The sequence below is a fragment of the Falco biarmicus genome, chromosome 19 (genome assembly GCF_023638135.1).
Source record: "Falco biarmicus isolate bFalBia1 chromosome 19, bFalBia1.pri, whole genome shotgun sequence".
Lineage (NCBI taxonomy): Eukaryota > Metazoa > Chordata > Aves > Falconiformes > Falconidae > Falco > Falco biarmicus.
The window spans coordinates 272789-405366 of NC_079306.1; the positions used below are offsets into that span (position 1 = coordinate 272789).

General features: G+C 62.4%; 13 protein-coding genes across 33 annotated transcripts; 7 read left to right on the top strand and 6 right to left on the bottom strand.

Annotated features, from left to right (window-relative positions):
• Positions 1–542: 542 nt before the first annotated feature.
• Positions 543–6094, bottom strand: NEUROD4 (neuronal differentiation 4). The gene is made up of 2 exons (XM_056322663.1): positions 5924–6094; positions 543–3181 (listed from the first exon to the last, which is right to left on the bottom strand). Exon 2 carries the CDS (start codon positions 3170–3172, stop codon positions 2177–2179), a length of 996 nt encoding a protein of 331 aa, XP_056178638.1. The 5' UTR covers positions 3173–3181; positions 5924–6094; the 3' UTR covers positions 543–2176.
• A 14474-nt stretch (positions 6095–20568) lies between these two features.
• Positions 20569–27772, bottom strand: TESPA1 (thymocyte expressed, positive selection associated 1). 4 transcript variants are annotated; one of them, XM_056322507.1, is made up of 12 exons: positions 27669–27772; positions 26822–26961; positions 25062–25258; positions 24937–24979; positions 24286–24335; positions 24044–24097; positions 23730–23766; positions 23546–23629; positions 23237–23445; positions 21873–22984; positions 21246–21339; positions 20569–21130 (listed from the first exon to the last, which is right to left on the bottom strand). In XM_056322507.1, the coding sequence occupies exons 3-12, from the start codon at positions 25225–25227 to the stop codon at positions 21018–21020; spliced, it is 1962 nt and encodes a 653-aa protein (XP_056178482.1). In that variant the 5' UTR covers positions 25228–25258; positions 26822–26961; positions 27669–27772; the 3' UTR covers positions 20569–21017. The 4 variants fall into 4 exon arrangements, with proteins under 4 accessions (XP_056178482.1, XP_056178485.1, XP_056178484.1 ...); XM_056322510.1 differs by having other exon boundaries at positions 22674–22984; positions 27669–27765; XM_056322509.1 differs by lacking the exons at positions 23730–23766; positions 25062–25258; positions 26822–26961; positions 27669–27772 and adding an exon at positions 23835–23875 and having other exon boundaries at positions 24937–24955.
• Positions 27773–31170: 3398 nt separating this feature from the next.
• PPP1R1A (protein phosphatase 1 regulatory inhibitor subunit 1A) lies at positions 31171–36833 on the top strand. Its single transcript, XM_056322661.1, has 7 exons — positions 31171–31300; positions 34415–34475; positions 35371–35408; positions 35511–35574; positions 35822–36010; positions 36125–36219; positions 36538–36833. Exons 1-6 carry the CDS (start codon positions 31220–31222, stop codon positions 36217–36219), a joined length of 528 nt encoding a protein of 175 aa, XP_056178636.1. The 5' UTR covers positions 31171–31219; the 3' UTR covers positions 36538–36833.
• Positions 36834–37419: 586 nt separating this feature from the next.
• PDE1B (phosphodiesterase 1B) lies at positions 37420–49548 on the bottom strand. The gene is made up of 16 exons (XM_056322655.1): positions 49425–49548; positions 48930–49065; positions 43053–43166; positions 42783–42968; positions 42083–42149; positions 41474–41590; positions 41227–41367; positions 40660–40760; positions 40142–40267; positions 39951–40052; positions 39755–39875; positions 39593–39674; positions 39361–39487; positions 39095–39231; positions 38769–38882; positions 37420–38691 (listed from the first exon to the last, which is right to left on the bottom strand). Exons 2-15 carry the CDS (start codon positions 49058–49060, stop codon positions 38785–38787), a joined length of 1650 nt encoding a protein of 549 aa, XP_056178630.1. The 5' UTR covers positions 49061–49065; positions 49425–49548; the 3' UTR covers positions 37420–38691; positions 38769–38784.
• Positions 49549–52044: 2496 nt separating this feature from the next.
• Positions 52045–61323, bottom strand: NCKAP1L (NCK associated protein 1 like). 7 transcript variants are annotated; one of them, XM_056322443.1, is made up of 31 exons: positions 61135–61323; positions 60842–60952; positions 60418–60510; positions 60251–60307; positions 60024–60166; positions 59835–59925; positions 59611–59748; positions 59468–59516; positions 59178–59334; positions 58895–58951; positions 58465–58561; positions 58117–58226; positions 57790–57922; positions 57597–57678; positions 57243–57301; positions 56937–57082; positions 56480–56612; positions 56152–56271; positions 55745–55884; positions 55447–55578; positions 55119–55337; positions 54869–54999; positions 54687–54784; positions 54338–54431; positions 54132–54214; positions 53940–54020; positions 53650–53743; positions 53370–53486; positions 53009–53118; positions 52824–52913; positions 52045–52329 (listed from the first exon to the last, which is right to left on the bottom strand). In XM_056322443.1, exons 1-31 carry the CDS (start codon positions 61234–61236, stop codon positions 52204–52206), a joined length of 3393 nt encoding a protein of 1130 aa, XP_056178418.1. In that variant the 5' UTR covers positions 61237–61323; the 3' UTR covers positions 52045–52203. The 7 variants fall into 7 exon arrangements, with proteins under 7 accessions (XP_056178418.1, XP_056178419.1, XP_056178422.1 ...); XM_056322444.1 differs by having other exon boundaries at positions 60857–60952; positions 61135–61320; XM_056322447.1 differs by having other exon boundaries at positions 60857–60914; positions 61135–61317.
• A 3660-nt stretch (positions 61324–64983) lies between these two features.
• On the top strand, positions 64984–66083 carry GTSF1 (gametocyte specific factor 1). The gene is made up of 5 exons (XM_056322354.1): positions 64984–65141; positions 65258–65384; positions 65468–65557; positions 65647–65722; positions 65833–66083. The coding sequence occupies exons 1-5, from the start codon at positions 65049–65051 to the stop codon at positions 65921–65923; spliced, it is 477 nt and encodes a 158-aa protein (XP_056178329.1). The 5' UTR covers positions 64984–65048; the 3' UTR covers positions 65924–66083.
• A 6991-nt stretch (positions 66084–73074) lies between these two features.
• On the top strand, positions 73075–85830 carry ITGA5 (integrin subunit alpha 5). The gene is given in 33 exon segments (XM_056322353.1): positions 73075–73329; positions 74342–74469; positions 74932–75044; positions 75155–75281; positions 75686–75747; positions 76015–76060; positions 76283–76408; positions 76900–76944; positions 77042–77085; positions 77283–77339; positions 77483–77535; positions 77650–77858; positions 78262–78453; positions 78891–78936; positions 79005–79112; positions 79562–79617; positions 79731–79882; positions 79963–80100; positions 80521–80588; positions 80668–80818; positions 81141–81233; positions 81313–81392; positions 81807–81887; positions 81974–82079; positions 82337–82489; positions 82972–83079; positions 83380–83460; positions 83462–83494; positions 84006–84050; positions 84052–84108; positions 84466–84522; positions 84524–84589; positions 84892–85830. Coding segments are annotated over 33 exon segments (3474 nt in total). The 5' UTR covers positions 73075–73135; the 3' UTR covers positions 85291–85830.
• Positions 85831–86761: 931 nt separating this feature from the next.
• ZNF385A (zinc finger protein 385A) lies at positions 86762–93133 on the top strand. The gene is given in 9 exon segments (XM_056322481.1): positions 86762–86876; positions 87128–87236; positions 88110–88208; positions 88685–88832; positions 88907–89076; positions 89078–89129; positions 89532–89698; positions 90145–90236; positions 90678–93133. Coding segments are annotated over 9 exon segments (1647 nt in total). The 5' UTR covers positions 86762–86796; the 3' UTR covers positions 91408–93133.
• Positions 93134–93428: 295 nt separating this feature from the next.
• COPZ1 (COPI coat complex subunit zeta 1) lies at positions 93429–96604 on the bottom strand. Of its 2 annotated transcripts, XM_056322483.1 has the most exons (9): positions 96414–96604; positions 95399–95467; positions 94999–95085; positions 94797–94883; positions 94431–94486; positions 94070–94147; positions 93920–93971; positions 93768–93806; positions 93429–93520 (listed from the first exon to the last, which is right to left on the bottom strand). In XM_056322483.1, the coding sequence occupies exons 1-9, from the start codon at positions 96429–96431 to the stop codon at positions 93473–93475; spliced, it is 534 nt and encodes a 177-aa protein (XP_056178458.1). In that variant the 5' UTR covers positions 96432–96604; the 3' UTR covers positions 93429–93472. The 2 variants fall into 2 exon arrangements, with proteins under 2 accessions (XP_056178458.1, XP_056178457.1); XM_056322482.1 differs by lacking the exon at positions 96414–96604 and having other exon boundaries at positions 95399–95503.
• A 2462-nt stretch (positions 96605–99066) lies between these two features.
• Positions 99067–100813, top strand: NFE2 (nuclear factor, erythroid 2). Its single transcript, XM_056322567.1, has 4 exons — positions 99067–99081; positions 99421–99537; positions 99904–99954; positions 100019–100813. The coding sequence occupies exons 1-4, from the start codon at positions 99067–99069 to the stop codon at positions 100544–100546; spliced, it is 711 nt and encodes a 236-aa protein (XP_056178542.1). The 3' UTR covers positions 100547–100813.
• A 627-nt stretch (positions 100814–101440) lies between these two features.
• HNRNPA1 (heterogeneous nuclear ribonucleoprotein A1) lies at positions 101441–107347 on the bottom strand. Of its 7 annotated transcripts, none has more exons than XR_008819046.1 (12): positions 107188–107346; positions 105565–105681; positions 105186–105332; positions 104846–105056; positions 104669–104761; positions 104468–104590; positions 104136–104207; positions 103770–103943; positions 103065–103187; positions 102918–102980; positions 101625–101668; positions 101441–101524 (listed from the first exon to the last, which is right to left on the bottom strand). XR_008819046.1 is itself a non-coding variant. In XM_056322271.1 (12 exons), the coding sequence occupies exons 1-12, from the start codon at positions 107200–107202 to the stop codon at positions 101460–101462; spliced, it is 1254 nt and encodes a 417-aa protein (XP_056178246.1). In that variant the 5' UTR covers positions 107203–107347; the 3' UTR covers positions 101441–101459. The 7 variants fall into 7 exon arrangements, 6 of the variants coding, with proteins under 6 accessions (XP_056178246.1, XP_056178242.1, XP_056178243.1 ...); XM_056322271.1 differs by having other exon boundaries at positions 103028–103187; positions 104468–104560; positions 107188–107347; XM_056322267.1 differs by having other exon boundaries at positions 101441–101668.
• A 253-nt stretch (positions 107348–107600) lies between these two features.
• CBX5 (chromobox 5) lies at positions 107601–111285 on the top strand. Of its 4 annotated transcripts, none has more exons than XM_056322275.1 (5): positions 107601–107815; positions 109556–109711; positions 109791–109977; positions 110423–110520; positions 110630–111285. In XM_056322275.1, exons 2-5 carry the CDS (start codon positions 109575–109577, stop codon positions 110778–110780), a joined length of 573 nt encoding a protein of 190 aa, XP_056178250.1. In that variant the 5' UTR covers positions 107601–107815; positions 109556–109574; the 3' UTR covers positions 110781–111285. The 4 variants fall into 4 exon arrangements, with proteins under 4 accessions (XP_056178250.1, XP_056178248.1, XP_056178247.1 ...); XM_056322273.1 differs by having other exon boundaries at positions 107602–107810; XM_056322272.1 differs by having other exon boundaries at positions 107604–107801.
• A 495-nt stretch (positions 111286–111780) lies between these two features.
• SMUG1 (single-strand-selective monofunctional uracil-DNA glycosylase 1) lies at positions 111781–114853 on the top strand. 2 transcript variants are annotated; one of them, XM_056322436.1, is made up of 3 exons: positions 111781–112238; positions 112956–113264; positions 113573–114853. In XM_056322436.1, exons 1-3 carry the CDS (start codon positions 111984–111986, stop codon positions 114113–114115), a joined length of 1107 nt encoding a protein of 368 aa, XP_056178411.1. In that variant the 5' UTR covers positions 111781–111983; the 3' UTR covers positions 114116–114853. The 2 variants fall into 2 exon arrangements, with proteins under 2 accessions (XP_056178411.1, XP_056178412.1); XM_056322437.1 differs by lacking the exon at positions 111781–112238 and having other exon boundaries at positions 113121–113403.
• Positions 114854–132578: the final 17725 nt, after the last annotated feature.

The window sequence follows — 132578 nt, forward strand, 5'->3', positions numbered from 1 at the left end:
CTCGCTCACAAGAGTCTGCACATGCAGAGCTGTGCAGGACAATGCATCAGTGTGTGCATGTGTGGTGTGTTGGTGTGCACATAAGCAAAGGGCTGCCTGCATGTGTCTGTGCATGTGCGTGTGATATTTGTGTGTACACACCTGTATGGGCACACCCAAGCAGGTGCACGTGTGTGTTTGCACATGTGTGTGAGTGTGTGTTCATGACGTGCACCCCATGAACGCTGGTCACAGATGGGCAGAGCCAGCAGCAGCTCCATGTTAAACACACCAACCCTTGCTCCACTGCCAAGCCCCCCACCCCCCCCATGCCTCTGGAGATGACCTTCCCAGGGAGTCCCATGGCCAGTGCTGGTCCTATGGCCAGCACTAGCCCCCAGCAGCAGCCCCTGGAGCCCAGCCCTAAGGTCAGGGATACCGGCTGGACCTCAGCACAGGGGGGGTGAGATCCTCTGGTTCCCCCCAGGCAGACCTTCACCACCACCACCACCACCACACTGAAGCCCACAGCAAAGGAGAAAGGAGACCACAGCCCTGGGGTGATGCTGCTTGAAACAAGACCACAACTTTATTTGAGCTAAAAACCCGATTCTGCTTTCTTTACAAAAGGATAAACATTTGCTCTCAGTACAAAAGGGAAGAAGCCCCAGGACCAGGGGCTGAGCAAAGACCTCAAGTCATCTCCAGATTCCCAGCTCTATTACAAAACACCTCTGCAAAACAGGGAGGTTTGGCCAGCTGGGCTCGCAAGACCAGTGGGACATCAAAAATAGTTGCCTGGATTTTCTTGAAAACAAAACTAGTTGCATAGCCTTCAAAAGTTATTGCTCGTATAGAAATACAAGGGATGAGTTGGGAGCTGCCGGGCACAATCAGCTTCCAATATCTGAGAAATGGCCATGTTAAATATGCAGTTCAACATTAAATATGTAACCCCTTGGTTAAATACTTGGTTTCATCACCAGAAAATAGACCATGAGGGCAGGAAGAAAATAAATTAAATAAATAATGGCTAATAAATAATCCTGGAGCAACAAGCACTGCAAAAACCACACGTCTCCACAAAGCTAACTCCAACTAAGCACTTGGAAGTCAACTGGAAAACAAGGAGGTTATTTAGCACACTCCACATTTCATGTAAAATGGAAGGAAATAAATTAGACCCCCACACACACAGAGTAAATAATAAATAAACCAGGAAATTAAGACACACTTCTTTTGGCAGGATGCGTCCAGGGCATGGATCATGATAACACTACAAACCATGAGAAGACATGGCTCTAGTCAGGAGCAAGGGCTCAGCTGAGAGCTCCTCTTCCAGCTAGGGTATTTGCACTCTGAAAGATCAGCAGTCCCTAAACAAGGTTTCAGGTTCTGTGTGCTGATAATCTCATGCTGGTTGTAGGTCAAAGGCAAGGTCTGAGGCTCAGAAGAGGACAGGCAGCAGGGCTCAGCACAGGAGGAGAGCAGCAGAGGGACCATCACAGAGAAGCTCTGAGCCTGGCTGGACCATGCCATCCCTGGATGATACGGTGGCAGCAAAGATAAGGTTCTCCATTGGGTGGGAAGCTTCAAAGAGGAGCAACTGTGTTGGTCTTCTGCAAGCAGTCCAGGTCATTCCCACCTCTGCCAGTCCACCTGGCCATGGCTGGACTGGGAAAACCATGACTCCATCAGAGCATGTGGAAGGGGAACTGGTCATCCCAAGGGGCAGGAGGGGCTTGTGTCCCCCTGATGCGAGACAGAGGTGTGCCCACACCCTATCAGCCCAAGAAGGGAGGAAAAGGAGCCCTAATGTCTTGGCAATGGACGATCCAAGTGCTGGAGTGCATTCAGGCAGAAAGTCCTGCAGGGTGAAGCCACCTTCATGAGCATCTCTGGGGGAGCGGGACTGGGAGGCAACACCTCAGCTTTCAACAGTGCCTGCTCAGCGTTCAGCTGTCAGGAAGGGTTCACGTGGCTCTTGTGGACAGCTTGGAGATCAGCAAGCGGCAGACCTGTTGGGAGAGGACAGGAAGGCCAGCTGAACCTTCCACAGTGATGTCCTGCAGAGATGCTTAAAAGCCTATCACCCCGTAGCAGCAGTACCATCGCTCCAGTTGTGTCCATTCTAGAAACAGCTCCATGACATGGCTGAACGTCTCTCTGCATCAAGAATTTGGGTCTAACTGCTTTGCTATTCATTGAAGATGGCGTTGAGCTGAGGCCCACCTACATGGTGTGAGTAGGACTCATAGCTCATGTCTATGGGGATCTCATAGCGGGGCACTGTGTTTTGGAAGTGAGAGGCATGTCCATGTGCTCCAGCCAGGCTGACTGAGGGGTAGTGGGCCATGAAGGTGTACGATTTATCCAGGTCTGGAGACCCATCTTGCTTCAAGGAGAAGTTCCCACTGATGCTCAGGGGTGGTGTCAAAGGACCCTCATAGGGGGGAGTGGTGCAGTCAGAGGGATGGTTTCCAAAGGAAGCATCCACCAAGCTCTTGAAAGTCGGAGGCTTTAAATGCAGCAGATGTGTTTCCATGGTCCCATACGGTGGGCTTGGGAGCCCCGGCGACTGGTAACTGAAGGAGTGGCTGGATATGGCCGATTCACACACTGGGGACTTCTCTTCGTGCTTCTCCAGGAACAAGGTCTGTGGTCCCAGCTGCAGACAGCCAGCCACCAGGTTGCTGGTGGGCTGGGACAAGCCCTTGCAGAGCATGTCCACAAAGCTCTTCCCTTCAGGAGTCTGCCCTGTCTCGAGCACCTCAGACAGAGCCCAGATGTAGTTCCTTGCAAGCCTCAAAGTCTCAATCTTGGACAATTTCTGAGTCTTGGAGTAGCAGGGCATCACCCTCCTCAGGTTGTCAAGAGCATCATTTAGACCATGCATCCGTGTGCGCTCCCGGGCATTGGCCTTCACCCGCCGGGCCCTGAACCGCTCCAGCCTCGCCTTGGTCATTTTCTTCTTCTTTGGTCCTCTTCTTTTCGGCTTTTCCCCGTCATCCTCTTCCTCCTCTTCTTCCTCAATGCTGTCGTGCTCTTCATTCAAGCCAGACATCAATCCAAAAGAACCTTGCCTGCCATCCTCTTCCTTCAGCTCATCTTTGGAGCTCAACGTTTCGTCCATCCAGGCTTGGGTGCTCACAAGCTCCGCCATCTCTTTGGGCTTGGTGTACGTCTTGGTCATCTCTGATGTCTGCAACAAAGGGATATGGAGACAATAACAAATTCCAGCAGAACAGTCCCTCAACATGTTGAGGGCTTTAGGAGCTGAGCTCAAAACCATCTTCCAGAGACATCAACTCTTTCTGTCCACTAATAGTACCTACACAACCTATTTCTCCATCACTATTTATTTATCTATCTACAATAATTTCTGGTGATGTTTTGGGTGAGGGACTGAAGCCTCTCCCTGGGGCCCAGCAGCTCTTTTCCAGGGCTCAGGGCTTCCAACAATTCAATTTTGGTGTCAGTCCCACTCATGAGTCACTCCCTTCATGGCTTCAACCCTGATTGTCATGTTGCGGGTTGCAAGAGAGAGCTTGAAAGTAAAGGTCCTCTGCTGAGCTGTCTCCAGAGCTTTTCCTGCCTGAGCTCTTCTAACCTGAGCACATTTTTCTGAACCTTCATTTCCCTCTGCCTTAACGAACACAGTCACACTGCACAAACCGGCCTGGGTTTCATGTTAATCAGCCCCCCAAATCCTGTCATCGTGCCTGACTCATTTAATAAAGCTTAGCATCTAAGCAGCTTTGCTGAAAGTGTGCTGCCCAAGCCTGGTTCCACTGTGCCTGTCCACCCCACGTGGAAAATCCCACTTTTAATATGCATGATGGGGTTTGCAGGCTGGATTAGGGTGTTAATTGCTACACACAGCCATCATATCCCCAGAGGACCATGTAGCCCCAATTAACTCTTCAGCAGAGTAATAGGAGTCTGTCAGATGCTAGGAAATCTGGTGGGTGAAGGACCATCTTTGGGACGAATGGCTGAGCCAGGATGGAGCTGGTCCAAATACCTTCTGCCAGCGTCCTAGTGGGACTACAGGGCTGCACCCACTTTGCGTGGTGATAGCAGTCCAGAAACGGCTGCAGATCTGCTCCAGAAGCCCTCCAGGCTGCAGTCTGGGGGTTCCTTTCACTCCACCCTTGGGGAACTACCCCAAATGCAGCATCCCTGCCTGCAGCTCCCACCCTTCACTGGTCCTGTACACCCGAATCCACCCCAGGAGAAAATCTCAAGGTTTGGTGCTCTGCTCAAGAGGCAAGCCCAGTGTCTTCCCCCTTTCCCTACACTTTACATCACAGTATTTCCAGGGAGTTTCAGCAGGCTGTCTCTTTGGAAATGCAGTTTGAATTTTTAGGGATTTTGCTTGCTTTCTCCAGAATGTTGATTTTTTTTTTTTTTTGGGGGGGGGGGGGGGGTGGGCAGGGGGAGCAGACAAAGAGGGCAATCGTCTGATTAAGTCACTCTGGCAGTTTCCCAAGTGGGAACCCACTGGGAAATGGGAAGCTTGTCCAGTCCTTTCGATATCTTTCCTTTTCCACATTGTCTGGAAAAAAACCCACAAGGAACCCATTGCAGGAAAAAGCCTTCTGTAGTCAAAAAATTAACTTTACTATGAGCTGAGCCATCCCTACTTGAGAAGGAGATGCTTTCCCTTTGTGCCACTAGTCACTGAGGTGACATCCCATCCTGAACATCCTGGGTTTGTTTCCTTCTCCTTTCCCGTAGGACCAGGAACTTGGTTTCAACCCTCCACTGGTTTCCTTCCAGGGAACTTGATCCCCCAAATGAGGACAGTTGATTCAGGGCAAAGACTGACTCCAGCCCTGTGCAGCCCCTGATGCAAAGACCCTGACCCTGGACAGAGCCACCCAGAGCAGAAGAAACACAGAGGGCTGGGGAAGAGAATGCAGGAAAGGCTGGCATGAGAGCCAGGAACAAAATGGGCAGCTGGGGCCAGGAATTCATCATGGAGAGGGGCAGGAGGGACAAGACACCCTCAAGCAGACCATGAAAATTAGGATTTATTTAAGACTGTATCCTGCCTGGGAACACAGCAGGATGTGGCCCAGCTGCACATGGACCTTTGTGGGCTCTGGCTGCAGGACAGATTAAAAGCCCTACAGCTGGTCTGTGAGCTCCAGCGCAGCCAACAGAATGGCTATGGACGCACCGGTGCCAGCTGAGTACTGAACCCGGGGCTGCCCAGAGCTCCCAGTCCCACTCATGGTCCCAGTCCCAGTACCCCCCCGAGCCAGCTGGGGCAGGGGAGAGGGGATGCACTGACATTTTTTCAGAGGAAGGAACCTGCCTAAGGACTGCTCTGCAACATCCGCACAGACCTGGAAAGGAGGAGGAAGGTGAGGGGTGCTGGTGTCCTCCCTGCAGGTGTCCTGGCCCTGGGCAGGACTCGCCGGGGAAGGGTCTGTGCTGGCAGAGCAGAGGCCGCGTGAGCCGGGCCCCCCTCCCCGGGCTGCCCATTCCGGGAGTGGAGAAACAAAAGCCGGGGACCGAGGCAGGTCCTTCATCACCTCCCTCACCTGCATCACCTCCACCCCAGCGAAAGGCCGGCTACGACGTGGTCGGAGGCGGCTGGACCCTTTGGCAGCCAGCGCCCGGCTCCAAGGCGGGGCAGAGCCCCCAGCTCGGGGGTCCCCCCACCCCCGACAGCTGCGGGGAGCCGGGGGGAGCGGCTGGAGCTCGACGCCGCCGGCGCCGTCCCCGCTTTCTCTTGCACCACTGGCCGCTCTCCTCGGAAGGAGCCCCTCCGGGACGGGATCCCGCTGCTCCGCTGTCGGGGCAGAGCCTCCCGCGCCATCCCGGAGGATCCCCCGGGCAACCGGGGGCACCGAGCGGCCGCGGAGCCCCGTCGGAGAGACCGACTCGTCACTGCGGGTCCCCCGCACCCCCTGGGGCGCCGGTCTGCCCTTACCTGGACACCGGAGCGCGTTCCCGCTGTCACTTGCCCGGGCGCATGGTGCCGGCAGCCCCGGGGGGGCGGGCAGCTCCCGCGGCAGCGGCACCGGCGGCGGCACCGCGGGCAGCTCCGCTGTCGGGCGGTTTTGAGAGCTCGGCGCTGCCGGCGGCTCCCGCCCGGCCGCGGCTCCCGCCTGGCTCCTCCCACAGGGGGGTGGCTGAGGCCGGCTCCTCCCGTCCCATCGCCCCACTGGAGCCTCAACAGCTACCCCGGGCATCCCTGGGTGGTTGCCCCTAGACGAGCATTCTCTGGTAGGTGCGTTGGCCAGGGTCCCCTGGGATGGGAACCCTTGAGTGAGCATCCCTGGACCCGCACCCTGGGATAAGCATCCTGAGACGAACACCTTAGGATGGGCATCCCTGAATGAACAACCCTAGATGGGCACCACTGGATCAGCGTTCACGGATGGGCACTCCTAAAGGGCACCCCTGGGTGAGCACCCCTGGATGAGCACCCCAGCTTGCCCAGCACCAGGACAGACCCTGCCACACAGCTCCCTCCATGGGGGTCTCCATCCAACAGGACACAGCCAAGCCTGATGTGATAGTGACACGGGGCTGCCAGGGTCTCAGAATTGGGTGTCACCACCTGCCACCCCCTTGGCTGGGCACTGCAGAGTGGGTGCTGGGGAAAGCTGGGGGCCCGGCCTTGGGGCAACGCTGGCTCTGACCCAGGTGCTGGGGGTGGGCGCAGGGCCCACAGCTCCCTCACAGCTGTGATGAGAGAGCAAAGGGGGAGTAATTAGTGACTGGTACAGCCAGAAGGGGCCCAGCTGAGCTCTCTACTGCTCAGACAAGGGAAGTGGCCCCAGGCTCCACAGCCCCCAGCCAGGGAGAGGGGGTGATGGAAAAAGACCCCCCATTAATTAAGGAATGGGCATTACAGGTCGCCTTGCTCTGCCACTCAGAGCCAGGGCTCGGCCTCTCCAACTGCAGGAGCTGCAGCCGCTCAGCATGAGAAGAGGCTGGGCTGGGCCCCTTTGCAGCAGCAGGGCTGGAAGCGGAGAACAATGATGGCACCCCAAAAGTCATCCCCCCCGCCCACCTCCATCCCTGCCTGGACTCTGGTCCCAAGAGTTCAGCATTGCTGCGTGGGAGCCTCCCTGCACGCGCCAGCCCGCAGGACCCTTCACATTAATTTGAAGCGCTTGCAATCATGTCTTTGGCAGCCTGGGATTACAGGGAATACTAATTAATTCATTAGTGGATTCATGGCTTACTTCCCACCGTGGGACAGGCAGGGCAGGCAGGAACAGATTGCGGCCAATAAATCTGCCTGTTGCCACACTGCCCGGCTCTGTGACGGCTTCGTCCCTTCCCTGACAGATGGCTCCAACAGGTCTGGGCACCCGCACAAAGGGGACGATGGGTGCCTGGGGAAGGGGGAGACACAGTGAAACCTCCCCCAGGGCCAGCAGTGGGCCCCGGATGCCGGGAGCAGGAGTGACCCTTGGGAGCGAGTGGGGTGACAGCGGGCGCATTGTCTGCCTGCCCTGCTGCCTTTCAGCGCCCAGCCACGTGCCACTCGCTAATCCCATTGTGTGGGGGCTTTGCATCTGTTGGGGTTACGGCAGCTCTGGCCCCCCGGGTCCGCTCTTGCAAGATGTTCAACCTGCCTGTTCCCACCTCCGCCGCCAGCCCTGGGGATGGGCAACGCAGCCCCAGGATGGGGACCTCGATGAGCACTGGGGGGGCTGTGGCTGGAGTGGAGGCACAGCCCCCCCACCCCATGCTGGGTGGGCACTGGGGGGCTCAGAGACGGACAGGAGGGAATGCAGCTGGGCATCACCATTTACCAGCTGGGCTCAGCCCCACATCCAGCCCCCAGCAAATCAGGGCTGTGCTGGTGATCCCCAAACCCCAAACTGTGCCCCCTCCAGGAGCCTCCCACTTTCCCCAAGAGCCCATCCACACCCATGTGTCTTTCCCTCATGTTCCCCCTTCCTCAATGCCCCCTGTGTAACCCTCTCATTCCCCACATGTCTTTCCACACACACACACACCCAAGTGCCCTCCATCCCCTATTTCACCCTCCCACCTCTCAGGGGTCATCGCTTCAGGTCCCCCATCCCCTGCAGGTCCCCCATATCTCATCCTGTCCTGCCCATCACCTTCCCAGCACCCCACATCTCTCCCCTGCTCTCCAATTCCTGAACCCCAGTGGCTCTGACACCAGCTTGTCACCCCACACCCATCTCAGCTCAGGGGGGCATGGCTTGGGTCCCCATGACCCTGCATATTCCCACCCATGCCTGCTTGTCCTGAGCCTCAGTTTCCCTCTCTACTGTGGGGCTCTGAGCATGAGGAACACACTGCACTGTCCCCATGACACCTAGAGATGTGGCAGGTCCCAAGCTTGTCCACGTTACCCTGCTCTGTTGGTCACATGCAAGATGTCCCTCACCTCGTGGCCCTTCCCTGGTGCTCTGCAAGAAAATCTCCCTTGAAAGCATCCTCCTCAGATGCTCCACATCCTACAGCTGCAACCATGAGGGGCACAGTGCAATCCCAGCCGGGCTGGAGCAGTGTGGGGCACCTGGAGAAGGTCCTCTCAATGGCTGCAGGACTTGCCAAAAGGAGCTACATTTGGGGTGCTCCACCTTGATGCTGCTCCACCTCAACGACACTCCACCTTGGGATGTTCTGCCTTGATGATGCCCCACGCTGGGATGCTCCGCTTCATAGAATCACAAAATTATTTAGATTGGAAAAGAACTTTAAGAAAATCAAGTCCAACTGTTAACCTAGGACTGCCAAGTCCAGCATTAAACCATGTCCCCAAGTACTGCATCTACATTTTTTCTAAACACTTCCAGGTATGGGTTAAACACCTCAGGGATGGAATGATGCTCCACCTCAAAAATGCTCTACCCTGGGGTGCTCTACCTCGATGATGCTCCACCTGAAAAGGGGATGAAGCCACCACTCAGATGCTCCAGGCAGGGCACAAACCTGCACATACAAGGGGCAGAATTTAAGGATGATGAGAAGTGGGGGAAGCTCACCCCACACCATCCCTGTGTCCCATCAGCATCCTGAGCCACCGCCCCAGTGTTACTTGCCATCCCCTAATCCCCTTGCCAGCCCCTGGCCTCAGAGGGGCCGTGGCCTGGAAGGGAGGGTAATTGCCAGAGTAAATATTGTGAAAACCGATTGCCGCCCCAGCGCTGGCCGCCTACCGCCCCAGCGCCCGGGCTGGCATTCCTGGGCCTGTGTGAAAACGTAATTACCGCGTATTAACGGGGTCTAATTTAATCCTGGCAGCTGCGCCTGGGACGACTGATTTGCATGACACTGGGGAATGCAATTAAAGAGAAATCAGGGGCTGGGGGGCCCGGCGGGGCGGCAGGGAGTTGGTGGGGCTGCAGCCAGCACTCAATGACCCGTGTTTGTCAGTTTGAGTGATGGTGGCACCCGGGAGAGGTGGCGAGAGGGTTATGACAAAGGGATGCTGTCCCTGGGGTCCCCAGGCAGCTCAGTTTTGGGAGTCTCCCCAGTCCCATGGGCACCATCACGGTGGCTCAGCCATGGGGCCCAGTTGGCTGCAGAGGATGTTTCACCACCCTGATGTCTGTTGGCACTGGAGAAGGGACATGTCAGGGGTTTGGGACACTGTGGGGACCAGCTGCGTCCCCAGCCCTTGCTGCAGCACTGCTGCCTCCCAAAACCCTCAGGTGTGGAGCGTGGAGTACAGGGCACGCAGTGTGTCCCAATGCCTCGAGGTGCTCTGGAAATATACGGGGCTGAGCCTCACAAGGCTCCCTGCCTCAGTTTCCCCTGCCCAGCCCAGGGCTGCTCCCCCAGTGAGGAGGCAGGCGTGAGTGGGATGTTGACGTGCCCAGATGCACCGGGAGGCACAAAGGGGCTCAAGCACCCCTAGCAAGCGGCCACAACCCTTCTGTCCCCCAGGACCAAGCCCCTTGCTCAGCACAGAGCCATTCCCAGTGCCACTGCTGGCTCGCTGGGCTGAGGGTGCAGCCGGGAGAGCCCAGATTCACTTCCAGTTGCCTCTGGCCCCATGGATCTGGCAGGGATGTTCAGGCATCCTCCTGAGAGCAGGGCTGGACACAACCCAGAGCCAGGAGACACTGGGGACAGTCCCTAGTTAGGAAAGGCATTTCCATCGCATGCAGGGGACAGTGTGTGACATCCCAGCTGTGGCATCACCTGCTGCATGAGCCCAGGTGAAACTAGGACATCCCCACGGCTTGGTGGGGACCCTGCCGCCAGAGCTCTCTGGAAAGGAGAGGGGTGCAGTGCCCAGCACCTTCTCCAGAAAAGGGTTTATCAGGGCGGGGAAAGAACCTTTTCCCCAACCCTGCTGGGGCAGAAACCCCCCAGGCTCAGCCCTGAGAGGATCTTTTCCTGCCGGGAGCAGGGCCACACTGGCAGATCCTAGCAGGGTGACCCAGCTGGGCCAGGGGTGCATAAACTGGGCTGCTGAGGAGCAGGATCCAGCCACCACGTACCAGTCCCCCTGCCCCATGCATGCACGTGCCAGGCAGGGTCCTCGGGGTGTCCCATGTTGAAGGCAGCCAGTGTGGCACGGTGACTCCTGCACAGAGGTGCCCTGAGGGGCACCATCAAACTAGGGGTGCAGGCGAAGCACTCCGACCCACTGCTGAAGTGTAGGTGTCTGGGATGAGCAGCTGGCCCTGCTTTGCATCTCAGTGAAGACCCCCATATTGGCATAATTCAGTGGAGGGGCTGCTGGGCCTGCACAGGCTCAGACAACATCTGCTCATGCACTGGAGGCTGCTCATGGGCTGGGTGTCCTGGTCCAGCTCTGTTCCATCGCTCCTTGACAGTTCCACAGGGGTCTCCATCCCCAGGCAGCCCTTTGCCCTCCCAGCCTGCCTGTGAGCAGGACCATCCATTTTCCCTTGCTCCTCTGTTTGCTCCAAAACTCCCTGGAATGCTCGTTCCAGTACCCAGCCCCATAATTTTGCTAATGAGCTATTTTTCTCTATGAGTGCCACAGAATAGCCCCGAACAGGCCAGGGCCGTGAGCAGGAGCTGCACAGCTCCCAAGAGGAAGAGCCATGAGCTGTCCCAGGTCGCTGCAGCCATGATGGCACACACAGCCCTGGGGCCACCTTGTCACCCCACTGTTCAGGAGGACTGTCACTCCCCAGGGAAGGCTGCAGCCCCACCACATACATGTGCAATGGTGCAGAGCCACAAACGGAGCTGGGCAAGCGTCAGCTGAGCATCCCCGGGCGGGAGCTGACATCTGCTGGTAAGAAACTTCAGCAGCCGACAGCCCTGTGGGATGCCCCGCATCCCACTTTGGGTTCTTGCCTGGGCAGCATCTGGGCATCACCGCAAATCTAGGAGAAGCGAGAGCTTGTCCACGCAGAGAACCTCGAGCAGGAGGGCTTGTGCAAACCTGTGTGTCCTCCACCATGTAGGGTCGGAGGCAGCACAGCCCCGGGGATGCTGGGTGGATCTGAGGATGCCAGGACATGGGGTACAGAGCAACCCTGGGGATGCTGGCTGGATCTGGGGAGCCAGGACATGGGGTACAGAACAGCCCTAGGGTCACAGGACTCTGCGATGGGCACTGCCCTGTGCACCACCCAGCCCTGGGTGCCCCCCACAGCAGCCCCAAGGCTCCCCACCACTGCAGTCACGTCTACCACTTAAACCTTCAGGGTGGGAACAAGAGGACCCTATCTAGGCATCAGCAAGGTGGTTCCCGCCTCTTGGGACTGGATTCATCCCTGCAAAGGGCTTATTGGGGTCTGCCCAGAGCCTGCCTCAAGTCCCCAGAGGTTTGTCTCCAGTTCCTCTGCTCCAGCCAGTCCCCCTGCAGGAGGAGGAGGAGGAAGAGGGGGAAGATATCTTGGCTCAGGCGGTGACACTGCTGTCTGGATGTCGACCACGGGCCCCAGATGTTGAGCTGCGGGCACGGCTTTGCCAGGAGCCGCCATCTCTGCCCGTTTGGCAACCTCCTCGCCCAGCTGCTGCCACCTCTCCTCCGGCTCCACAGCCGGGGCTGCAGTCCCCCCAGAGCATCCCTGGACTGTCCCCAGGGACCAACGGTGGCAAGAAGCCACTGCGGCACCTGGTCCAGCTTGGCCCTGACCCAGACATGTAGATTTGCTGGCATCCCCAGAAGGGCTTGCATGGACCTGCGCCAGCTCAGGAAGAGCATCCCTAGGGATGAGGAGCCCATGAATCTCTACAGCCACCAGGATCCAGCCGAGGCGGTGACACTGCTGGAGGAGCAACAGAGAGGGACGTTTGCCAGGGTCAGAAGAGAGCATACCCAAGGATGCCCAGCCTCCCCGGGGAGAAAGCGTTGCTCTTTGCAGGAAACATGGATTTTCCAAGAGTTTACAAGTAAATCCATTAATTAGTTTATGAGCTAAAATTAATTAGAAATGGGTCCTCTAAGGCCTGCTGCTCCGTGTCGGGTCGTTAGGTCCATCTGACAGTAATAGCAGTAAATTGAGTTAACTGAAATAATCGTGGTGACGTCTCCCAGACAGCTGGGTCAGCTCCAGGCGCAGCACAGCTCTGAGCTCCAAATTCAAACTGCACATGGAGGCTGCAGCCATGGGTGCTCCTGAGGGAACCAGAGCAGGAGGTGATGTCCTGGGATGCTGCAGTGTCTCTGCCTGCTCCTCAAGAGGACCGAGAGCCCAAGACCCTCTGTGAGCTGTGTCCCAGCACCACATCCATACCCATCTCCTGCCTAGAGATGCTTCAGATCCAGAAAAAAAGATTTCCTGAAGCCTCAGAGCTGTCAGATGGAGGTTGGCCCCCAGGTCCAGTGCCCCCCACTCCAGTTACTGGGGACCCTGCAGTCTTTTGCGGTCACCAGCTCCCAGGTGGTGACATCCATCCAGGTGAGCATCCTCACTTGGGGGTTTTAATGCTCCGCCAAAACCAGATCCCTTTTTAAGGTCAGTTCTCAAGGTTTAGGGACAAGGCCACACCTCACTTTGTGTGATAGGCAAACACGAGTGAGCTTTTCACGCTGGATTACACCACCCGGCACAAACCCAGGAGGGCTCTGTCAGCCGGAGTCTAATTTAAGCTCCACTCCATCCCCAGCAAATCCATCGCTAATAACACACTAACCCACCTCAGGGAACAATTACAGGGAGAGGAGCTGTCAGGAATAACTTGTGCCGTCTCCCGGGGGACATCCCACTCTGTGGAGAGTGGCAGCGCCACCGTGTCCCAGCTCTCAGCGTACCCACATGGAGTCTTTTCCTGGAGAAAAAAAAAAATTAAAAAATAGCTGGGTTTTTTTAGATGAGATTTATCTCACCTGGGGTGGGAAGCCAGAGGTGGCCACTGCAGTTGTCACCGCATACATTTATCCACCCCCTACAGTTCCCTTGGCCAGCTCAGAGGGGTACTTTGCCATCTGAGCGCTCTTATATGCTTGCACGATGCACCTTTCACCTGTGAAACCGTGCAAACAAAATTCCTTTATTTACTCAAAAAGCTGCATATAAATGTCAGGAGGGAGGTGGTGGTGAGATGTGCACAGCAGCAGCCCTGTACCCAGCTGGAGGAATAGCTGCAGCCAAGGGGAGGAGGAGGTGGAGACAGCTCCTCTGTGGGGACAAGGCATTTGCCTGCTGCAGGAGGTGCTGTGTATGCTCCGAGAAGGAATTTTCTGGGGGGAAAATCATTCATTTAGGGCATCCCACCACTGTTAAAGAAATGAGATGAGCTGGTCACGGGTGACTAGGTTTTGTCAGTCCTCCAAGGGGAAGGAAAGCCATAAGACTCTTCTCACTGGTCTCCCAAGCTGGAAACCAGTAAGCACTGGTTCAGCAACATGCCCTGGTTGCACATGGCTTTGGGGGCACAACTAAAAGCTGTACCCCGCAGACCTGTAACCTTCTCGGAACCATTCCAGGCTTATCCCAAATGGAGCCGTGTCTCTCAGGAGCATCCCATGACTCTGAAAAGACATGGAGCTTCTCCCTCCCCCATCCCCAAGAAGATCAACCTGCTTCCCACGGAGCTGCCAGCATCATCCGCATTGCCATGGCAACCAGGCAGCCCTCCCCCCCCCCCCCAGCCCCGCCACAGGCAGGGTTTGACAGAGCTGGGGGGCGGTGTCAGAGCTGCAAATCCAACACCCCGGCCCCCGCAGGACCTCTATGCATGGGGGTGGGACAAGCACAGCGGTGTTTTGGACCCAGGGCCATGGCCAGGGTGGTCCACAGCTGGTGACAAGGAGCCCCTGGGTGGGAGGATCCCCCCTGCCCCAGAGCTGGTGATTGCCTCCTCAGTGATGAGCAAAGGGAAAGGGGGGAAATCTGCTAGCCCCAAGGACAGAAGATGCTGGATGTGGCAGGTGTGGACAGCTTGTCCCCAGCCACCCAGTGTCACGTGTGTCCCAGCCCTACTCCCAACCAGAGCACCAGGACATGCCAGCACATGATTGTCCCTGCACTGGTGGTGGGTAACTGTAGAGGAATGAAGGCATTGGGTTGATTGACATTGATAATGTGCAGCTGTGGCCTTGCCTCAGAGGCAGTGGGTTGGTTGACATGGACGATGTGCAGGTGTAGCTGGTTCCTGCTAAGTGGTTACATAGCCCTGAGGAGGGTGGGAGAGGTGGCTGGGTGGAGGAGCAGGAGAAGGAAAAACCTGGGCCTAGCAGAGACAAGGAGCAGCCTTGCCTTGCAGAGGCAAGGCAACCATGCTGAGGACCCTGAAAGAAGCCCATGCTGTTAAGTGGGAGATATCAGGTGGGAAGGGTCCCAGGAGCTAATGAACTCCACTAATGAAGGACAGAGTGCCTGGCACCCAAGCCCTGCATGGGAAATGAGAGCCTAGGGACAGAGAAGTCTTGTGGGTTGGGGTCTTGGGATCTGTCTTTGCAGGGCAGACTCAAAGGCACAGCTGGATGTAGCTGAAGCCCTGCAGCTGGAGGGGTCCTGGCAGGTCTGGGAAGCAGTGGGGTGGTCTCTATGCTGGATAAGGACTGAAGACCAAGACTGTAGGGGCACAGCTGGGCCCAGTTTCAGTCCCTCATGGGCACAGGTTGCAGGTAAACAGCAGGCAGGACAAGGCAGGCAGCAGTTAAGGTGTTGCTTTATTGGAAGCTTTGGTCTGGAGTGATGCGTGTATGCGCTGTGAGAAGAGCTGTGGGATGAGCTGGGAGTCAACGAGATCCAGTGTCAGGGAGCTGCAAGATGCTTGTGCAGAGCCAGGAATGCTTGGAGGGAGAAGGGGGATGCATCCTGCTCCCTGCGGAGCACACTGGCACCCAGATCCAGTCCTGGGAGGGAGCCCAAATCACACCGTGGTAGGGGGCAGCTGGTGCTGGGTGCTCCACTGCTCCAAAACTTGCTCTGAGTTGGTCCTCCCAGCCTAGTGCTGGCTCCTGATGAGCCACTGTGAGATGCAGGGATTGGAGGTCCCTACTGTGGGATCAGGGGTGGTCTAGTGGGGTGATGGGGAGGTTTGGGTGCTCAGGGCAGGAGCAGAGAAGGAGCCAGGCATGGTCCTGGGCAGCCATAGGAGGTGGGGGGGGCTCCCAGCACCCCCAGACGATCATCCCCCCCACCCAACCCTGATCCCTGGAGCTGCATCCCTGTCAGCGACAGGCCAACCCATGTACCCAGGCTCCCCCAGGAAGGAAGGGACTTACTGTGCTGGCTGCACACTGGTCACCTGAAAGAGAAAAAGCACTGAAGTAGTGAGACCTGGCCCACTCCCTCCATCCCACCCTCATAGGAGCACCCAGCAGACCCCCCAGCACCCACCCCCCACTATGTCCCCCACTGGCATCCACCTCAGCGAGGTGGGCAGGAGCTGGAGACACCCCTTGAGGCAGCAGCATTGCTGTCCCTGCTGACCATGGCGGAGCCCTCCTGTTCCCCACTGCTCACCCAATGATGTTGGAAGTCAAATCGCTCAACAGCCTGTCCAGCACACCAACAAGATGGCTCAGTGCTCCTTCATCAGCCCTCTGGGCTGTCTCAACACCTGGAAGATGAAATGGAGATACCAGAGCACCCTGATGTGCCACTGACAGGGTGTTCCTCATTCGGTTCGTAGTGCCTCTCACCCACCCAACCAAAAGCGGTGGCCCTGATGCCTGGCATGTCTTGAGCCTTGTGCTGACACCCTGGCTGAGGCCACCGTCCCCTTCCCTGGCCCCGAGGGAGCTGCCTCATGCTGCAGGGACTGCAGTGAGCTGGGGCTGCTCAGACCCCACCTGTGCTGTGTGGTTCTGACCCACACACTTCCCTGCCTGCCTTGGAGGGAAGAGACGGATGCAGGAGCATCCTCACCTGGTAGGAACAGCCCCACCTTCAGAACAGGAGAAAAAAATACAAATATTTGCCATTCCCTGGAGGACTCAGGGGTCTTTGGGTGGGTGCCAAACCTCTGCCTTGCTGCCCAGCAGCCAGACCCCTTGGGTGAGCAGGATTCACACGTGGGACCCCTAACTCACTGGAGCTTGCAGAAGATGTCTCATCAAGAGGAGCTGCAGGAGGAAGAGAGAAAAGGCACCACCCAGCTCTGCAGGGTGCTGGGACCTCCCATGGCACACAGTACACCCCCCACCCTGCACCCAGCCTCTTGACATGCATGCCTGCATGAGGAGGCCTGAGCCCCTCCTCCTGCACCCCACCAGGGACCACCCCAGTGCCACCCTGCATCCCCCCGGGGACCTGCCTGACTCACAGCCAGTGGCCAGGCTGCAGGCAAGCCCGGCCAGCAGCAGAACGACCCAGAGCTTCATCATCCCAGAGGATTTCAGACAATAGCCGCCACCAGGAGCCACCCAGGGATGAGCGAGGGCTGGGATGTGTCCCTTATGAAGGCAACAGGCACCCTGCGGCATGCACGGGATTTTCTGAGTGTGGGAAGATGCTCGTGCCAGGGGTAGGATTAGCCCGGATTAGCCCTGCAGCCCCTTGGGCAATGCAGCGAGCCCCACTGCCAGCACCCAAAGCAGCTCCAGCCCGGTTGCCAGGGCTCCCAGCCCTCCATGCACGGAGCAGTTCCTTAGTCCTCAAATTCCCAGCAGCTCCTGTAGCTCCATGGCTCCTACCTCGTGTCATCCCACTGCACTCCATACCACCCCAGTATGGTCCGGCTCACCCACAAGCCCCCCATGCCCTCCCACACACCCTATACTCTCCAAGCACCCCCTCCCCAGCTCACTCCATAGCCCCCTGCTGACTCCTCAGCCCCTGTATTCTCCTTGACCAGCAGCCCCTCAGCCGCTGACCTTCCTGCTCATGACGGAGCATGTTTTCAGCTCCAGCGCTTTATTTCTCACCACTTGACAGATAATGGGCAGCAAGGGAATGTGTGGGACAGTGCAGGCTTGGTGAGGTGGAGGGGTGTGTGAAGCCAGCCCGGCTCCAGGCCTGGCAGGGAGAGGGGATGCACAGGGGAGGTGATGGTGGGGTTGGTCACACTGATAACATTCAGGTTCTGGAACACAGAGGTGACACGAGGGGAGCGCAGCTCCACTTGGGAATTGGGGAAGAGCTGTGCTTGTCAAGTGGCAGCAGGACACGGATGCTGCCAGAGCATCCTTGTGGTCCAGCCTGGCTCCAGCTCCTCATTTCAGGCATGAGTGGAGCAGAGCATCTCTCCCCTTTTGGAGATACAGGTTGAGCTCGTAACATCTTCACTGATTAAAGGGATTAGCTGAGCTAAAGGGGGCTGGTGCTCTGAGGCCGAGGGCATGGGCTGGAGCACAGGAGGGACCACCATGAGCTGCCTAAGAGGAGGAGCCACAGTTCTGCAGGGAGAGGCTGCTGTGAACTGCAAAAAACCTGGAGGAATAATCTCCCCAGCACTGCTTAGCAAACAAACACTGTCCGGGGCACAGGTGAGGTGGGGAGGGAGGGAGCCCCATGTCATGTCTTTCCAGACACACAAGGCAGGGGAGAAGCGTGGTGCCGACAGCCCTGCGTCAGCATCGCACCATGGCTGGGGAGGATGGAGCAGCCAAGCGTGACCCGCTGTGGTGCCCGCACTGACAGCATTGACAGCACAGCCAGGAGTTCAGCTGCACGGTTTCAGACCTCCAGGCTGAAAACACAGGAAAAAGGTTTAGGTAACATTTTAGGGAAAGCTTTATGGAGGCACTAGGGGAGGGTACCCAGGGGTGCCCCAGCGGGCTGGGTCCTGGATAGGGTTAGATAAGGTTGGATGGGCTGACGGTTGGTACCCAGATATAGGATATTGTCCATGCTTACAGCTCCTGGCCTCTTCCCTGCACCCCAACAAACAGCTCATACTCCTGATGGGAAGGTGCTCCCACGGCTTGACCGCATCATTCCTCCAGCCTTTGGGCAAGTAAATGTGCCCAGCTCTTTTTGCACCAGGCTGTGGGTTGTTCATCCCCGCATTTAAATGCTCTGCACAGTCTCAGGTCTTTATTTTTGATCTAAAACCTGCAAAATCACATTGTCCCTGCTCATGTGGGGTCTCGGGAATTGCACGGCCTCTTTGCAACAGCCCAGAGCTCAGAGAAGAGGGTGCTTATCCATTTGTACCCATAAATCACCATCCCTGGTCCCAAGCAGAGCCTTTGCTGCCTCTTGGCTGCAGACACAGGGAATAAATCCTCGGTATTTTCCAAGCACTTCTCCTGCCCAGTGCCCAAGGGAGGGTTTGTGCCATGTACCCTGCTTGTTTCTTGTATCTCTAAGCACCCTGTTTGTTCATTCACTCCTGGTGGGAAGAGAGGGGAGAGGAGAACCTCAGAGCACCCAGCTCTGCCCTGGGGTGGGATTTCAGGTACCTGGATGCAGGATGCAGGGCCAATCCCCCCGCAGGGGTGCAGGGCAAGCATGAGTCACAGCTGGGATCCTGGCTGGGGGAAGTAATACCCAGATACCCGGGGTGGGGAGGCCAGGGAGCCCATGTACTCACAAAACTTCATTTTGCTGCTGTGCCATTTTGAAGGTACTCGATCCCACCAGATTAATTCCTCACAGCCCTCAAAGCCCCCGGCTCCAGTCTCAGATGCACTGAGGCTTCAACTTGTGCATGAAATGTGAGGAAACTGTTGCTCTTGTTTCCCCAGGTTCAGCAGTGAAGCTGAATGAAGATGTCACACTGCATCCCCAGCCACATCCTGGGCTACTTGTTCCCAGTGATTCCTCCATTCAGTGCACTGGTTTTCAGCCAGGTCCCAGTCTCGTTCCTGGTCGGGATGGGGCTGGCCTTGGGTGTCTCCAGGGATGGGTAACCTGCCCCTGAGCTCCTGCCGTGCTCCAATCCACCAAGGCTTTCTCAGGAGGCTTCTGACAGCCCGATCCAGGACCTGCCTGGCAAATCCGGGGACAGAGGAGGTTTTTTTTCTTGGATGAGCCAGGACACTGGGATGGCATCTGCAGGTCACTGCCACATCTTGCAGGAGTATCCAGGTTTGGGGGTCCCACACAGACCCCACTGCAGGAACTGAGGGGGTGAGTAAAGCGCAGTCCTGGGCAGCCTGAGCCAGCATGGAGCCACCTCAGCAGGTTGGGACCATCCTACCCCATGAGACCCACAGCACAGCTGGCATGGGCTGTGGGAGCCAGCCTTCCTGCCAGAGGGGCTGTGGGGCTAATCCAGGATAATCCCATCTTTGGCTGCTCTCCACAGGGAAGCCCTGGGGTTTGTTTGTCCACCAGGACTTCTCTTTTCCAGTAACTCCAGTGCAGATGCCCTGGGGTTGGTGCCATCCTTGCACCAGACAGAAGAGGCTCGTGGACCCTTGCTGTGGTGGGCAGCTGGGGTGGGGAGCGTGAAAGCCTGGGGAGGAGCAGGATTGTGGTGGCTCCTTCCTGAGGTCATGGGGCTCTGACCTGGTGTACCTTGTGACCTGTCCCCATCCCCTTGGTAGATCTGGAAAGGCAGAAGCGGAGCTGGACCCTGAATTTGTGGCTCAGGGAGACTGTGGGGTGAGCCCCATGGGAAGCTGCTGGGGTGCCCAGCCAGCACCCACCATCCTCCGCTGTCCAGCTCAGGGCCATGCCCATGCTTGGTGCTCATGTCACCTGGGGCAAAAGCCACCAGCAAAGCTGCCTGTGCCCAGCCCAAGATAGCAGCAGCAGCACCACCAGCAGCAGCAGCACAGGAGGGGTTAAGGAACAGGCAGCACTGACCCAGCACCATCTCAGTGCGGTTTCCTTCAGATGCCCAGATCTCTAAGAGGGGGAGAACAGCAAGCCAGAAAGATAAGGTGGCAGGAAGATGAAGAACAGGCTTGGAGCTATGAAATACCCCAACATAGAAACAAAAGGGAGGCTCAGCCAGGGCGGGAGAAGACAGCGGGGCCAAAGCACCCCAAGCAGCACCCGCTGCCCCAGTCCTACCCCTGGGCTTGCACCCCAGCTGGCACAAGTGTCTGTGGGGGTCCCTACAGGTCCCCAGCCCTGCCATGAGCCCTTGAATAGGGATGGGAGGGTACCCATGTGGGGTCTGCAGGGCAGGAACACCCCAACCTTGATGGTGGCTCCTCTGCCCCCAAGGAAGACTGTGGGCTGAGCGGAGCCCCCCAGCTCAGACACCTTTGAGGCACCAAGAGGCCACTCAGCTCAGAGGGGGTGGGCAGGGCTCTATGCCTTCCTCCAGCAGCTCCAGGCAGAGACACAGACACCATCATCCCTTTGGGAACTTTATTTCCAGCGTGCTGCTTGCTCTGCCCAGCAAACCCCTCTCCTAGTGTTACAGGTGCTGCAGCACAGGTGACCGACAGTGGCCAAAGTGCAAGTGATGTCCCCAGGAGCCAGGGCCAGGGGTGACATCCCCAGTGTTGTCCCACTGCAGCCATGGCCCCAGAGCCAGCGGGCTGGAGAGAAGCAGGGGAACACGTGTGGCCCTGGGGCAAAAGTCCTGAGTTACAAGTTTGTCTGTGCCAAACACCCACACGTGCACCCACACGTGCACCCATACACACACATGCACTTACATGTGCGCGCGCACACACACACACACGTGTACACACAGTGCTCAGCCCTTGGCTGAGCGTGGTCTCTGTGTCCAGAACGTGGCAGCATGGTACAGTCCATCCTGCCGATGCTGGGGCAAGCCCAGGTCCCTCTGCGGTGGCCTCAGGCCATCTGGTCAGTGCTGTGGAGCTGAGCGATGGGCGTCTGGCCAGGCACTGGCTCCTCCACAAAGCCACTGCTGTCGGACTGGCCACTGCTGGCATGCAGCATGAAGCCTGGAGCAGGGGGACACAGGACATGGGGACACGCGCTGGCACCAGGCACCCACTGGGCTGGCAGCCCCACTGTCCCCAGTGCCCCTCAGGAGGGTGGGGAACCCCCACAACTTACCTTTTTGGATCCTGATGGAGGGATGGAGGGACTGGACAGCTTCATTGCAAGCATCACAGTCGTCATCATTATCTTCCTCACTGGCGCTCAGCACCTGCAGGCAGGAAACGGCAGGGCGGGGTGAGGAGCTGCACCAGGTGAATGTGTCGGTGCACACGTGTGCATGAGGAGCTGTACTGGGCGAGTGTGTCAGTGCACACATGCATGAGGAGCTGCACCAGGTGAGTGTGTCAGTGCACACATGTGCATGTGCAAAAGTGCGTCAGTGCATGTGTGCGCCCATGCATCCTCCTGTGTGTGTGCAAGGATGCTTGTACATATGTGCAATGATGCTTGTGCATATGTGCAAGCCCACACAGGCAAGCATGTGCGTGCAGGAGCTGGCCATCATGCCCATGACCCCAGCTCCCCCTTGCAAGAGGCTCCATTTGATGCTCTAAATCATTCAAACCTTAAAAGCCTGAGAATGCTCTGGAGACATTTCCTGCTCCAACTCCTTCCCACCCCGCGCCAGCTCACCCAGCATCACCCGCCAGCTGAAGGGACTCCCTGTACTGCTGCCCTCTGCTCCCAGCCCTCTCCAGCCCCCAACCCTTCTGCACCCATCACCTGGGCATCACCCCTCACCTCCTCCATCTCAAAGGAGTCCACCAGCTCCTGCCAGCTGCGACAGTGGAGCAAGGGGCCCTTCCCAGTGGGCTGCAGCCCCAGTGAATCACCCTGCTGCCGCCCAGGATCCCTCGGAGTACCCCCCTGGAATCGGCCCCTGCTCCACTGAGTCCAGTGGCCTCCAGCTCTTGGTGTGCCTGAGCCAGGGGAATGTACCCCAGTGGGGTCCAGGGGGTCTGGGTGGCACCCATGGGACCCTGCCATCCTCATGGAGGAGGTCCTCCAGGAGCCAAAACCAAAGCTGGAGTCCCCCTCAGATCTCAGCCCCTCTGAGCACTCGGGGGTCACCCACATCTGGCTGGCAGGGGGAGTCAGGGGACCCAGCGTCGTGGACAAGGTGGCATTCACCCATGGGGCAGCAGCATCCAGCCTGTGGTCCTCCATGGTGACCTGTGCTGCTCCCGCCAGGCACAGAGCATCCCCAGCCCCCTGAACCACTGCTGCAGGGCTGCCAACACTCCCCTGGCCATGGGGACAGGACCGCTCCAGGTGTCCCCACACAGCACCCACCAGCGCCCCTGTTGGGGCTGGCTGTGGGAATGGCTCCTGCTCTGCTCCGCAGCATGCTGGGGCATCCACACCACCTTGATGGGAACACACAGGGACACCCTGCACCAGCCATGGTGGTGGCAGCATTGGGGGACCACCCTTTGCTCCCCACTCGTGCTGCACCATCCCTGTGCGCCCACCCCTTCCCCAGCCCTTGAGGACATGGGCTGGGTCGAACCAAAACCTCTCCTCCCGCACCCGCTCCAGCACCTCCTGCACCACCTTCCCCATGGCACTGGGCTGGCTAGTGGGCACGGTGGGCACCCGGCCAGTCCCACGCGGGCTGTCCTCATCCCGCGGGGACATGTAGAGGCACATGGTGGACACAGCCTTCTTCAGACGCTCCACGGGCGAAAGGGTGCTGGGCTTGTTAGGGGTGATGCAGATGTCGGGGACATCTGGATAAGCCCAGGAGAGGTGGGAGGGGGAGATGCGCTGCACAGGGGTCCGTGAGACATAGGAGTAGAGGCAGAAGAAAGCATCTGCTGTGGCAGCCAGAGCCTGGACCTGCTGGAAGCGACCTGGGGGGGATGGGAGGAAATGGGGGGATTGGGGGTGGCTGTGGGCTGAGGGATGCCCGGTGAGGCTGGGAGATGGGGCAAGGGGCTGCAGCAGGGGTGGGGTGGGCTGGCTATGTTCTCCTAGCTCACGCATAGGGAAACTGAGGCACAGGAGCATCTTTCCCACCACCCCGAAGGGGAAAAGCCCAGCCAGCATGGTGGATCCCACTGTGGCTGTTGGCGTCTCCCCAGGCAGGGGGCTTGGGGACTCACTAGCCAGCATCAGGCAGGGGTCCTCCATCTCCATGCGCTGCACTTGGGCCTTGAGGAAGAGCTGGAAGTTGATGCCTTTGGCATGGGAAGGAGCTGAGAAGAAGCGTGCAGGGATGCGGGCCACAGCCCCCGGCTCACTCTGCACAAAGCCCAGGTTGTAGAGGATCTCCTCAGCATCCGCCTGCCACCACTCCAGGACCTCGGAGATGCTGCAGGGTAGGGGGCAGCCCCAGCTCAGCCCCACAGGGACCAGTCTCATGACAGAGTGACCTGACACCCCCCACCAGAGAACCCCCACCTCACTCCTACCTGGAGCTGGTCTTGGTGGTGAGGCTGGAGAGGGCACTGGATGCCATGCTGTGCCCCAGGTTGAGGTGCTTGTCCTGTGGAGCTCTGCAGCAAGGAGATGAGCAAAGGGGATAATGCCAGCAGGATGCACAGGGACAGTGCCCCCAGCCTCACTGCCAGCCTCCCCTGGGACCCCAGACCTCACCTGCCTGTGACCTTGTCGCTCCCTGGGAGCAGAAGAGCTGGAAAAAGGGAGCAGAGAGGCAGCAGGAAATGAGACGGGGTATTTTGGGAAAGGTCCCACACTCACCACCCTGGGAGATGTCCTTCCTGACAGCTACAGCCTGGAGCCTGTGGGGACACAGAGCTTGGGGACAGCCCAGCTCCACCAAAACCCTCCTGGAGGAAAAGCTACCAATGGTGGCTGACCCCCCAGGTCTGCTCCTGCCTGTCCCAAGACCCCCTGCCTCTGCCCGGACAGCCTGGGGACACCCCAGCACACCCAGGGGTGGCTCGTACCTTCAGCTCCCAGGGTCAGGTCATCCTCGAAGCTGGTCCCATTGCTCCCACACACTGCAAGAGAGAAAAGCTTTGCAAGGTGCAGGCACAGAGAGCTGGGGACAGGTCTCAAGGTCCTCAAAGACCCCCTGCTCATCACTCTGCATCTTGCATGCAGCCTATGGGCTGGGTGGGCTTTGGGGACATGCAGGGACCACCAGCCTCAGCCCCCCAGGAGAACCATGGTGGCAAAGCTGACATACCACAGGGGCCCGGCAAGCCCATCTCCTCTGGCAGGACTTCCCCCGATGACCTGCAAGAGAGCAAGACCCCAGTCACATCCCCATGCCCCTGTGCTGGGGGGCTGGAGGTGGAATGGGAGACCTGAGCAGAGGTGGGGACAGGGACACAGACGTTGGGGGACAGGGTGAGAGCAAGGAGACAGTGGCTGGGCTTGCAGGCAGGTGCTCCATGGTGGAATGCTCAGGAGAGGGGGGTCCCCTCAACAGACCCCCAATCCCAGACCCCTGTGAGACACTGGAGACCTCCCAGCATGGTGCAGGGGGGCGATGCTACCAGCCTGTTCTCCCAGCCCAGCCAGGGATTTTCTGGATGCATCCATGTGATGCCAGGCACAGGACTGACACCCCACGCTGGTGGCCCTGGCATGTAGCAGAGCCACAGCCAGGTGCCACCTGCGCTTCCTGCATGGGGGCATGCAGGCAGTGGGGAGGGAGTGACACCGCCATCCCACTGACACCCATGTGCCTGCTCAGGTGCAACTTCCAGGAAGGGCCAAGTGTGACCATGGTCCCACCACCCTCCCTGTCCCCGCAGTGACACCAACATTGTTGTGGGAATGGCGTTACGGCACAGGCACCCCCAGGGCTGCCCCCGCCTGCCGCCCAGCTCACCCACACTCCTGCAGCCACATCTCTATCTTGCTGGAGGGGTTTCCTGGGTGAGGGACAGAAACACCAATGAGATGAGCCAGCGCACAGGGACCCCCATCCCATCTGCAGCCCAGGGCCTCCCCAACCTTCGAGGAAGACATCGTCCAGGTGGGGTGGCTGTAGCTCAGGGACATCCTGCATGGCAGCGGCCGCCTCTTCCTCCACCGTGGTGGTCCGCCAGCACCGGCTTTGTCTGACCCATGCACGACGCTTCTCCCATGAGGAGGGGCTCAGCAGCGATGCTCCCTCCATGGCTGCAGCACCAGACAGGCCAGGATGGTACCTGCAGGGACAGGAGAGCCGTGAAGATGAAGGGTCTCCTCCAGCTCCTGTCCATGGTGTGGGACTATCGGGTGCTCTACAGGCAGGTGCTGGGTGGGCTCTGGGAAGCCCAGGGCTGCTCAGCCCCTGGCCAGACATTTCCCTGGGTGCCAACACTGCACCAAGGGGCTGGAGGGGGACGGGGATGGAGCTGCCGGAGGGAATGGAAGATCTGGTGGGGCTGAGATAAGGCATACAGAGCTGCACCACAGCTGGGCATGCTCCAGTACAGATGATGCAGAGCTCCAGAGTGTGGACCTTCCTCGCTGGCAAACGAGTGCCTCTCCCCCCAGCTCCCGTAGGGAGGTGGCTCTACATCCATCCCCAACCTGTCCTACAGCCCCTGAGCAAAGCAGGGTACCATGTCCCCAAGGAGTTCCCTGTTCCTGAAGGACCTGAAAGATTACAGGCTCCCAGCATCCAGCTCCTCCATGGCACCCACTGAGGACACCTGGTCCTTTGTCCTCTACCCTCCCCAGCACAGGTCCTGGCTGGGGACAGGGACACCCCCCCAGCACAGGCAGAACCCCACAGCACCCCTGCAGCCACAGGGGATGGGGTTCTCAAGCTGTATGCCTGCTCCAGCCACGCATCCCCGTAGCTGAGCACAGCCAGAGCAGGAGCACCCCAGTTCAGCAATCACCCAAGCATTGCTGGAACAGGAGCATCCGTCGAGCCGTCTCCTGCAGCACCAGCATCCTAATCCAGCCGTGGCCCACTGCACAGTTCATCCCCCACCCAACAGCACCTTGCCACAACCCTGCCAACAGTCCCCAGCAGAGGGAGGGCACCCTGTCACCATTTCCCCATTTCCCCTCTTGCCAGGCAGGGTGCAGGACAGGGTGAGGCCCTGGGCAGGACCCGGCAGCACCCACCTGGGCCACCCCAGACCCCCATGATGCTCAGGGCAAGGACATCACCCCCAGGCACCCGGCTGGGGGTAGTCAGGGAGCAGCGGCCTTGCAGCTGGGCTCTTCATCGAGGCCACATCCAGCCTGCCTGTGGCACGTGGCTGGGCAGTCTCCCCATCCCAGCCCCTCGGGAGCTGCAGAGCCAGGAGATGCTGTGACCACCCTGTGTAACCGTTAACAGCCTACAGACCCCCTGGGCTGATAATGCTGCGGGGGCAAAGGGGCTTTGCAGAGCCCAGCGAGGGGCTGCGGCACACGGGACTGTGGTTGGGGGACCAAGCCAGGGCTCCTTTGTCCTGCTGCATCCCAGATCATCCCAGCCCCATGCCCTGCCACCCCCAGCCCTGTCTCCCTCAGCCCCTCTGGTCCCTACTCTGCTCCCCATCCCTTTGCTGCCATAAAAGAGTTTTCTATTTGCTCAGAGTAAGGGAATCGTCTCTCCCAAGTGCCCAGAATCCCCATCACACTCATGGCCCTTTTTCTTCCTTGCCCAAAACCCAGGTCCATCCATCTCCCATTCTTCTGCCCTCCATCTCTGCAACCCCCAGGTCCCCCCTACAACCCCTCATGGGCAAAACCACCCCCAAGTCCCCCTGCGTGGCTCTGGCACTCACCGGGGCAGGGGGCAGCTGGGCAGCCCCACCAAGCGCTGCCTATCTCTAGTGAGGGACCATCAGCCGTGGCATCCTGCTGCACCACCACCACACCCGGCCCCCGGCGGCATCTGTCGTCAGCAAGGAGGGAGGAAACTCATCTGTTTTGAAGAGGAAATTAAAAAAATCAACAGCCAAACCTCAAACGTTGACCCACATCCGCTACCACAACGGGAAAAACTTAATGAGCTGCCAGCGTGGGTGAGGGTGGCTAATAATAGCCCAGGCACCAACTGAGCCACACAGGTCACCCTTGCCATGGGCAACAGGGCACTCACCTTCTGGCGGGGTGTCCTGCACCCAGCCTGCCCTGAGGTCAGCTGTGGTACCCCAGTGGGGGTGCCAAGGCCCTGAGTTCCCCACAGAGCACGAGGTGCTGGCTCGGCTTTCCACAGGGGATGTGAGGAGGAGCAGGAGGTTTGCTTCACACCCCACAGCACCTGGCTCCCTCCCGGCTGAGCATCCCAGGGTCTAGCACACTGCCAAGCTGCCAATGCCAACATGCCAGTCAGGGAGTGCGGAATGGGTGTGTGGCACAGGTGGCTTATTGCCTGCTGGCCATGTGAGCCCAGCACGGCCCCAATAAGGGGCTCTGCCCAGGGTGGATGAGCCAGGCTGGGGGGAACCCATGGGGTGACAGATGAAGCCGCCCCCGGTTTGAAGGGTGACAAGGGTGTGATGGAGACAGTTTTCCCTGCAGGTTATTTGCCAAGCTGGGCTGGCATCTCCAATCCCACCCTCCAGCGTCTCCTCCAGCAATGGAATGAAAGCACACAGAGGACATCTCCAACATGCAGACAGCACTCACCTCCAGTGGGGACATCACAGCTACCGAGGTAAGATCCCTGGTCCCTCATCCATGCCCTCAACTCCACCAGAAGTTGGGTTTCGGCAATATGGCAGCGAGGAGCCTGGGCACTGCCCCATCGTGAGCCACGATCCCGTCAAAAAAGGCAAGGAAGCTCCCAGCACAGAGCTGGCCAGGAATGGTGCTGCCCGCGGGAAGGATATTTTTAGCCTGTGAGTGCGGGTGAAGCCCTGAATTAACCGTTCCTCCTGCCCGGGGCTTCGGGGGGGGGGGGCAGATGACTCAGGAGTGGCTTCACCTGGCACATCCCCTGCAAAGGGCAGGCATGTAGGCATGTCCCTGCTCACATCACCCCTTGTCTGGCTCCACTCCAGGGTGGGAGCGGGAAAACGGCCTTGTTCTCCCTGATCACATCCAGCACCCGAGATGCCAGGGCCTCGGGGGGGAGGGCGGGCACAGAGCCCAAGGGTCGGGTGACATCGTATTTAGCAGCAAAGGGACCCAGGTTGCCACTAAGGTCCAAATATTGGCATTTTTGGCCCTGACAACAGACAGCTTAACCTCAATCCTGGGGCAGAACATTGCCCCCCCACACACACCCCAATTTCATATGCATTGCCATCCTCAAGCCCACTCTCATCACACTCTGCTCTCAGCCGTACACACCCACCATCACCATGCCGGCATCTGGACGCCAAGCAGGAGCCAGCCTGTGGCCCAGGCTCCATCTCTCCACTTCATCCTCCCCCACAAACTCCTCTGCTAGGTGCCTACACAGCTCCAAAGATATTTTTATTTCCCCGCTGGCCCCCAAGACTTTTTTTCCCTGACAGAAGCAGCCCCCGCTGCAGGGAGCCAGGATGCTCAGGCTGGATAGAAGCTGGGAAGGGTTTTCCTGTAAAAGCCCATTGAGGAGCGAAAGGAAATGGCTGTGGGCAGAGCACGGGTGGGCAGAGGGATGCGCAGGGATGCCCCCCCCCCCATCACTCAGCAGCCACAGGGGTCCCTGGGGAGGAGGAGGACCCCTATCTAGGGGAGTGGGGACTGCAAAGGCAAAGCAGCCCTGCGGAGAGAAACCCAGTACCAGGAAGGATTAAACCCCAGGAGCAGGTACACCCCATGGGGGTGTCACCAAATGCAACCACAGGAGTGAGGGGCTGGGGACATGAGTGCAGGGGGCTGGAGAGGGGCACAGCAGCACAAAGTGGCATTTTACCAAGTGCTTTTTGCATCAGTAATTAATGGTGGCTGCATCACATCGGAGCAGGACACCAGGACACGGCCCTGGGGAGCCACTGGGTTTGGGGATGAGGGGCCGTTCATGCAGGGGTTTGGGTGATCCTGCTCCCATTTCACCCCCTGCAGAGCACCCCGCTTTTCTGGCAGCACCCTTGCCCAGATGCCCAGCGCCCTGTGGCCACACACCGCCGGCAGCAGCATCCCCTTCCCACACTGCCCTGGCCCCGCCATGGGGACCCCCCAGTGCCTGCTCCCTGCCCGGCGGAGGGCACAGCCCGGGCACCCGGGGGATCAGGCAGCCCCTGCCGCTGCCTCCCCTCCTGCCTGACCTAGTTAGTGAGTTCCTCCTGCCAGATCCCAGCAGCCTCCTGCCTGCATGAATAAGTGATGGGACACACATTCATGGCGGCTGTGGCAGGGCGCCCCCAGCCCCCCAGAGCTCCCCCCTCCCTGCCCCAAGTCCTGGGGGCTTTGCTGGGTGGGGGTGCGTGGGGTACGGGGGTGCATTGCACCGGAGGGGCGCAGCCCTGTTGCAGGAGACAAGGGGTGGGGTGGGGGGTGGGGGGGCAGCCCCCGACATGGGTGGGGGCACCCTGCAGACCCCCACCCTGTGCCCCCTCCCCCCAGGATGTTGCCCACCTCAATCCTACAACTAAATTTTTCATCCTCTTTTTTTTTTTTTTTTTTTTTAGGGTGTCCCCACAAGCTTGCTGCCCACAGCATCCGTGTCCCCGGGATGCCCAGGCCCCTGTGGCCACCCCGTCCATCCATCTGTCCTGTCCACTGGCACCAGGCTGACCCACGTCCCCTCCAGGACCCACTCTCACCCCGCTGGGACCCCCCCTCCGATGCATCCAGCGGGGGGCTGACACCACACCAAGCCCCTTCCATTGCCCTGCAATTAACAGCCTCATTAGGACAGACAAGGGGCGCAGGGCTGGTCACTGCAGAAGGGGGCACAGTCCCCGAGAGCTGCTGGCTGTGTCCCTGGCCCCGCGAGGCCAAGTGCAGGTGAACGATGGCAAGGCCACCCCGTGTCAAAACAGGTGCTGCCGGACTTTGGCCATCCCTGCTGGCACCCGACGGGACCTCCTGGGAAGCCCCCCCGGGGGAGCACCCGTCCCTGTCCTTGTCACTCCCCCTGACAGGCCCTGACCTGGCTGTGCGCACGTGTGTGGGGACTGCATGTGTATGCACACATCTGCAGGTGCACGCGCACACACCCGCCTGCGTGTCATGGGGTGTGCATGTGCATGCACACGCGTGTCAGCGTATGTGTGTGTGAGCATGTCCGAGCATGCAAGAGCATGTGCCGATCAGTGTCCGTCTGTGTGCCCGCCTGTCCTGGTGTCCATCTACCTGTGCCTGGCTGTCCCACTGCTTGTGTGGCTGTCTCCGCAAGTCACTGTGTGCCGGTGCCCGTGTCCAGGTGTCCATCAGTCCAGGTGTGTGCCTCTGTGTTCACGTGCCTGTCTGTGTGTCCATCCCTGCGTCGTCACCCACATGTCTGTCCCTGCATCCCTTTGCCCACGTGCCTCTGCGCCCCAGCGCCTGTCCTGCTGTCTGTCCATTCCAAGGCCTGTCTGTCTGTCCTTGTTTCTGCGTGTCTGTCCCAGTGTCCTGGAGCTTCTTTTTGTGTCCGTGTCTCTGTCCTGTTGTCCCAGGGTCCATCCACGTGTCCATCCTTGTGTCCAAATCTCTGTCCTTGTGTCCTGGAGTCTGTCCTTGTGCCTGTGTGTCTGTCCCTTTGTCCCAGGGTTTGCCCATGTATCTGTCCTCGTGTCCACGTCTGTCTATGTGTCCTGGGGCCTGTCTATGTGTCTGTCCTTGCCTCCATGTGTTTCTGTCCCTGTGTCCCAGGGTCCATCCATGCTGCCACTGTGTCCCGGGGTCCATCCCTGTGTCTGTGTGTCTGTCCCTGTGTCCCAGGGTCCGTGCCTGTGTCCATGTGTCTGTCCCTGTGTCCGTCCCTGTGTCCCGGGGTCAGTCCCTGTGTCCCCGGGGTCCATCCCTGTGTCCGTGTGTCATGGAGCCCATCCCTGTGTTCATTGCGTCCGTCCCTGTGTCCCAGGGTCCGTGTCCGTGTGTCTGTCCCTGTGTCCCAGCCCTGTCCATGTGTCCATCCCAGTGTCCCGGCGCGTGGTCCCAGTGCCCCCCTCTCCGTCCCTGCGTCTGTCCTGGCGGGTCCCACCGCCCACCCGTGCGCGCCGCGGGCGGGGGCGGGGCGGGGCGGGGCGGGGCGGGGCGGGGCAGCCCGGGCAGGGCCGGGAGCCGCCGGGAGCCGCCGGGAGCCGCCGGAGCCGCCGCCCGCCATGGAGCCCAACAGCCCCCGCAAGATCCAGTTCACGGTGCCGCTGCTGGAGCCGCACCTCGACCCGGAGGCGGCCGAGCAGGTGGGGGGGGGCAGGCACCGGCGGGGGGGCGGGGACACCGGGTGGACACCGGGGCTGGGGGGCGCGGGGGGAGCCGGGGGGTCCTGCCGGGAGCGGGGGGGACAGCGGGCGGTGCGGGGGATTGCGGGCACGGCAAGGGCAGGCCCGGGGGTGGGGGGGTCACCGAGCGGCCCCCGTGCAACTGCCGTGGTGCCGGGGCGGTGGGTGATAACGGGGACGCGCCCGGGCGCTGCCAGGTGGGTGCAACCGCCCCGGCACTGGGGACACTGGGGGACACCTTCCCGAGTTCCACACACACCCCGCAGAGCAGCCCCCGCTGTACCGCGGCCACCCCCGTGGGCTCGGGGCTGTCTGTGCCCGTAGGGACCGGGTGGCCGTGCCAGGGCCATGTGCTGGCTCAGCGACACCGCGGGAGCCATCCCGGGCCGGGTATAAGGTTACCGCCCCCCCGGGCCCTCCCCCGGGCCCTCCGGCCCTTGCTCAACCCCTGCTCCACTGGAGGGGATCCCAGAATAACCTCGGGGCCGGGGCAGCGCAGCTGGGGGGCACGGCAGGGCTGAGGGCTGCCCGCAGGGGACCAGGAGCCCCTTTGGGCAGCCTGACCCCCCTCCCTGCCCGCCTCGCCCCACTCTGGCAATGCCCCTGCACCCTGGGGGCTGCAGGGGACAAGAGGAGTCCTGGGGGGACCACCTAGCCACACCGCAGTCCCCATCATCGCCAGGCATGGGAAGCTCTGCAGGCGCTTGAGGATGCTGATGGGGTGGGGGGGACTCTAGCCAGTGGTCCCAGCTGAGTTCCCCCACCCAGACTGGGGGTCCCTAGTAGCCAGGTGGCTCCTGGCTGAGTTACATCCGTGTGCCAGCGGCGCCGAGGCACGTGTGGGCCACCTCCCTGGCAAGCATCTCACTGTCGCTAAATACGGCCACGCACCATCTGGGGCTGCTCACAGCTCATTTGCAGCACGGCCCCCCCAGGAGGGGAGGGCAAGAGCCAAGGAGGGGGTGAGTGCAAGACCCCCAGCACCTGCCCCGGCTGCAGTGAGGAGCAGGGGTGCTCACGCCCACCTCCCATCACAGCCAGGCTACGGGAGGCCCAGGCATGACCCTGCCCTGGGGAGTCCCCTGCTTGTCCCTGCCTCAGTTTCCCCTCCCAGGGGAATTCAGCCACGTTTCGGCGTCTGTCAGAGCCCTGGTTTGGCAGTGCTTGGTGGTGTGGCAGGGCCCCAACAGCCAGCCCCATGTGGTGGCAGTAGGTGACAATGCTGATGTCCCCTCCCTGCATTTACAGCTCCCCTTTTTTGGGGTGTCCCTGCAGAGGAAGGCCTGATGTGGGTTCCCCTCGTTGGGGGCTTGCGCTGATGGGGAGCTCAGATGTGTCAGTCCCTTGCCAGGCTGCAGCACAATGTCCCTGTGTCCTGCAGAGTTGTCCCCAAGCCTGTCCAGCCCCACCCTCCAAAAGAACCTTGTCCCCATGGACTTTCTTGGGTCTCCACTGGTCCCGCAGCCACTTGACCCCCACCTCTGGCAAGAGCATCCACCTGCCCTGGCACTCCTGGGTGCCACCCACGGGTGCCAAGCCTGGTCCAGGGGTTTGTCCTGCACCTCTGCCCAGGACCCCAGCTCCACCCTGCGCACTGCGTGTCCCCAAGGCTGGAGGAGGACCATCTGGGGGTGTTTGCTCCCATCATGTTGAGAGATGAGCTGGACCCATCCCATTCCCATCCCCGATGATGTTCCCATCCCAGCTCACCCCTGGATCCAGAGGGAGCAGCCCCCCAGCGATGCCATGCCTGCTGCAGGCTGCCAGGGCTGGGACCTCTGCCACTCTCAGTCATGGTGGTTCTTAATCGATGGTGGAGATCGATCTAAAAATAGCAGCGGCAGGAGAGTGCAGCGCCCCAGCCGAACTGGGGATGGAGGGAGGGAGGAACAGAGGGATGAAGGATGGACAGACCAGAGCATCCCTTCCCAGGATGTTGGGGTGGGAGCTGTGTCGACGCCTGCATCCCCTGCCTGGTCTGGAGCAGGAAGGGGAGCACAGCTCAGGGGGCTCAGCTCCACCTGGGTGACCTTGAGCAGGTGGCACCAGTGTCCCCCACCCCACCCCAGTGCTGGGTGGCTGCACCATGGGGCACAACCCTGCCCCACACCTGGGGGAGGCTTCCGAGGTGCTAGAGCAGCCCGGGGGTGGCTCTGGCTTCCCCCAGTCCCTCACCAGGAGCTGCGGGGCCGCATTCAGCCCCGGGGGGAGCCCAGTGCAGCCCAGCCCCATCGCTGGGCTGGGGGGGTGGGGCGCGGTTGAACCCCAGCCTCACAGTGCAGGCTGATCGGTGGGTCCCTGGCAGGGCCAGGGCGATTCCCGACAATTCCCAGCTCCCTGTAATCTCCGTTTAAAATCCAGATCGCAGGTTTCTATGGCAACGGGGCCGACACAGAGAAGATGCGCTGGGGGGGCCGAGGCTGGGGGAGGTGGGGAGGGGGCTCCCTTTCGCCCGCCCAGCTGCTCGCCTGCCTCATTAGCATCTCATTAGGCATCCCGCCTTGTTAGGGAATCCTCGCTGGGAAATTCTTTTTTTTTTTTTTTTGAGCAACTCAGTTAGTGGGTCAGTGGGGAAAGGGGGCGAGGGGGCGCCTGTGGGATGTGATGTCACTGCTGTCACCACTGCCAGCCCTGACACTGGACAAAGCTACTGAACCCTCCAAAAGGGCCACCAAACCCCCCTGATGGCACCGAGAGGGGGAACATGGGGTAGGAGCAGTGCAGGATGCTCGAGGTGACCTTGGGCAAGGACACAGTGCCCACAGAGGAAGGGCAGGTCCCCGGCAGTGTTGCCGTACCGATGTCCCCGCGCGCTTCCTGGGGCTGGGGTATAATTAGCTCCCAGCTGTCATTAGGGCTGGCCAGGAGATGTTGATTTAAAAGACACGTGTGTCCAGGCACGGGAGCCGCTGGGTTCAGGGCCCCAGCCAGCAGCCTCCGTCCCCATGGGGCTGCCACTGCCCCAGAGACGAGGACGTTGCGGGGGGGTCTTGGTGCTGGTGGGGCTCTAGGTGGGTGTGGTGGGGCTGGGAGTGCAGCTGCAGGTTCCAACTCTCTCCTGTTGTACCCTCCCAGATCCGGAGGCGCCGACCGACTCCTGCCAACCTGGTCCTGAGCAGCGACCAGTCATCCCCAGGTGGGTCTTCGCAGGTATCACCCCGCCACCCCAGGCTCCAGCCCAGCCAGGGAGCCCCCCAGCAGGGTGCTCAGGACCACAGCACACTGTTGCAGTGGGACTCATCCTTCACCCTGGCACAGCAGCACCCCATGTCCCCCACCCTGGAACTGTCCCCATGTCCCACCCAGCCCCGCTCAACCCCCACCCACTCCAGGGCTGCACTCCCAGGATCGGGCCCCAGTATCACTCAGCCCATCCATCTCTGGGGGAAGCAACTGGCTGTGACACTGTGCCAGGAACACTGGGGTCGCCAGCACAGGGCCACCCTGCTGGCACAGGGAGCAGGGGACACCAGCTGTGACATTTAAGTGCTCCTTGGTCATCAGCCCAACCTGGCATGTGGCCTTTGGGGATGGGCTCCTACATGTGGCTGTGTCACAGCCTCCCTGCCCCACCCAGCTGGGTGGTGTCATCTGTCCCCTGCTTTGGGGACACCCCAGTGGATGGGACATTGTCCCCAAGTGCCACCTCCAGACCCTGCACCCACTCGGGGCAGCAGCTCTGGCTGTGAATAAACCAGCTCCATGTGACTAAGCATCATCCCAGGGTGGGTCAGGATGTGGTCTAGGGGCTGCCAGCCTGGCCCTGGCCCTGGTGCGGGGACACTGCCAGCCACCCTAGCACGGCAGGGGATGGGATGCAGGTTCCTGTGGCAATGCAGGGGGGGTGATGACAATGCTGGGGCAGGGAGCAGGACTGTCCTGACAGCACCCACAGCCATGCTGAGCACCTACGGGTGACAAACAGACCCAGTGGGGCCGAATTCGCATTGGGGGTGCAGGATGGAGCACAGCACCCCACACCTTCTGCTGAACCGTGGGTCCTACTGCCACCCCCTCTGTTGCTCCCCCAGAGATCGATGAAGACCGGCTGCCCAACCCACTGCTGAAGGTAGGTGCTGCTGTCACAAGGGGCTGCGGGGGAGCCCCCAGCCCCTCGGTGTACCCCAGTGTACCCCTGGCCCCCACTCACGCACCTCGCCTTGCCTTGCAGTCGGGTCTGGCCATGTCGCCCCGGCAGAGGAAGAAGGTTTCCCGCACCACCCCGACCATGAAAGGTATTTGGGGGGGGACACAAGGTGACGTTCCCCCCAGAACCGCAGGGGACGTGCAGCTGGGATGCCACCACCTTTGCGCTGGCCTTGGACCTGCCCAGGGCAGAGCATGGCCGTGCCTGTGGGCATGGCAAGTGCCACCAGAGGGGACAGGAGGCCACCAGGCTGCATCTCCTCATTGTCACCGGGAGCATGGGGACGGTCACCACTGCCCCCCGCATCCCCCACAGCACCGCTCCCTGCCTGGCAGAACTGCAGATGATGGTGGAGCATCACCTGTGCAAGCAGGCGCAGGGTGAGGAGGAGGAGGAGGTAGCTGCCACCAGCCAGGAGCGTGGTCCTGGCCACTGCCACCACGGTGACACCGAGCACAGCCACAGCCCTGGCGGCACCTGCCCGCTGGCGATGCACGAGGGTGGCCCTGGCCCCGGTGGCAAGCGTGAGTACCAGCACTACCCTGGGAGCCTCCACACACCCGGAGCCAGGGGGTTTGGGGGGGCTGGGGGGTGCGGTGAGGGGCTGGAACTCAGCCTCTGCCCCACAGTGCCCGCAGGGACCCACGGGGATGGGCGGCAAAGCCTGGCTGAGGAGGGCACCCATATAGCACCAAAGGAAGGCGCCAGCAAGGGCACTGCCAGCAGCCAGTAGGTACGTACTGGGGCAGTGCGGGGGCACTGGGGCAGTGTGGGGGCACTGGGAGGCACTGGGGCACTGTACTGGGGCAGTGTGGGGGGCACTGAGACAGAAGGTGGTACTGGGGCACTGTATTGGGACACTGGGGGGGCACTGGAGCACTGTCCTAGGACACTGAGGGGTTACTGGGGCACCATGGAGGTATCCTGGGCCCTGGGCCAGGGAAGGGGAAGGTGGCACGGGGCGAGGGTGGCTCTGGTATTGCTGGGGCCTTCCTCAGTAGGGACCCCCACCACAGATGCCATCCCCAGCGTGACTGTCCTCTGTCCCCAGGTGCCAGTGGCAGCAGGAGCGTGGCCGCGGCCAGGTCGAAGGAGCCAAACACCACGTTGTTTTTTTTTATCCAATCGTTTTCTAAGATTTTGGCTGTTTTGGGGCTTCCAGAGGATTTTTTTTTTTTTACTGCTGTGGGCAGGTCCCCGCCCCGGGCAGGGGCTCTGAGGAGAATGGCGAGCCAGGCTGCCTGCCCTGTCCCCTCACCCCCCTACAAACAAGTCCCCAGGACAGGTGACACTGGGGACACCAAGCAGCACCCTCCCCAGCATGGCTCATGGCCGCCCCTCTCCCCCCCCCCCGAGCTGTCCCCAGGGTCACATCCCCAGGCGTCCCACTGTCACCAATCCCCCCAGGCTGGGGGACATGCAGCCCTGTTGCTCCCAGGCACTCGGGAAGCTGCACCCCATGTGACACACACATGTGTGCATGCACACGCAGGTTGGTGTGCATGCTTGCACATGTGTGATAGGGGTGTGCACATGCATGCACCTGTGGGGGAGACCCAGGCATTTGCACACACCCCCTTCCTTGTGCACACATGTGTGTGCACACATGGACATGGGGGGGCATGCCTGTGCACTTTGCACATGTGATTCGCATGCACGCCCATGTGCATACACGTAGAGCACGCGTGCACACCTGGGTGGGCACGGGGACCCCCCACCACAGCCGGTATTAAAGGGATCCCTTCACCCCGCTGCCTCCTACTTGCCTTCGCGCCGGGGAGAGGGGGCAGGACCCCTCCTTGGGTGCTGGGGTGCAGCACCCACCTCCAGGCTTCACTCCCTACCCCGGGGGCCTGATCCACCTGTGCCACCCAGGCATCCCAGCCCCCTGCCACCCCCCCGGGGTCAGGTGTGGTGCCCAGGAACAAGGGTGGGATGTCCAGGCTGGTGGTGGTGTACGGTTTATTAATTGCTTATTAGTGGCAGCGCTTTGTTTCACATGCGTGGGTGGGTGGGTGCGACGTGGAGCTCTGCCAGCAGTGACCAGGTGGGGACACAACGGACACGTTACTGCAGGGTAGAAAAGTACAAACACAGAGGGGCTGTGCCGTGGCGGCCAGGCGCTGGGCAATGGACGCAGCAGGGCAAGGCGGCCCTAGCCGGGATGCCAGAGCAGGAGGATGCTGGGGCTGGAAGATGCTTGAGGCATGCTGGAGCCAGGATGCCAGAGGACACTTGAGGCACACCAGGATGCCAGAAGATGCTCAAGGCACACTGGGATGCCGGAGGATGCTCGAGGCACACCAGGATGCCAGAGGATGCTCGAGGCACAGCAGGGCCAAGAGGAAGCAGGGGGAATACTGACAGGCATGCTGGAGCCAGAGGATGCTGGAGGCACACTGGAGTCACGCTGGAGCCAGCGATGCTGGAAGCACACCAGAGCCAGAAGGTGCTGGAGGCCCCCTAGAGCTGGGGGATGCTGCCACCAGGGAATGCTGGAGCCAGGGGCTGGCACCACCACTTCAGGGCCCGATCCTGCCCTCCCACCACATCCCAGCCCCAGCCCCCATCACCACCTTGCTGCCCCCCAGCTCCCAGCCTTGCACATGTAAGGCAGGACCCCCCGGGGTACCTCTGAGGTGCCCTTGGGGCCAGCAGACCTGGGGACAGGGATGGGCAGGTGGGGCAGGATGGGGATGACACAGGGGAACAGTAGGGGCCACCCATCACGGTGTCACTGGACAGACCCAGCAGGCACAGAGGGGATTGCGGTGGCCCTCAGGGTGATGGTGTATCCCACATGGCTCCTCCATCCCTTGGTCCCCTGCTATCCCCAGCGTCAGTGTCACTGTCAGTGTCTCGAGCACCAGGCTCCCCAGTGGGGTGAGAAGAAGCTTTTTTAAAAAGCCACCAGGACAAAACCTGGCAGGAGGAGGCCGGGCAGCGGCTGGCATGGCAGTGAGAGGGTCAACATCACCGTCACCCGTGGCCCGAGGCCATGTGGCTCGGCAGCCAGCTTGGCACAGGCAGCTGGAGCTGGCTGGGCTGGGGGGCTGCCGGGGGTGCCAGCCCCAGTGATGCTCCTGGCACGAAGGCTGGCATGGATCCTTGTGCGGCCCCAGGCGGCTCCTTCCCTGCAAATGGTGCTGAACTCGATGGCATTGAAGACTTTGGGCGAGACAGTGTCACTCGGCCAGACAGGGACCTGCCGTTGGGGTGGGGGGACAGTCATGACAATGCCACCTTTTCCCCCCCCAGCCCCAGTTTGCCCCCTGGGCCCACCTCACTCCTCCCAGTGCTATTCCACATCCCCGTTCTGCCTGTGCTGGCTGGGGACCACAGGCGGTGGCTCCTCACAGGGTGACAGCTCCTCGATGGACACCTGGTTGGTGATGCCTGTGGCAGGACACGGGGCTGGGGGGGGTCACTCCTGCCACCCACAGGGGCTGAGACCCCCCAGCTCGTGTCCCTCTGCCCCACAAGTCTGGGGGCCACCATCCTGTGCTTGGGCCACCTCCCCACCCAGGGATGCTTGGCACAGACATGGCCCCATGCATCCCGTGACAGTCCCCATCCCCTCCCTGGTGGCCACAGTGGCTACCACCTACCACTAGCTGCCCGCTCCTTCCACTTCTGCTTGTTCTCCTGGATATACTTGGCCCAGGTGGAGCGGAAGCCAGCCAGGTCAGCTTTCATGTCCCCCAGCTCCAGGTGCTCATCCAGGGATGGCTGCCGCCACTGCGAGCTGCAGGTACAGGGACAGATGGAAACAGGGCAGAGCCACCACTGCCACCTCCCAGGACCCAAAATAAGTGGGTGCCCCCACCACCTCCCCCTGGCGAAGGGGAATCTGAGGCAGGACGCCATGGCCGACCTGGCCTGCTGGCTGGCCACTGGGTTGCCCTTGGCTTTGGTGCCATCCTCAGTGACAGGCAGCACCATCTTCTCAGCCACATCAGTCAGCACCGAGAAGGTGGGCTCCACGATGAAGTCAATGAAGCCTGTGGTGGGGAAGGGACACAGTGTCAATGGGGACACCCCCTGCCTGTGGCAGGGCTGGTGGCTGGGGATAAGGTGGGGACGGGAACGGACCCACCACCACTCACCAATCTGGGACTGGGCCACCAGTGTGGAGGTACGGTCGCAGAGGGGTGAGAAGGGCAGCCCCAGCTCAGCCTCCTTGTCCCCCTGGCAAGGCAAGGGAGACATGTCCCCAAGGGGTGGTCCCCATGTCCCACCACCTGTCCCCTGGGACACAGGCACCCTACCTGCCTGAAGAACTCCTCCATCAGGGCTTTGGTCCAGCGGCTGTGCACCGACCACTGCTTGGTGGGGTGGCTGATGTCGGCCGCGTGCAGCAGCAGCGACAGCACCTTGGACTTATCAATCCTGGGGAGGAGACCCCGGTGCTGAGGTTTGTCCCCAAAACCACATCCCCTGGGCCAGGTGGGCATCCACACTCACCTCTCCAGCTGCTGCAGGGACGTCTTCATGGACTTCACTTGCTGGAAGTGGCAGGACATATCAGTGGCCAGGACCATCTCAATCACCAGCGCCCGCAGCTCCCTGTGCCCCGGAGAGGGTTGTGGGGAAATGCCATCAGGGTCCCATGTCCCCGCTGTGGACAGCCATGGGGAAAGGGACAGGGACCTTACGCAAACTCATCCTTGGTGAGATTAACAAAGATGTTCATCTCATCATCCTGCATCATGCGGAAGACAGCGCTGATGTGGTGGTTCTCCAGCACCGAGCGGTCGTTGTAGAGGATGGCACAGTCTGACCTGCGGATGCAGGGGAGGGTGGGACACCAGCACGGTGGCAGGCAGGGGAGCAGGATGTCCCCAGGGTGCCAGCACGACTATATCCCGGTTGTATCAGCAGCCCTGGGTGTCCCCAGGGTGCCAGCACATCTATATCCCAACCATATTGGTGGCCCTGGGTGTGTCCTGGGTGTCCCCAGGGTGCCACTCAGTCCTTTCCGTGCCCCACATGTCCCCATAACAGGTCCCCAGCCCTGCCTGCTCTGCCCATGCTGTGCCATGCCACCAATGCCGCGCCATCTGCACCATGCCATGCCACCTGTGCCACGCCATGCCACGTCACCTGCACCATGACGTCACCCATACCATGCCCTGCCATGCCACCCGTGCCATGCCGTGCCATCCGCCCTCACTTGGTCTGGATGTGGAAGCTGTTGGTGGTGCCTGTGTGCTCATAGTCGTGGATGGCAGCAGCGAAGATGATGGCCAGGACCTCGATCTCCGTCAGGTAGTGCTGGGGGGACACAGGCATCAGGGGGGTGGGGACCAGCACTGGGTGCTGCGGTGCCACCCCGTGAGGGACACGAGGCCGAACGGTTGTGAGGTCCTCTGTGTGTTTGTGTTTGCACAACTGCATGTGCGTACACACATGCACAGCCACACATGCCTGTCACAGACACGCATGTGAACATGCCGTGAGTGTGCGCATGCGTGTCTGACAAGTATGACAGCTGTGTGGGGACAGCAGGGCACACGTGTGCTGCAGGCGTCACCCCACGTGTGCCCACACATCCCCCAGGCTGAGGGCACCCTGTCCCCCCATCATCCTGGTAAAGTTTCTATGGCAACAGCGCAGTCGCTAGGTGGCGACATCTCCGTGGCAACAAGCATCATCTGGACCAGCCAGACGGGCACCGGGCACCAACTCGGCACCCAGCCAACAGCCCGGGACCCCCGTGCCCCACCCCGCGCCCCCGTACCAGCATGCCGGTGCGGAGCAGGAAGCAGTGGACGGTCTGGGTGACATCAGCAGCATGGACTTGGTTGTGGTAGGGGTTCCGGTACTTCCCATAGCCAGCCTCCAGCGCGTCCAGCAGTGTCGTCAGGAAGACGGTGGGGATCTAACGCACGGGCACACACGCTCACAGATGCAGTCACGTGTGCAAAGCCACTGGCACGTGCCAGGCACCCAGCCCTGGGGGCACCCATGGGTGGGCATGGGCACACCTTGAAGCGGCTGTTGAGGTTGTGTCGGGTGAAGAGCTCGAAGACAATGGTCCTCAGGGAGTGATCATCTGTCACCCGGTTCAGTGCAAAGACATCGAAGCACCACAGGTCGAGGCTCTGGGGGGAGATGGGGGTGTTACACCAGCACAGGGGCAAGCCCAATGCCTGGTGACACCCAGCCATGGCTAGCCATCCCCCAGCAATGCCCAGTCAAGCCCAGCGATGCCCAGCAACTCCCAGCGGCACCTAGTCACACCCAGCGATTCCAGGTGATGCCCACTGAAGCCAAATAATTCCAGGTGATGCCCAGAAACACCCAGCCGTGCCCAGGGATGTGCAGGAATGCCCACCAAAGGCCAGCAATTCCAGGTGATGCCAAGGGATGCCCAGTGAAGCCCAGGGATGGCCAGCAATTCCAGGCAAGGCCCAGCCATGCCCAGGGATGCCCATCGATGCCCAGCAGCGCTGAGTGCTGTCTCCCCCAGGCAACCTGGGCCATATCCTATGGAGCCCATGGTATGGATGGAGCAGCCATGCCCAAGTGTTGCCAGGCTGGGGCAGCACGCCAGCACCCCGTGGGGTATTTGGGTGCCCCCCCACCCCCAGTACCTTCAGGCAGTTCAGGACGGAGGTGGAGTAGCTGGGCCCCACGGCCGTGTATGTCCGGCGAAACATCCTGTAGAAGGCAGGGGAGGAGTCTGGGCTGATGTAGGTGCTGGGGAACAGAGCTGGGTGCTGGGGGACCCACCTGGGTGCTTGGAGACCCACCTGACTGTTCAGGGACAGACCTCAGGTGCTAGGGGACAAACCCTGGGGGCAGGAGATAGACCTGGGTGGTCAGGGACTCAGCTGGGTGCTATGGACAAACCTGGCTGCTGAGGACAGTCCAGGTGCTTGGGGACCCACCAGGGTGCCAGGGGACAGACCTGGGTGCCAGGGGACAGACCCTGGCACGTGGGGACCCATGTGGGTCACAGGGACAGTCCGGGTGCTCAAGGATGCACCTGGGTGCAGGAGACAAACTGGGTGCCTGAGGACCCACCTGGATGTGGGGGACAGCTCAGCTGCTTGGGGACAGACCTGGGTGCTGAGGACAGCCCTTGGGTGCTGGGAGACCCACCTGGGTGCTTGGGGACCCATCTGGGTGCCTGAGGATATCCCCTGAGTGCTCAGGGACCCACCTGGGTGCTAGGCACAGTCCCTGGCTGCCACAGGACAGCAGGGGACTGCCCTCCCACCCCCTCTCTCCATCCCAGCCATACCCCCTAGACCCCTGCATTACCCAGGGCGGGTGTCCCCCTGCACCCACCTCTCCACAAAGATGCCAGCCTGGACAGCGTGAACGATGCTGCGGAACTTGGGCTTCTCCTCTGCGCGGCGCCCCTTGGCCCGTGCCTGCTGGGTGAAGGTAGCTGCCAGCCAGTCCCGCACCTCCGAGGGCACCGCTGCGTCCGAGCCCATCTCTCGCAGCTCATCCTCTGTGTCCAGCATCTGCCTGCAGGCCGGGAACAGGATGGGTGGCATCAGGATGGGCATCATCCCCCACGTCCCCCTGCCGCCCTCCAGCTCTCACCCATACCTCGTCTCATCGATGTAGACGGCTTCCAGCAGCGAGGCGGCATATTCCAGGTTCCTCTTCAGCTCCTCCACATTCACCTCTCCTGTCTCCAGCTGCTTCACCATGTAACGCAGCCTGCGGGCAGCCGGGCACCGCGTCACCAGCCCCCCCAGGACTGGGGCAGTGGGTGGGGGTCCACAGCAGCAGGGCCCCGGCTGCCCTGCGGATGGATGCACACGCCCTAACACACATGGGCAACACCTATAGGTGTGTGTGCATGTGTGTGCATGTGTCCCACGCTGGTGCGGAGTGGTGAGCATCCACCCAGGGGACCCCCCACAGCAATGGTGGCAGCCACAGCATGGCCGGAGGAGTGTGGGGGACTGCCAGCAGCCAAAGCTGACCCTGCAGCACCCTGCACCCAGAGCCCATCCTGCACCCGAAACCCTTCAGCCTGCACCCACACAGCACCCAGAGCTCATCCTGCACCCAGCACCTGCAGCTCAGCACTTGAGGAACCCAAAAGGCCACAGGGCTCCCCCCAGCACCCCGAGCTTGGGGGTCACCCCATCCCCCACCCAGAGGGCGGCTGTCCCCACCACGTCACTCTTGTGGGAGTGCTGGCGCTGCACAGGGCCCTGGGTGACACCAGGGACAAAGTCCCTGCCAGCCCATGGGGTCAGTGGGGCCACAGCGGCAACTGGGATGTCCCTGGGGACAGGGACAAACCCAGAAAGGTGGGAGGGTGCAGCCTGGGGTACAGGGGGCTCCACAGCGGGGTGGCTTCACACCCTGGGGACCCACAGTGGGGTCAGGGTGCTCAGCCCCCACCCAACACACTGCCATGCCTCAGTTCCCCCCTAGAAGCCTCCCTCGTGCTGGGTGCCAAAGGGCCAGGGGTCCCTGGGGACTCACCAGAGGATGGGGCCCCACAGGTTGTCCCTGCACCCAGCTCTGCCATGGCAGAGGGGTGGCAGTGACACCCACGGGTGCCCGAGCAGCATGGGGACATGAGGACAGGAGCCCAGTGTGGCCACGCTCCCCTGCTGGCTTATGACACCCACACAGGACACAAGGACACAGAGCCATAAGGACACGGCAGCGTCCCAGCAGGAGGGCCCTGGGTGGCACGGAGAGACGGGAGAGCACCCAGATCTGTGCACACACCAAGTGTGCACACATACGTGCCTGAATGCAGGTGTGTGCACACAGGCATGCACACATATGTATACACACATGCCCAAACACACGTGCAAGATGCATGCACACCAGCATGCACATATGCACACATACATGCACACACACGTGTACACAACACATGCACACATACAGTGCACACAAGCACACATATGCACACTCAACACAGCTACACACATCACATGTCCCAACACCTGCAAATACCCACCCACAGTGCACACACACACACGCATGCACATATGCACACATGTGCACACCTTTCCACTACACACACGCACGCCGCACATGCATGTGCACAGAGGGACACTCTCTCCCCAGCCCCCACCCTGGGCAAGCCCTCCCTGTTGGAGCACGCATGTGCCAGCCGGCTGCCAGCCATCTGTCTGTGTGTCCGTGTGTCTGTCGGGGGGAGGGTGGGGGGATGCATGGAGGCGGTGGCAGAGGGGGGAAATCCCGTCTGGCCGCCTGGGGAAGCACCTCCCCCGCAGCCATGTCTCCCACTATAGCCGCCTTGCTCGCACACCGGCTGCCACAGGTCCCCATAGGCCCCCACGGCTCCACCAGCTCCCCCTGGGAGCAGGGGAACAGGGCAAATGCCAGCCCTTGGTGGGACACTGGTCCCTGTCCTGGTCCAGCTCAGCCCTGTGGCCACCCTGTCCCCTCCCAAAGACCTCACTGTCACTGTCATCAGCGCCCAGCAGGTCCCTATTGGTACCCACTGGTCCCCATCACTGCCTACCTGGCACCCACTGGTCCTCATCACCACCACCAGCACCCAATGGGTCCCGATGGGCACCTGCTGGTCCCTATCGCTGCCACCAGCACTTAATGGGTCCCCATGGGTCCCCGCTGGTCCCCATCACTGCCCACCTGACCTCCACTGGGTCCCCGCCACCTGGCCACACGGTCCCCAAGGCTGGTGGCACATGTCCCCACTGCCAGCAGTTTCCCGTGACGCTGCCAGTCTGGCCCCTGGCTTGGGGGACACCTCAGGGTGACCCTGACACCCAGCCACGGGAAGGGGACAGCACACAGTGACAGCCCCGTGGGATGGGGGGACACAGCGCTGGGGCAGAGGTCAGCCACCGCCTGTGCCGCTCCCATGGCCGCCCCGAGCCAACCTCTGTGGCAGGATGCGGCGTCCCTGGCACCATCACCCTGTGTCCCCGCGGTGGGGACGTCACTGTCACCGTGGCCACAGCCCCAAGTGAAAACCCCGGAAGATCTATGCAGCAGCAGCTTCTGGATGGCTGCTCCAGCCGGTGGCTCCCAGTGGTCCTGTGCCTCGTTAGCACTAACAAGAGCTGGCAGCAGGAGTGAGGGACCTGCCAGGCGGGTGTGCGGGGGCAGTGAGACCCCGCAGGCCTGTGCACGCTTGTGCAAGGCTGCGCAAGGTCACGCACGCCCGTGCAACACCATGCGGGTCTGTGCATGGCCATGCAGGGGGCATGTAGCCATGCGTGTCTCTGCCAGCTGGCCCCCAGCCACCCTGTCCCCACCAGCCTGGTCCCCTGGGGAAACTGAGGCACAGAAGGGGCCAAGGGTCATAGGCACGGTCCCAACTGGGGTCACAGGGTCCCTGCCACACCGGCTCCTCAGGGACCAGCCCCAAACCCACAGGTCACCAGCTGAGAGGAGACACCATTTCCCCTGTCACCCAGCACTGGGGACAGCCACTGCCAGCTCAAAGCCCCACGGGAAGGACACAACCAGTGGTGACCCTGCAGGTGCTAGCACTTGTCCCTGACCCAGGGGACAGTCCCCAGGCGGGGGCACTGCTGTGACCCCAGACAGCCCAGGAGGGACCGGCACCAGCACGGGGGCCAGCAGGGCCATGGGACCCTGTGGGAACAGGGATCCTGGTCACAGGGAGGGGACAAGGGTCCCGCCACCACTCTGGTAAGGGGCAAAGCCACTGGGTCCCCATGGCTGGGGGTCACAGGGCACTGGCTGTGGGGAGGATGAGGAAGGCTGGCAAGGGCCAGCATCCACCCTAGCTCCAGCAAGATTTCCTGCCTACTGATGGCAATTAGTTTTAATTAGCGGCTGCCACCCCTCACCAGGGGACCCACACTGCAGCCAGGCTCACACCCTGAAAGCATCCCCAGGTCTCCCCCAGGGTCCCCCTCTGTGTCCCACCCTGTGTCCCACAGCCTCCATGCTCCCCCCTGCCCCTCCCAGCACCTAACAACCTCCCAAACCTTGTTAGTGCCATCCCAGCCTGGCCACACAGCGGGCAGCAACCTGTGCACATGTGTGTGCACACGGCAGGGGCTGGAGACCCCCATGTGTGGGTAAGTGTGTAAATGGATGCACAAGCCCACCCATGTATGCACATCTGCATGTGTGTGTGTGTGTGTGTGCAAGCATGTGCAGCTGCTCGCAGGTGCCCGCACATGGCTGCAAACCAGAGTGTACGCAAGCAAGCGTGGACTGTGCAAGAGCACATGTGTGGCTGGTGCACACCCACACCTCGCCCTGGTGCAGCTTCGCAGGTGGGGGCCACCACATCCCGCAGCCAAGGTGACGGTGACAGTGACAGCTGCCAGCGAACGAGCGAGTAAGGGGGGCCGGGGGGGGTGGCCAGACGTCACGTTCAAAGTCAGCATGAAGCTCCCAAGCCCGGCGGGCTGCGGGGGAATGTGACCTTGGGGAAGGTGGCTGTCACCTTCCCGCGCCCTGCCACCTATCCCTGGGGACACCCACCCCCTCAGGGACACCCATGCCTGTGGACACCCACCCTCGGTGACACAGCCACGGACGACCTTTGTGCCACTTGCCCATCACAGACCCCCAAGTGGTGCCCTGGGACGAGGGACTGCCACCACCCAGCAGCGGGAGCAGGAGTTGGGTTTCGTCACGCTGCCAGGTGGGTGCCACCCACGCCCACGGTCCCCACGGGCTGCCTGTCACCACCCACATCCCCCTGCTGCTGCCAGCCCCCTCCTGCCACCCCCTGCCATGACCCAGGCCTGCTGTGGGGATGATGGTGCTTGCAGAGCCACTGCCACCCCGTAGATCCCTGGGGTGACACCAATGTCCCCAGGGCCACCCCATGCCCAGGGCGGGCTGCAAGTTGGCCTCAGGGTGCAGCCAGTGCTGGGGAGCTCCCCAGCACAGACACCACCGCCCCACATGCACCCACAGGTGTCTCCATTCCTCCATTGCCTCTCCTGCTCCCTCCCACAGGGTCCCCCATCCCAGCTGATCCCCACGCTGGGGACCTGCCACCAGTCCCCAGTGCTCGGGGGGCCGGGACCCTGCAGCCAAGGGACAACTCGCTGCTCCCTCCTGTCATCCCAACTGGGAGCTGGGGACCATCCCCAGGCTAGGGTCCCCACTGCCCCCTCAAGGCTGGCAGGGAGAAGGGGACATGGGGGGATGCGGGCCGGGATGCCCAGCCCCACCATGCCCCGCAGCAGGGGCAGCCACCAGCGATTTCTGGGAGGGGGAGGTGTGTGGGGGCGGGAAGCAGGAACACAGCCCACGCGCTTGCACACCTGCAGGTGCACACACTCCCTAGTGCTCACTCAGGTGTGCTTTGGCACACGGGTGTGCACACACACTCCCATGCATGCTCACCAGCTCCCGTGTGTGCCGCATGCAGGGACCCCTGCCCCCATCCACACACACGCTGCTCGCACGCACCTCTGCACACACATGTGCACACTCCCACCTGATGCTTGCACACCCACTGCAACATGCACAGCTGGTTGCATGCTCAGGCTTGCACCACACCCTGAGAGCTCTGGCACCAACGTTTCACACCCTGGTGGAGTCCTGCCCTGCCCTTGGGTTCACGTAAAACATGCTCACCAGTGAGTGTGCAACACGGGCACCTGGCTCCTGTCCTCGTCTCCGTGTCCCCCCTGGCATGCCAGTACCGCACACACCCCTGCCAGCATGCACCCCTGCACAAGCGTGCCTTCGCCGGCCGCCACACGCGTGTCAGTCCTGCACACATGTGCACACACAGCCACACACGTGCTTTGCACGCCCACGCCTGCACCCGCTGCACGAGGACCTGCATGAGTGCACGTGCCGCAGGTTCGCAAGGGGGCACATGCACACGTGAGCCCATGCGTGAGCACAACTGCACACAGGAGAGGGGGTGGCACCCCCGAGGCCACCAAGAGCTCCCCAGGGTGGGGAGGGGAGTGCAGGGTGGCACCCTGGGGTGTCAGGGGGTTGTCACCGCTCCCCAGGGCTGGTTGGTACCCTGGCATCCACTCTGTCCATCCCCCCAACCCGAGTTGGGGGCACCCCAGCCCTCTGCTTGCCCCACAGTGCCACCTGGGTGAGGGGTGCTCCAGCACCCCCAGAGCTGCCCCATCAGACCCACCCCAGGCTTATGGGTGCCCCCAGCCCGAGGGGGTCCTAGTGCCCCCAGCCCGAGGGGGTGCAATATGTGCAGGGAGATCCCAAGGGTGACTGGGGGTCCTACATGAGGGTGTGGGAAGCAGTGCATGGGTGAGGGACACCTGGGGGGGGTCTGGGGGCGGAAGGATCCAGGGGTACCTCGGTGGCAGCTGAAGTGGGTGCATGCTGGGTGGGGGGCACCAGGGGGCTCTTAGGGGAAGATGAGGGGGTCTTCAAAAGGGGGTGTTGGAGGGTTCAGCAGAGTGCAATGCTCAGGTGGGCTCAGGCGTCCTGGTTTAGGGGTGTCCGGGGGGGGGTCCCGGTTATGGGGGGCTCACTCACAGCGCACGGAGCTTGACCCAGATCTTCTTGCTGGGGACGGACTTGATCTCCAGCGGGGACGGGCAGCCGCCGGCCGGGTCCAGCCCCTCGCGGTCGGGATCCAGCCCCGGGAGGCTCCGCGGCGGCTCCATGGCCCCTGCGGTGGCGGGGACGCGCCCTCAGCCCCGTGCCGGTCCCGGGGCCCGGCGGGCCGCGGCGGAGCAGCCGCCGGTACCGCCCCGCCGCCCCGGCAGCGGCCTCCCCCCGGCCCGGTACCCGGCAGCTGCGCAGGCAGCACCGGCCCGGGCGGCGGAGCTAAGATGGCATCCCGGGCACCGGGGGTGGGAGCAGCGGGATGGGGAGCAGCGGGGATGGGGGGAACCGGCAGGGAGCACCGGGGATTGGGAGAACCGGGGATGGGGAGAACCGTCGTGCGGGGGGCGGGGGGGACCGGAGGACGGGGGGACGGGGGGACGGGGGAACGGGGACACGATCGAGGATGCTGCGCGCTCCTACCCGGGGATGCTCGGCCGGGAAGCGCCGGTGCTGCCGTGCTCCGGTGCTGCCGGTGCCGCCGTGCCCGGTCCGCCCGCTGTTGCCGGCTCTGTCTCCGCCGACCGGGGCTCGCCGCAACTTTCCCCGAGCCGGCACCGGCGAGAGGGCGGGGAGGGGCGGGGGGAGCCGGGGGCGGGGGCCGGGAACCGGGGCCGCCCAGCCCTGCCGCCCCGCTCAGCCCTGGCCCCGGGACCCCCCCAGGGAGGGCGGTGTCATGGCCCCCGTAAGGGCTGTGGAAGAGGAAGGGCCCCCAGGACCCCTATGGGGCTGAAGGCGTGGCACCCCAGAACCCGTGGGGGGGGGCACCCCAAGACCCCTATGGGTCTATAGGGGTTGTACCCCAGGACCCCTATGCAGGGGTGCCCCAGGACCCCTCTGGGGCTATAGGAGTTCCAGCCTAGGACCTTTGTGGGGGTGGTACCCCAGGACTCAATGGGGCTATAGACTTCGTACCCCAAGACCCCTATGGGGGGTACCCCAGGACCCCTATGGGGCTATGGGGGAGTCAGGTTCCCCAGGTCCTTTGGGGTTATGGGGGGCAGGTGCCCCAGGACTGCCATGGGGTTATGGGAATGTCACGGGGTTTGGCAGGCCCCACAGAGGGGCCATAACCTCTCACACGCCACACGGGGGGTCTGCTCCAAGCAGTGGGTCGGAGCCTGCCCAGGGCGAGGGGCACCACGACCCCCACCTCCCCCAGCCCCACCGCCAGCCCTGCTCCCCACGAGGCCGGTGACACACGCACACTGTCCCCTCCTGCCCAGATTATTGTAGGACCTTCCCAGACCTGGGGGGGCTGCTGGGCCCCTCATGCCCCTGGGCTGGTGGTGCAGGGGGGGTTAGGAGCAGCCTGAGCTCGAGGGGACCCTGTCCCGTGGGCTCACAGACATCCCATCCCTGCCCCGCGGCCCCCTGCACCCCTACCCCACACACAGCTTGTTCCCCACCCTGCGGCCCCCTGCATCCCACCAGGAAACCTCGGGGTGCAAAGGCCGGTGCTGAGGGCCCCAGGGGCTCCAGGCACACACAGGGAGCGGGGTGCCAGAGCCCCGAGTGGGTCCCAGACAGCCGGGGGGGCACAGCAGCACCCGTGCTGCCTCCCGTGGCACGCGCTAAGCCGCAGCCCCCAGGAAATATTAATAAGCCCTTATGTAACGCCGTAGGTGTGTGCAGCACCCACTACCGCAGCACCGGCACCGGGGAGCCAGGTGGGGCCCCCCACTCTGGGCACCATCCCTGAGCCCCCACCTTGGCCCAGCTGCCCCCAACAGCTCAGCCAGGTCCCTGCCTGCTAGGCCACGTCACCTCCCACCCTTTACCACCTAGCACCCATGGGTGCTGCCTGGGGATGCATCCACTTAGCCTCCAAAAGGGGGTCTGTGCTCCCTCCCACAGGGGTCCTTTGCTTTGATGCAGGGTGTAGGGGGCACCCATGGGACTTCTGCCCGAATACTGGGGTCAACAGTGTGGGCTATAAGCCCCCGCACACAGCTAAGGAGTTCCCATACCCCACTGGGAACATCTTTGGGTCCTCAAACTTTTGGGGGGCTCAGAACCCGGCTGGGGGCAGCGAGTTGAACCAAGGGGGGGACCCCATGGTACGGAGCAGCCCAAGGCAGGGGGCCAGGGGGCAGTGGGTGCAGGAGAGGCTGTGGGCTGGGATGTGCGCGAGACAAAGCCGCACTGCCAGCAGGGAGCCTCAGCATCTTGTTACCGCTTAATATCATGATTGATGAGCGCGAAAATAGACTTTTGCAGCAATCTGGAATAATCAGCAGGTTCTGGGCGTTAATTCGAGGGAGTTCAGCCCCCCTGGGAGCACAGCCGGTGGGGGGCAGCGGGGGAGTCCAGCCTGCTTCAGAGCAGTTTTTTCACCACCACCCCCCCCGGAATAAAATAATGAAGCAATTAGTGCCAGACCCACACACTTCAGGCTTGGCCATGCCATTGTGGCTGCAGTTCGGTGTGGCTGCCAGGACTGCATGCTCAGCCTCCCCCAACTGTGGCACCACCAGGCCCTGCCAAGGCGGCTCTGCTGAGGGGGGGCTCTGCCGAGGGGGGCTTTGCCGAGGGGGGCTCATGGCCGTGGCAGCCACCGTCCCCCCCACCCCACACCAGCATGGCTGGTGACTCATCCTGGAGCAGCTGGCCGTGAGCGGAATGGCAACGGCCGCCCCGCCATCTCCTTCCCTCGCCCCATTAATTTTCCCCTAAGATGCTGCATGGGAGAAAAATAAACACCCTGAGAGTGCCGGGGGGTGGGGGGGTGTAGGGGTGTGCGGGAAATGTGATTTGGAATGTCCCCGGCCAGGCAGGCAAAGGGAAACTGAGCCATGTGCCTGGCCAGGATCAATGCCATGAGAAGAAGCAGCTTTAATTAAAGCTGGTAAATCCTGCCAGCAGCTTCAGTCCCTTCACGTCCCAGCACCCCAAGGCCTCCGGCACCCCCAATGCCCATGGGGGACCCACGGAGGTTATTTCTGCTGGAGACACGGGGCCAGGCACCCACTCTGGGGTGCTGGAGCAAAGCCAGCCCAAAATATTCCCTGCCCCCCCCCAGCCACAAGTTGGACGCAGACACTGGGGGAAAAAGTGGTTTAGTGAAGGTGGCTAGGGCTGGGGGACAGGATGGGAACAGATAGGGACACAAGTGGTGGCATCCAGCAGCTGAGGGAGGCCCAGGGGTCCCGGCAGGGCAGTTTGAGAGGTGTGAGGGCAGGGGGCAACATGGGCACTGGGCTCAGTGCAAGTGGACCCTGCTGAGCATGTTCTCGCGGCACACCTCGCGGTAGGCGTTGCGGAGCAGGACATAGGGGAAGCAAGCCTCCAACATGTCCACTGTCAAGAAGGACGACTCTGCCACGATCTGAGAGATGCACACACCATCAGTGACCGCCCCTGCCTCAGTTTCCCCCTGTTGCCTGAGAGGGGAGTCAGTCCCCAGCCCCTCCCTGGCAGAGCTGGGTGCTCCCTCCCCAATGGCTCCTGTACCCCAGCTCCAGACTGAAATATTTGCATTTAAATTGCTTTGCAGCGAGAACAAGCGTTCCCTGAATATCAATCCTGGGTGGTGGGTGCATGGCCCCCACCCTGTCATCCCAGCCTCTCCCTGGGGGTGTCAGAGCTGGACCCAGCCCCCACAGGCCCAACTGGAGCTGGGTAAGGGCTGAACCCCCAGAGCTGGCTGCAGTGTGAGGGCTGGAGCAGCCTGGACAGGAGAGCTGAAGCCCAGCAGAGACACAGAACTGGGATGTGCACACTCAGAAGCACCCCACAGCCAACCCAGGGGTACACGAGGGCCCACCTAAGCAGCACCCAAGGGTCCACCCAGGGGCACCCCAGGGCCCTGCCATCACTCACCAGCTGCATGAGCAGGGAGATGGAGTCACGGTTCCTGGCACGCACCTTGTCCATCTCCTGGCCCAAATGCAGGAGGCTGACAGAGGCCAGCTGGGGACAGATCCTGATCAGCACAGGGGACAGTGTCCACCCTGAGAGGGTGCCACCCCCAGCCCGGCACAGCCCTGGCCCCTGGTCACTCTCACCAGCAGGAACTCCTTGAGGTGAGTCTCAATGTTCTTGTTGTGGACAGTGAAGAGGGCGGCTGACACATGGATGATGGCCTTGGCCAGGCAGTGGATGTTGTTGTTGTAGCCTGGGGACACAGGAAGGTTGGGGACAGCACAAGGTCTCCGCTGTGCCCACCTCCCTTGGCTGCAGTTATGGGGCACCAGCCTTGCCAGGCCTGGGGTCCTGCTGTCCCACCAACCCTCAGCTGTGGGGACCGATGGCCTCGGGGGGTGCCAGCACACACAAGGTGTGACACCAATGGGCTCAGGGTCATGGGGACATAGTCACGACTGGGGACATGGGGACAAAGCTGCTGGGGTTGTGGCCAAGCCTCACCATCCATGTCAGTGTTGTAGATGGATGCCGGGTCAGAAGCAAGCAGGGGCAGGGACACGGCCAGGAAGACCAGGAGCAGGCAGGCCACTTTGTAGTCCTCCTCCGGGGATGAGCCATCTGCCAGGGAGGGAAGTGGCACTAGACAGAGGTCCAAGAGGGGGCCCTGGGGGACCCAGGGAGGTGACACAGGGTGGGGGAAGGTGAGCAGGGCTGGGGGTCTGTGGCAGGGTGCTGGCTCTCAGGGACAGCTTTCTGTGACCCCAGCAGACCCCCACAGTACCTGTCTTGCTGGAAGCCAGGACGTTCACCAGTGCGGGGTCGACCTCGCAGGGGATCCCCGTGGCCGAGGCCAGCTCAAAGATGCTCAGGGTGACCTGGGTGGACAGGGACACACAGGCTCAGGGCTGGGGACACAGGGTGCAGCCAGGCACAGGGAACTGTGCAGTGCCACAGAGTGCTATGTGATGCCACACAGTGTCCCATAGCACCAAGCGGTGCCACACAACATGGCAGGACAGCTGTCTCAAGCACTAGGGGTGCCACCCCATCCCCGCCCCCCTCAGGGCCCACCTGGATGTCAGTCTCAGGGGTAACAACATCCGTCAGACACTCAATGGGGCCCATCAGGAAGGGGCAGTGGTGGGAGAAGACCTGCAGAGAGAAGGTGGATGCTCATGGGGCTCCTGCTAACCCCTCCAGGCTGTGAGGCTAGTGGGTGGGGGTCCCAAAGGATGGAGGACCCATAAGGTGGGGGGCACCCACCTCCCGCAGGCCCTGCTGGGCCATGGCACGGAAGCTCAGGATCTCCCCGATGATGGTCATGCGCTTCAGAACATTTTCGGCTGCTGTGGGAGGAGAAGGGTCAGCGGGGACATGTGTGTGTGTGTGTGCACGTATGTGTGCATGTACACCCACGTATGCCAGACCCAGGCTTCCCCCCGTGTCCCCGGTGTCCCCCTGTGACTCACAGGTCAGTCGAGGCAGCAGAGCCGCCATCTGCTCAGGCTTGCAGGAGCTGGAGCGCAGCTGCACCAGTGTGTCCATGTTCTCATTGACCAGCTTCTGCAGGGGACATGGGGCTTGTGGCGCTGGTGACACAGCAAGCCCACAGCCAGCTGGGGAAGGAGAGGGGCACCCTGGCCCCTCTGCCCCCACCTCCACACTGGATGGCAAGCCCGAGGGACAGGCAGGGTGCTGGGACGGTCCCCAGGGTGGCCCTGCCTGCCCTGTCACACTGTGCTCCAGAACCTGGTCCCAGAAGCCTGACCCTGGTCCCGGTCTTGATCCCCCAGCCCTGGTCCCAGTGCCCAGCTCTACCTTCAGCTCAGTGACCTGGGAGCCCACGTGCCACATGAGGTTGTCACTCAGGAACTTCATGCCGTACGGCCCAATGAGCTCAGCCAGCGCCCGCATCTCTTGTGGGGAGATACACAAAGAAGGGGATATCAGCAGGGTCAGGGGGTGATGATCCTCCCCCACAGCATCCCTGCATCCCTCACCTGAGACATCGGAGAATTCGGCAGCACTGAAGGGGGGCTCGCCCTCCCGCGGCACTGTGGTGAAAGCCTGCAGGGCGGGGGCCAGAACGATTGCCCCTGTGCTGGCCTGCCGCAGCAGGGCCTCCAGGTACCTGCAGACACCGACCTGCTGCCACCACCTGGCACCACCACCCACGGCACTGCCACCCATGGCACTGCAGGGCCACCTCCCACAAGAGAGGGAGGGTGCTGGTCCCAGTGTGGCACCTACCAGTTGGTGTAGATGGTGGTGAGCGTCTGCTCACCGGCTGCATCACGGGGCTGTGTCTGCTGCAGGAGGACACTGCGGATGATGCGCCCTGTGTCCAAGCCCACAAACTGCCCCAGTGACTGGATGAAGGTCATGTAGGCGCTCAGCCCCGCCAGCACCTCCGAGGGCCGCACCACCTCCTGCGTGGCCTGGCTGTAGCCTGCCATGGCCACGATGGCCCTGCAGGGACAGAAAGGGGCTGTCTGGAGAGCCGCTGCCAAGTGTCCCGTACCCAGCAGCACCCACAGCCCACCCTTGCTGTGTCCCACATCCCTAGCATGATCCCTACTTGGTGAAGCGTGTCTCCAGGTGGCTGCTGAGGTACTCGGCTGGCGTCACCATGTGCTCAAAGATGGTGAAGTTGGGCACGTGGTTGAGGCTCAGGGACAGCTCGGCCAGTATCAGGTGCAGCTTGTCCATGCTGGTGTGGGTGTGATGGGCACCGTCAGCCACACCAGAGCCCCATGGGGACAACCCCATGATCACACTGTGCCCCCACATCACACCATTGCCCACACCCAACATCTGGTGACCACTGCTCCCCACCAGCCCCCTGCCCACCACTGCTAGCCCCAGGTGGCTCTCACTTGGTGGTCAGGGTCCGGTCCTTCCTCTGGCTTTCAGCCCCTGGCTTGTCCCGCTCAGGCTCCCCCTTCTTGGCTGACTGCTTCAGAGTCTTCTTGTTGCGGGCTTTGCTGACGGTAGAGGCACAGTGCTTGGGCAGCAGCTGCCAAACACAAGCAGTGGGTTACCACCGGCCATGGCACTGACGACAGCCCAAATGGGGCCTCCAGGACCAGAAGAGACCATCCCCAAGGTTGAATTGACCCTGGCAGGTCTTCCCCACCGTGGCCTCTGCTGTCTCAAGGCTTTGGAGAACATGGAGGCCAAGGAGGTCACAGAGGTCCAAGAGAACAAAGAGGCCACAGAGACCCTAGAGGCCACAGAGACCCCAAAGGCCACAGAGACCTCAGAGGCCCTGGAGACACCTCACCTGCTCACTGAGCTTGTGCTGCTCAGCACAGACATCCATGATGCAGGTGCTGGCCTGCCAGGCCATCTCCTCCAGGAACTTGTTGCACAGCCCCAGTGCTATGGCCTTCAGGTGGGGATACTGAGGGGGGAAAGCCACGGCACTGTCACAGCACATGGCATGCAGGCCACGACCACATCTGTGGCATGCCACCAGCTGTCCCAAGGCCATGGCACTGTCATTGTCCCCCACCCACATGTGCCTGCCCCAGCCCCTCCACAGGTGGCAGGGCAGCAGCCAGCCACAGTGCCCCTGGGTCACCCATGCCCCCCCAGGCAGCAGGACCCACCTCCTCTGGGCACATGGGATGGACACAGTGGGAGAAGTGGCTGCAGAGCAGAGGGAAGGCAATGCTGTAGCGCAGCATCGAGGACTCCTCCATCGTCGCCACAAACATCTTCTCCACAGGGCGAGGGTAGAAACTGCAGGAGTGAGGGCATAGGGGCAGAAGAATGGGGCAGAGTGGGCAGGAGAGGGGATTTGTCTTTCAGGACACACTGATCCTGTGCCATGTGTGCATTGTCCCTGTCCCCATATCCATGTGTACATCACTTAATCTCGCCCAGCCTCTCCCATGGGTTACACATCCCCCATGGCCATCTCTGTCCCTTCCCACACCCATGACCCAGCACACACAGGCACCTTTCCACGTGTGGTGGGGTGCAGGACATGGCTTGAAGACCCCCAGCCAGGGTGACCCCCTGTGACTGTGGGGAAACTGAGGCAGAGCAGTTGGCTGTGCTCACCACAGGTCGGAGAGGTCAGAGGACTCAGCCAGTAGCTCCTCCAGGGAGTCAAGCAGTTTGGTGTGGAAAACAATGAGGTTCATGATGCGACCCACATCAGGGTTGGAGCCCAGTGGCAGCGAGGCCTTCGCCACGCTGGTGTAGGCCTAGGGGGACAGTGGGCTCAGGGGTACGGCAGGGCAGGGAAGAGGACAAGGACAAGAACAGGGATGGGGACAGTAAGAGGGAAGGAGACTGGCATAGGGATGGGAACAAGGATGGAGACTGGGATGGGGACAGAGACAAGAACAGGGACAGGGTCAGCACCTGCAGGCGGAACCAGTCCAGGCGGAGCGGTGTGAAATCAAACTGCTCCTTGTCATCAACTGCAGTGAAATAGAAACATGGGGAGACATGGTTGTGGGGAATATCAGTCTGGGGCTGATAATCTGGAACTACTCGTCCTGGGGGTGCCAGTCTGGGGGTGCCAGTTGTCAGGGAGCTAGTCTGGGGTGGCAGCGCTCACCCCACAGGACCCCCAGGAGCTGCCATCTCCATTGCCCCACAGGGCCATGCCTGGGTGCCCAGTATGGTCCAGGATGGCTGCAAGGCTCCCCAGGCAGGGGGGACATCAGTCCCCAGGCAGTGCCACAGACATGCCAGGGGGGACATAGTCTGTACCTTCCTTGACAGAGAGAGCCGAGAGAGAGCTGACGAAGGACGACAGAATGATGGACTCCTCCTCGGGGCACACGGAAAGGTTCTGTGGGGCCAGGGATGGGGTCAGGATAAGGGACAGCCAGGATAGGGCCCAGGGGACAGGGACAGTCTAAACAGGGGACACAGATCAGCCCCTGCCAGTGCCCTGCGGTACCTGGATGACTTCGCTGAGCACCAAGGCATCGAAGCGGGCTAGGTACTGGACGTGGTAGCGCTGCAGCACCCCAACCCGCCGCCGCACCAGGCTCCGCAGCTGCTCCATGAGAAAAAGCAGCTCTGCGACGTGGCTGCCACCCATAGCCACCAGTCAGAGTCAGGGCTGGCTGCACCCCCAAATCCCCCCCATGCCGGCTCTGTCCATGGCATCCCAGAGTTGCCCCAGAGCAATCCCCACCATGAGGCCAGCCTGCCAATTTCTGGAGGTGCCCCCCATGGGCATGGATCCCCTTGTGCAGTGCTAGTGCCCACACACTACACCAACCTGTCAGCGAAGTCCTCAGGTGTCTTGGTCTTGGTGACATGCTCAGCGTGCCGCACCAGCCAGCTCACCTCGTCCCGGCAGAAGGAGAGTGCCATGAAGACAAAGAGGGCCTGGGCAGAGCGGAGGTTAGAGGGCAGCAGGCACAGGGTGCTGCCACCAGGCACTACCACAGGATTGGCACCAATGGCTCTGGGCACTGTCACTGCATGGCACCAGGCTGGCACCAGCTGTACCCCCATGCAGACCCCACCCACACCCACTGCACACCCCCAGGAGCATGCAGAGCCCAGCATCCAGCCTCCTGCACCCCCAGCACCCACGCCCTGGCACCCCGGCCCCCATGCTCACCTTGGGTCCCAGCAGCCCAGGCTGGTCCTCCAGCAGTGCCTCTAGCTCCCGCACGGCCCCACGCAGGTACACCCGCCGGCCCCGGTGCAGGGAGCCACTGCAGGAGGCGTCAGGATGGGGGTCAGGGCCATGGCCACCCAACTGACCCCCCAGCCACCCCTCTCACCCAGTGGGGACATCACAGGCACCATGTGGCAAAGGTAGGGGCTATGTCACAGAGCTAGTATGGACCCAATGAGGTACTCCAGCCCTGCCACCCAAGGTGCTGACACCCCCAGGAGCTCCTGAGACACCCCGCACTCTCTGGGATTCATGGGACCTCCAGGATCCTGCAATCCTTTGGGGCATCCTGGGATCTCCCAACTCCCCAGAACCCCTGGGACCCTCCCCAGCACCCCCAGACCCACTGTCCCCGCATTGAGTCTCCAACCTGTGAACCACAGCATGTTCCTTGCACTCCTTGAGATCAGCCACCCGCTTCCCATACCTGCAAGAGAGTCACAGCCAGGAAGCACCAAGCACTGCACCTAGGAGAGCCCCAGGCATCCCACAGAGACCCTGGCACAGCCCCCAGCCCCCAACACAACTCCCTGGCACCCTACAAACTCTCCTGGCACCCAGCAGAGCTACTGACAGAGCCCCTGTAGCCCCTGGCACCCATTGTAACACCCCCCTGGCACCGTGCACGGCCCCAGTGCTGGCATGGTCATTACCCTTTGAGGCTGCTGAGCAACTCCTCGGTGACCTTGTGGATCTGGAGAGCTTCATCACGGAGGAGGGTGATGTAAAGTGAGCCCTGCAGGGCCAGCCGCCACAGCTCCAGGCACTGTGGGGACGAGCTCAGCGCCCCTGGGCACACCAGGAACCCCACTGCGGGCACAGGTATCAGGTGGGCAGGGGCTGCCTGCACTGCTGGCCCCACAGTGGGCAGGGTGACAGCCCGAAACCAGGAGCCAGGCTGCCCACATGGGGCTGGGGACCTGCGTACACTGCAGGGACTCACTGAGGATCCAGCGCTCCATCACCTCCAGGGACAGGTACTCACAGGCCATCTGGGGACACAGGCATGACCATGTTACCATCCTCAGGCCTCCCACAGCCTCCCCCAGGACCTGCCCTTGGTTCCCCTCACATGGTGGCACTCACGGTGTCAGAGCTGGCAGGGCTAAGCATGGTGCCGGTGGTGCTGAGCAGACTGAGGAGCTGGTCGCTGCGCCACTGCTCAGCACCCTGGTTCCTCCGGGCAAAGAGGAAATGGAGGGACAGGAGGGCACTGGTGACAGCCTGAGGAACAGGGGGACATCACAGGGGGGTTGTGGGATGGACTGGGGAAGAAGTGGCCCTGCTGGCTGGGGGGAGCCCCATCCCACCTTAGTGTGTGGCCCAAATTCCTCCATCAGCTTCTTGAGGGGGTGGTCGTACTCCAGCACCATCTGTCCCAGGCGGGTGAAGCTGGGGTCACTGTGAGGATGGCGGCCCAGGGGTCAGGAATAGTCCTCAGGGACAGTCTCAGTGGGAATGGTCTGTGAGGACAGCCCTGGTGAGGACATCCAACCCACCTTGAGCCATGGCTCATCTCGTGGGCACAGTGGTACAGGCCGATGAGCAGCCGGCGGTCCTCAGTGCGGGCCAGCAGCAGGACAAGGGACACATAGGTGACAACCAGGTCCAGGTAGCTCTTGGTGAAATCATAGTTGACATGCTGGGGAGGGAACAGCCATGAGCACAGGGGCACAGCTGTGGCACACCCAAAGTACCCACCCAGGACCCCCAGTGCCCCACTCACGATATCAAAGAAGCACTGGTTGGCATCGATTGTGTTCAGTAGCTCATAGACGTGGTCCTGACAAGGAGGGGACAAGGGGCTGTGTCACTGCTGTGCCCCCCAGGCCTGAAATTCTGGCGCTGCCACTCAAAACCCCCCTCTGCCCCCCACCACACACCCCATCTCACCCTGAACTCCAGGACATCCAGGAAGGAGTGGTAAAAGGGTCCCAACGCCCGGGTAATGTCCCCCTTGTCCTTGTGCACTGGCCCTAGGTGTTGCTGCAAAGGGACAGGGGGGACACCCAGGGTGAAGTGACACAGGGGGGACACCTGGAGTGGGGTGTCATGGGGCAGGGATGGCAGGATTACCCTGAAAGGGGGACCGAGGGGAAGCCAGGTGGTGGTGACACAAGGTGGGGTGACACAGACTGGGCTGACACATGGGGGACAGGGTGGACACTGGATGGTGGGACGACACAGGGTGGGGATGGTAAGGACAGTAGGGATGGAGTGACATGGGGTGTGGGGCAGCAGGGATACCCACGTAGGTCTGGGGGGCAGGGGAAAGGGACAGGGGGTTAGGGACAGAGGGGACATCCTGGTCCCTCACTGTGCTGCTCCGCACATCCAGGTGAGGAAACTTCTTGCTGATGAACTTGATGGAGGACTCCATGGCCTTGTCACTGAAGAAAGGCGGCCGTGTCTTGGGGTCGGAGCAGGTCTGTGGGGACCACCCCCGTGTCAGACCACCCAAAAAAACCCCTCCTGGGCTCAGACACACCCCCCACATAAGACCCATCAACCCCACCACCCCCCCAGTGCCGCAGGGGGACACCCCGGCATTGTGTGCCCCAACCCGCCCCTCCAGGGGACCCAGGCACCCAGGCCCCACCCTGCAACCACCTTCTTGATGTTGTAGATCCGGACAAGGACACCCTGTCCCCGGTCATTGAGGATCGTCAGCTTCTCAGCAAACTTGTTCTGGTAGATGGAGGGCAGCGACATGGCAGCAATGTGCTGGGGGGCCACTCGATGTCCCCCACCGCCCCCCGATCGGCCTCCCAGGCCCAACACCCAACTTCCCCTTCCTGGGCTTCCTGGGCTGGGCCCCAGGAAGGGGCCACCTCCACGTGACACCGACACCACCCCATGACACCACCAGTGCCTGACGCCATGGCTGTGTGACACCACCGCCATGTAGGTGCAGCCATGGCTGTGCCACGCTGGCCGCAGACCGGAGACACCATCCACAGCCATATGACACTGGCTGTGGCAGGTGACACCACTGACAGTCGGTCAGCGCTGGCTACAGCCATATAGCACCAGTCCCAGCCCCCAGCCGTGCTATGCCAACCAGGACCATATAGCACCAGCCACCAACTACATGACACCGGCCACAGCCACGTACACAACCCTAGAACAGCACCCAGGGCTCTACAACACCAACCACGACCGTGTAACAACAGCCAAGCCCATACAATACCATGCAAGGCTCTATTACAGCAGGCAGGGTCCATATAAGACCACCCAGGCCGATATAACACTCCTCAGAGCCCCTATAGCACTACCCAGGCTCACATAATGCTACCCATGGCCCATATAACATTGCCTGGGCCCCTATAGCACCGCCGGGCCCCTGTAGCACTGCTCATGGCCCCTGTAGCACCACCGGACCCATATAGCTCTGCCAGGCCCCTATAGCACTGCCGGGCTCCTATAGCACTGCTCAGGGTCCCTATAGCACCGCCGGACCCCTATAGCACTGCTCAGGGCCCCTATAGCACTGCTCAGGGCTCCTATAGCACTGCTCAGGGCTCCTATAGCATTGCTCAGGGCTCCTATAGCACTGCCGGACCCATATAGCTCCGCCAGGCCCCTATAGCACTGCCGGGCTCCTATAGCACTGTTCAGGGTCCCTATAGCACTGTTCAGGGCCCCTATAGCACCGCCGGACCCCTATAGCACTGCTCAGGGCCCCTATAGCACTGCTCAGGGCTCCTATAGCATTGCTCAGGGCTCCTATAGCACTGCCGGGCCCCTATAGCACTGCTCAGGGCCCCTATAGCACTGCTCAGGGCCCCTATAGCACTGCCGGGCCCCTATAGCACTGCTCAGGGCCCCTGTAGCACTGCCGGGCCCCTATAGCACTGCTCAGGGCCCCTATAGCACTGCTCAGGGCCCCTATAGAACTGCCGGGCTCCTATAGCACTGCCGGGCCCCTGTAGCACTGCTCAGGGCCCCTATAGCACTGCTCAGGGCCCCTATAGCACTGCTTAGGGCCCCTATAGCACTGCCGGGCCCCTATAGCACTGCTCAGGGCCCCTATAGCACTGCTCAGGGCCCCTGTAGCACTGCCGGGCCCCTGTAGCACTGCTCAGGGCCCCTATAGCACTGCTCAGGGCCCCTATAGCACTGCTCAGGGCTCCTATAGCACTGACGGGCCCCTATAGCACTGCTCAGGGCCCCTATAGCACTGCTCAGGGCTCCTATAGCATTGCTCAGGGTCCTTATAGCACTGCCGGACCCATATAGCTCCGCCAGGCCCCTATAGCACTTCCGGGCTCCTATAGCACTGCTCAGGGCCCCTATAGCACTTCCGGGCTCCTATAGCACTGCTCAGGGCCCCTGTAGCACTGCCAGGCCCCTATAGCACTGCTCAGGGTCCCTATAGCACTGCTCAGGGCTCCTATAGCATTGCTCAGGGCTCCTATAGCATTGCTCAGGGCTCCTATAGCACTGCCGGACCCATATAGCTCCGCCAGGCCCCTATAGCGCTGCCGGGCTCCTATAGCACTGCTCAGGACCCCTATAGCACTGCTCAGGGCCCCTATAGCACTGCCGGACCCATATAGCTCCGCCAGGCCCCTATAGCACTGTTCAGGGCCCCTATAGCACTGCCGGGCCCCTATAGCACTGCTCAGGGCCCCTGTAGCACTGCTCAGGGTCCCTATAGCACTGCTCAGGGCCCCTATAGCACTGCCGGGCCCCTATAGCACTGCTCAGGGCCCCTATAGCACTGTTCAGGGCCCCTATAGCACTGCCGGGCCCCTATAGCACTGCTCAGGGCCCCTATAGCACTGTTCAGGGCCCCTATAGCACTGCCGGGCCCCTATAGCACTGCTCAGGGCCCCTATAGCACTGCTCAGGGCTCCTATAGCACTGACGGGCCCCTATAGCACTGCTCAGGGCCCCTATAGCACTGCTCAGGGCTCCTATAGCATTGCTCAGGGTCCTTATAGCACTGCCGGACCCATATAGCTCCGCCAGGCCCCTATAGCACTTCCGGGCTCCTATAGCACTGCTCAGGGCCCCTATAGCACTTCCGGGCTCCTATAGCACTGCTCAGGGCCCCTGTAGCACTGCCAGGCCCCTATAGCACTGCTCAGGGTCCCTATAGCACTGCTCAGGGCTCCTATAGCATTGCTCAGGGCTCCTATAGCACTGCCGGACCCATATAGCTCCGCCAGGCCCCTATAGCGCTGCCGGGCTCCTATAGCACTGCTCAGGACCCCTATAGCACTGCTCAGGGCCCCTATAGCACTGCCGGGCTCCTATAGCACTGCTCAGGACCCCTATAGCACTGCTCAGGGCCCCTATAGCACTGCCGGGCCCCTATAGCACTGCCGGGCCCCTATAGCACTGCTCAGGGCCCCTATAGCACTGCTCAGGACCCCTATAGCACTGCTCAGGGCCCCTATAGCACTGCTCAGGGCTCCTATAGAACTGCCGGGCTCCTATAGCACTGCCGGGCCCCTGTAGCACTGCTCAGGGCCCCTATAGCACTGCTCAGGGCCCCTATAGCACTGCTTAGGGCCCCTATAGCACTGCCGGGCCCCTATAGCACTGCTCAGGGCCCCTATAGCACTGCTCAGGGCCCCTGTAGCACTGCCGGGCCCCTGTAGCACTGCTCAGGGCCCCTATAGCACTGCTCAGGGCCCCTATAGCACTGCTCAGGGCTCCTATAGCACTGACGGGCCCCTATAGCACTGCTCAGGGCCCCTATAGCACTGCTCAGGGCTCCTATAGCATTGCTCAGGGTCCTTATAGCACTGCCGGACCCATATAGCTCCGCCAGGCCCCTATAGCACTTCCGGGCTCCTATAGCACTGCTCAGGGCCCCTATAGCACTTCCGGGCTCCTATAGCACTGCTCAGGGCCCCTGTAGCACTGCCAGGCCCCTATAGCACTGCTCAGGGTCCCTATAGCACTGCTCAGGGCTCCTATAGCATTGCTCAGGGCTCCTATAGCACTGCCGGACCCATATAGCTCCGCCAGGCCCCTATAGCGCTGCCGGGCTCCTATAGCACTGCTCAGGACCCCTATAGCACTGCTCAGGGCCCCTATAGCACTGCCGGACCCATATAGCTCCGCCAGGCCCCTATAGCACTGCCGGGCCCCTATAGCACTGCCGGGCCCCTATAGCACTGCTCAGGGCCCCTATAGCACTGCTCAGGGCCCCTGTAGCACTGCTCAGGGCCCCTATAGCACTGCTCAGGGCCCCTGTAGCACTGCCGGGCCCCTATAGCACTGCTCAGGGCCCCTATAGCACCGCCGGGCCCCTATAGCACTGCTCAGGGCCCCTATAGCACTGCTCAGGGCTCCTATAGCACTGCTCAGGGCCCCTATAGCACCGCCGGGCCCACCCAGGCGCGCTGCGGGCGCCCCGCGGCGGCCGGCCGGCCCTGTTGCCATGGCGATAGCGCCGCGCAGGCCGCGCCGGAAGCCGGGCCCCGTTGCCGTGGCGACGCGGCGGCGCGCGAGGCCCGTTGGGAGCGCGTGGTGCTGAGCGGCCGCGCTGGGCTGGGGTCGGGCCCGCCATGGAGCCCCAGGCACTCGTTCAGTGTCCCTACGACAGGAGCCACCAAGTCCGGGTTTCCCGCCTGCCCTACCACCTCGTCAAGTGCCAGCGGGTGAGCGGGGGCCGGGTTGGGGCCTCCCGGGGCCCTGCCGGGGCCCGGGGCTCAGCCAGCTCTGAGGCAAAAGCCCCCCGCCAACCCGGCGCCTCTCGCCTCTCTTTGCCCCCCAGAACAACCCGCAGGTGGCCCGCAAGCTGGCCACCTGCCCCTTCAACGCCAGCCACAGGGTGCCCCAGGGCAAGCTGCAGAGCCACATCGCCTCCTGCCCCGACCAACGCCAGCCCGACCTCCCTCACGGTACAGCATGGCTCCCCCCTCACCACCCCGGTGGCTACGCTCAGCTCTGCCCTCCCCAACAACTGTCTTCTCTGTCCCCTCAGGGATGGAAACACACCTCAGCTACAGGATGAAGCAACCAGAGGTCCTTGCAGCCTGGCAGGACCCCCTGTCCCAGGAGGACTGGGAGGCTGGTGAGTGTCCCCGTGATGCCAAGCAGTGCTCCCCACCCTTGCCATGTCACCTTAAGGCTGGCATTTCCCCATCTCATCACCTTTTGCAGAGCTGGAGGACCTGGAGGACCCCTCACCATTCATCCTCAATGTCAGGACGAATGACCTGTGCCTCCCGTGTGACAGGTAGGAGCCCGCACGGCTGGGGACATCCCCTCCCTGGGTGCCCGTATTTGGGTGTGCCCCCCCGAGGGTGCTGCCCACCCTGACACCCCTGTTCCTCTCTTGCCCCCCAGCTCGGCCCCGGCAGCACCCACAAGCCAGAACCGAGACAGAGGAGCTGCAGGAGTCCCTGCGGCAGGTGCAAAGTGGCAGGCACAGGAGTGACCACCAACGGTAGCAGCAGGACCAGGGTAGTGCCCATCTGTCCCCCAGAACCAGGGGGACCACGGTGCCAGGGGGGCAGTGCCCCCTCAGCTGAGGTTGCGAGGGTGATTCTACCCACAGGTTTTAAATGCATGTTGCAAATAAGCTGCTTGCAAGTGTGCATGGTGCCCCGTCACCTGAGGGGGACAGAAGGAACGTTGGGGTGGGGACCGGGCCACCCACACAGGCAGATGCTGGGGGTACCCATGGGATGGGGACCCAGGGGACCATGTGACCTGGGCACAGGGGCACCCCGAGGATGGGGACCCAGGGGACACCCAACGTGAGTTTCTAGCCCACCCCACTTCCCACATGCTCCCTTGGCTGTGCTCCCAGCGTGCTCCATGCTGGCCCTGTCCCTTGTGGCACAGACGAGTGGGGTGCAGAGCATGTTGCCCCTGCTCCAAGGGAGCTCTAGCACCATGGCAGGGGAGGAGGGGCAACAGCTCCAGTGCACAGCAGGCTATCAGCCCCCAGGCCTGTCTGTGTCCCCATAACCTCCTCAGTGTGTCCCTCTAACTACCTGGGCCAGCCCATGTCCCTGTTGCCTTCCCCATTGTTTTCCCATAACTCCCACAGTGTGTCCCTGTACCTCACCCAGGCCAGCCCATGTCCCTGTCACCCCCCCAAGTGTGCCCCCATACCTCCCCAGTCAGTCCCCAACCCCCCTCAGCTCACCTACACCCTTGTAACACCCCAGTGTGTCCCTTTATCCCTCCACCGTGCCCCTGTAACCCCACCTGCCCTGCTTGTGCTCTGTCCTCCCCCACAGTGTGTCCCTGTCACCCCTGTGTCCCACTGTCCCCCTCATCCTGTCCCCAGCCACTCCTAAACTCAGGCTCTGGAGGGGACAGCACCAAAGATGATGACTGGGACCATCTGGCATGACCAAGCCAGTTGAAGGTGAACCCAATCCCCCCTGGTCCTGGTGCCTGGGGGGCTGCTGCCCCCAGCTCCTGCAGAGCACCAGGTGTCCCCCCGTCTCTCTCCCACCAAAAGGGGCGTTTCCAGGCGGGTGCTGTCCAGATTTTTGGGCTGGAGGGGAGCTATTTTAGTGCTTCTTGCGTAATGTGGGTACCTCATGCGCAGGCTGTGTCCCCAGGGCATCAGGCTGTGGGTTCCCCGCCCAGGAGGGGGGGGGGGGGGGCGGGGAGCAGCTGGGGAAGCATCATTAACCCCCCCACCCTTGGCATTCCTCCAAAAAAATGTCACTGTTGTCGTCGTTGTCCCCCTGCCAGCCTGGTGGTAACGCACACCCGTCACACCCAGGCCATGCTCAACCCCAGCATAGTGCCAGGATCCCCCAGTCCTTCACGCACACCCCAGTTCCTTCTCCCCTTCTCCTTCCAGTGGGATGTCTCTGGGCATGGGTGACCCCACAGAGCCCCTGCTGCGCCAGGAGGTGAGAAGAGCTTGGAGAAGCCAACGGATTTGGAACAGTACATGTGGAAATGGGAACATGTGTGTCATGCCGCCTTCCCCAGTCAGGCTCCCTGCCCACCACTGCTCTCTCCCCAGCTGCCTGCAACACCCCATCATCCAAGGCAGGCCGTGGGGACCCCGCAGGGCTGAGTTTGGGGGGAAAACTTGGGGGTTTTTCCTTCTTTCCAGCAGTTCACGGGGAGGTCAGATACATATCTTTCCCAGTCTGGAGGGGGGGGGGGGCGGGGGGGAGCATGCAGGCGGGGTCGTACCGGTCCCTCCTGGCCAGGCAGAGGAGGAGTGATCTGGTGTTGTAATTAATTCCTCCCTCACCAATGCCAGAAATGCAGCTGCAGAGCGGTTTTTATGCAACTAATAACTCCCGTTAACGTACATCTGGCAGGAGCCGTACATCCTGGGCTCAGCCCATGTGGGAGACGCTTTTCCTCCCTCCATCTCCGATCCAGAGGTTGAACATGAATCTAGCGGCGGCTACTCCTTCCTCAGGCTTTAACCTGCCAAGCACTAACCTTCATCCGAGGCTGCCTTTCCCCCAGCACCACCCCCAGACATGTTTTAAACCCATTTATTTGGTTATGGGGGGCAGTTATCTCCACACAGCTCGGCGCAGAGATTTGGGACGTGCGCCTGCCTGGATTTATCTCAGCAAAACTCTTTCCCCACACATCCTTCTCAGCCACAAATCCCATCCCCACACAGAACCGGTGCTTCTGTGGCAGTGCCTGCTTCCCCTGGCCAGACAGTGGAAACATTTACACATGCTGCCCGCAGGTAGAAAGCCATCCCAATCCCTCCCTTCTTCGTAAGGGTTAAGGAGGAATTTCTCCAGTTTTGTTGCCTCGCTTGTTTAAAAGCGTCTGACTGCTTCAGCTTTGCCTGACATCTCTCCCCTGTGGTTTCCAGAGCAGTTTCATGTGTGCTTCGAACCGTGCCAATAACGGCCTTGCAACACTTGCCGGGAGTTTTTGCTCAGAGGGTGGATCCAGCCGGGTAGGTTGGAGGGCTGGCTTATTTTCATCCATGAGCCGGATGGGAAACAACAGGCGTTTTCCTCCTCTTTTCCACCTATTTTGCTGTTATTTTTCTCTTGTCAAGAGCAGTTGCAGATACCAGAGAGCACAGCCCCCCTCATGCTGCTCCTCAGTGGGAGCTGCCGGGTTTTCCCCTCGATGAGGAGGTGGGAAGGGAGAGTCAGGCTTTTTTTGGTGGCAGCGCAAGATACGCGTCACCTTCATTGTCCCCTGCGGTGTCCAGCTGCCACCATGGAGCAAGCAAGCCATGCCATGACACAGCCACACTTGTTGATGGCAGCTCCTGCTCCCCCTTTCCAGGAGGGTCCCACCACATCACATGGCCTCTCTGCACTACGCATTTGGGGAGATTTTATGCCTTTTTGGCCTTGCCCCATGTACTTTAACCACTTCTCCCTCTTCTGTTCCCATGCAGCGATGAAACATCCCATGTGCACCCACCCTTGCACAGCTGCTGCAGCAGGGGATGCCTGCCGAGACCCCCTGTCCGGGCAGGGGTGACCAGTGCCACGTGGAGATGCAGGGTCATGAGTACCAGCTCTGCCTGAGCAGCCAGGGTTCCCATCACGATTCCCAGGACAAAATTCCCCTTGTCTTAACCCGTGTCATTCCCCTGCTGTGATTCAGCGCCCAGCATCATGCTCTGGCTGGTTTCTGCTGAGGAGGACGACACACACACACACAAAAAAACCCCAAAAACACCAAAAAAACTGTTTATCGTCAAACTGCATCTGAAAGTGGCAGGAAAAGGAACTGGGCAGGAACTGGCAAGCGTCTGGCAGCCACAGGCAAGGCTCACCAGGGGCTTTGAAGTCACCGGTGTGGGAGCTGCAGCCGGGGGGCTTGGAGAAGCCCTGTCCCCTCAGCATCCACCCCCCCGCCACGACCCCCAGTAGCACCCTGGCCCCAGCAGGGAGGGGGGAAGCCCTGGCAGGAAGCCCTCCCCGTGAAGCTCTTTCGGGGTGTTTTTAACACTTTTTTTGCTTTTTTATCTCCACAGCTCCTCAGTACTCCTCCTTCCCATTGAGGTTCAGCTTGTACCCACTTGGTGACAGATTCTGCCCGGGCACGGGCACCTCCAGGGCTTGGCCTCAGCTCCGCCAGCAGCCAGGCTCCGCAGCGCGAGCGGGACTCATTAAGGCAGGAAATTAGGTGGAAAAACAACAAATGCTGAGAAATCGCAGGGCCGGGTGAGAAGGGCTGGGCAGCGTCTGGCCCCCGCCTTGCTGCTCAAGCACTGAAACTGGCCTCAGTGCCCGGCACCCGATTCCAGGTTATCACAGCCGTGTTATGGGGGCGTTTCACCCAAGAAAGGGCAGCGCCAGGGCCAGCAGTGCCACGAGCACACGTGTGTGTCAGCCACCACAGTGCCACCTCTACCCTGCCTGTGTTGTCCATTGCCCCCCCAGCGCCGGGGCCCCCCAGGGCTGGCTGAGTGCCCAGCTCCCCAATGCCTGCAGCCACCAGTGCCTTTTTGGGAAGCAGCCGGCACGCAGGGCCGTGTTCGCGCCCGTCCCCGGGCTCCCCGCCAGCCCCGGGGCGCTGTGCCAGGCCTCGCACCCCCCACCGGGGGAAACTGAGGCAGGACACCCAGCAGATCCCACCTGTGCCCCTTCCCATGGGGCATCATTGTCCTGTGCCCCCCAAACTCATCAGGGTGCCACGGTGTTGCCCTACAGCCCCCCAGCCCCTGGGGGTGCCACCCTATGGCTGCCCCCAGGCTCTCCCCCCCCCCCCCCCCCCGCTGCCCCAGCCTGGGGGGGAGGGTGCCGGGGGGGGGGGGGGGGGGGGGTGACGTGGCCCTGCTGTCGGCCCAGGCTATATAGGGGCTGGTGGCGGCAGTGAGTCAGGCCCAATGCCCCCCCCACAGCCCCCGCAGTGACTCAGGGACGCTCCCCAGCACTGGCCATACTTAGCCGGGAGCATCCGAGCCCTGACCCCCCACCCGAGGTGGAGCCGTGGGGGTGGCAGCCATGGGGTGTTGGCAGGGGGGGGTGTGGGTTGTCCTGGGGGTGGGACTATGGGGCTGGCACCCGATGGGGTGTCCCCAGAGGGGCTGGGGGACCATGGGGACAGCATCCACAGGGTGTCCTGGGGATGGGGACAGTAGGGGTGGTGCCCATGGGGTGTCCTGGGGGTGGAATCTGTGGGGACACACACCACCTAAGGGGCTGAGTGGCCCTGGGTCAGACTCTTCCAGGCCTGGGGGGGGCACAGAACATGGGGGAAACTGAGGCACAAGTGGGGCAGTCTGTGACCACAGGCACCCACAGGGGGACATGGGGAAAGTGTGAACAAGGGGACAGGGACAGGGCACGCGTGTGTACATGAGGAGGTGTTGTCAGGACACACGTGTACAAGGGGACGGTGTCAGGATGTGCATGCATAAGGGGACAGTGTCAAGACATAAGCATATACACAGAGGGCAATGTCAGGACACGTGTGCACAAGGGGACAGTGTCAGGACACATGCATGCACAAGGGGACGGAGCTGGGACACACATGTGTGCACAAGGGTGGTGCCAGTGCAGGGCCAGGCATGTGAGGGCAGGAAGGGCCCCGGCGCCGGCGCATTGTTCGCCGTCCACCCGTCACTTCCCCCCACACGGCCACGGAAATGTCCCCATTGTCCCCACGGGCACTGTGCCCACGGGGGGCACACGCACCCCCTGCACCCCCGCGCATGTGCAACCTCCCATGCATCTACCCACCCAGCCGGGGGGGGGGGGGCAGTGGTGGTGGAGCACCCATGGCAGGCTGCTGGGCAGGGGACCCAGGCTTCTAGACAGGGGTGGGGTCACAGAGGGAGGACCCTGAGCCCCCCGAGCCCCCAGCCCAGCTGTGGCGGGCGCCATTGCATCAGCGGTGCAGGAATGCAGCTGGCCCCGTGGCAGGCGTGCGAGGCCCCCAGCCCCCTGCGCACGCCCCCCGGCCCCTCACACACCCGGGCACCCGCCTCGCATGGGGGCCACTTGGGGCGGGGGGCGGGTCCCGTCCCCCCCATCCCACCCTTTGCACGAGCATGTGGAGGGGTGGGCAGCTGTGCGCACATGTGAAGGGGCCAGTGAGCTTGTAGCATCTGCATGTGTGGGTGGAGAGGCCGGGGGTGCACCACTTGCACACTCAGAGGTGGTGGGCGTGCACGGTTTGCACACTCATGGGGAGCGAGAGGCTGGTGTGCACCATTTGCACACTTGTGGGGAACAGGACCCTGTGAGTGCAGTCGTGTGGAGACAGCAAAGGTGCTGCCGGGGGGGCACCACCCCCCGTTGCACGCAGACCCCACTGTGGGGCAGGGGCCCGGGGTGCTGGTGGCCACCCCATGACCCCCCCCCCCGTGTCCCCTCGTGGGGGGTCCCGGCCCCTCTGTGCAGCCGCGTGGGAATGGCTCCAGCTCCGGCTGTTTCCGCTGGTTCCTTCCAGGAAGCAGCAGCCGGATCCGGCCCCCCCCGCCCCCGTCCCCGTCCCCTTCCTCCCCGCTGCGGTCCCCAGCCCTGCGACCGCCCAGCCCTGTCCCTCTCCTGTCTCCAGGTCACATCCCCAGTGTCCTGTTGTGTGTCCCCCCCGTGTCATCCAGTGTCCCACTGGTGTCCTGTGTTCCGCAGTGCCCTGTGTCCCCACGTGTATCCCCGTGTCCCCTTGTGCCTGTCCCACCCGGGTGCCCCATGGTGTCCTGTGTCCCTTTGTCCTCTCAGTGTCCCAGTACTCCCAGTGTCCTGTGTCCCAGTGTCCCAGCATGCCCTGCTGTCCTGTCCCTACCCCCATCACCCCCAGGTCCTCTCATCCCCCCCATTGTCCCAGTGTACTGCCCGTCATGTCACCTGGGGTCTCGTCCCCTGTCCCAGTCCCTTCACTGGTGTCCTGTCCTCAGTGTCCTGTGTCCCCTCATCCCTCCCCAGTGTCCCCGTCCCCAGTGTCCTGTTGCCACCTGGGCACCCATCTCCCCTGGTCTCTCGCTGTCCCCACAGTGTCCCATTCCCCCTGGTGAGGCCCCAGTATCCCAGTTCCTGGTGTCTCAGTCCTCTCCAGTGTCCCAGTACCCCTAAGTGTGTTGTGGTCCCCAGTGTCCCTATTACCAGTGTCCCCATCCCCTCAGGTGTCCCAATTTCTGGTGTCCCGGTCTCTCCAGTATCCCCCCAGTGTCCATGTTCCTGGTGTCCTGCCCCCCCTGGGGATCCCGGTCTCTGGTGTCCCTGTTCCCAGTGTCCGTCCTGGTGCCCCTCAAGTGCTCTGGTCCCCAGTATCCAGTGTCCCGATGTCCCTGTCCCCGGTGTCCTTGTGCCCTCAGGGTATCCTGTTATTCCCTGTCCCTGATGTCCCGGTGTCCCTTGGGTGTCCTAATGCCCCAGGGTGTCCCCATTCCTGATGTCCCGGTATCCCAGGGTGTCCCGGTGCCCTTCAGGTGCCCCGGTGCCCCCGGGTTGTCCCGGTGCCCCTCGGGTGTCTTCATCCCCGACGTTCCGGCCCCTTCGGAGCGTCCCGGTGCCCCAGGATTATTCCTGTCCCTGATGTCCCGCTCCTCCCCGGCCTCTCCCGGCGCCCCGTGCCCCCGGTGTGGTGTCGGTGCCGGTGTCCGACGGGGCTCTGGCTCCTCCCCGGTGAGTCACGGCGGGGCGGGGCGGGCCGGGCCCCCCCGGGCATTTTCCGAGGGGACTCGGGAGCGGGAGGCAGCGCCGAGCTCGGCCAGCCCCGCTCCGCCATGGCCCCGGCCCCGGCCCCCCCGCGCCGCCCCCGGTCCCGGCCCCGGGCGCTGCTACCGCTGCTGCTGCCGCTGCTGCTGCCGCCGCCCGCCGCTGCCTTCAACCTGGAGGCGGCGCGGCCCGTCGCCTTCCGCGGGGCCCCCGGGTCCCTCTTCGGCTTCGCCTTGGACTTTTACCTGCCCCGGCCCCGCAGGTATCGGCGGCGGCCCCGGGCCCCGCGACGGGACGGGACTGGGAGCGGCACCGGGACGGGTCCGGGCACCCGAAGCGGCCCCGTCAGCCGGGACGGGGACGGGCACCGGGCACCGGGCACCGGGCGGGGACGGGGAGCGGGAGCGGCCCAGCGGGACGGGGAGCGGCCCCGGGAGCAGGGCGGGGGCGGCAAGTGGGCAGCAGTGAGACCGGGAGCGGGTAATGGGAACCGGGAGTGGGCGGTGGACCGGTAACGGGACACCGGGGAGCGGGAACCGGCAGTGGGAAACGGGACCGGGGACCAGGACGGGGTAACGGGAATGGGACATCGGGGCGGGACCGGGACGGGGTAGCGGGAACGGGACATCGGGGCGGGTACCGAAAACGGGGTGGGACCGGGGGCTGGGCCGGGGTAACGGGGACCGGGACCGGTCCAGCCCCGGGGGTGTCCGGCGGGGCTCAGGGCGCTGGGCGGGGGCTGAGCCCCGGCTCCGTCCCCGTTCCCCCCCGCCGGCCCCTGCCGGGGTCCCGGGGCCCCGTTGCCCCGGCCGGAGCGTTTCCTGTAACCGGAGTCAGGAGCTGCCCCCGGGGGCGGTGGGGGCTCGGGGGGACCCGGTCGTCCGAGAATGGCCCTGCCCCCCACGCGTGACCCACACCCGGGGGGCAGGGGGGGGGCAGGGCAAACTGGTGTCCCCCAGCTGCGGGGCCTGGGTGCCCCATGGTGGGTGGGCCCCCTCCCCGGACCCCCCCTCCCCGCCCCCCCCCCTCCGGCCGTGGGTGCTTTCAGCGCTTCCTCTCCCACAGAGCCGGAAGGGGTCACCCAGGCTGAGTCAGGGTCCCGTGGGACCCCGGGGGGGGCAGGGGTTTCCCTCCCCCCAGGACACGCCCCACCAGGGTTCCTGGGCCCCCTCCCTCCTCTGCGAGCCCCCCCAGTGCCCCACGGGTGACAGCCACCGTGTCCCCATGGGGACAGCCACCCCGCCGAGCATCCCACTCACGCACACCCCCCCCAGCGTCAGCATCCTGGTGGGTGCCCCCAAAGCCAACACGAGCCAGCCCAATGTCACCCAGGGGGGGGCAGTCTACCACTGCCCCTGGCCCCCCGGTGATGACTGCACCCCCATCGACTTTGACCACATCGGTAAGGGGAGGGGGACACCGATGGGGACAGGGACACGGGTGGGGGCACGCCCCCTGGGCATGGGGACAGGGGTGGGCACACGGGTGGGGTCAGGACCCCTCCGGTATGGGGACAGGGTGGGGATAGGGGCATGGGGACATAGGTGGGGACGGGACCCCCTGGGCATGGGGACAGGGCACAGCCAGGCCTGGGGACATGCACTGCATGGCGACAGGGGCATGGCCCCCAGCACCCATAGGACGCAGTAGCCCCCCGTGGGCCCTTCGAACAGCCCCCCCAGCCCCACGTCATCATCCTCAATGCCACCCCTCTTGGCCCCGTGGCCTTGGCACTGCCTCTGGGCTCCTGTCCTGCCTGGTTAATGATAAACCTGGGGGGGAGCAGTGGGTGCTGGGGCAGGGGTCTCATGGGTGCTGGGGCAGTGAGTGCTGGCCTGACCCCCTGCTTCCCCCCTCCTCACAGGAGCCCGCACCCATGACTTCGGGGGCAACAGCACAGAGACCCCCGACCCCGTCGAGTTCAAGTCCTTGCAGTGGTTTGGGGCCACTGTGCGGGCACACAACGCCTCCATCCTGGTATGGGGGGCACAGGGGGTTGGGGGGGAAGCAGGGGGCAGGGTTCTGTCTGTGTGCGGACCCCCTGTGCCCCCCACCACTCACAGACCCCTCTTTCCCCCCTGCCCCAGGCCTGTGCCCCACTGTACAGCTGGAGCCCCCCCAAGGAGGAAGGGGGGGGACGGGAGCCAGTGGGCACCTGCTTCCTCTCCATCGGCAACTTCTCTAAGTTTGTGGAGTATGCACCCTGCCGCTCAGGTGGGACCCCGCCCCCTGCCCCCAGACCCCCCAGCACCCCCTAGCCCGGCATCCATAGGTGGCACCACTGGGCATCTTGGTTGCCCAGGACCCATGGATGACATCTCCAGACCCCCCTGCCTGGTGCCCCTGGGTCCCTGGACATCACCTCCTGTGCCTGATACTGCCAGGATGACCCCCCTGGATCTTACCTGGCACCCAGGGACGCCCCCCAGCATCCTCCCTACCTGGCGCCTCTGCGGGGTCATCCCCATGGCCCCCAGGCTGGCACCCATGGGACCCTGGGCACCCCCAGCCTGGCACCCCAATGAGTGACATCCCCATAGCCCCCCAAATAGCACCCATGGGACCTCAGCCCCGCCCCCCCTCAAGGTCCCCCAACCATTGCCCCCCTCTCCCCACAGACCTGAACTCTGCAGCGGGGCAGGGCTACTGCCAGGGGGGCTTCAGCGCGGAGTTCACCCAGGTGGGGACATGGGGGGCACCGGTGGGGCACAGGGGATATTGGGTGACATGGGGGGTATCATGGCGGTGGGGGGGTAAGGGATAGAGGCTATCATGGGGATGGGGGGGTGAGGGATGGGGGGCATGAAGAGGCAGGGGTACATTGGGGCATTATGGGGGTCACATAGGGTATGTGGGGGTGGGGGGTGTATATAGGGGTCTGGAAGCATATAAGGGGTGCTGACGGGTGCCCCAGGCTGAAGGCTCCCACCCCCGGGTCTCCCTGCAGACAGGACGGGTGCTCTTGGGGGGGCCTGGCAGCTACTTCTGGCAAGGTGAGACCCCAGACCCTGCCTCACCCTGCCTTCCCCTGAGAGACCCCTGCCTGTCCCTGCACCTCCCTGCCTGTCATTGCCTGTCCTTGAACCCTCTGGTTGTCCCTACACCCCCCCCTGCCTGCCCCTAAGTACCCCCCTGTCTGCCTCTGCCCACCCTGCCTGCCAGCCCGGCACGGTGGGCAGTACCCCTGGGTGCTGAGGGGCCGCCCGTGCCCCCAGGGCAGGTGATGTCGGCGACGCAGGAGCAGATCACAGCCTCCAGCTACCCGGAGTACTTCATCCAGGAGGTGGCTGGGCAGCTCCAGACGCGCCAGGCAGCCCCCACACACGATGACAGCTACATGGGTCTGCCTGGGGACAGGGAGTGTGGGGGACACGGGCGTGGGGACGTGGGAGATGGGAGGGGGACAGGGACAGGGGCATGGGGACAGGGGAGATTGTGGGGGGCAGGGACAGGGGCATGGGGACATGGGAAATGTGGGGACACAGGGGCATGGGGACACAGGGGCATGGGGACAGAAGGGACAGAGGAAACAGGCATGAGGACACAGTGGCACAGGGACACTTGGGGCATGGGGGTGTGGGAGTCATGGTGGGACAGGGACATGAGGTGTGAGGACATAGGGGACAGGAACACAGGGTATGGGGACAGGGGAGAGAGGGATGGACGTGGGGATATGGGGACACAGGGGCTTAGGGATAGAGGACAGGGGCACAGGGAGACACAGGGACACAAGGGACATGGGGACACGGGGGGCACAAGGGGACAGGGACTGGGCACAGGGTGGCATCAGTGGCACAGGTGACAACACAGTTGACACCTCTCCACCCCACAGGCTACTCCGTGGCAGTTGGCGAGTTCAGCGGGGACACAACACAAGGTGGGTGCCACTGGGGTGCCAGTGGGAGAGTGACATGGGAGTGCCACAGCCCCCCCACCCGGACACCCCCCTGACAGGATCACTTTGTCCCTTGCAGATTTTGTGGCTGGTGTCCCTAAGGGCAACCTCACCTATGGCTACGTAAGGCTGCAGGGACGGGGGATGTGGGGGGGACAGGGGATGGGGGGGATGGGGGTCGTAAGGGACATGGAGGGGACAAGGGACACAGGTACACAGGGGCCATTGGGGGGACAGGGGACATGGAGGGGCACAGGGGGCCCCAGCTGATGAGGCTCCCTGGCCACTGCCACAGTGTGTCCTGTCCCCTGTGTCCCCAGGTCACCATCCTCAACGGCACCAACATGAAGTCCCTGTACAACTTCTCAGGGGAGCAGGTGGGGCTGGGGGTGTCCGGGGGGGCCCAGGGGGCGTCCAGGCAGCTTGCTGGATGCCCCCGTGGGGTGCTGGGTGCAGGGGAAAATGGAGAGTGCGGGGGGTCCCCCCAGCACCCCCCATTACCCCGCTCCCCACCCATCAGATGGCAGCATATTTCGGCTACGCAGTGGCAGCCACGGACGTGAACAACGACGGGTGAGTGCATGCCCCCAGCCCCCACCCACATGGGTGCTCCCGCCGGGCACCCATGGGTGCCCCCCCACCCATGCCGTGGTCCGCAGGCTGGGGGCTGACAGCCGCTGCCCGCAGGCTGGCCGACCTGCTGGTGGGGGCTCCCCTCTTCATGGCGCGGACAGGGGAGGGGCGCGTGCAGGAGGTGGGCAGGGTGTACCTGTACCTGCAGCTGCCCGGGGGGGCCCTGCCCACCCCCGCCATGGCCCTCACCGGGCCCCAGGAGTTCGGGCGCTTCGGCAGTGCCATCGCCCCCCTGGGGGACCTTGACCTGGACGGCTTCAACGGTGGGTACCTGGGGGGGGGCGGGGCACGGGTTGGGGGCGGGGGGGGTCAGGGTGGGAGGTGGCACAGGGGGTAAAGGGGTGCCTGGGGGTGGGGAAGGGGGTGCCCCGGGGGTGGGGGGCATGGGGGAGTCAGGGTATAGGGCGACACGGGGAGTGTATGGGGTGCCCAGGGTGGGGGTGCCTGGGGAGGGGGCACAGGGAGTGCATGGGGTGCCCAGCGCAGAGGGGGGGCACACAAGGTGCATGGGGTGCCCAAGTTATAGGGTGGCACAGGGGCCATACGGGGCATGGGGGGTCCCTGCACCGTAGGGTGGCACGGGGGGGTTGCCGGGGCTCTAGGGGGCCACAGGGGTGCCCAGAGGGAGCGTGGCCCCCCGTGCCCCCTCTGAGCGGCATGGTGCAGACGTGGCGGTGGGGGCCCCACTGGGCACCGAGGGCCGGCAGGGGCTGGTGTACATCTACAGCGGGCGGGGGGCTGGGCTGCACCCCCAGCCAGCCCAGGTGCTGCGGGGGCACTGGGCGCCTGGCCGGCACCCCGACTTCTTCGGAGCCGCCCTGCGTGGGGCCACGGACCTCGACGGCAACGGCTACCCAGGTAAGTTAGGCACCCGCCGGCACCCCCGCGTGGGCACCCCCCCCGGGTCCCACCCCAGGGTGCTCAGCGGCTGGGGGTGCCCAGCCTGTCCATGCCATCCCGCGGTGGGGGACACCCCGACCCATCTGTCCTGCCCTGTGGGTGTCCAGCAGTTGGGGACACCCAGCTCTGTCTCTGCCACTCCATCGGTGCCCAGCAGCTGGGGGGGGACACACACCCCCAGCCTGGTCGTGCCACCACATGGAGGGGACACTCAGCCCCAGATGTCCCCATGGTGGGTGTCCCATGGTTGGGGACCCTCATCCATGGCCATGCCACCCCATGAAGGGGACACCCATCCCCAGATCCTCCCCCCACGGGTGTCCCACCACCACTGCCACCCCTTCTGGCTGTGTCACCCCATCTCTGGTGACACCATTGTCCCCCTCTCCCCGCAGACCTCCTCGTGGGTGCCTTTGGGGTGGATACAGCCGTGGTGTACAGGTGGGTGCCACCAGCCTGGGGGGGTGTCCCCGGGTGTCCCTGGGCTGTCCCTGATGCCCTGTCCCCAGGGGCCGTCCCATCGTCCACGCCAGCGCCATGCTCAGCGTCTTCCCCACCATGTTCAACCCGGAGGAGCGCAGCTGTGTCCTGGAGGGCACCGGCCTTCACGTCCCCTGGTGCGTGACACTGGGGGGCACTGGGCACGGGGACAGGCACTGAGGGGTCATGTGGGGGGCTTGGGGACATCGGGAACCTTGGTGAGGAGGGACTTACTGGGGCAACCCAGTGGCTGAGGGCACTGAGGGGGGTTTCTCCCTGGGGAGGTTGCACCGAGGGGGTTCCTGGGGACATGGGGACGAGTAGAGGTATGGTGGCCTTGGGGATATCCCAGGGATAAGGAGGTAGAGTGTACTTGGGTGGGGTCGCAAGCAGTCTGGGAGCAGCAAGGGGGTACAGGGGACACCGTGGGGGGTGCAGAGTGGGGTCCATCCAGAGCTCTTGGGGACAGTGAGGGATGGGGGGCACTGAGGGGGGCACAGGGAGATGGGACACACACATGTATGCTAGGGCACCCATGGGGCAGGCAGGGGGGTCCCATGGGTGTCCCCCCTTCCCACCCCCCCAGCATCAATGTCAGCTTCTGCCTCAACGCCTCGGGACGTCACCTGCCCGGCCCCATCGGTAAGTGGGGGGGGGGACAGGGGACATGGGGGGGGACACATGTCAGGGACCCTTGGCCACCGGGGGCCCTGGATGCCAGTGGCCCTGACATGGGTGTCCCTCCTCCAACCCAGGGTTCACGGTGGAGCTGAGCATGGATGGGGCGAAGGCTGGTGGGGGGCGGCGGGCGCTGTTCCTCCCAGGGGGGCAGCCCACCCGCACCCTCACCCTGCCTGTCCCCAATGGCGCCGGCACCCGCTGCCACACCATGGCTGTCTTCCTGCGGGTATGCCAGGAGTGGAAGGGGGGCACCTAGTGGGACCCCCCCCCCCACCTTGCTCATCCCTGTGTCACCCCCCCTGGCAGAACGAGTCAGAGTTTCGGGATAAGCTGTCACCCATCGCTGTGGGGTTGAGCTTCGCTCTGGACCCCCACGCGCCCCCTGATACCCATGGGCTGCATCCAGTCCTGGCTGCTCATACCCACACCCGACTGGAGACCAAGGTACACCCAGCACCCCCTGGCACCCCCCAGCACCCCCTGGCACCTAGCGTCACCCCGTGGCACCCTGTGCGAACCCCCACACCCTGTCCTACCTCGTGGTACCTACTGTCACCCCATGGCACCTTCTGCCATCCATGGCACCCAGTTTTACCCTGTGGCACCCAGTGTCACGCCTTTGCCAGCCATTGTCTCCTGCATCAGCTGTTGTCCCACATCACCCGCTGCCCATGTCACCTGCTGTCCCTGTGTCACCCACTGTCCCCTGCATCCCTCTGTCACTGTGTCCCCATCGTCCCTGTGTCCCCCATGTCTCCCATCACCCTCGTGCCCCCCACTGTCCCTGTGTGCCTTTTTGTCCCCATGTCCCCTATGGCCTCCATCACACTCATGTCCCCCTTTGTCCCTGTGTCCCCCATGCAGGCTCACATCCAGCTGGACTGTGGGGAGGACAACGTCTGCGTGCCTGACCTGCAGCTGGAGGCATCTGCGTAAGAGGGGGGCTGGGGGGTCCCAAGGGACCCCATGGGGCCATGGCACAGGGTGGCTGTGACACAGGGTCCCCCACAGGGACCGCCACGCCGTCTACCTGGGAGACCGCAACAGCCTGAACTTGACCTTCAATGCCCGCAACCAGGGCGAGGGGGGGGCTTACGAGGCCGAGCTGCACGTGCGCCCCCCTCCCCACGCCCAGTACACCGGGGTGCTGCGCCCACATGGGGTGCGTGTGCAGGGGTGCTCCAGAGTGTGGGGTGGGTGCATGGGGGGTCAGGGGGTGCCCCCTGGGTATGGGGTGGGTGCCCCTGGGTATGAGGTGGGTACCTGGGGGTGTCCCTTGGATAGAGGGCAGGTGCCTGTGAGTGCCCCCACACATGGGGTGGGTGCATGGGGGTGTCCCCAGGTACATGGGGGTGCCCTCAGACATGGAGTGGGTGCATGGGGGTGTCCGCAGGTGTGGGGTGGGTGCACAGGGGTGGGCATCTGTGGGTGCCCCGTGGGCCCCCCCAGTGCCATGGCTTCTGACACATCCCTCCCCCCCTCAGAACTTCTCTGCACTGAGCTGTGAGCTTGGGGTGGGCAACAACTCGAGCCCCCTCATCTGCGACCTGGGCAACCCCATGAAGGCGGGTGCCAGCGTGAGTGGGGGGCACGGGGGGTGGGGGGCATGTGGGGGTGTTGGGAGGCCCAGCGTGACCCCTTCCCTTCTGCCCGCAGATCTGGGGGGGGCTGCGCTTCACTGTCCCCCACCTCAGTGACAGCAGCAAAAGCATCCGCTTTGAGCTGCAGATCCGCAGGTGAGGGGACCCAGCTGGGGCACCCTGGGGTGGGGGGGTCCTTTCTGGGGCATCCTGGGGTGGGGGGTCCCCCCTGGCGCATCCTGGGGTGAGGGTCCTGGGAGGGGGCAGTCCTAGCTAAGGGATCGCAGTGGGGCATCCTGGTTGGGGGGGGTCAGGGGAGATCCTACCGGGGGGGGCACTCTGGAGTGGGGGGGGCCACCTTGGGCACCCTGGGGTGTGTGGAGGTCCAACCTGCCACATCCCATCTGGGACCTTTGAGGGGAGTCCCAAAGGTGTGTGGGGGTCCCATTCAGACTTGGGGAGAGGGTCACACCAGGGCTCAGGCTTGCGGGGGTTTCTGGGGAGGGGTGTGCCCCCAGTGCCAGCAGCCGGGGGGGGGGCATGCCGTGACCCCTCCCTGTGTGCCGGCAGCAAGAACGCCAACAACTCGCAGAGCGAGGTGGTGACAGTGCCACTGGAGGTGCGGGCAGCCACCCGCCTCTCTGCCTTTGGGTGAGTGCCACCCACGCTGGGGGGTCCGAGGGGAGCACGGGGTGCTGAGCCCTGTCCAACCCCCCCATGCCTCTCTGTGTCCCCAGGGTGTCACGGCCTGATGTTGTCATTGTCCCTGAGGGGGGCTGGACACCTGAGCAGCCACCCCGGCAGCTGCAGGACCTGGGGCCGCCCGTGGAGCACATCTATGAGGTGGGGGATTCCCTGGGTCTCCAACCCTGAAGGTCCCTGTCCCTGACCCCCGGGGGTCCCTGTGTCCCTAACCCCGGGGGGTCCCTGTGTCCCCGACCCCGGGGGTCCCTGTGTCCCCAACCCCGGGGGTCCCTGTGTCCCTGACCCCACGTGTGTCCATGTCCCCGTGCCCATGGGTGCCCCTGTGGGCGCCACGTCCCCATGCTGTGGGTGTTACCCCACGCTGCCATGTGTTCCCCCCCCCTCGGTGCCATCAGGTAGTGAACGAGGGTCCCAGCGCCATCAGCCACGGCACCCTGGAGCTGAGCTGTCCCCTGAGCTACCGGGGCCACCCCCTCCTCTATGTCACTGGCCACTCGGGACCCCGCAACTGCTCCACCAGTCACCCTCTGGACAACCTGCGCCTGGCGGTGCGCCCGCAGGGAGGGGGACTAGGGTGCTGGGGACATGGGGTGGCACTGGGAGATGGAGGGACTGGAGAGTACGGGGGACACTGGGTGGCACTGGGAGATGGAGGAATGGAGGGCACTGGGAGGTGGTGGGGATGTTAAGTGACACTGGTGACACTGGGAGATGGAGACTGGGGGGCACTGGGGGCATTGGGACGTGGTGGGGGCATTGGGTGGCACTGGGGACATTGGGTGACACCGGGAGATGGAGAACTGGGGGGCACTAGAGGGTGCTGGAGACATTGGGTGACACTGAGTGGCACTGGGAGATAGAAGACTGGAAGGCACTGGAGGGTGCTGGGGACATGGGGTGACACTGGGGACATGGGGTTGCACTGGGACACCAGTGGCAGGGGGAGGTTGAGGGTGGCAGGGCTGGCCCTGGGTGCCCGCAGGGGTGGCCGCAGGACAGGGCTGTCCCCAGAGCTGTGCCCTCCCCACAGGAGCAGGAGCAGAGCCCTGAGGCACACGGCCTGCAGCGCCGGGACACAGGGGACGTTGGTCACCAGGGACACGCGGGCAGCAGCCCCCCTGCACCCCCCTACACCCTGGTGAGTGCCCGCATGTCCCTGTGCCCACGTCCCCCTCTGCCTGCATGTCCCCGTCATGTGTGTGTGTCCCAGCCCTGTGGCACCCCCAGCCTGGCATGTGCCCCCCGAGGTGTGCTGTCCCCACAGTGTGGCACTGCTGTGCTGGGTGTCCCCAAGGCAGAGGATGTCTGGGGGGCCGGGTGTCCCCAAGGCAGGTGACACCTGGGGGGGCAGCTGTCCCTGCTGTGGATGATGTGGGGGCGTGACCTGGCTGTGGGTGACATGGGTGTCCATGCTGTGGGTGACACGTGGGGGTCACAGGGGTGCCCCGAGGCCGAGTGCTTCCGCCTGAGCTGCCCCATGGGGGGGCTGGAGAAGCAGCAGCGGGTGAGCCTGCGCCTGGGCCTTCCGTCTCTGGGCCCCCTCCCTGCGGCAGGTGAGACCCCGGGACCCTCCCGAGACCTCCTGGGGCCCTCCCTGGGACTCCCTGACATGAGGCCCCCTGGGACCCCCCCAGGCCCCCCCCTGGATCCCCTGACATGAGACCTCCTGGGACACCCCCCCCAGGCCTCCCTGGAACCCCTGGGGACCCCCCTGGGACCCTCCAGGACCCCAACATATGCATCTGCCTCCCAGCACCCACACCAGCCCCTGGTGCCTCCCGCATCCTGAACCCATCCTGGGACCCACCTTGCGCCGCAGCCCCCCAGGGTGGGTGCCCTTGTCACCAGTGGGGGGGAGGGTTAGCGGCTGCCCTGGCACCACAGTGCCCATATGGGTGCTGGATGCAGGAGCCTGTGAGTGCCCTCGGGTGCCCGTGGGTGCCTTTGGATGTCAGTGGGTGCCCCGTGGGTGCCCGTGGGTGCCATATGGGGGCCCTCGGGTGCCCACGAGTGCCATGTGGGTGCCCGTGAGTGCCCAAGAGTGCTGATCAACGGGTGCTGCAGCGGGAGACGCGGGTGCAGGCGCTACATTGTGAGGCTGAGTACCGGGGTGCTGCGGCTGCCGTACCGCATCTGGCCCCAGCACTACCCCAGCCAGCGCCTACAGGTGATGGGGGGGGGATGGGGGGGGACGGACACGCAGGGGGCACCCTGGGGGGTGGGGTGGGGGATGGAGCTACCATGGGTGTGGGGTGATACTGTGGGTGGTGGGTGGTGGGTGGTGGGTGACCCCATGGGTGGCACTGTGCATGATGCTGGGGGTGGGCAGGTGGGGACAGGACTGGTGTGGCCATGGGGTGACACCATGGATGACACTGTGGGTGGCAGGTAGTGACAGGGCTGCAGTGGGTGGTGGGTGAGTGTGACCCTGTGGGTGATGCTGGGGGGTGGCAGGTGTGATGGGGCTGCAGTGGGAGTGGGGGTGACCCCACAGGTGACCTCATGGGTGGCGCTGTTGTGGCAGGTGTTGACAGGGCTGCAGTGGGCACGCGCCGAGGGCGGCCATGGGGTGCCAGTGTGGGGTGGTGGTGCTGGCAGTGCTGCTGGGACTGCTGCTGCTCGCCCTGCTCTGCTACGGCCTCTACAAGGTGGGTCTAGGGGGGGCACGGGGGGGGGCACAGGGGCCATGGGGGTGCCAGGGCCATGGGGGACACAAGGGACATGGTCTTCACGAGAGGGCACAAGGGACATTGGTGGGGGGGGGACGTGGGGGGTGGGTCCAGGGACATGGAGGGGTGCAGCAACATGGGGGGGGGGCACAAGGGACATGGTGGGTGCACAAGGGACTTGGGGGTGGCACAGGGACATGGGGAGGGGGGGGGGGGCGCCGGTCCATAGAGGTCCCAGGGGACATGGGGGGCAGGGGGTCCACCCTGACACCCCCCCCCAGCTGGGTTTCTTCAAGCGCTCGGGGCCCTATGGCACGGCCATGGAGAAGGCGCAGCTGAAGCCCCAGGCGGCCTCGGAGCCTGACGGGGCCCCGCACCACCGGTGTCACCCCACCGCACTGTGGGCCACGCACCGCCGGGCACTGCGCCAGGACAAGCACTGCTGGGCTGGGCACCGACGCACCGGGTACCCCCGTACTGGGCACCACCAACACGCTGGCCACCATCGTGCCGGCTGGCAACAGTCCCAGCACTGCTGGATTGGGTCCCACCAGGACAGGCGTCACCACTGGACTGGGTACCGACCAGCACAGGCGTCACCAGCCGGCTGGGTGCTGCCACCACCGGCACGTGGGGTCATGCCAAGACGGTCACCGACACGCTGGACACCACTGTGCTGAGCGGCAGCAGCCCAGGCACAGCCACCACGCTGGGCGCAGCTGCCATCAGCTGGCACAACCTGCATGCTGGGCACAGCCACCACACCGGACACCGGCACACCACCGCCATGGTGTGCACCGCCGCCGTGCCAGTGGCATCACTGCTGTGACTGGCATTGCCACCCCCGGGCACCGGTGCCATGCCAGTGACATCACTGCTGTTACTGGCATTGCCACCCTGGGCACCAGCACCGCAGCCAGGACACCGGTGGGGATGGACAACACATGGCCAGGCACCGTCACCGCGCCGGGCACTGGTGCCAGCATCATCACTGCGCCTGGCACAGGGAGTGGGGGACACGCACCATGTGGCAGTGTCACCCTCCGGCAGTGGTGCCTGGCCACGGTGGCACCCAGCACGTGCTGCACTGCCCGTGCCCCCCACCATGGGCACCTCACTTTGCACTGACCCTGCACCCGGAGGCAGGGGGGGGGGACGACACATGCAAAGCCACCCCCCCATGTCCCCGGGGCGTCCCCGTCCCCTGGCCGGGGGGGTGGGGGGGGTGGGGGGGGGGGGGGGGGGAGGGGGGGGGGAGGGATGGGGGTTGCACTAGCGCTGGGGGGGGCCAGGGGGCACAGGCAGGCGCCGGGGTGTGTGTGTGTGGCTTCAGTTTGTATTTAATTTGGAGGGGGGGTAACCTCAGGCCCCCCCAATAAATGTGTCCAACCCAGAGCTGTGGCATGAGGGGGGCACATGCGTGTGTCAGGGTGGGGGAGCACATGCATGTCATGGGGGGGGGCCGTGTGTGTGTGTCAGATCAGCAATGGGGGGAGCACACACGTGTGCCAGGTCAGACATGGGGGAGCACATGCGTGTGCCAGGCTGGACATGGGGGAGCACACGCGGTGTGCCAGGCAGGGCACGGCTGAGCGCCCACGCGTGTGCTGCGTGTCGGGTGACACCATTACTGCCCTCATTAGCAGCCGGGACGCGTCGGCATCAATAATTCATCCCCCCGCGGCACGGCGGGGGGGCCCCGGCGCCACGAGCCCTCCCAGGCCTGTGCCCTCTCCCTGCACACCCCAGCCCCCCCCCCAACACCCCCAGCAGGCACCCCCAAAACCCCGCCTGCACCCCCAGCCCCGCCAGACGCCCCCAGCCCCCCCTAGACACGCCCCCCCCCTCCCCCCGGTGACGCAGCAGCTGGCCGGCGCGCGGCGGCGGGGGGGGGGCGGGTGTTGGTGTCGTCGCAAGGCGCATGTGCGGGGGGGGGTCCGAGTCGGGGGGGGGCAACGTGCCCACCGTAGCCCCACGCGTGTCCCGGCCCCCGCAGGCTGAGGTCAGGCGGGGGAAGCGGGAATGTGAGCTGGGGGGGCGGGGAGAGGCACGGGGGCTGCGGGGGGGGGGCACGGGGCTGTTCCCCTCCGCCGGGGCTCCCCGCGGGGCAGGGGTGGGGCAGGGTGGGGGCCCGTCCCCATGGCAAACCGACCGCCCACGCGCGGCCCGCCCACGCGTGTCCCGACATGTGCGCGCGCCCGCGCGCCTGTGCGCGTGCGCGGCGGGCCCGGGGGGACACGCGTGGCGTGAGGACGCGCCGGGACACGTGAGTGACCGCGGGAACGCTGCGGGGGGGGGGTGGGGGGGGCGGCGGGTGGCGAGGAGGGGGGAAGCTGCGGGTGCCATGCCTGACCGGCGACACGCGTGACCGGGCGACACGCGTGTACCACGCGCCTCCAGCTGCCCCCCCCGCCGCTGCCCCACTTCTGCGCGGCGCCATTGGCCGGCCGGGCGGGGGGCGCCAGGAGCCGCGGGGGGCGGGAGCGGCCACCCCTCACCCTGTGCCCCCCCCCCCAGGCCGGGCCGGGCGATGCTGCGGGCCCCGGGGCCGCTGGGGGCCCCCCCCGGCCGCCTCCTGCTGCCCGACGCCGCTGCCGCCCTGCGGCTGCTGCCGCCGCTGCCCGCGGTGAGTCCGGCGGGGCCGGGGGTCCTACGGCGGCCGGGAGGGGTCACCGCGCGGGCCCGCCCCCTCCCGGCCGCCGTACCACCCCCCCATCCCCCCCATCCCCCCCTCCCCCCCCCCCCCCCCCCCCCGTCGCACCGGGCCCGCCGCCGCGCCGGGGGTAAGGGGGGAGCGGGGGAGGGGAGCAGCGGCCGGGACCCCCCCGGGCTGGCGGGGGGGGCACCGGGGGGAGCATGGCGGGGCCGGGCGGGCGGGCGAGGCCGGTCCCCCGGGGTTGGGCAGGGAGAGATTCCTGAGTCGCTACGGAACAGGGCGGGGGGGGGCTGCCCGACCCGGCAGACACAGCCCCCCCCGCGCCCCACAGCCTCCCCCCGACGGCACCCACCGTGCCTTACAGCCCTGCCCAGCACCCGCAGCCCCCCACAGCACCCTCTATGCCTCACGCCCCCCCCAGCACCCACCGTGCCCCACCACCCCTGTCCCAGCACCCACAGCCCCCCCCCATGCCTTACAGCCCCCCAGCTGGCACCCGCAGCCCCCCACAGCACCCCCCGGCAGCACCCCCCATGTCTTACAGCCACCCTCCCGGCCCCACAGCCCCCCCCCCACACCAGCCCTCTGCCCCACGGTGGCCCCAGCACCCCCTGAGCCCCCCATCGCCCCATGTGCCCCAGGGGTGGCTGGGGGCTGCTGGGCACTTTGGGGGGGCTGAGGGCTTTTGGGGAATTTGGGAGTGTGGCTGCCGGGGAGGTTTGCGGGTGTGGGAGGGCTTTGGGGAGGCTCTAGGAGCTTTGGGGGGTGCGGGTACTGGGGCTTTGGGGGGGTTGGGGGGTGCGGGTGTGCCCCCCCGCAGGACGTGACCCCCCCGTGCGGCAGATGGAGCCGGTGCCGAAGGCAGTGCTGGGGGCGGCGCTGGGCAAACCCCGGCGCCCCGTCATCGCCTGCAGTGTCTGCCAGATCCGTTTCAACTCTGAGGTGAGACCCCTGGGACCCCCCGCAAACTCCTCAGGGCCCTCCCCAGATACCGGGAACCCCCTCAATCCCCCGGGAGCCCCTTCAGCACCTGGGACGCCCCCCCCCCCAGAACCTGGAACCCTCCCAGGCACCCAGGACCCCCCCATCCCAGGTGCCTAGGACCCCCTTGGGCACCCACAACCAGACCCCTCCCGTGTCCTGTGTCCCCAGGGTGGGGGGTCCGCAGGTTGGTGGTCCTGGGGTGCTGTGTCTCCAGGGTGTTCTATGTCCCCAGAGTGAGGGTCTCTAGAGCTGGGGGACCCTTGGGTGCAATGTCCCCCGATTTGGGAGTCCCTAGGGCAGGGGTTCCCAGAGTTGGGGGGACATGTGGGTGCCATGTGCCCAGACTTGGGGACCCCAGGGCGGAGGGTGCCCAGGTTGGAGGTCCCCAGAGTGGGGGTCTCTGCAGTGACCCCCGGCGCCCCTGGTGTCCCCAGAGCCAGGCGGCAGCACACTACCAGGGCAACCGGCACGCGCGACGCCTGAAGGGGCTGGAGGCCACCCGTGCCCCGCCGTGGGGGGGGACACCACAGGGACCCCCGGGCCCCATGCCCACCGCAGCTGGGGAGATGCCTGACAGCACAGGTGGGTACCTCCGCCCCTTGCCCTCCCACCTGGGGGTCCCCAGGGTACCCTGTTAATTCTCTCCATGCCAGCAGGTGACCAGCCCCCCAGCACCTGCAGCCCCCGGTGCCCCCAGGCCACCCTCGCCTCCCGTTCCCCCCCCCGGCTGCAGCTGCAGAAGCAACAGGGGGGGCGCGGGGGGGGGCGGGGGGGGTCTGAGGAGGAGGAGGAGAAGGCAAAGGCGAAGCGGCTGCTGTACTGCGCCTCTGTGCAAGGTGGCCGTCAACTCCCTTTCGCAGCTGGAGGCCCACAACAAAGGTGGGGGGACGCGGGGGTTGGGGGAGCACGGGGGGTCTGGGGGACACAGGGGGCACAGGGGGGGTCTGTGGGATGTGGGGTGGGGGCACAGGGATGATTGTCAGGTGGCACTGGGGGATGCTGGGGGTGCAGGTGGGTCCTGGGTGTCCAGAGCAAAGTGGGGGGCACAGGGGGCTCTGGGGGACACATGGTCCTGGAAGGTGCCAGTGGGGGTATTTGGGTGCAGAGGCTCCTGTGGGGGTGTCCCAGGAGAGTCTCTGGGTGCAGGGGGGTCTGGGGGGGAGGTGGTGTGGTTCTGGGGTGCAGGGGTTCCTGGGGAGGTCCAGCGGGGTTCCTGGGGTGCAGGGGGTCCCAAGGGGGGTCCGGGGCACAGGGTGGACACCCCCCCCCTGCCATGCACAGGGACAAAGCACAAGACGCTGGTGGAGGCACGCAGCGGCCTGGGGCCCATCCGCGCCTTCCCGCGCCTGGGGGGGGCTGCGGGGACCCCCCCAGCTGAGGCCCCCGAGCGCTCCTTCCACTGCCAGATCTGCAACGTCCGCCTCAACTCTGAGCTCCAGCTCAAGCAGGTACCCTGGGACACCCGAACCCCTCCCCCTGGGCCCCCCATACCCCTCCTCAGGCCCCTGTGAGGACCTTCCCAAACCTCCCCCATCCCATTGGGACCCCCCCCCAAGAACCTCATGGGACATCTAAAACCCTTCTGAGCCCCCTGGGACCTCCCCCCAAGCCCCCTCCAACCCAGCTGAGCCCCCTAGGACCACCCCACCCTCCCAAAACCCCTTCTGAGATCTCTCCAGGACCTTCCAAACGCCATGAGACCCCTAGAACCCCCACAGACGCTCATGGGACCCCCCCAAACCATTGTCGGACCGCAGACACACCCCCCTCCAAATGCTTTTGGCACCCCCTAGCCCCACTTGGCTCCCCTAACTGCCCCCCTTGGAGGACCCCCTGCCCCAGCATGCCCCCCTGCCAGACTCCTGGCCCCCTGCTGAGCCCCCTCTGCACCCAGCACATCTCGAGCCGGCGGCACCGGGATGGCGTGGCTGGAAAACCCAACCCGCTGCTGAGCGCCACAAGAAGCCCCGGACCCCCACGGAGCTGGTGAGTGGGAGGCTGGGGGGCACAGTGGCCATAGGGTGTCCACAGGGGTCTCCTGGGGTCCCATGGGGGAGTGGGGGCCTCAGGTTATCTATAGTGTGTCCTGGGGGCGTCCTGTGGGGCAGGTGTGTGTGTGGAGGTATCTGTAGGGTGTCCTGGGGGTGGTAGTGGGGGTGGTGGGTGGGCCGGGAGGTATCTGTAGGGTTGTCCTGGGGTTGCTGTGGGGTGGTGGGTGGGCCGGGGTATCTATAGGGTGTCCTGGGGGTCACCTAGGGGGCAAGGGTGTGCTTGGGTATAGGGTGCTTAGAGCTATCTCTAGGTGACTATAGGGGGTGGGGGCACTGGGGGGTAGCTGTAGGGAACGTTGTGGGGCAGAGGAGGGCACTATAGGGTGCCAGGGGGTGCCCCCCATCTCTGACACCCCCCCCCCCCTCACCCCTGCAGGCACCGCTGCCCTTCCATAAGGGAGCTGCCGAAGGCACTGGCTGGGGGGGGGCTGCTGCCACCCCCCCTGGCCCTGGCAGCTGCCGCCGCTTGCCATGGCTGCCCCACCGCTGGCACTGCGCCCCCCTGGGCCCCCCCTCCTGCCCGGGCCTCCCCTGGCACCCGCCCTGCTGCGCCCCGCCCCCGGGCCCCTGCGCCCCGCCCACGCCCCCCTCCTCTTCTCCCCGTACTGACACCAGCAACCGGTACCCAACCGCCACCCCATGGCAACCACCCAGAAACCGGTACCCAACCATCACCCCCTGGCAACCGGTATCTAACCATAACCCCCTGGCAACCAGTACCCAGCAACTGGTGCCCAATCATCCCCCGGGGCCCAGCGGCTGTTACCTGGCAACCATCACCCAGCAACTGCAACCAGCATCCACCTGGCAACGGTCACCTGGCAACCCCACAGCACAACACGGTGACCGTTGTCAGACAACTGGGCAGTGGTGGTTACTTGGCAACAGCACACAGCAACCATCCCAGAATGACTACCCGGCAACAGTATCCTAGGAACCAGCCACCAATGGTTACTCAGCAACAGAACCTGGAATTCTGCGTGGCAACACCCCCTGGCAACAGGATCTACCCACCCAGCAACCTGCCTGGCAACAGTTACCTGGCAACCTACCCAGCAACCTGCCTGGCAACCGCCCAGCAAACCCCCCAAGCAATGGTTAGTTAGCAACCCGCCTGACAATGGTTACCTGGCAACGGGACTGGCATCCTGCCTGGCAACGGGCACCTAGCAATGGCTCCTAGCAACTCTCTGAGCAGTGGTTGCCTGGCAACCAAGAGATGTTTACCCAGCAACGGGACCCAGCAGCAGTTGCCCGGCAATGGGACTGGGCCCAGTGCCCAGCAACGGTCACTTGGCAATGAGCTGCAACTGCACCCAGCAATGGTTACCTAGCAACCGTGCTCATCAGTGGTACCTGGCAACGGGACCTAGCAATGATGACCTGACAATGGTTACCCGGCAACGGGACCCAGCAACCACACACGGCAACGGTACGTGGCAACAGTTATCTAGCAATGGTACTTGGCAACGGTTGCATAGCAACTATGCCTGGCATCCGCACCTGACAAAGGGACCTGGCAACCGTGCCCGGCAACGGGCCTTGGCAGCTGCACCCGGCAACTGAGCCCAGCAACCACTCCTGACAACCACCCCTGGCGATGGTACCCAGCCACCGCCCCAGCAACCACCCCTGGCTACCCTGCCTGGTGATGGTACCCAGCAACCGCCCTGGCAACACCCCCCAGCAACGCCCCCGGTGATGGTACCTACCAACTGACCCCAGCAACAGGCTGCGCCCATCAACTGTCCCCTGGCAACAGCCCCCCGATTTGCCCCACCACCACCCCAGCTGCTCTTTGGGCTCAGCGATGATTTTTTAACTGGAATTGGGATATTTGGCAGGAAAATTATGAGCCCCCCCCACACACCCCCCGGCCCCACTGCACAACTCCCATGGGGACGGGGACCCCCAGCGCCCCGGGGTGGGGTGGGGGGTCCAGGGGGGTCCCCAGTGCCCCCTCCTGGCACCTCAGGGATCTGCTAAGCAATCAGTGATGGCTCGCAGGGCAGGGAGCCCCCCAGCCCCGGGGTGCCCCCCCCACCCCAAGGGTGCCCCCCCCCCAACCCTAAGCCATGACCTCTTGCACTGAGGGCAGTGAGCCCCGCACACGCCCCGGGGGGGGGCACCCATCACCCCCCACCCCGGGGCCCCCCTCCGGGCCCAGCCCATTGCAATAATGCGGGGAGGCTGGGGCAACCCCCCACCCTGTAAATAGCACCCACCCCACCCCCAGGTACTGCCCCTCAAGCACTGTGCTCTCCCCCCCACCCCCCCCCACCCCTAGTACTGCCCCAGGCCCCCTGGCACTGCCCCATCACTGTGACCCCCCCCGTCCTTAGTGCTCCCCCCAGCTCAGCACCCCCATCACTGTGACCCTGCCATCCTTAGTGCCCCCCACTATCACTGTGCCCCCATCCCCAGCCTTACCGCCCATCACTGTGCGCGCTGCTATCACTGTGCCCCTCCTTGTAATCACTACAGCCCCCCTGCCCCTGACTTGGCACTGCCCCTCCCATCTTTATCGCCACAACTGGCACTGTGCCCACCCCCACCCCCCAAACCTTGCACTGCCCCCCACTCACTGTACACACACCCACACACCCTTATTGCCCCTCTCACCCACTTGGTACTGGCCCCCCCAATTTTATTAGTGCCCCCCCCAAGTCAATACTGTGATTTAAGCAAAGCAATAGCAAGCCGGGGGGTGGGGGGTGGGGTGGGTATTGAGGGCGGGGCACAGGGCCCTGTTACCCTCCCCTGTATCTCCCTGTCCCCATGTTGCCCCCTGCCCTGGCTTTGCCCCAGTAAATTACAAGGTTTGAGCTCTCAGTCTCGTGTCTGGGGGGTGTCCAGTGGGGTTGAGGGAGTCCCCACACGCATGCCCCCCCCCTCCCCCACACATGTGCCTCCCCCCGCCCCAGGTCTCCTCTTTGTGTATCCTCACAGCCCTGCTGTGCCCTCCAAGGACATGCGTGTGCCCGTGCCCCTACCCCTCCTCAGGCAGGCAAGAGACACCCCCTCACTGAGGGGGGACACCAGACCCCCCCATTCCACCAGGACCTGGAGCCCCCACCCCCAACACAGACTGGGGTGGCGCAGGGAGAGACGAGGCGGCAGACAGGAGTTACTGGGGGGAAATGGCATGTTGGGGGACCACGGGGGGCCACGCTAGCGCAGCAGCGACCACTTGATCTGCTCCTTTGCTGACTGCAGCACCTGTGGAGGAGGGTGGCAGCATCGAGTGTGGGGCACCCATGGGTGCTGGCGGGGCCCAGCAGCACCCATAGGTACCAGGGTAGGGAGAGGGGATGTGGGGAGCTGTCCTGGGAAGGGGGGAGTCACTGGGATGTTGGGGAGGGGCCAGGGGCATCCAGGTGGCTCTTGAGGACTAGGCAGCTGCCCTGGTTGGGGGGCTTAGAGGTGGGAGGGGGGCACTGCCAGCCCTGGAGGGGTCAGGTCCTACCTGTGACACCGTCTGCTCCGTGAGGGGCACGTCCTCACCCTGCAACACATAGAGGTGGGTGACCAGGGCAGGAGTGGGGCACCTACTGCCCCCTCATCATCTCCCCGTTCCTCACTGTGCACCCCCACCCAGCCTCCGTGTGCCCCCCGTACCCGCACAGCCACGCGATGTACCACTTGCTGGGGGTCACTCTCCAGGACAACGCTGGTGGGGGAAACAGAGACCTGTTAGCACCCAGCACCCCTTCCCCAGGGTCCCTGGAGGGGACAACAGACCCTAGCAGGGAGCACACAGACACTCACCCGCCATCCACGATCTCGTCCACGGCCAGGAAGAGCCCCTCCATGTTCTCCAGCAGTGCTCGCTTCTCCACGTTCTTCCTGGGGGGGCTCTGCCTGCTCAGCACCCAGAGCCACCCCCCACCCCCCCCAGGCACCCAGGACCCCCTGAAGTGCCTGCTGGGCCTCCCCAGGATGTCCCTGCTGCGTCCCCCCGACCCATACCGGAGCCCACTAGAGCTCCCTGGGGCCATGGGTGCCTCTCCAGAAATATGGGTCCCCCCCAGAAATATGGGTCCCCCCCAGGACACCGTATACCAGCCCCTAGGACCATGGGTGCCCCTCAGGAACCCCCGGGTGCCCCCCCACCCCGTACCCATCGTACCGCAGCATCTGGCTGAGTGAGTCGAAGAGGCAGTTGAGGACAGCCGTGAGCATCAGCTGGGGGACAGTGGGGTCACATGGTGGCACTGCCTGACGGGCACCTTGAGGTGGCCCCTCACACCTGATGCCACCTTCTGTGTCCCCTCCCTGCCCCAGGACCTTTCTGGGTGTACCTGGTACAGCCCCCACCCTCCCATCCTGTTACTCCTCCATGTCACACACACCCTGCCACCCCAGTGTCCCTGACCCACCACCTCTGGGTGTGTGTCCTCTGCCACCCCTGGGTGCCCCCCCCCCAGCATCCCTGGGTGCCCCCCCCAGCATCCCTGGGTGCCCCCCCCCAGCATCCCTGGGTGCCCCCATCCACCTCGTTCTCATGGGAGCTGCCGATGACGTAGAAGTAGAGGTCGATGCTGCTCTTGTAGACCACAGTGAGCCCCTCGAGCAGCGCGATCTCACCTGTGGGCACAGCCTGGCGTCACCCCTGCAGGCCCCCCCTGCACAGCCCTGCTGTCCACATGGGGCTGGCAGCCCCCCGCAGGGGACACACATCTCCATCCCGAAAACACGCACTGGTCGGTGCGGTGGGTCTTGTTGAAGATGTTCTTTTCAAAGGCTTTCTGCTCCTTGGCACTGGGGTACGTGTCATCGTAGTACTGCAAGGACAGCAGTGCATGGGGACCTGGGCCACCCACCCCAGCCCCAAGGAGCCCCCACAACCTGCTGTAGGCCACCAACCCTGTCCCCATGCCCCTGTCCCTGCCCTGTGCCACCAAACGTCCCCCCGTCCATGCCATGTGACACCCCAACAGCCTCCATGTCCCTGCCCTGTATTGCATCCCAGCCCTCCCAGTGCCACCAAGTGTCCCCACACTGGTGCCCCCCGTCCCCATGTCTCCCTGGGTGGCATCCCCACACTGCCCCCATCCCCACAGTCCACATGTCACCATCACCCCCTCGGCCCCTCACCTTGGCGAAGAGCCGGTCACCATCATTGTCCAGGATGATGACGGCTTTGACGGTGTAGAGGGACGGCTCCTGCGGGGACACAGCCTCCATCATCTCGCTGCCACCCCGTTCCCAGGGACATGGACACCCCCAGCCCAGCAGGGGGAACACCTGTGGCACCACAACACCCCCCTTGTCCAAACACTGCCTCGATGGCACTAAGGACATTGGGAAAAAGTGTGCCCAGCACCCCTGTCCCGGTCAGGGGGTCCTGGGCGGTGGCTGCTGCAAGGCCAGGCTGGGGAGTCCCTGCCCCCACCTCTGTCCCCATCCCTGTCCCTGTGTCCCTGTCGATCCGGGTGCTCCCAAGCTCCCGGGACCAAGTTCTGTGATGCACTGACTGCCTGTAGCCACAGCCGGAGTGTAGGACAGAACCTCGCCCCGGGCGCTGCTAGGCCACAACCGGCCACCACCGATGGCCACCAAAGCCACCACCAATGGTCGCCACCAGCCACCACCGATGACCACTGACAGCCACCCCCAGTGGCCACGGCCAGCCCCAGCAGGTCCCCGTGGGGTTCGTTACCCCGGTGCCACCCTGCGAGTTGTCACCCCCGAGGCAGGACAAGGCCACCACGGGGGCGGGGGGTGTGTGTGCACTGCCACGCCCACGGGCGGGGAGGAGCCCCCCACTTAGTCCCCAGTTACTGCATGGCGCCCCCCACTGACCCTCTGACTGCCCCCCCCCATTCACCCCCCCCATTTACCCCTGTGTCCCCCCCCTTCACCCCCCCCCCATTTACCCCTGTGTCCCCCCCACTCACCCCCCCACGTACCGCACTGGCCCCTCCGATTCACCCACTGCCCCCCCCACTGGCACCCACACTTACCCGGTGCTCCCCGGCCCCCCCCCTTACCCATCATTGCCCGCCCCGGCCACGGCCCCGCCCGCCCCCTGGCCGCGGCTCTGGCCCCCGCCCCCGGCCCCGGCCCCGGCCCCGGCCCCGGCCCCGGCCCCGGCCCCGGCGCCCCGTACCAGGATCAGCGCCTCCATTTTGCGCTCGCCGCTGCCGACGTGGAGCCGGAAGAGGGGCCGCCGTTCATTGGCTGCTTGGCTGCCAATCACGCTGCCGGGCACCGCCTCTCCGGCCTGACTGGACGAGCCTGGGCCGGATCAGACCAATCGTTGAGCGGCTGCGGGCGGAGGGCGGACTGGTCTTTCCCGCCCTTCCCGAGGCGGTCGCTGATTAGAGACACATACCGTCCGTCACTGCCACGCCGCACTCCCGGAAGCCGAGGGGGCGGGGCAGTTCCCATGGTGACAAGGGAAGCGCTGACGTCACCCCTTTGCCGGGCTCATCCCGTGATTGGTCGGTTTGCCAGACACGTGGCCGGAAGTCCATGGCCACACCCCTAATAGGGTCACGAGCCCCTAATGGGCGGGATGACTTGTGACCTTTGGCCTCTCTGGGGTCGGGAAGGGACACGGGGGGGACATGAGTGGACGGGGGGGGACGACACGGGGGGGACACAGAAGGACCGAGGGGGGACATGGGGGATGTGAGTAGGACACTGGGAACACGCGCGAGGGGCACAGGGGACAGAGGGGCTGGGGGCCATGGGATCGCAGGGAGGCCAGGCGAGGGGCAGGAGCTGTGGGGGGGAGGGCACGGGGGCCACCCGGATGCACTGGATCCCGTCGATAGCGATGCCGGGGGGGGGGGGGGGGTGTGCCCTGCCTCCCCACCTCGTCCCCAGTGTGGCCTCCCCTTTATCCCCCACAGCCCCTCCGTGTCTCCAGTGTGTCCCCCTGTGTCCCCCCGCCACACACACCCCGTGCCCCACCCCGGGACACCGCAGGCGGGTTCCTGTCACTGCCCCCACTCCCTGCTCCCCTGGACCCAGTTGTGTCCCCATCCCTGTCCCTGTGTCCCCTTGTACTTGTCAAGCCATACATGTCCCTCCTTTTGTGTCCCCAAGTCTCCAACCCCGTGCCTCTCATCCTGCCCCCAAGTCCCCTGTCCTTCTCCCCCCCCCCTCTACTTCCCTCCCGGGTTCCTGTCCCCCCCCCTCTTTGTCCCCAGTGTCCCTAGGGCGGGCACCCACGTGCGGCTGCGCTGGGGGCTGGCACTGCCACGGACTGGCCTGTGTCCCTGCGTCCCCACGTCGCATTTCCGTGTCCCACGGCCCTGCCCTGAGCACAGGGCACCAGGTGGGTCCTGCCACGGGGGGCACATGCGCGTGCAATGGGGGTGGGAGGCAGGGATGAGGCACGTGTTGGCATGTGCCCAGGGATTGGGGTATTGGTGCACACATGTTGTACAGGGAGGGAGTACATGTGTGCCTGTGTGTTGGGGGGTGTGTGTGTGTTACACATGAGCCCAGGGGTGTTGGTGCACACATGTGCCCAAGGGTCATGGTATCAGTGCACAAGTGTGTTTGGGGGGGGGTGCACACACGTGCCAGGGCACCAGAGAAAGCTTGTGCCCACATGTTGTATGTTTGTGCATGTGCTGATGCATGTGTGTGCGCAGGAACTGGGGTATCGGTGCATGTGTGTTGCATGGGATGGGCCATGTGTCAGTGTGTTCATGCTTGTGTTGGTAGCCGTGCGTGCCCAGGGGTCGGGGTGCTGGTGCCTGTGGGTGCTTGGCTATCAGCACACATATGTTCCCAGGGCCTGGGGTGTTGGTGCACACACATGCACTGAGCGGTATTAGTGCATGCCAGGAACTGCTGCATATGTGTTCAAGGAGAGAGCAGGCATGTGCCACTGCATGTAGGTGCTGTGTGTTGGTGCTTGTGCACGTGTGCCCAGGGATTGGGGTATCAGCACACACATGCCCACAGAGGGAGCCAGGGCACCAGAGCACACAGATGCCCGTGTGTTGGTGTGCCAGTGCCATGTGCCTGAGGACCACAGGATCGGTGCGTGTGTCCGGGAGGGAGCTCACCTGCGCTTGGGCAGGAGTGTGCTCAGGGGTCGGGGTGCTGGTGCTCACATGTGCCCAGGTGTGTGTGCAGGTGCAAGCAGGGTGCAGGGCAGGCAGGGTGCAGGCAGGGCGCAGGCAGATGGAGGCAGGGAGCAGGGTAGGCAGGGCACAGGCATGGTGCGGGGCAGGCAGGGAGCAGGGCAGGCAGGAGACAGGCAGATGCAGGCAGGGTGCAGGCAGATGTGGGCAGGGTGCCAAGCTCCTGTGGGGTGCTGGCACCCAGCCCCAGCCGGAAACAGCCCCAACGGCTGCGGCAAGGAGGGGGGGTAGGGGGTGAGGGGGGCACCCTCACCCAACCCCTGCCTCCAGGGCCCTGCAATGTCATTGCGGGGAGCCCTGGGCGCTGTGTTAAGGGTGATGGGGGGGTGACATGGGGTGGGTGACAGCCAGCTGCCCACAGGGGGGACACACACATCCGTTGGTCCTTGTGCAACGTCCTAGCGTTGGGCAACGGGGTGGCGCAAGGTGGGTGGTGCCCGGGAGGGGGGCCCATGGGTTGGGGACATTCCCCCCCAATGTGGGGGACTCCCCACGCCCCACCCTGTCCCCCGCTGCACCCCGAAAGCAGAACTGGGAGCCGGAAGGGACCCGGGTGCCCTGCGACAGGGATGATGGGGCAGTGGGTCCCCCCCCCTCCCCGGTGATAACCCGTTATCTGGGGTGGCAGGAGGCAGCGGCGACTGCTGCGGCTCCGGCATGGGGGACCCCGAGGTGAGCCGGGGGGGGGGGGGGGGGGGGGCGGGGGGCGGGGAGCTGGGGCAGGGGAAGGGACCTGGCGTTCTGGGCGGGGGGGTGGTGTGTGCCTTGGTGGTCACAGGGAGGGGGTGGTCACAGGGGGCTGAAGGTGTCTGGGGGGTCCATGGGGAGCCTGAGGGCGTCTCGGGGGATGGGGGGTGTCTGGGGATGGTCGCGGCGGCTACCGGGACTCGAAGGGGGGGTGATGGGGCTCCAGGATCCCGGGGATGGGGGGTGGGGGGGTGTGGGGGGGACGGGGCGGGGCCAGCGCCCGCCCGCAGCCAATCAGCGCCAGCAAGGGCCCGTGTCCCGTAGGCGCTGGCGGCGCTCGGGGAAGCGGGTGGGCGGGGCCTGTCCCTGGCCCCGCCCCCGCCCGGCCCGGCCGAGGTGGAGCTCACGTGGCAGGAGATCCTCTCCCTCAGCGAGCTCCAGGTGCGCGCGCCGCCCCGCCCCCTCCCCGGGACCCCTGTCCAGCCCGAGGGCCGCTCCCACCGCGCCCACGGAGAAACCCCCCATGGTACCCACCTTCCCCTGGGAGACCCCCCCCCCCCATAGCACCCAGCTCCCCCAGACCCCATCCCACTGCAGCCCCCTTCCTCAGGAGACCCCCATTGTACCCCCCCCATGGCATCCACCTTCCCCTGGGAGACCCCTGCTGCAAGCCCCCCTACTGCACCCACTTCCCTGGGAGACCCTCCCTCCATGGCACCCACCTCCTCCTGGGAGACCCCCATTGTACGCCCCACCCCCATCCCTCCACCCACCGCCCCCCATCACGCCCTCCCTCTCCCCCCACAGGGCCTGGACATGGTGGCAGACACCCCCATCGACCCCTCCCCCTTCTGCTCGGTCCCACCCCCGTCCCCTTACACCCCCCTCCCACCCCCACCTCCCCACGCCCTCCCCCCGCCCCCCCTTCGCACCCCCATTCCCCCCGCCTTTCCCCACCCCACCCCTACCGACATCGTTCCCGGCCGAGCCGCCTGCCCACCCAGCCGCTCGCCGGGATGCCCGGCGGGCCTCAGCCCTGGCACTGCCCATCGGCCCCGAGGCCATTGTCAACCTGCCCGTGGAGGACTTCAACGCGCTGCTGGGGCGGGCACGGCTGTCGGGGCCGGAGCTGGCGCTGGCGCGGGACATCCGCCGCCGCGGCAAGAACAAGGTGGCGGCGCAGAAGTGCCGCCGGCGGAAGCTGGAGGCCATCGCACAGCTGCAGGCTGAGCTGGGCAGCCTGGGCCAGGAGCGGGAGCGGCTACTGCGGGTGCGGGGGCAGGCGGAGCGGGCGCTGGGGGCCCTGCGCCGCGACCTGGCCCACGTCTCAGCCCAGGTGCTGGGGGCGCTGAGGGATGGCGCCGGCAACCCGCTGCCCCCCGAGTGCTTTGGGCTGCGCCTGGCGCCCGACGGGGAGCTCAGCCTGGAGAGCCCCGGGCTGGGGGAGTGAGGCGGGGTCCTGTATCCAACAGGGAGCGAGGGGGGCTTGGGTGCCATCCTGCACACACCCTCCCCCCCGCCTCCACGAGCCCAGGGGGACCCTTCGGTTCTCCCACAGCCCCACCGAGCCCAAGGATGCACCCAGGGTCCTACACCCACCCACCCACCCACCCCCCGTCCCAGGGGGCATCCCTATTGCCTCCCAGGGCACTCGGCCTCCCCAGCTGCAGGTGACACCCCTGTAGAGGCAATAAACCGTTTGAGGAGGGGCCAGCCACCGTGTTGCCTGTGTCACTCATTACCTCCTGCCCCAGCGCCCTGGGGTGACACCTTACTGCCACCTCCCCTCCTTGTCCATCCGCCCAAGGCAAGGAGGTGTCCCCGCATCACCTCCCTTGACCCAAATGAGGCATCCCCATTACTCCATTCTGCCCTGGGGTGCCATGTACCCATCAGCCCCATGCCACCTCCTGTCCCTGTCACTGCAGGGTGACATGTGGCTCTCACCTTCCCTGTGGTGCCCCAGTCCTGGTGTCCCCAAGACCATATTCCCCCAGACCCGAGGTGCCCCAGCAGTCACCTCCCCAGTGCCACCCTCTCCCCAAACACTCCATCCCCTCCACCTTTGTCCCCTCAGTCTCCATCACTTACTTCCCCATGCTTGTCCCTATTACTATTCCCTATCCCTATCCTGTCGTCGTCATCCCTTCCCTATCACTGTCCCCTGACACCATCCTGTCCCCTCCATCTCTTCCCCACTCGTCCGCTCCACCTCCATCCCCTTCCCACCTGTCGCCTCTGTCTCCATCTCTTCCCCATCGCTGTCCCCTCTATCCCCATCCCTGTCCCGTCCCAGTTCCATACTGTCCTCCAACCCTATCCCACCCCACAGGACAGGACACACTTACAAAAATACCCTTTTTTTATTTACAAGGTCCCTGACCTGTGGCAGTGACACCTCCCAGGTGGTAACAGGCTTCCACAGGTGCTGCAAGGAAGGGGAAAGCCATGAGGGGGGGCAGCCCTGGCCCCAGAACTGTCATATGTGTCCCCTCACACCCCCCGTTGTGTGTGTGTATCCTGCTCACCTCTGCCAGTGGCCCGCAGGCTCCTCTCCCTTTGCCGGCAGCTCCTACAAAAGTGAAGGCAGGCATTAGTGACCTGGCAGGGGGCCTGGGAGGGGACAGGGACATGGGGACACACACACACACAGAAGCTGCTCTTACCTACAGCGTCCCTGCCCTGCGCTCTGCGGTGCTGCGAGGGGGGAGAGCTTGGGGGAGCCAACGCCAAGGGGACACCCCAGGGACAAGGAGGGGGCAGCCGAGCCTGAAATGGGGGGTTACGGGGCCCATGAAGGGCAAAAATGGGGCTGGGGGTACGTGTGTGGGGAGGTGGTGGTGGGAGGGAAGAGCCTGAGCTAGACTGTGCTGGGCATGGAGTGGGCAGGGACAGGCTGTGCCCCACAGCAGCTGACACCAGAGTGGCGTAGAGGTGAGAAATGTAAATATATGTATATAAAAAAAATAATTAAAAAAAAAAAAAAGACACATTTATTTAGCGTCATGTTGTGTTACAGTTAGCGATCGACAGCACGGGCGCGCAAATAAAACCGAGGCTCCCGGGAGGCCTCGTCGGAATGCTTCCACGGCACAGAAAACTAAAATAACCTGTTGTACAATTAGTCACAAACACAGTCCTGTTTCGCAAAGGAGACTTCTGTCTAACACACGTCTTCATGGAGCAGCCACCCCCCGCCACAGCTGTGAGTGGGCGAGTTCACAACTGGTGTAACCTGCAGCTTCCCTGTCCCTTCTCTGGCTCGCCTCTCCCGCTAAGCTTTGTTTCCTGTTGAATAATATGGAATAAAGTTAATCTAAACAGCCCCGCTCCAGCTGCCACTTCGAGGGTGTTGGGCAGCTTTTTTTTTTTTATCTTAATCTTTCTTAAAAATTTCTCTAAAGTTTCTCTTCTACAAATTTCTCTTGATTCCCTCCTGGACATTTTTTCTTTTTAAATTTCTCCTCTCCCAAAATTTCTCCTCCCCAGATTTGTTCTCTCCCTCTCCCAAAACTTGTTCTGTCAAATTTGCTCCCTCTCTTCAATTCTCTCCCTCTCTCAAAACATCTCTAAATTCTCTCCCTCTCAAAACGTCTCTAAATTCTCTCCCTCTCAAAAATTTCTCTAAGATTTCCTCCCTCTCAAGATTTCTCTAAAATTTTATCCCTCCCTCTCATGGTTTCTCTAAAATCTCCTCCCTCTCTCAAAAGGTCCCCCCTCTCTCAAAAGGTCTTGCCCTTTTTTTTTTTTTGAAATTTCTCTGCTAAACTTCATCAGCTGCTGCCAGAACAGCTTGCCTGCTTCATGGCGGACGCCCTTACCTGGGTGTTAAAACCTCCTGCCGCCACCATAGCTGCCGCCGCCGCTCGAGCTGCCGTAGCCGCCTGCGAGAGGGGAGGGTTAGAGAACATTCCAGCAGGGCACTAAGCACCTTCGGGGGCTGCACACAACCCCCCTCGGGGACTTACCGCCACCATATGGCCCCGAGCTCCTGCCCCCGAAGTTGCCCCCCTTCATGGGGCCAAAATTGGATGACTGGTTGTTGTAACTGCCAAAATCGTTGTAGTTCCCCCCACCGCCGAAGTTGCTGCCTGGTGGGGGGGGAGAGAGAGAGGCAGGGTCAGTGCAGGGAAGGTGGCAGCAGCAGGGGGGGTGCAGGCGGTGAGTGTCTGAAGGGGTTAATGGGGAGCCCAGAGGCATCCAATGGCTGGGGGGCGCTTTAATGGGGAGCCCAGAAGCAAGAGGGGGTTTAAAAGGCAGCCTGGAAGCATTTAGGAGCTTGGGGGTTTTAGTGGACAGCCTAGAGGTAACCCATAGTTATAGGGGTTTAACAGGGAGCCCAGAAGCACCCAGGAGCCTTGGGGTGATTCAAGAGGGAACCTGGGGGTCCCCAAGTTGTGGGGTATTTAATGGGGAGGCAGGGGGCACCCCACAGCCAGAGAAAGGATTTAACAAGGAGCCTGGAGGCCGGGGAGGGGCTAACTGGGAGCCCAGAGGCACCCAAGGGTGCAGGGGGGGTTTAATTGGGAGTCTGTATGCACCCCACTGTCAAGAGTGGGGTTTAGCAGGGAGCCCAAAGGCACTGGGAGCCCAGAGGCTGAGGAGCGGGGGTTAACTGGGAGCCCAGAGGCACCCCACGGCCAAGAGGGGATTTCAGGGGCCAGGGATCTCACCTGTGCCTGCTTCAGAAAGGCCATTCCGCACGGCAAGCGCGGGTCCCCGGGCAGGACGCCGTCCTCCGCTGCCGCCGCCAAAGCCCCCCCCGCCGTTATTATAGCCATCATAGGTGCTGCTACCGCCGTAGCCCCGGTTGCCGCCGGAATAGCCGGGGCCGCTGCCGCCGTAACCTGGGGGAGAGGAAGGAGGGCGCTGAGCTCCAAGGGCCGCCCCGGCGGGCGCGTGGGGGCCAGGCTCCGGGTTCGGCAGGGCGGTGGGCTGCGTCCGCTGTCTGGGCCGGGCCACGGGGCCGGCTGGCGTCCTCGGCGAGCGGCTGGGCGCGTTGGCCGCTGCCCGTCGGAGAAATCCCGCTCTGGCCTTACCGTCATTGCCAAATCCATTATAGCCGTCTCCGCCGCCGCCATAACCGCCACCGCGGCTGCCACCAAACCCACCTGAAAAGAACAAACCGTTGTGGTTCAATCCGTCCACGCGGGGCCGGGCGGTTTAGAGCTGCCGGAGAGAAAAGTTCGGGGTGCCGAAATCCCGGCGTGGAGGGAGGAGGAGCGGTGCTCTGGCTGGGCCGAGGGGGGCCGGGAGCCGGAGCGGTGGCAGCCGGAGCGGCGGCGGCGTTTGGGCTAGGTTTTGAGCTGCGTCTCGAGCCGGCGGCGTCCCTTGGGGCTGGCAGCCGGACGGGTCCCGCTGAACCACTTACCACGGCCGCCGAAGTTGCCACCGCGACTGAAGTTGTCGTTACCGCCGAATCCACCTCCGCGGCCGCCGCCGAAATTCCCAGAACCGCTGCGGCCTAGGAGAGGGGGCGGAGGGGGGGGACAGCCTTTAGGAACAGCACAGGCAGCGAGGTCTAGCGGCAGCTTGGGGCAGGTGGGAGCTGGGGGCTGAGCCGCGTGCTCACCTCTCTGGCTGGCTGAGGCGCTGGCCATCTCCTGCTTCGAGAGGGCTTTCCTCACCTCGCAGTTGTGCCCGTTCACAGTGTGGTATTTCTGAACTGCAGGGAGGGAGTGGGGCGAGATTCAGGGGATGAGGGCACAAAGCCAGATGCCCCCCTCTTTTCTGCATACACTGGACTTACTGACTATCTTGTCGACGGAGTCATGGTCATCAAAGGTGACGAAGGCGAAGCCCCTCTTCTTGCCGCTGCCGCGATCCGTCATGATCTCTATGACTTCAATTTTGCCATATTGGCCAAAATAGTCTCTCAAGTGATGCTCCTCCGTGTCCTCCTTGATGCCGCCCACAAAGATCTTCTTGACTGTGAGGTGGGCCCCGGGCCGCTGGGAATCCTGCAGGAATACGGCAGCATGGGCTTGGGGGTCACAGGAGCCCCCCATCCGCCCCCCAAACGGGTCCTGGACTCTGCCAGCCCCATCCGGTGAGGTCTGAGCCCGCTGCCCCTCAGGGCTCCCCCCTACCTCTCTGGATACGGCCCTCTTTGGTTCAACAACTCTGCCGTCCACTTTGTGTGGCCGGGCATTCATGGCAGCGTCCACTTCTTCCACGGAGGAGTATGTGACGAAGCCAAAGCCTCGTGAACGTTTGGTGTTTGGGTCCCTCATCACCTGGGAGGACAGAGACACGTCAGGCTGCAGCACGGAGCCCCCACAGGCGGCAGCAGCTCCCTCTCTGTGGGGGTGCTGCTCTTTCTCCCTCAGCTCCTCCACGTCTTGATCCCTGCAGCCACTCTCCTTGGTACGCAGATACACCTCAAACCCCACCAGTGCAGGTCACCAACAGCTGGTGCCTGTCACCCCCTCAACAGAAATGCTGGGGGCAGAGAGGTGGGGGCCTTACCACGCAGTCGGTCAGGGTGCCCCATTGCTCAAAGTGGCTGCGGAGGCTCTCGTCTGTGGTTTCAAAGCTGAGGCCGCCGATGAAGAGCTTGCGGAGCTGCTCAGGCTCCTTTGGAGACTGCAGGAAGGGGGTGACAGAGGCAGTGAGGGGGGCTTGACACCCCAAAATGCCCCCCAGCTAGAGACAATCTGCCACCCCCAAACCTCCTACACGGGATCCATTTGCATTCTCCCAGCTCCAGGGAGATGCCGACACTCCAAAATTCCCACCCCCCTGGGACTGCCTTGCACCCCTGCAGCTCTACGGAGACCCCATCACCCCCAGCCCCACCTCACTGGACCCACTGCACTCCATCACATCTGTCCTGAGCCCAAAACCCCCTCTGTGGGGCCTCCTCGCATTCCTAGAGCCCCAGGGGGCTGTCCCATCCCCTGCCCCCTCCCCTCAACTACCCCTGCCCCCTCCCACCCTAGAAAGACCCCTATACCCCCAGCCCCCACCTATGGAGCTTACCCAGCCCTCCTGAGACCTCCAGTACTAACCTGTGGGACTGCACCAGCCCCAGGGAGACCCTAGGGACCCCAGCCTACATTTATGGGGCTGACCAGGCCCTGTGAGCCCCCAGCCCCAATTTGTGGGGCTGCTATTTCCTTCAAGGGCTTGAGACCCTCAGTGCCATCCTGTGGGGCTGCCCAGACCCCATGCCAGCCCTCATCTATGGGGCTGCCCAGGACTCAAGGAGGCCCTAAATCTCCCAGGCCCCAACTGTGGGGCCATGTAGGACCCCTGAGCCCCCAGCCCCCATCTGTAGTGTCACTGAGGACCTAAGAAGATCCTGAGCCCCCATTTTTCCCCCCACCCCCTGAGCCCCATCTGTGGTGCCACCTCGGCTCCTGAGGTCCCCCAGCCCCTCCAGCCCCCATTTTCGCTCCTCCCAGCCCCCATCTGTGGAGCTGCTTTGTCTCCCAGCTCCACCTGTGGGGCTCTGCAGGATTTAAAAGACCCAGGAGCACCCCGCAGCCCACATTTTTGCCCCCCCTCCACCCCAGCCGCGTCTGTGGAGCCACTCGGGCTCCCGAGTCCTCCTCAGCTCCACCTCAGGAGGCTCGGGGGTCCTTTGAGTCCTGGACAGCCCCTTAGCCCCATTTTTGTCCCCCCTCCCCCAGCCCCCATCTGTGGGGCCGACCTGGCGCCGCAAGCCCCCTGAGGCCCACGAGCCCCCATCCACCCATGGGGTCTCGCGGTGGCGGTGTGTGCGCGCACCCCCCACCCCCCCGCCGGGCCGCCCTGCGCATGCGCGAAAGCAACGCGGCCGCCATCGCCCACCCGAGCACAAAGGCGTGCACGTGGCCCGGCGCGCGCGGGGAGGCTTGGCGGGAGGGGAAAGGGGGGGGGGGGGGGGGGGGGGGGAAGCGGGCGCGCCGGGCTGCGCATGCGCCGCGGGGGCCACCCCGGTGTCGCTGGAACCCAGCGCGCCTGCGCAGAGGGCAGCGGGCGGGAGGCCCGCGCAGGCGCAGTGCGCTCGGGCCGGGCGGCGGCGAGCGGGGCGGCGGGGGCGGGAAGGCCGCGGCGGGCGCTGGGGGCCGACGGCGGGGCCCGGCGAGGTGGCGGAGCGGCGCTTACCTCGGACTTGGCCATGGCGGCGGCGCGGGGCTGGGCGGGCTGGGCGGCGGGCGGCTCAGCGCGCGATGCTCCCTCTGCGAGGCGCCGACACAGAAAGGGGCCGAGCGACGCGAGCGCCGCTGCCTCACTCCGCCGCCCCCGCCGTCCGCCCGCCCCCCGGCTGCTCCCATTGGGCGGCACCGCCCGCGACGCGCCCCCGCGACGCCTCCCATTGGGCGGCGGGCCCGAGCGGTGCGGCCTCATTGGCAGCGCTTGGCCGCTCCGCCCGCGTTGCCGCCGCCGGTTGGCCAAAATGGGGAAGGTCCCGCCCCCGCGCCTCACGGATTGGGTGAGGCCGCCACGGCTCCGCCCCGTGCAGCTTTTCCCGCTCCGTCCCGGAGACTCCTCGGCGCTCCTCCGATTGGTTCCCTCTCTAGGGGTCCCGCCTTGTGCCTGCCTATTATTGGCTAGCACCGCGGCGCTGCCGTTCCGATTGGCGGGCGTGGCCGTCCCTCAGCGCTGCCCGGCGGCGGGCCAGGCGGCGGGCGGGCGCGGCGCGGCGGGCGGCAGCAGCAGGCCGCGGCGGCGAGTCCCGGCGGCGGCGAGGAAGGGCCGGTCGCCCGCCGGCGCCCGAGGTGGACCCGGTTCGGTGCATGCGCAACGCGGGGGGAAGGGGAGCGGGGAGAAGGGGGGGCGGCGGGGTGCCGGGAGGGAGGCGGGCGGACGCATGCGCAAAGTGGGACCAGCGGCGCCTGCGCGCTGCGGGCGGTTTTGGCGGGCGGAGCGTGGAGCGGCGGCGGCTCGGAGGGGCGGCTAGACCGCGGCGGACGGGCCCGCGCCAGAGCCGCTCCCCGCCCCAGGTAGCGGCGGCGGTCGGCGGATGAATGGGGGGCACGGTGGGGGCGGGCCCCGCCGGCAGGATGGACAGGCGCACCGGCCAATGGCGGCATCACGCTTGGCCAATGGTGACGGCGGAGGGGCGGGCCAGCGCCGGGAGTGACGGCCGGCCAGGCCAACAGCGGGGGAGGGGGAGGCGGGGCGGGGCGATGGGGAGCGGCGGCGCTCTCGGCCAATTGGCGAGCGGACTTGGCGGCGTCGCCGGCCAATGGGGAGAGGTGGCGCGCTGCTCGCCACGCCCCCGCGGCCCGGGCCCTTACGCAGCGCCGAACACCGGCACCGGGCCGGGTCCGCGCAGTGCTTGGGGGAGGGGAGGCCGTGCCGGCTCTTCCCTTCTTCCAGCCGGCTCTTTTCCGCCTCGAGTCCGAGCTTTTTGCCCTAAACCAGCACTTTTCGCCTCAAAACGGCGCTTTTCTTTTGTTCCTCGTCCCGCACGCGATTTTAGGGATGCGGTGGCCTGGGGCTCCCGCCCCGCCCATTTCACACCCAGAACTGCTCCTCGTACTCCCAAATCCATCCCTTTTACCCCTAAAATCCCCCTTTTACGCCCAAACCCTCGCCGGTGCATGTGACCGGTCTCGGCAGCAGACGTCGGGGGGAGCAGGGAGAGGTCCGGGGCGGGACACAGTGGGGTTCAGGGTCTGCTGGGGCTTTTTAGAGCTGAATTGAAAAAAAAAACCAAAACCAAACCACTAATCCCAGGGTTTCAAAAACCCGTATTTTGGCTGCCTGCCCTAAAAGCGGTTTTGGGGAGCTTCTGGCACTGGGGCTTTGTTGTTCCACAGCAAACTCACCCCAAAACGGCAGGGGGAGTGTAGGGTTGCGTGCCCCCCCCGCACCCCCTCGGAACTGGCTGTGGACCCCTGAAATAGGGCTGAGGTTTACATCGCTGTGTTGTACATTGGTGGGAACGAGGGCTTCTCCAACAACATGTCTCCCTGTGCCCAAATCCCCACATTTTGTAGGGGGTTTATTCCAAATTTCAGTTCCCTGTGCCTCAATAGCCAATTTTTAAGGGTTTAAACCCAAATTCATCTCCCAGTGCACAAATCCCCACTGGTTTTAGGGTTTTAATCCAAATTATGTTTCTCTGTGCCTAAATCTCTGCTGGTTTTAGGGCTTTTAACCCAAATTTCATTTCCTTGTGCCTAAATGGCCACTGCTTTTAGGGATTTTAACCCAAATTTCATTTTGCCATGCTTAAATACCCACTTTTTAGGGGTTTTAACCCAAATTTCATTTCACGGTGCCTAAATCCCTGCTAGTTCTAGGGGTGTTAACCCAAATTTAATTTCCCCATGCCTAAATCACCAGTTTTTTGGGATTTTAACCCAAATCTCATTGCCCTGTGACTACATCCCTGCCGCTTTTAGGGGTTGTAGCCGAAATTGCGTTGGGAGGTGCTGGTTCCTTCACCGCCATCTCTTGTTTTTAAGGGTGTTGGGGGACAGCGGGTGGCGGGGTCCCCTTAACACCCCTGTGTGTCCCCCAGGACCTGTGGGCACTGCGCTATGGGCAAGAGGAGCAAGCGGCCAGCCGACAGCTCATCCTCGGGAGATGAGGAAGAGTATGTGGTGGAGAAGGTGCTGGACCGGCGCGTGGTGAAGGGCCAGGCCGAGTACCTGCTCAAGTGGAAGGGCTTCTCCGAGTGAGTATTGCCAGGGACGGGGATGGGGATGATGATGATGATGATGATGATGGTGGTGGTGGTGGTCATCGGGTGACAGGGAACACAACACTTGGGAGCCGGAGAAGAACCTGGATTGCCCAGAGCTGATCTCGGAGTTTATGAGGAAGTATAAGAAGATGAAGGAGGGTGACGGGAACAAGCCACGGGAGAAGGCGGAGGGCGCCAAGAGGAAAGGAGGGCTGCCTGCCAGCGGGGAGGACGTCAAGGCCAAGAAGAAGAGGGAGGTGAGGGAGGGTCCCGCCACAGGGACGGGCACCGAGGGGTGGGGACGGGCACCCAGGGATGGGGACAGGCAACCAGCATCCCTATGATGGGGATGGCCACCCAGGGATGGAGACGGCCACTCAGGGATGTAGATGGGCACCTAACACCCCCATAACGGGAATGGGCACATGGGGATGAGAACAGGACCCCAGCCATGGGGACAGACCCCCAGTGCCACTGCAGTGGGGGTGGGTGCCCAGTGCCACCATGGTTGGGACGGACACCCAGCCATGGGGACAGGCACCCAGTGCCACCAAAAAGGGCCACCACCCCCCACTGGCACCAGCCTGGGTAGGGTGGCCCCAACCCTGTGACCTCCAGCCACTACAGACTGGGGCTGTACCCCCACAAGTGTACCCACACCACCTTATCCCCCCAAAATCCTTTTTTCCCCCAAATCTGCAGAGCAATGACATTGCCCGGGGCTTCGAGCGGGGGCTGGAGCCCGAGAAGATCATTGGTGCCACCGACTCCTGCGGGGACCTCATGTTTCTGATGAAGTGGTGAGGCCACCCAGCCTGTCCCCGTGGAGGGGGGGGGGGGTGTGTGTCACACCTTCTGTGTCCCCTCCAGGCCCCCCTGACCCCCCTGTTCATGTGCCCTCCCCCCCAGGAAGGACACGGACGAGGCTGACCTGGTGCTGGCGAAGGAGGCGAACCTCAAGTGTCCCCAAATTGTCATCGCTTTCTATGAGGAGCGGCTGACCTGGCACGCCTACCCCGAGGACACGGACAGCAAAGAGCGCGAGACCCCCAGGAGCTAAGGCGCCCCCCCCTACCTGTACATAGCCCCCCCCATCATCTCGTGTGTGTGTCCCCTGTCCCCAGGGATCACCTCACACCCCCCTACAGCCCCCCTGGGGACAGGGTTGGGGGCAGTCATGCCCTAAGGGGTGCGATGCTCACCCCCCACACCCCTCTTCTTTGGGGATGTTGGGGGGGGGAGGGATATGTCCCCCTGCATGCCCCCCCCCCCCCCCCCCCCCCGCACCCAACAAGGGTGTGGAGTGGCTTTGGGGGGCTCAGCCCGAGTTTTTTGCTGTTTTTTCTAAGGTGGGTGTTTTTAGTTGGGGCGCCCGCAGGTGTCCCTGTCCCGTCCTGTGGTCCCCCTGCGTGTCCCTGGACCGCGCTCCCCCCTCCCGGGTGCTCCTGGACTGCCCTGTGGCCCCCCTGGGGTGTCCCCGACCCATTCTGCGGCCCCCCCCCGGGGTGTCCCCAGCTTGTCCTGCAGCTCCCCTGTGTCTGCTTCCAATAAACGGTCACTTTTCAGGAGCTTCCGCTTTGTCTGGGGTTGGGGGGGATAATGGGGGCCACAAGTAGCCCCAGCATGGCCCATTCACAGCCTATCTCCTCCCCAGCGCGCACCCAGTACGGCCCAGTTCACCCCAACCCGAGACGCAGACACCGCTCTATTTCACGAGAGACCCTGCGCTGCCGCCCCCCCGCGCCCGGACGCCTGCGTACCCGCGGCCGCGTCTCTGGCGCCACCTGGTGGGCGCGTCGCGGCGCTGCAGCCCGGGGAGGGGGGTCACCGGGAGGGAGGGCACACACACCAGGGGGAGAGGTGCACCGGGAGGGAGAGCACACACACCGGGAGGCGGGGGGCACCGGGAGAGGGGGCACACACACCGAGAGGGGGGGCACACCCCATGGGCGGGTGACCGGGGGGAGCCGTGAGGTGGGTGGAGGGACACGGGGGTGCCCCGCGAGAGGAGCTGGGGGGGAGGTGGGGGGCCGCAGCCCAGCCCCCCGCCCGCGGACTCCGCCCCGCCGCGGTGCCGCCCGCCGTCGCCAGGGTTCGCCCTTGTGCCGCCGGAGCCCGCGTGTCACCGCCCACCGGAAGGGGCGGGGCCCGCGGGCGGGGCTCGGTGTGCCCACGGGCCCCGCCTTGGTGTTCGGGGATCACGACTCACCCGTGTACCGCCCCCTCTCCCCGCGTGCTCGCGCCCCGGGGCCACCCACGGCGAATGGGGGGCGGGGCGGGACGGGGGGGGACACCACCACCCCCCGCGAAGTACCATGGGAAACTCCGCGCGCCGCCCCGTGATGTCGCGCGGCCCCGCGCAGACAAAGGGCCCGGCCCCGGCCCCCGCGTGGGGCACGTCGGGAAGGGGGCGGAAGGGGCGGGGCCCCCTGGTTTCCAGCTCCCGGCAGGCGCGGGGCGGGTCAGGGGTGAAGGGGTGGGGCGGGCGGCCGCGGGGCCGGCGGGGCTCGGTGCACAGGTGAGCCGTCGGGGGCGTCGTGGCGTCTTGTGGCGCCGTGTGACGTCGTTAGGGGATGTGGGGGCCCGCGGGAGTTGGGAAGCGATGGCGAGGGGGTGCTGGGCCGGGCCAGAGGGGCCCGCGGGGGAGCAGGGCCGGGGTGGCTGGGGGGCCTGTGGGGCAGCCAGGGGCGCGGGGGGGTGAGGACGTGGCTGGGGGCAGTTAGGGTGCCCTGGGGGCACAGGGCAGCAGTAGAGGTGCCCGGTGGGGGCAGCTGGGGAGCCCTGGGGGTACAGGGCAGCAGTAGGGGGCAGTTAGGAGGCCCTAGGGGGGATCTGGGGGTGCAGGGCTGCTTTGGGGGGCAGTTGCGGGCCTTGGGGGTGCAGGGCTTGAGTAGGGGTGCCTAGTGGGGTAGTTGGGTGGCTCTGGGGGCACAGGGGGGCTCTGGGGGCACAGGGCTGTTCTGGGGGGCAGTTGAGGGCCTGGGGGGCACAGGGCTGGGGCAAGAGGGCAGTTGGGGGGCCCTGAGAGGGCAGTTGGGGGGTGCAGGGCTGCACTTCAGGGTAGCAGGAGGCCCTGGGGGTGCAGGCAACGGAGCAGAGTGGTGCTGGGGCTCTTCCTTCCCCGTTGCAGAGCCCGGGAGGCACAGGCTGCCCCCTCCACCCCAGCCCTGGGGTGGCGCTGGGGGGCCACCCTGTTCTCCCTGGGGCTACCCTGTCACTCGTCTCCCCTCCACAGGCACGAGGTGATGGCAGCATGGAGGAGAGAGAGGCTGAGGCAGCAGGGACGGTGACGGAGCCAGCAGCAGTGGCCAAGGCTGGGGAGGATGAAGGCGGCCTGGCAGGGCGGTTCCTGCGGCTGGAGCGGGAGCAGAGTGTGCTGCTGCAGGCGCTGCCACCCTTTGGGGAGCCTGTCAGCCACGTCTACCACCCCCTCGACTATGCCTGGGAGCCCCACTGCGACTTTGTGCGCCGCTACTGCTGCACCCCCAAGCGCGTCCTGTTCCTTGGCATGAACCCGGGCCCCTTCGGCATGGCCCAGACCGGGGTGTGGCACTGGAGGGACCCTGGTGGGGAGGGAAACCAAAGCACAGGGGTCCCAGTCCTTTCCCATGGGGCCTCAGGTGGGAGAAACTGAGGCACAGGAGTGCCCAGGGTTCCCAGTCCCCATCCCAGTGGGGCATCTGGTAAGGGAAACTAAGCCATGGAGGCAGCAGAGTCAACTGCAGGGCTGTTCTGGGGCGACCATTCCTCAGGGTGTGCCACCCAAAACCGTTCTTCATCTCCCAGGGAGGGGAAATCCTGCCCAGGATGGGTGATTGCAAGCCCCCCCTGAGCTCCCTTCCCATCTTGCAGGTCCCATTCGGAGAAGCCTGGCACGTGCGGGAGTGGCTGCAGGTCGCTGGCGGGGTGAAGAAGCCGCCCTCAGAGCACCCCAAGCGCCCGGTGCTGGGCCTGGCCTGTCAACGGGCGGAGGTGAGCGGCGCCCGCTTTTGGGGGCTGGTGCGGACCCTCTGCCCAGACCCCCATCTTTTTTTCCGTCACTGCTTCGTCCACAACCACTGCCCCCTCCTCTTCCTCGCCTCCAGTGGCCGGAACCTGCCCCCCACTGAGCTGCCCCCAGCCCAGCGTGACCGGTTGATGGTGCTGTGTGACCGGATGCTGGCGCGAGCTGTGGGGCTGCTGGGTGTGGGGCTGGTGGTGGGCATCGGGCGCTATGCTGAGCGGCGGGCACGGCGTGCCCTCGCGGCCTCCGGCCTGGCTGTCCGCGTCGAGGGGTTACCCCATCCCTCGCCCCGAAATCCCCGCGCTAACCGGGGCTGGGAGGAGCTGGCCAAGGCACGACTGGGAGAACTGGGAGTGCTGGAGCTGTTGGAGGAGGGGGTGAGGAGGAGATGAGGGAAGCTTGGAGGGAAAGGATGGATCCGTGCCTCAGTTTTCGCTGCTGGGAACAAGGGAGGGGGTTAGTGGGTCTGTGCCTCAGTTTCCCCAGCTGGGAGCTGTGTTGGGACACTTCAGGGGGGGTGGGGAGGGGGGGGGAAGATCTGTGCCTGTTTCCCCCACAAGATCAAGCCCAGGGTCTCATTTTGAGGGAGAGGGTGGGTCTGTGCCTCAGTTTCCCACACTGAGAGCAAAGTGGGGTTCCATCGTGCAGAGATGGGGCAGTGAGCCACTCCCCCGTGCCTCAGTTTCCCCTTGCTGCATGGCAGACCCCACCCCAGGGCTATTTCTGCCAGGGGGCCCAGCCAGCAGCCTCCAGTTCTCCCAGTTAGCCAGCTGAACACTAAATGGGCTCTGGGGGCAGGGTTAGTTGCCACATCCCATGGTGGTTGCTGCTGTGATCACTCCCTGTGCCTCGGCTTCCCCGTTGAGGTGCCTGTGAGCCCTGGGTTTGGTCCCCACTGGATTTTGGGGCTCCTTGCCCTTTTATTTCCCTTAAAATCGCCCGTTTTGGGGTTGTTTTTTAAGCTATTTAACCCAAGGGGTCAGTGGCCCTGCTCGCTTTTGGCAGGGGAAACTGAGGCACGGGCACATACCCTGGCAGCTGGTGATGGGGCACGGCGGGGTCCCCCGGGCGATCTGTGGCTGTCCCCGTGCCTCAGTTTCCCCTGCTGGCAATAAACACTACATCCTGCAGGGCTGTGGCCTCTGTGTCCTTTAGGCGCCGTCCCCTGGGGCTGGGAGGTCCCCTGGGTGGGCCTTGATGCTGGCCCCAAGGCACCCATGGATTTGGGGGTGCAGGTGGGGGGATTTAACTGGAGTTTAAGGGTTGAGGGGGGTGCACCCTGGTTTGGGGGTGCAAGGTTGGGGCAATAACCTCAAAGACTGATTTAACCCTCATGGGGCGTTTTGGGGGTGGGGTGGGGTGTCTGGTCCTTACCCAAAGCCCCCCATAGTTCCGATGTCCCCCCCAGGGCCAGCAGCGGAGCCAGGTGCCTGGGGAGAGCTTGGCAGGGAGAGGGCTGCATCCAGAGGTCTGCAGGGAGACACCCCCAGCCCATCCCACACACCCCAGTGCCCCCCCCCCCCCCCCCCCCCAGGCCCCCTCTTCCCTCCAAGGGCCTGGGGAGGCTCTGGCATACCCAAGGGACATCCCTGTCCCCCAGCTTTCACCGGGAATGGGGGGGCTGAATTTCTGGTCCCCCTCTTCCCACCCCCCACCCCAGCAAGAGGCCTGTACTCAGCTCAGCCTGCCTAATGACAATGCATAATTTATGTGGCTGTTAATGAATCAGCATCTTTACGGTAAGAGGCTGTCCAGGGACCCAGCACCTTGATGGGGACACGATGACACAGGGGCTTTGGGGGGGGATAGAGGGGGACTGGGGGACCCCCTCCTATGGTCCCCCATACGGGTTAGGTCTGAACCCCCACAACCAGCACCTGCTGCCCTAATGAGTTGCCCAGCCCCCCCAACCCCACAGCATGGCAGCTCCTGCCCCAGCGCAGCCTGTGCCCGCCCCTGCCTCCCCTGCCCCCTGCCCAGGATGGGCCTCATTCCCCCCTATTCCCTTCCACCATTTCCCTCCATTTTACCCCCCTATTTCCCCCTCATTTCCCTCCATTTCTCCTCCCAGATCCACAGGAACACCCATCCCAGGGACACCCCCATCCCTGATTTAAGCCCCCAGTGACAGTTTGACATCCCCCTGCCGCCCCAGCAGCTTTTCCCTGCGACCTGAGCCATGCAGCCAGAGCCGGCATTCCCGGGGCTGGGAGCAGCTGCTACATTAAATCACGCTGCCACTTAAGAACTAAAAGTTCCTAATAAATAATTTTTTACAGGGAATGCAGTCCCGCCATTCCGGAGGGCTGGGTGCTGCCGTATTTCAAGGCAATTGTCACATTCGGTTTCTGCGCTCCGATGCCAAGTGAGCGCTCGGGTATCAGAGCTGTTTGGGAGTTGGGAATAGGGGGCTTTCCAGGTGGAGGGGAGCGGGGAAGGGCCTCTTGACTGGCACCCAGCATCCCGGTCCAGCCCAGGAGCCGCTCCATGGGCATGTGGGGAGGTCGGGTGTCAGCCCCGGAGATGGCGGGATGAGGAGAAGGATGGAGGGATAAAGGGATGGGAGAGAGGAGGAGGCAGGGAAAGAGGGATGGGGATGCAGGCAAGGAGGGATGAGGTAGGGATGGAGAGATGGGATGCAGGAATGGGGGGATGAGGGAAGGAAGGATGGGATGGAGGGATGGGATGGAGCAGGGAAGGAGAGAGGGAGCGATAAAAGTGGGAAGGAGGGATGGGATGGTATGAGGAAGGGATGGAGAAATGAGGGGGAGAGGGATGAGGCAGGCATGGAGGGATGTGATGCAAGAGTGGAGGGATAAGGGAGCGGAGGGATGGGAATGGAGAGAGGGATGGGATGGAGGAATAAGGGATGGGATGGAGGGATGCAGGGAAGGAGAGATGGGAATGGAGAGAGGGATGGGATTGCAAAGAGGGTGTTTGCAGCTCCTGCTGGGTTCTCCCCTGGTACAAAGCACGGGTGTAGCAGAGGGGCAAGTTTTGGCACTTACGGATACCCGGAGCTGCAAAGCAACACCGGCAGGTGGGCACAGGGATGCAGGGACGGGTGGGCAGAGGGACACACAGGCAGATGGACGGATGTGTGGGTGGATTGTACCACGTGGCGGGGGCAGCTGTGGTGGAGATGGGGATGGGGACAGTGGTGGGGTCGGGGACTGGGACAGGGTGTCTCAGTGGCGGCCGCCCCAGAGCAGGGGCCAGGGTCCTGCGTCAATCCATCTGCGTGTGGTAGCAGCAGCCTGTGTTCCCGCAAGAGATGAGCTTCACCTTTCTCGGATTGGGAAGGGGCACATCCTGGTCTTTCCATCTCGGATTTGGGGAGAAAAGGGGCTAAAGGAGTTTTTAATTTTAATTATGGAGGTTGGAGTTCACTGGCGACAAGAGGGGCTGGCTCAGCGCATCTGGGGCCGCTCCAGAGCGGGTTCATCCTCCTTGGCCATCAGCTGGGACCCGTAAGGTAGGATGGAAGGACAGACAGACAAATCCACCTCCCTGAGACAGGCAGGGAGATAAAATGTGCTCCGTGGGGCACAGGGATAATCCCAGAGGTGGAGAGATGGAAAGGCAAACACCGAGCGAGACTGGGAAGCAGTCGGCCAGATGGAGGGATGGACAGATGGACATATGGCTGGAAGGACGGTGCGGGTCCCACCGTGGGCTCTGCCAGCACAGCATGCTTACCTGGGTAAAAAAAAAAAACTTTTTTTAATACCTACTGGACATTCCCAGTGGGAAACAGCCAGTTAATTCCCTTTTTCCCCCTCATTCCTGGGATCCCTTTGGACAGAGGGGCATGGATTTGGCAGTGCCAGAGGCAGCACATGGCAGGTTGTGGGTTTTATTTAATTACTTTAAATAAAAGACAAAAAAAAAGAAGAGAGGAATTAAGGGAAGTGAAAGGCTTCGGATCCATCACTGGGAATAAACAAGCATCTCCAACTCAGCCTTCCTCCTCCTCTTCCTCCTTTCCCTCAGCAGTTGCAGCGACCACTGGAAGAGCTCCATCCTTTGGAGGCAGCTCTTCTCTCCATTGATGTTTATAGGGAGGTGGGGGCCTGGAGGCTAGGCGAGGGGGCTTGTCTATGGGGCCTGAGGTGGTGGCTCCCCTCAGCTCAGAGGGGTGGCTCTGTTCCCCCTTGTGCAGTGCAATCTTGGCATCAGGGCGATGCCTTGGCATCCTGAATCCCGGCAGGATGTGGCTGCTCTGGTGCTAGCCCAGGGCTGGTAGCTCAGGTACGGGCACTGGGGGGGCTGGGGTGCAGCGGAGACACAGCAGTGCTCTGCGCGTCCCACGGCCACCCTGAGGACCACCCCTTCTACCCTGCCAGTGCCATGCGCCCCCCCAGGGACACCCTGGTGTGTGCGGTGATTCCCGGTGAGCCCCCCCCAATGACCCTGGTAATGCCCCCAGCTCCTGCCTCAGTTTCCCCCTGCAGAAGAGGGGCTGCACAGTGCAGCACCGGCGTTTGGGGGGGGGGGCAAAGAGGAATGGCAAAGCTAATTGAAAACGAAGGGGAAATTTTTAATCAGGGCGAATGTAATTACTGCAGCTGGAGTTGGGCCAGGGGCAGCGGGTTAATGGCCCCACGGCTTCAATTCCATCTTCCCCTTGGCTCGGCCTTGCCCTCCTCCTGTGCTGCCACCCGCTCCTGGATTGGGATCGCTGGTGGATCCCGGGAATGAAGCCTCCTTCCCCCCCTCTTCCCTTTTCCTTTCCTCCATCACCCCCTGTCCCGCCAGCCCCTCGCCTGCGCCCCTGCCTGCCCTCCCTCCCTCCTTCCTCCCCGTCATCCCTCCCGCCTACCTCCCTCCCTTATCTCTCCATCCCTCCATCCCTCCTTCATCCCTCCGTCCTTGCTTCCTTCCGTCCTTCCCCTCTTCCTTCCTTCCTTCCGGCGCCAGGGCACTGGGAGGCACTGGGAGGAGCACTGGGCTGCCGGCGGCCGCCGCAGCCGGTTGTGCGGAGCCGCGGGCCCGGGCGAACTCTGCGGGGAGAAGCCGCTAGAGAGAGGCAGAGAGCTGCGGGCGCGGCCCCGGCCCGCACGGCGATCCGCACAGCGATCCGCACAGCGATCCGCACCCGCACCAAGGGGGTCCCCGGAGGTGGGGCTTTGCTGCGGAGTCGGGATGTGCGGAGCTGGGATGTGCGGGACTGGGATGTGCGGAGCCGTGCGGAGCCGGGGTGTGCGGGACTGGGATGTGCGGAGCCTGTGCGGAGCCGGGATGTGCGGGATTGGGATGTGCGGGGCCGGGCTGTCACAGCCCGGGGTCCATGCCCAGCAGAGGGCTGGGGACCCGCAGGATCAGGCCACGATCCCCACCCGCAGGTAGAATCCCCTTCCTGCCCTTCCCTACCACTCGGAAACCCCTCCCCAAATTTTGGCAAGAGGTGTATTTATTCTTCCCTATATTTTATGTATCTGTTAATTAGATAATTAATCTTTATTGGCTTCTTTTATTTTTTATTGCTCCCCCCCCCCCTCCCCCTGCCTTCCCTGTGCTGTATTCACGCCTCTCCCGGTGGCTGCATCCCAGCTGCCAGGCAATATTTTTCTAATAGAGTGTTTAAAAAGGAAATGTGGATATGAAAAAGGGGAGGGGGGGGGATAAAAAAAAAAAAAAAAAAAAAAAAAACCTCTTGGAAAAATAATTTCACTTCTGTTACCAGCTAAAATAAAGCTGGAACTGGGTAATAAAAAAAAGAAAATAGCACAATACAAGAGACAATAAAAATGTCATCTTTTCCAATAAAAAACATCTCTTTTTTTTTTCCCCTGGCTGACTGCTTTGCATGAGATGGGGTTTGGTACCCTGCTCGTGACACGGGGGAGAAGGAGCAAGTGAGCGACTGTTGGGGAGCAGGAGCAAGGCAGAAGGGGGGAAGGAGGAAGGAAAGGGGGGAAAAGCCCTTTTAGAGGGAAACCCAGCCCTTTTGCGGGGGGGAAAGCCCTTTTGGAGGGGTTAAAGCCCTTTTAGAGAGGAAAAAGCCCTTTCAGAAGGGAAAATAGCTGTTTTAAAGGAGGAAAAGGCATTTTAAAGAGGAGAAAGACCCTACAGAGTGAAAAAAAGAACTCTTGGAGGGGAAAAAAGCCATTTTAGAAGAGAGAAAAACCTTTTTAAGAGGAAAATGCCCTTTAGGAGCGGGGGAAAAAGCCATTTTAGAGCAAACTCAGCCCTTTTAGAGGGAAAAAACCCTTTTAGGCGAAAAACCCTCCCAGTTTGGGGCTGGTGAGGTCACAGCTGGTCCCAGGGGAGCAGCTGGTGCCACTTCTCCCACGGGTCTGGATATGGCCGGGGTGTTTGGGGGGTGAATCCCACCCCATCCCATCCCCAGCATGGGGGGAAAGGGGCTGGGGGACAGGCAGTGTCACCCCAAAAGGCTGATTCTCCCCTGGAGGGGTGATGCTCTGGTGGGGCTGGGCAAGATGAGGCCCCTTTGGGAGGTGGGTGTCTCTGGGAAGGGGGAGGGTGGACATGGGAGCTGAGAGGGGTCCTCCATGTGAAGGGGATGTGGCACCTGTTGGTGGGAGTTTGGGACCGGAGGAGGGAATGTGGGGCTGGGGAAAGGAATTTTGGGGTTAGAGAAGGGAATCTGGGGTTTGGGAAGGGATTTTGGCACAGGAGAAGGGAACGTGGGGCCGGAGGTGGATGCTCTGGCTGCCCGTGCAATGGCCACAGTCACTGTGGGACAGGGATAGGGTTTGGTGGCCCAATGCTGGCGTGCCCCAGCTGTGCACCCCCATCACTGGGGCCTGACCACAGGGGCCTTTGGGGAAAAACAAAACCCCCAAACCTGAGCTCACTAGGATCAGGGATTCACACCCACCACCCAAAATAGCCCAGAAAAAAGACATTATTCTGCCTGTCTGCAGCCAAGAACACCCTAAAACCCCACTTTTCTCCCCAAATCCCCCTTGCAGGGATGCAGAAGTGACATGGGAGCAAATCCTGTATCCATCACCCCTGGATTTACACCCCACCAATGGAGTCACTGTTCAATCGTCCTTTAAGGCCATTGGGAGAGGCATGGATCCTGCCACCAGGGTTTCCACCAGGATTTATATTTTTTTGGGGGGACGGGGGCTGTCAGCACCTGTTTTTCTGTTTAAAGGAGAAATAATCAGGTGCAGGTGTTTGCATTTCTGCCTGGGCCAGAGGAAAAAAGGCGGCGGTGATTTATAGGAGTGATCATGCCCGTAAATCTCCCCGTGGCTGGAAAGGAGACCCAGGGAGGGAGTTTTGGTGTGAAATTCCCCCTTTTTTGCCCCATTTCTGTGTCATCTTTTATTTTTTCCGAAAAGAAGTCAGGCTGGGACACCCCCACTGCTGGGCTTGGCCACACGCGGCTCTGTAAATGGGGTCGGATTCAGCTCCAATCTGCACCCCCATCATGACCCCCCCAGAGCAGGATCTGACCCTGGGTCACTGGGCGCACTGGGAGAACTGGGAGTGATGGGCAGCTGGGTGGTACCCACTGGGTTTCCCCCCCCAGCCCAGCACCCGATGTGGGACCCCTGGGGTGAGATGCTGCTTTGGTGCTCCAAGGTTAGAAAGTGCCAAAAAAAGGGAAAACCAACCCCAAAATCAGCTGGGGGAGATCAGGTCCATTTTTATTTGAGGTTTGTGTGTGTCTAGTGGGGGGAGGGTTGCCCCCATTTGGGGTTGGGGAGATGGAGGGGGGCATCACTCTGGTTCCCAGCCCCAGGGCCCAATCCTGACCTCCATACCCTGTCCCACAGGGAGGAGGAGAGGAGGAGGAGGAAAGAAGCAGCTGGCAGGAGACAAAGAGCCAGTGATGGAGAAACAAAGAGGGATAGAGGGAGCGAGGCCCAGACAAAGAGAAACGAGAGTGGCGGGAGGAGCCTGGGCACGAAGGCTCCAACCATGCTCATCTTCAGCCTCATCTTCGGCCTCAGCCTCAACTGTCTCCGCACACCGGGCCAAATCCCCCGGGAAGGGGCAGAGCAGGATCAGGAACACCCCTGGCAGCCGCCGACCCCCAGCCCCCTTACCCTGAATGTTAGCTTCCTTCTTCCCCCATCACCATATTTTAAAATATCTGCATAATTTTTACATCTGATTTTTTTAATATCTGAATTTTTATATATGAATATTTTGATATCAAAATAATTTTTATATCTGATTATTTTATAATTTATTTTTACCTGCATTTTTAATATCTGCATTTTTAAATATCTGAACATTTTCAGATCTGAATTTTTTGTGTCTGGGTATTTTATGTCTAAATATTTTTATATCTGAATATTTTTTTATCTGAATTTTTTTATCTGAATTTTTTTAATATCTGAGGGTTTTATATCTTAATATTTTTGCATCTTAATTTTTTTATATCTTCATGGTTTTCTCTTCACATTTTTACATCTGAAGATTTTTCTGTCTGAATAGATTTCTATCTTACTATTTTCCTTTTAATGTTTTTATATCTGAATATTTTTATATCTGAATTCTTTTGTATTTGAATATTATTTCTTTGAAATTTTTAATAACTGATTTTTTTTTTCTAGCTGAGCACTTTTCCCCACCTGAACACTTTTCTATATCTGAATATATTTTTTTCCCTATATCTGAATAATTAAGTCATCTGGATTCCTATGATTTCCCAGCCCCAATGATAAATCGTCATTCCAGGACTGAGCCAGTTGGCAGATCTTTACCTCCATGCTCTCATTAATCACCCTGCCACCAGATTCATGCTTTATGCTAATGCCGGCAGACTTATTGACTCGGGGTTAGTCAATGACCGGGTCACGCCTGGCCCCGGGCCAGCCGGGGGTGAAAAGGGCAGGGGGTGAAAGGCACAGGATGGATTTTATATAAAATACCTTGAATTTTATAATAATAATTTTAGATTTTTTTTAATTACCAACCCGCAGGAGGGGATGGGTGGCATCACGTCGGTGTGGGTACCAAACCGCTACTGCATGGTCTGGTACCCACACTGATGCGATGCTGTCCAGACAGCATTGAGCGCCAGCTCCTGGAGTCATAGGATTTTCTGTTTCTCACCTCATTTCCAGCCCTAGGAAGAAAGCCCCAAAATGGCCTCAAAATTTGCACTCAGATGTTTAACTCCTGTAAAGAGTATTATTTATTCTTTTAGTAATAAATTATTGTTATTATTAATTTATTCTCATTATTATTATTCCTATTCCTATATTTCTAACATTATCATATCCAACCCTAACCCATCTCCTCCTGCATCCCCCAGCATCAAGTGCCAGCTCCTGGGGTCAGGGGGTTACCCATTTTTCTTGCCTCATTTCCAGCCCTATAAAGAAAACTCCTCTTTGGGGTTAAAAATGATGGGTTTTCTCCAAATCCTCAGTGATGTAAGGCTTCTAGCGCCTACATGTACATAGGGGGCACATCTGCAGGGATGTCCCTATGTGCATCAGTAGGATTGTGGATGGTAAGACTATATAGATCTGTCTATAAGCACCCAATATACTGATCTCTGTGCCTCACAGAGCAGTGGGATGGTATATAGGTCTATACGCAAGGCCCTCACCCAGCTCTGTGTATCACTAGCTATAGAAGTGTATGAATACATATATATAGGCATATAGAGACATATGTGCACCCCATGTATCCAGCTCTACACACATCATTATAGGAATAGGACTGTATATATGCCTATATGTGCCTCATAGACTCTGCCCTACATGTATCATTATAACAGCAGGACCGTATACATCTATGGGGAGAGGGCTGTATGTGCTTCTGTAGGCACTTCATGGATCCTGCTCCATGTGTGTAGGAGCAGTAGGGCCCTATAGGTGTCTATAGAGGACACTGCTGCGTGTCCCTCTATACGTATCTATAGGCACTGACAGGGGTCAGAGGTGCTGCCTGGGCTGGAGGGGGCTCAGTCTGGTCCCGCGGGGGCTCGGCTCGGTCCTTCCCGGGAGACTCAGTCCGGGGAGGCTGGGGCTGCTGTGGTGGGAGTCCCAGGGGTGTCCCGGGAGTGCCCCTGGGAGGCAGGTCCGGGGGGGTCCCACGGAGGGACCTGCTCGTGGGTCGCGGGGGTGGTTCCAGGAGAAGCCTCGGACCGCGGGGGAGGGGGGGTGGCGGGGCGGGGAAAAAAAAGGCAGAAAAAAAGCCAAATCTGCCCTCGGGGAAGGGCTGGGGGCGGGGCCGGGGGCGGTGCGGGCCGGGGCCGCCTCGACGGGACGGGACCGGGGCTGCGGGCGGGCGAGGCGGGCGGCGGGGGACGGGGCTGCGGCGCCGCTGGGACGCCCCCCGGGACGGGACGCCGGGACAAGAACCCCAGCATCCCCGGCACGGGACCCTCCGGAGCTCCCCCGGGACCCCCCGAGCCCTCCCTGGCCCCCGGCTCCGTCGGCCCCGTCGGGGAGCTGCGCCTGGAGCGGCAGGTAAGCGGGGTCCAGCTTTCCCAGCCCCTTTCCATTCCCTTTCTTCCTCTTCCTTGTTCTTCCTTTCTCTTCTTTTCTTTCCCTTTTCCCTTCTTTTTTCTTTCTGCATTCTTCCTTTCTTTCTTTCCCTTCTTGTTATTTTTATTTCCCATTTTCCCCCATTCTATTTCCTCTTTTTTTTCCTCACTTTTCTTCTCATTTCTTTTTCTTCACTTCCTTCCCACACAAACACACACACCCATTTCTTCCCTTGTCTCTCCTTTTCCTTCCCCTTTTTTTCCTGTTTTTTTCCCTTTTTATTCCTCTTTCTCTCTTCCTTCCTTTTATTTTCTGTCCGTCCTCTCTTTTCTTACCTCCATTCCCCTCCTCTTTCCCTCTTCCTCCCCACCTCCCCGGAAAGGGGCAGCAGCAAACTTTGCCCACTCCCCCATTGTCTCTAGAAAACAGCCTGAGAAAGTCGGTATTTTGGGGGTACTTCCTCCATCCCCACCCGAGATGCCAGGGTGGGGTGCAGGGTGGGGGGCTCACAGTTGATGGTATTGGGGGGGGCAGCTTTTCCCATCAACACAATGAGGGTCCTGCAAGGGATGCTTGGGCCAAGCTGGGACACTCCGCAAGTGTCCCAAGCAGGACCCCCTTTTGCCACACCCCTCTGCTAAGAAAAGAGCCTCTGCCCCCATTTTGGGTTGAAAAAGTGCGAATTCAGCTAAAAAATAACAAGGGCTCCACCACACTCTGGTATTCGAATCACGTAGCCCCAAGCCCTGCATTCCTGCTTCCAAGAAATATTAATCTAAATTACTATTAATAAGGGACAGCTACAAGTTAATTGGCATTAAAATAATTCATTTCAATTTGTTAATATTAAATGAGCAGATAGCGCCTTTGCTCCAGACGTACTTGTAATGCCAGGGGGTGTGGGGGTCCTGGCCATGGGACCTCCGAAACACTCGTGGGAATTCCCAATGCCAGAGCAACACTGGATGCAGGATCCTGCTTCTCCCCTTCTATTTCCCCCCTCCTTTTTCCCCTTTTCTTCCAGCTTTCCCAGGAAAACACCCCCGCTCCACTGAGCATCAAGGCCTCTGCTCCCACCCCATGTGATTCCCCCCTGGATAGAGCCTCACTGTCTGCTCCAGTCCCTAATAAAATATTTACACCCTTGTATCCCATTATTGATTTTATGGAAAACCGCTCCACTGCAGGAATTCATTAGGTTTGAGTTACCCCGCTCCTCGGCTGGGTAAAAAGCCCTCTCGTCTCCCATCTGTTTGCATCCCGCGGAGCTAAACAGAGCAAAAAAAGAGCAATTTGATTAATATTTACAGGGCTCTGGTGCCTGCATCCGCGTGGCAGCTCGCTCTGGGAGTGGATGGGACTGAGCCAGTGGGGAAAAAGAGAGGGAAAATTGGGAAAAGGGTCCTTTTTTTTCTTTTTCATGGGAATTAATATTTTTAATGGGGTGGGGGGGTGGGGGATAGTGGTTTCACCTGAGCCTCAGCATCCCCTTTCCGATGAAAAAAGGAGGGAAGATGTGGTGCTGATCCCACAATCTTTTGGGGGGCTCAGGGACTGGGGGGAGCAGGATGTCGTGTTTCTTTCAGCTCATTTTCATCCAGATCAGCTCCTGTATCAGCTGGGTGGGGAGGGGGCGATGAGTCCACAGGCCAGGCCGTGAAGGGAAAAGGACCCCAAAAAGCCCAAAATAGTCAGTTTCCCCAAGAGGTGACGCTGCCAGTCACCCAGTTCAGCCCAGTGCACAGCCTCCAGCGGGAACAAGGCACTGGCCTCGGTGAGGGGAGCAAGGTGAGTGCTGCATGCAGGGACAAGTGGGTGCCAGGGGGGCTCTGTGGGTGACAGCAGCTGCTCCCACCTCTGGGGACATCCAAGGGTGATGGGGTAGAGGGCTGCCAAGCTTCCCACTGCACTCCCAAAATGCAACTGCATCTCCAAAGTGCACTTACATCCCTCAGACTGCAGCTGCATCCCCCAAATTACAACCCCCCAAAGTGCAGTCACATCCCCCAGATTGCAAATGCATCCTCCAAATTGCATCCCCCACATTCCAAATGCATCCCCAGATTGCAAATGCATCCCCAAACTGCAGTTGCATCCCCTAAATTGCAGTTTTATCCCCACGCCTGCAGTCTGAGGCAGCTCTAACCCCCAGCAATGCCCTGCAGTGGGCTCTGCTGATGCATTCATTCCCCTTTGCTCCTGCGAGGTCTGGCTGCGAGGGTGGGAAGGGGATGGGGCTTTGCCTCTCTCTAGGTGGTCCCTCTTTGGCAGGAGCTGGGGGGGGGAGGGGGGAGTGAGGAGGGGATGGTGGTGGAGGCTGCAGGGGCTGAGATCGGAGGCAGAAAGGGCTGGGCGTGGAGCAAGGGCAGGGGTTTGTCTGCTGGAGGACAGGTCAGAGCATCCCTCTGCCTTGTCGGAGCATCCCAGTACCTTGGATCACCCCACTGCCTCATTGGGGCATCCCTCCACTGCATCCCAGCCGAGGACCTGGGTGGGAGATGCCAGAACTAGGGAGGCGATGGGATGGGGAGCTGCCACACACTCCCTCCACAAAGTAGGGGTTTAGGGAGGACCAGCTCAAATATAACTCAGCAATGGACACCTAAAAACGTCTTTTCCAATAAAAAAAACCCAAAATACCCCATTCAAGGCTCCAACACCTCTCTGAACTCCCAGCCTCTGCCCCACAGTGGAGGATGCACCCTCACCAGAGCCAGTTCCCCTCCCTACAAATGGCCCATGGCGTTGCAGGAGGGCACACACCTTCTGCAGAGAGGTCTGGGGTGCCCTCTTCCCCCCAAAATCCCTATGGTCGGGCTCCTGGCATGAGTTACGGCATCGCTTCCCCGATTGCTCCCCTCCTGCCTTTGCATAACTCATGGCGCTTGGCACTGGGCTCTTTAGGAGAAGGATGCTTCGGTCAGCTGCAATAATAAATAGATAAATAAACCCCTGGAAAGTCTCCGGCTGGCCGCTTAAATACATTTTATGGGGTGATTAGAACAAGGGCCGTCTGTTTGAGTGGTTTATTTGTAGCTTCGCTTTGCGCCGGTGAAGGTGTTGGAAGTATTTCGCATCCTTGTTCGGCACTGACAGCTCGACAGGCACTGCAGCCCCCAGCAAATATCACCTTCCCCACGCAAACCTCTTGGGCTTTTTGCTTTCCAGGCCTGGGACCTGCTGGAGAGGAAAGCAAGAGCATCTGGGGGGCTGAGGGTGTAAAATAAATGAAGATACTCCCCAACTCACAAAAAAAATATCTGTTGCAAATAGACATTTTCACCCTTAATTAATTTTAGGATGCAAAAATTGCACCGACTCACCCCAGTGTATTTCCCCCCCTCCCTGAGAGAATGGTTTAGAGGGTGGTTGGGGAAAATACAGCCCCCCCTCCAGAGCCAGCCACCTCCCCAATGTGGTTCCATTACCCCTAAACCATCCTCGACGAATGGGTCCCCTGACAGGAGCATCTTCCCCTCCCACGCCCCCTGAACAGCTTCCAGCCGCCTGTTCCTCCCTCCCAAAAGCCCTTCCAGAGCCGAAGTCACGCCTAATGTTTCGCTTAATTTTTCCCTGCTGCAGCATCAGTCCCTGCTCCTCTCGCTCTTCCCAGTTGCTAATGAGTGTAACGAGTTGCTGGCCTCATTGTAACAACCTTTGCCATATTAGCGGGCTCTGCTCTGCTGGCTTCCCTCGAATCAGAGCATCCTTGCTTTTCCCAGCAAAATTGGGCTTTAGTGAGGTTCCAGCCATGGTTATATTGTGATCACCCACATTTTGGTTTTTCTCCTCTCTGCAGCTGGAGGAAAGGTGAGGATTGACCAGGGACATCACCACCAGCAAAGCCCACCTGGAAGACCACGGCCCTTTGCACCAGGGGCTTTTCGCTCGCTTTGCTTCACTGTCCTTCAGGGCTGAACATTGTATTTGGGCACCAAATAAAAGGCTCTTAAGACCTTGAGGCCTGAGGCGCAGACCCTTGAGAGTGATGAGCAAGTACCTCATGGCAAGGTGGGACACAGTCACTGCCATTGAGTGGCCTTGGGGCACCTCTGGCCTTGACTTTGCTGTTGAGACCCAACTCAATGGTTGGGTTGGGCCACAGGGAGGTGGGACCATGACACTGCCATTGGGTGGCCTTGGAGCTCCTCTCACCTTGACTTTGCTGTTGCGTTGGGCCACCACTCTGCCAGACCCAGCTTGGGTAGCTTTGAAAGGGAAAGTGTCACTAATTTTTCTTCCAACCTTTAATTTTGGTGACAGAAATGATAAAACGGTGCCACTGGAAGGAGAATTTGGGGCTGGAGGCGTTGGGGCGAGCACAGGGCTCTGGGAATAAACTACCCTGGAGCTTAACACTGCACTGCCAAAATTTACCCTTTCTTAAGGATTTTGACCACCTCGCTTAACGCATTTCATTAGCTGCCAACCCTCAGTTAAACCCAGGGTCCTTCCTGACTTCCTACACTTCTTTATTGCGTTTCTTTATTTTTGTTGCTTTACTGGAGGCGTGCGGAAGAGCCAGGTGCCGGCAGCGATTCAAACCTGCTCCTGGCAGCGCCCAGGAAAGATGTGGTTAAACCCCTGCCAGAGTTCAGGGGGATGCAAAGAGGCAGTTGCAGGGTGATGGCAGGGAGAAGGAGCCATAAATTCCTGGTATTTACCCAGGGCTGCATGGCTGTGACGCATCTTGCACAGAGCGAGATCGCCTTTGTGCTCCCGGGGCCGCACTGCATGGGCTCTGCTCCCTCTGGGGCTCTTAGTCAGCTCTGCCTTTCTCTCCTCACCTTATTTATTTGTTTGGCATCGGAAAGGGCAGCCGGCAGGACTGGGAATTGTCTGAATCCAGTGGCTCCTCACATCCCCTTCTGCCTCCCGACCCCTTCTGTGGGGAGCCGGATCTCACGGCATTGGAGAGGGTTTGGGGTGAGCTTTGGTTGGTTTTGCATCCCTCCCTTCTTACCTCCAAGGTTTAGGAATACACCCAAGTGGAAGAATTCCATGCACACCCTGCCACGGTGCTGGCTAGGGCAGAAGGATTGTGGGTACAGGCTCATGCTGGGCTTAAAAATGAACAAACTCCCCCAAAATAAATAAAAATCAGAAGGGAGAACCAGGTGGCAGTGGCCACTCTGCACCCATGGAGCTGGGTCTTCTGGGAGCTGGTGATGCCTGCAGCCCCTCAGCAAGAAGGGCAAGTCCACGGTGTTCAGACCCACATATGGGCTTTCATGGTCTACTGGAAAAAAACGAGGTGAGGACTTTCCTGTTGGGATGCTCCTCTCCTATCCCATTTATTTCCTTGGAGGAAGTTAAACCCATCAGCATCAGGGTGACGTTTCCCTCCTCTGCTTTCCCATATCCCCCCGTTACATCCTCAAACTGAAGCAGGGCTCAGCAGCACAGATGGCAACTCCTGAAAACACCCATCCCGGCCTTGAAATTTATGAATGCGTTTATTGGGGGTGAAATTTCCAGCCAGGGTTGCTTGTGCTAGATGAAAAATCTCCCTGGGGAAAGAGTCTCAGATTTGGGATGAAGGATACAGCACTTCTGCCCGATCACTGCAAGCAAGAACTGCCAGGATAAGTGTGTGAAGGGCCCTCTGTGCCCCCTCCTCCCCAGTTTCCACTGTCCCTTTTGTTTAATACTATTTTCCAAAGGGAATGCCCAAGCTGAAATATTTCGCATAGGCTTTCCCACATCCAGCATCGCCCTGGATGATCCAGCCTGTCCCACGCCCCCACTCCTAAAGGGATGCTGAGAAAACAGTACCTGCGATGCAGCAGCATCACCGTGGAGATACATTTGGTACCTGCAGGTTCATAGGGTCACTCTGGGGGACTTTGCCCCCAACCAAGGGATTTGCAGAGCATCCCGCATTAAAGGGGGTTCTGACCAGTAATTATCCTTCCAGCTGGGTAGGAAACCTTAAGGAAACTAGTCGAGCATAGTCAGAGCACCGGTGCCGGAGGCAGGAGGCCGTGGATCAGTGTATTTATGGCTGCAGGCAGTCCATTCATCTGCAAAAGCCTTATAAAGAATCCCTTGCAATCACCTACAAGCAGCGTTGCTTGTTAATGGGTATTAGCTCTGACCTCTAGATTTATGTCCCGCTCCCCGCAGGATTGCCGAGCCTTTGCCAGCCAGGGCAGGGAGACACAGAGAGCCAGGGCCAGGCGTCGGCGGCAGCTGGAAATCACTGCCCGGGGCAGACCTGGCTGCCCAGGTCTCCTCCGCAACAGCTCCAGCCTGGCCAGGCCGGGGGGCCTCCCGGCTTTGGGGATGGATGAGATTTACACGTCCCTTAGCGTCATGAATTTTGTCTGGGCAGCAGGAGACAGTGATGGAGAGATGGAGGGAGGCAGGGGCGGAGGAGGGAGGGAGGGAGAAGTCACCATTCACATTCCTCCATGGGGTGCTGGAGGAAGAACATCTCATCAACCCACGAGCAGCATCCTCCAGTGAGGAGCCCCAAGGGGTTCCCACAGGCGGAGAGTTTTAGGGTTTCCTCCAGCTCTTGGGCTGCCCCATCCTCAATCCCACTGTCCCAAAGCACCCCATTCCCACCTGTGAGGACTCACGGGCCCCCCTTCATCACAAGGGGCAGTTCATGGCAGGAGCCTGGCCAGGGGCTTGCGCCAGCACCCATGAGGGCACATGCCAAGGACAGGCATTCGGGAACAGTATTTTGCCAAGCAAGGCAGGAGGGGCGGAGGGTGCTGAATGCAAGTTCTGCTGCACGGACCATTGCTCAGGGCTGGTGTCTGCCCGGCGGAGAGAAAGCAAATTGCAAAGCAGCAGCAGAAAAAAAAATATACTGCAGTCTTCTCATATGTCCATTTACAGAGCAAACTGACTCCCGGCATATTAATATCAGCCAGCCTGGGAAGAGGAGAGGGAACATCTTGATCTTTTCCATTAGATGATACCTTGTCCTCTCTCTCTTTTATGGCTCATGACTGGTTTGCTCCTCTCTGCAATTCCCCGCTTTGTTCAGCTCCATGTGCAGGAAAAGCCACTGAAGCATCTCAAAATATAATTAGAAATCTAAATATGACATCGCTGTTACACTCTGAGACCCAGCACCATAAAACACCCGGGCTGTGATTTGTAAAAGCCATAGCAAGTCGGACGGAGCAGTATATACACCCAAGCATCCCGACAGATGAAGTTCATGATTGCTTAAAGATTACCCATGAGTTTTCAATTACCTCCTATTAATGTATTTACTCTCTGTATCTTTTATCAAGCTAAAAGTTGTTTTATTTTTTGCACGGGGATGGCTTCAGTTTCCTAAATGGCACATATTTCAATATTAAAGCCGCTTACTATCATCGTGGGCATGAGCAATGCCTCCAGGGAGCAGAGCTGGAGCCAGCTGCGTCTCCATCCTCTCCGGGAGTTTAATTAAGTGGGTGTTTGTCTTCACCTGGAGTCAGACATTATGGCTGGTCAGTGCAGATGCCAGCGAGGGGTAGACCTATCCAGAGCCAGGTGGGATTCAGCTCCAGGTGAGCCAGACCCTTCGTCCTGCTTGTCCTCACTGGGAAGATGCTGGCAGGCAGGGATGGGTAGCAGAGCAGGGGAGATGCCTCCTTCCCCCCCCCAGAAGTCAGCTCCCTGCCTCAGTTTCCCTTGGGAAGCGGAACTGAGCCAATGAGACACCTTTTTCAGGAGCGAGTCCCACCTGGGTGAAGTCCACACGTGCCCTGGAGCCTCTCTGCTTTGAGCTGAACTAAGCTGAATTCTTCCCAAAACGGAAGAGCTCGCACCCTGACCCCGACATCCTGTGGGGCAGCAGCCACCCTTCAGGGCTTGCTGGCAGGGTGATGGGAGAGGTGCTGGGTGGGAGGGAAAGGTCCATACAGGTCTCCAGAGACACTTCCACTGCTCTGACAGCCCAGGACGCTCCCCTGTACAATCCTGGGGCCCTTTTACATCATCCCAATGCATGAATCTTGTGTTTTCTCCTGAAACCCATGAATTTCCATTACCTCCTTGTGCATGGTGCAACTCCTGCATGAGAGCTTCCCCCCTGCCCCAGCTAGAGACTCCTATTTTTGAGTTGAAACCCAGCAATTCCAGTAACAGCAGCATGGGCTGGGGACCAGCCCAGGCCCACATCACTTCCCACCCTCTCCCCACTCAGAGGGAAGGTCCCAAGGAAGGATTTTCCGTCCCCTCCTAACCCAAGGCTTGCTGCTGAGTCACTGGCAGCCACACAGACATTTTTTGGACAATTCTCCAAAGAAAGGGGCTGAGGACCACATGTGGCTGGCAGCAACGTGCAGAGCCATTGGGAAATGATGTGTTGAAAGCCCAAAATGGTTCTGGTGCAGGTTTCTGGAGAAAGAGCAAACATCTGGGATGGGGCCAGGAGTGGTTTCTGCTTCCAACCATGGGAGGCTGTTGTCTGTGTCCA

What these genes read in the sequence shown, in the direction of transcription:
- PDE1B (XM_056322655.1), bottom strand. Translation starts at nt 49,060, where the DNA reads ATGGAGCCGCCGCGGAGCCTCCCGGGGCTGGATCCCGACCGCGAGGGG. An exon ending in GTCTACATCGATGAGACGAG is followed by an intron (nt 42,969 to 43,052) that starts GTATGGGTGAGA and finishes CCCGGCCTGCAG; the next exon opens with GCAGATGCTGGACACAGAGG. An exon ending in GAAGGAGCGGGCAGCTAGTG is followed by an intron (nt 38,883 to 39,094) that starts GTAGGTGGTAGC and finishes GTCCTGCCACAG; the next exon opens with GCATCACCAACCAGGTGTCC.
- HNRNPA1 (XM_056322271.1), bottom strand. An exon ending in CGCCTCAGCCAGCCAGAGAG is followed by an intron (nt 104,561 to 104,668) that starts GTGAGCACGCGG and finishes CCCCTCTCCTAG; the next exon opens with GCCGCAGCGGTTCTGGGAAT. An exon ending in TAATGGATTTGGCAATGACG is followed by an intron (nt 103,944 to 104,135) that starts GTAAGGCCAGAG and finishes CCTCTCCCCCAG; the next exon opens with GTTACGGCGGCAGCGGCCCC.
- GTSF1 (XM_056322354.1), top strand. Translation starts at nt 65,049, where the DNA reads ATGGAGCCCCAGGCACTCGTTCAGTGTCCCTACGACAGGAGCCACCAA. An exon ending in CCAGGAGGACTGGGAGGCTG is followed by an intron (nt 65,558 to 65,646) that starts GTGAGTGTCCCC and finishes CACCTTTTGCAG; the next exon opens with AGCTGGAGGACCTGGAGGAC. An exon ending in CTGTGCCTCCCGTGTGACAG is followed by an intron (nt 65,723 to 65,832) that starts GTAGGAGCCCGC and finishes CTTGCCCCCCAG; the next exon opens with CTCGGCCCCGGCAGCACCCA.
- NEUROD4 (XM_056322663.1), bottom strand. Translation starts at nt 3,172, where the DNA reads ATGACCAAGACGTACACCAAGCCCAAAGAGATGGCGGAGCTTGTGAGC.
- SMUG1 (XM_056322436.1), top strand. Translation starts at nt 111,984, where the DNA reads ATGGGGGGCGGGGCGGGACGGGGGGGGACACCACCACCCCCCGCGAAG. An exon ending in CGGCGGGGCTCGGTGCACAG is followed by an intron (nt 112,239 to 112,955) that starts GTGAGCCGTCGG and finishes TCCCCTCCACAG; the next exon opens with GCACGAGGTGATGGCAGCAT. An exon ending in TCGGCATGGCCCAGACCGGG is followed by an intron (nt 113,265 to 113,572) that starts GTGTGGCACTGG and finishes CCCATCTTGCAG; the next exon opens with GTCCCATTCGGAGAAGCCTG.
- NCKAP1L (XM_056322443.1), bottom strand. Translation starts at nt 61,236, where the DNA reads ATGTCGCTGCCCTCCATCTACCAGAACAAGTTTGCTGAGAAGCTGACG. An exon ending in GAACATGCTGTGGTTCACAG is followed by an intron (nt 58,562 to 58,894) that starts GTTGGAGACTCA and finishes CGCCTCCTGCAG; the next exon opens with TGGCTCCCTGCACCGGGGCC. An exon ending in CCTGAGGACTTCGCTGACAG is followed by an intron (nt 57,923 to 58,116) that starts GTTGGTGTAGTG and finishes TATGGGTGGCAG; the next exon opens with CCACGTCGCAGAGCTGCTTT.
- CBX5 (XM_056322275.1), top strand. Translation starts at nt 109,575, where the DNA reads ATGGGCAAGAGGAGCAAGCGGCCAGCCGACAGCTCATCCTCGGGAGAT. An exon ending in AAGTGGAAGGGCTTCTCCGA is followed by an intron (nt 109,712 to 109,790) that starts GTGAGTATTGCC and finishes ATCGGGTGACAG; the next exon opens with GGAACACAACACTTGGGAGC. An exon ending in AGGCCAAGAAGAAGAGGGAG is followed by an intron (nt 109,978 to 110,422) that starts GTGAGGGAGGGT and finishes CCAAATCTGCAG; the next exon opens with AGCAATGACATTGCCCGGGG.
- PPP1R1A (XM_056322661.1), top strand. Translation starts at nt 31,220, where the DNA reads ATGGAGCCCAACAGCCCCCGCAAGATCCAGTTCACGGTGCCGCTGCTG. An exon ending in CAGCGACCAGTCATCCCCAG is followed by an intron (nt 34,476 to 35,370) that starts GTGGGTCTTCGC and finishes TTGCTCCCCCAG; the next exon opens with AGATCGATGAAGACCGGCTG. An exon ending in TGCCCAACCCACTGCTGAAG is followed by an intron (nt 35,409 to 35,510) that starts GTAGGTGCTGCT and finishes CTTGCCTTGCAG; the next exon opens with TCGGGTCTGGCCATGTCGCC.
- TESPA1 (XM_056322507.1), bottom strand. Translation starts at nt 25,227, where the DNA reads ATGGAGGGAGCATCGCTGCTGAGCCCCTCCTCATGGGAGAAGCGTCGT. An exon ending in ATGTGGCTGCAGGAGTGTGG is followed by an intron (nt 24,336 to 24,936) that starts GTGAGCTGGGCG and finishes GCTCTCTTGCAG; the next exon opens with GTCATCGGGGGAAGTCCTGC. An exon ending in ACCACCAAGACCAGCTCCAG is followed by an intron (nt 23,446 to 23,545) that starts GTAGGAGTGAGG and finishes CCTACCCTGCAG; the next exon opens with CATCTCCGAGGTCCTGGAGT.
- NFE2 (XM_056322567.1), top strand. An exon ending in TCTCCCTCAGCGAGCTCCAG is followed by an intron (nt 99,538 to 99,903) that starts GTGCGCGCGCCG and finishes CTCCCCCCACAG; the next exon opens with GGCCTGGACATGGTGGCAGA. An exon ending in ACCCCTCCCCCTTCTGCTCG is followed by an intron (nt 99,955 to 100,018) that starts GTCCCACCCCCG and finishes TCCCCCCGCCCC; the next exon opens with CCCTTCGCACCCCCATTCCC.
- COPZ1 (XM_056322482.1), bottom strand. Translation starts at nt 95,491, where the DNA reads ATGATGGAGGCTGTGTCCCCGCAGGAGCCGTCCCTCTACACCGTCAAA. An exon ending in GCAGCTCCCATGAGAACGAG is followed by an intron (nt 94,487 to 94,796) that starts GTGGATGGGGGC and finishes ACTGTCCCCCAG; the next exon opens with CTGATGCTCACGGCTGTCCT. An exon ending in CGGAGCAGACGGTGTCACAG is followed by an intron (nt 93,521 to 93,767) that starts GTAGGACCTGAC and finishes CCTCCTCCACAG; the next exon opens with GTGCTGCAGTCAGCAAAGGA.